Here is a 121,896-nt window from a genome sequence, read left to right as displayed (position 1 = left end):
TGGTATATTTTAACTTGAAGCGTCCCCATCACCATGGGAACGCCTCTATGTTAGAATATACTGTCGGATATGAGCTACATCGTGAAACTCAAATCCGACAGTATATTCTAACACAGAGGCGTTCCCATGGTGATGGGGACGCTTCAGGTTAGAATATACAAAAAAACGGTGTACATGACTGCCCCCTGCTGCCTGGCAGGTGCTGCCAGGCAGCAGGGGGCAGACCTCCCCCCCCTGTTTTTAACTCATTGGTGGCCAGTGGGCCCCCCCCCTCCCTCTCCTGTAGTTTACTCGTTGGTGGCCAGTGTGCGCCCCCCTCGCCCCCCCCCCTCACTCCCTCTATTGTAATAATAGCATTGGTGGCAGTGTGCGGCCCCGCCCCCCCTCCCTCCCTCTATTGTAATAATAGCATTGGTGGCAGTGTGCGCCCCCCCCCCCTCCCTCTATTGTAATAATAGCATTGGTGGCAGTGTGAGGCCTCCCCCCCAGGTCTGTGCGGCGCATTGCTGTCACTTACCAGTAGGAGGAGCTCCCGGCCGGACGCAGACATCGCAGCAGCCAGCAGGTAAGTATGAATCTTCTACTATTGCTAAGGCTAAGTAACCATGGCAACCAGGACTGCAGTAGCGTCCTCGTTGCCATGGTTACCGATCGGAGCCCCAGCGATTAAACTGGGACTCCGATCGGAACTCCGCTGCCACCAATGATCGGGGGGGGGGGGGGGGGAGGCCGCACACTGCCACCAATGTATTAAAAGAATAGAGGGAGGAAAGGGGGGGGGGGCGCAAACTGCCACCAATGTATTAAAAGAATAGAGGGAGGAAAGGGGGGGGGGGGGCGCACACTGCCACCAATGTATTAAAACAATAGAGGGAGGAGGGGGGGGGGGCACACACTGCTACCAATGTTAATGCAATAGAGGGAGGGAGGGGGGCCGCACACTGTGCCACCAATGCTATTATTACAATAGAGGGAGGGAGGAGGGGGGGCGCACACTGTGCCACCAATGTTATCATTACAATAGAGGGAGGGAGGGGGGGCGCACTGGCCACCAATGAAATTTAAACTGGGGAGGGAGGGGGGTCTGCCCCCTGCTGCCTGGCAGCCCCGGATCTCTTACAGGGGGCTATGATAGCACAATTAACCCCTTCAGGTGCAGCACCTGAGGGGTTAATTGTACGGATCACGGCCCCCTGTAAGAGATCGGGTGCTGCCAGGCAGCAGGGGGCAGTCATGTACACAGTTCGTTGTATATTCTAACTAGAAGCGTCCCCATCACCATGGGAACGCCTCTGTTAGAATATACTGTCGGATCTGAGTTTTCACGAAGTGAAAACTCAGGTATGAAAAAGCTTTTATGCAGATGGATCTTCGGATCCGTCTGTATGAAAGTAACCTATGGATCACGGATGCCAATCTTGTGTGCATCCGTGTTCTTTCACGGACCCGTTGACTTGAATGGGTCCGTGAACCGTTGTCCGTCAAAAAATAGGACAGGTCATATTTTTTTGACAGACAGGATACACGGATCACGGTCTCGGCTGCAAAACGGTGCATTTTCCGATTTTTCCACGGACCCATTGAAAGTCAATAGGTCCGCGAAAAAAAACGGAAAACGCCACAACGGCCACGGATGCACACAACGGTCGTGTGCATGAGGCCTAACATGTTCAAAAGACATTCTGTTTAGAGCTTACTCTCTGTAAGGCCTCATGCACACGACAGTATTTTTTGGCGGTCCGCAAAAAGGGGTTCCGTTGATCCATGTCCGTTTTTGTTTCTGTGTGTCTTCCTTTATTTTTGGAGGATCTCCAGACAGGAAGGATAGTAAAAAAAAAAATCTAAGTCGAGGTTTGCCATGCAAATTATAGAAAAAAAACGGGCGCGGACACGGATGACAATCTTGTGTGCCTTCGTGTTTTTTCACGGACCCATTGACTTGAATGGGTCCGCGAACCGTTGTCCGTGAAAAAAATAGTACAGGTCATATTTTTTTCACGGACTGGAAACACGGATCACGGACGCGGGTGACAAACGGTGCATTAGCCGAGTTCTCCACGGACCCATTGAAAGTCAATGGGTCCGCAGAAAATCACGGAAAACGGAACAACGGACACAACAACGGTCGTGTGCATGAGGCCTAATATGTATTAAGTTGGAAGTATTTATACCCTCCTGTGCCCACACTAGGATCCACACAGAATATTTCCTAAAATAGCTTAAGCAGTGTGTGCAGTGCACTAAGTTAAGAAGGAATAGTTCAGGCCGGTGCTAGTGCCAGACAGTTTTGGTATCTGCTACATAACTGTTGTGAATAGCCTTAAAGTGGAAGAAACAATAAATGAACTTTTCCATACACAATAGGTTTATTTTAATAATCTTTAAAAAATAAGGATATAAGGGGTCATATGAAATCAGATATATCAGTTTTGTGGTGTAAAAAAGTCATGGAAACTGCGACGTTTCCATGGCAACATTTTTGCGATATTTTGTGATCCTCGCCACTTTTGACAGTGGTCCATGTTTAACAGCTGAAAGTGAGATTAGACCTGGATTATGGCTCATTTACTATGTGTGATTTTTGCAAAAGTCACAACCTATGCCAGGCAACCTCCTGGTTTAGGCTAGTTTCACACTAGCGTTCTGCTGTCCGCTCGTGAGCTCCGTTTGAAGGAGCTCACGAGCGGAGCAGAACGCTTCTGTCCAGCCCTGATGCAGTCTGAATGGATGCGGATCCGCTCAGACTGCATCAGTCTGGCGGCGTTCAGCCTCCGCTCCGCTCGCCTCCGCACAGCCAGGCGGACAGCTGAACGCTGCTTGCAGCGTTCAGCTGTCCGCCTGGCCGCGCGGAGGCGTGCGGATCCGTCCAGACTTACAATGTAAGTCAATGGGAACGGATCCACTTGAAGATGACACCATATGGCTCAATCTTCAAGCGGATCCGTCCCCCATTGACTTTACATTGAAAGTCTGAACGGATCCGCTCAGGCTACTTTCGCACTTAGAAATTTTTCTAAGTTATTAATGCAGACGGATCCGTACTGAACGGAGCCTCCGTCTGCATTAATATGATCGGATCCGTTCAGAACGGATCCGATCAAACGCGAGTGTGAAAGTAGCCTTACTTTTACACCTAAAGGTGTATAACAGTTTACACTCACACCATATAATAAGGTGCACCAGTTCATACATTTGCTGTAGGCACCCAAAGCAAAGCCAGACTTAAAACTGATCCCCTTAGTGTTTTTCATGTAACATTGTAAAAGCATCATGCTGCATAGCATATTTTCATGACCAGTAAAGTGTAACAGGAGTGAGCGCCTGCAATTTCCTCTGTGCCTTTCAATCTTCAGGTTCTTCATTATGGAATCAGGTTCTTATTCTTATCCTTGAGTCCATCTGAAAAGGTTCCTTCTTATCAAGGTTGAGAAGGTTGTTATGTAAACTGAAAGAAATGGCATCTTATTTAATTAAAGTTAAAAAAAGTTAACGTTAAAAAATACAATTACATAAAAATTAAAATAATCCTCCTTTCCCAGTTTTACATCTAAAATAAAGAATTAAAAATAATCCTCATTGGTATGTCATGTCATTTCAAAAGTAAAAAAGTTAAGGCTCTTAGGCCTCTTTCACACGGGCATCATGTTTTTTGCCCGGATAAGATGCGGGTGCGTTGCGGGAAAATGCGCAATTTTTCCGCGCGAGTGCAAAACATTGTAATGCGTTTTGCACTCGCGTGAGAAAAACCGCGCATGTTTGGTACCTAAACCCGAACTTCTTCACAGAAGTTCGGGCTTGGGATCGGTTTTCTGAAGATTGTATTATTTTCCCTTATAACATGGTTATAAGGGAAAATAATAGCATTCTGAATGCAGAATGCATATTATAATAGTGCTGGAGGGGTTAAAAAAAATAAAAAAGTTAACTCACCTTATCCTCTTGATCGCGTAGTTCCCGGTCTCTTCCTTACTAGCTGTGGGCTAAATGACCTGTGGTGATGGAGCATGTGATCTGACATCACCACAGGTCATTTAGCCCACAGCTAGTAAAGAAGAGACCGGGAACTACGCGATCAAGAGGATAAGGTGAGTTAACTTTTTTATTTTTTTTAACCCCTCCAGCACTATTATAATATGCATTCTGCATTCAGAATGCTATTATTTTCCCTTATAACCATGTTATAAGGGAAAATAATACAGTGAATAGACTGTCACCTAGAACCCATGCGTGAAAATCGCACCGCATCCGCACTTGCTTGAGGATGCTTGCGATTTTCACGCAACCCCATTCATTTCTATGGGGCCTGCGTTACGTGAAAAACGCAGAATATAGAACATGCTGCGATTTTCACGCAACGCAAAACTGATGCGTGAAAAACAACGCTCATGTACACAGACCCATTGAAATGAATGGGTCAGGATTCAGTGCGGGTGCACGTCACGCATTGCACCCGCGCGGAAATCACGCTCGTGTGAAAGGGACCTTAGGCTACTTTCAAACTTCAAAGAAAAACCAAAAAAGGGGGTCAGTCAGCACATACCAAACCGCAGGAGCACATTGCTATGGCAAGGAACAACATTGAAAGACAGAAACATGCAATGCGACAATAAACTGCAATATAGAGTACAAAATTGCATAATAATAACAAGTGCTACACTATAAGTGCGAGATACTTGGCAAATCGTTTTTTACAAAATTATTTGAGCCCGTCTGCCGAACGTCAAGGCGATCTCTGTTAGACGGGTTCCTACGCTAAATTCTACCTGTTAGGTGCCATGACGGCTACCATACACTTCAGGGAGTGTAGGTTACACAGCAGGCCCACTCCACACCACTCCCGGCGCCAAACGGCTACCAAGGACTGCAGTGAGAGTCCACACACTATCTCTCTCCTGGTGCCATAGCTTCAGTGAGTGAGGGGGAGCAGGCCTGACTATGTACTAACACTAATTAAAATCAGCCTATAGGGCAGACAGGATGGTCAGGAGTGCATGACTGAGGAGGCAGCCACACCTCCAGTACAAACTGCAAAGAAAAAACAAAAAAGGGGGTCAGTCAGCATATACCAAACCGCAGGAGCACATTGCCATGGCAAGGAACAACATTGCCTTGACGTTCGGCAGACGGGCTCAAATAATTTAGTACAAAACGATTTGCCAAGTATCTCGCACTTATAGTGTAGCACTTGTTATTATTATTCAATTTTGTACTCTATATTGCAGTTTATTGTCGCATTGCATGTTTCTGTCTTTCAATACTTTCACACTTGCGGCAGTGTGAACCGGCGGGCAGTCCCGTCGTCGGAACTGGCCGCCAATCTGCCGCTGACTGAAAGCATTTGTCAGACGGATCCGGATGCGGATCCGTCTCACAAATGCATTGCAAGGACGGATCCATCTGTCCGCTTGTCATGTGGACAGACGGATCCGTCTTGGACATTTTTTCACATTTTTACCGGTCTGCGCATGCGCAGGCCGGAAGGACGGATCCGGCATTCCGGTATTCTGAATGCCGGATCCAACGCTAATACATTCCTATGGGAAAAAATGCCAGATCCGGCATTCAGGCAAGTCTTCAGTTTTTTTCGCCGGAGAGTCAAAACGACTGAACTGAAGACATCCTGATGCAAACTGAACGGATTGCTCTCCATTCAGAATGCATGGGGATAAAACTGATCAGTTCTTTTCCGGTATAGAGCCCCTTTGACGGAACACTATGCCGGAAAAGAAAAACGCAAGTGTGAAAGTACCCTAAGAAGGCAGGAAGGAAGAAAAGTGAAAACAAAAAACAGGCCTAATCCTGAAGTGGTTTAATAGCCACAGCATAGTATAAAAAGAAAGCAAAAACTGAAGTATTAAAATGTGGTATTTCATAAGAAGAACATGTGGTATTCCGTAAGAACATAATAGACAATGGGGGTGATGTTTTGTGACAAAATTTGCAACTTTATTTTAGCTCATTCTGATATCCTTGCTACATTTGCAAAAAGTGGATGGGAGAAGGTGGGCCACAGGCCCAGTTTTATGGTGCACATGTTGTTGGGGCAGGCCATGGAGTTCCGTCCATGGCCTGTGTCCTCCCATTCACACCCCGCCCAGGGTGTCACATCATAGTATAAGAAGTAAGCAGAATCTAAATAGTTAAAATTTGGTCACCTGACGTAAAGTCACAAAGTTTGACACAAGCGTCTTTTTCTGACACATTTAGCAACATGTACAGCAGGAAACTTGAGCACATTACCCCAGAAATCTACTCCAACTTCCGGCTAGAGTACATTTCTGTTTAAGCACATGGACAGCAGACAATGGGACAAAATCAATAGGAGGCAAGTGGCTCTTAATAAATCGGTCTGATCTTTTGCCAGCAGGGTTTTTACGAAGACTGGCATGTGAAATGTCAGCCTTTAGTAAATGACCCCCAATAACTGTAGTCCTCTTCTGAATACACGAATTGCTGCCAGATATGAGACTTGGATGTCTCCTGTGCAGTATGGTATCTGATACATGTAGTCAACCAGACCATTATCAATCATAAATGTTTTTGAACGTATATCCTATAACAGGAGGACAGTTACATCAAAGTAGAGGAAAACTTGTTTAGCATTTGTCTAGTTGGGTTTTCACGTTTAATACTTGCCATATCTCCTCTAAATTGGTGTTATAACCCAGGGCTTCTGCCAGGATGTTGGCTCCATAGTTGGTTATGTGGTTTTGATTTAGCCTGTAGTGCACAAAAATGGTGAACACAGTAAGAGGAAGACATTCAATTAGGTGAACTAACATCTACAAAAGTCAATTTTCCTACATGGAAAAATATTTTTCTAATATATAAAGCTGAGTATGTATGTGTGTGTATGTCCACTAAAGAAAGCCGCACAGCCGTATTTACAATCACGAAATTTAACACACTGGTACATCAGGTGTCCGGGAAGGTTTTAGACCGGGTCTCAGCTCTCTAGCACATACCGTTCCTGAGATATTCCCAAGAAATGAATTAGCCAATAGAAGCCTGGTCACATGACACTTATCAGCCAATAGAAGCTTGCAGGCCCTTAGTCTCCACATACACACAGTTTTACACCAGGTTTCCATAACAACCCAGCTATTTTTCTTCACTGCTGTAGGTCAGCTTTAAGGGAAATCTGTCATCAGGATAATCAAATTGAACTAATAGCACTTAGTACCTTATTTCCAGATGTACCTTTGTTGCAGCAACAGATGTTTTTTTTATCCTCTGAAAATTAATTTTACTTGATATGCGTATGAGCCAGTAAGGTACCCGGAGGGGCGTCACTCTTGCAGGAAGGAGTCCAGGCATGTCCCCTGCCACAATGTGTCCACCCACCCCTCCTATATCACATTCAAGCCATAAATCTGCCCCCCTTTTCCCTGCTCCCAGCATGACGGCGTGCCTGGGCTCCTTCCTGCAAGAGTGACGCCCCTCTGGGCACCTTTCTGGCTCATTTGCATACCAAATAAACTGGATTTTCAGAAGATAGAAAACATCTATTGCTGGAACAAAGGAACATCTGGAAATAAGGTACTAAGTGCTATTAGGCCATGACTTTACTTCAATAGTGATTATCCTGGTGACAGATTTCCTCTAAAGAGGCAGGGCGTTGTGGATGACACTGTTAAGGAAGCGGAGTGCTGTGGAGGTCCCAGTTCAGGGGCAGGTAGGGTGGCCATTCAGGCCCCCCTCAAAAGACGAACTTAAAAACCCCACCCGCCAAGTCCCGCTAAGCCACACCCCCAACCTGGTTAGGTCACGCGACCTCCCACTCCGTAGCCAACGGAGATTGAGAAAATGAAGGTAAAGATCAACTTCTGTTAGCTGCAGGGGGGGAGGGTGACTTTCTCCCTGCAGCTGACACTTAGACAGTACACTGCTGCTGTCTGAGAGTGAGCTGTTCAAAAGGACATCCCAGTGTCCATCCAGGCCCTGCGCAAGACGGAGGACAGGACGTCTGAAAGCCGGACTGTCCTGCCTAAAACCGGACCTCTGGTCACCCTAGGGGCAGGCTACTGTGGAGGTCACAATTAAGGGGATGGTCTGCTATGGAGGTCAGTGTTAATGGGCATAGTGCTGTAGAGGCCACTGTTAAGGGGGCGGGGTGTTGTGGAAATCACTATTAAGGAGACAGGGTACTGTGGAGGTCTCTAATAAAGTGGCGGGCGCTGTGGAGGTCTCTGTTAAGGGGGTAGGGAACAGTGGAGGTCACAGTTAAGGGGATGGTCCGCTATGGAGGTCAGGGTTAAGGGGTTGGGTGCTGTAGAGGTCACTGTTAATGGGACGTGGTGTTGTTGGGGTCAAATTTTAAGGGAACAGAGCTCTGTGGAGGTCACTGTTAAGGGCGCGAGTTATTGTGTAAATCACCGTTAAGGAGACTGGGTACTGTGGAGGTCAGTAATAAAGGGGCAGCCGCTGTGGAGGTCACTTTTAAAGGGGAGGGTGCTGTGGATGTTACTGTTAAAGGGGCAGGCCTCTGTGGAGGTCAATGTTAAAGGGGCGGGCACTGTGGAGGTCACTGTTAAGGGAGGAGGGGACTGTGGAGGCCACTATTAAAGGGGAAGTGGGGTACTGCGAGGTCACTAAGGCAGTGGGGTACTGTGAGGTCGCTGTTAAGGCGGTGGGGTACTGTGAGGTCGCTGTTAAGGGAGAGAGATAATGTGGCAGTCACTGTTAAAGAACAGTCGCTGTGGAGGTCTCTGTTATGGGGGCCGGGAATGGTCACAGTTAAGGGGACTGTAACCTATGGTCAGTGTTAAAGTGTGGATGTAGAGGTCACTGTTAAGGGGGCGAACTCCTGTTGACGTCACTGTCAAGGGCATGGGGTGCTGTAGAACTCACTGTTAAAGGGGCAGGCTACTGTGCAGGTCAAAGTTAAGGGGGTGGGGTGCTGTGGAGGTCCCATTTTAAGGAGACGGAGCACTGTGGGGGGGGGGATCCAGTGTTAAGGGGTGGGGGGCTGTGGAGGTCACTGTTAAGGCGGCAGGGTACTGTAGATGTCACTGCTATAGTGGATACTGTCGATATCTTTTAACACACATAAACATTAAATTAAATAGATTAAATATACCCGAGCAAAGCTGGGTCCTTCAGCTAGTTATATATATATATATATATATATATATATATATATAATATATAAAGCTGAGTGTGTGTGTGTGTGTGTGTGTGTGTGTATATGTCTGCTAAAGGATTTCGCACCATGCCATATTATATTACGAAATTTGCCACACAGGTACATCAGGTGTCCGGAAAGGTTTTAGACCGGGTCTCAGCTCTCTAGCACATACCGTTCCTGAGATTTTCCCAAAAAATGCATTAGCCTATAGAAGCCTGGTCACTTGAACCTTAGCAGCCAATAGAAGCTTGCAGGCCCTTAGTCTCCACATACACACAGTTTTACACCAGGCTTCCATAACAACCCAGCCATTTTTCTTCACTGCTGTAGGTCAGCTTTAAAGGGGTTGTCCGGGTTCAGAGCTGAACCCGGACATACCCTTATTTTCACCCCGGCAGCCCTCCTGAGCCTGGCATCGGAGCATCTCATGCTCCGATGCGCTCCTGTGCCCTGCGCTAGATCGCGCAGGGCACAGGCTCTTGTGTTTACAATAACACACTGCCGGGCGGTAACTTCCGCCCAGCAGTGTGTTCGGTGACGTCACCGGCTCTGAGGGGCGGGCTTTAGCTCTGCCCTAGCCGTTTTACTGGCTAGGGCAGAGCCAAATCCCGCCCATCAGTGCCGGTGACGTCACCGGGGTTCCTGTCAGCCCCATAGAGAGCCCCGGTACATCACCGGAACTCAGAAAAATGCCTTTGCCCTGCGCGATTTAGCGCAGGGCAAAGGAGAGCATCGGAGCATGAACTGCTCCGATGCTCATGTCAGGGGTGCTGGCGGGGTGAAAATGGAGGGATGTCCAGGTTCAGCTCTGAACCTGGACAACCCCTTTAAAGGGGCAGGGTGCTGTGGATGACACTGTTAAGGGAGCGGAGTGCTGTGGAGGTCACAGTTCAGGGGCAGGTAGGGTGGCCATTCAGGCCACCCTCAAAAGATGGACTTATAAACCCCGCCCCCAGTCCTCACTAAGCCATGCCATGATTCTGTTAGGCCATGCCCACTCCCACTCGGCAGCCGGCGGGGATTGAAAAAATGAAGGTAAAAATCTACTTCTGTCAGCTGCAGGGGTGGGGGGGGAGAGTGACTTTCTCCCTGCAGCTCACACTCAGACAGCACAATGCTGCTGTCTGAGAGTGAGCTGTTCAAAAGGATATCCCTGTGCCCATCCAGGCCCTGCGCCACACAGAGGACAGAGAGTCTGAAAGCTGGACTGTCTGGCCTAAAACCAGACCTCTGCCCATCCTAGGTGCAGGCTGCTGTGGAGGTCACAGGGGATGGTCCGCTATGGAGATCAGTGTTAAGGGGGATGGGGTGTCGTGGAAATCACTGTTAAGGAGATGGGGTACTGCGACCACTAATAAAGGGGCAGCCGCTGTGGTGGTCACTGTTAAAGGGATGGGCTGCTGTGGAGGTCACTGTTAAGGGGGCAGGATGCTGTGAAGGTCACTGTTAAAGGGGCGGGCTGCTGCGGAGGTCACTGTTAAAGGGACATGATGCTGTGGAGGTCACTGTTAAAGGGGCGAGCGCTGTGGAGGTCACAGTTAAGCAGACAATCCGCTATGGAGGTCAGTGTTAAGGGGCGGGGTGCTGTAGAAGTTACTGTTAAGGGGGTGGGGTGCTGCGGAGGTCACTTTTTATTGCAACGGAGCTCTGTGGAGATCACTGTTTAGGGGGCGGGTAATTGTGGAAATCACTGTTAACGAGACTGGGTACTGTGGAGGTCACTAATAAAAGGGCAGCCGCTGTGGAGGTCAATATTAAAGGGAAGGGCACTGTGAATGTTACTGTTAAGGGGGCAGGCCGCTGTGGAGGTCACTGTTAAAGGGATATAGTGGATACTATTGATATTTTTTAATGACACACACAAACCTTAAATAAAAAATTGATTAAATTAACCGTGCAAAGCCGGGTCCTTCTGCTAGTATATAAATAAATATATATATATATTTATATATATACATATATATTTATTTATTTATTTATTTTTGGGGGGGGGGGGGTCAGCTGTCAAATGAAGATATTCAGAGGAAAATAAAATAGGTAAGAAAAGCACAGAAAAAAAAACATATGAAAAAAGTACAGAAAAGTGTCTGTCCATGCTCATATCCTACAGATCACAATAATACATTAATACCATGTCAAGAACCTCTCACTTTGCATTGTTCTATAATGTTTTCAAAGGACATGATAAGAAATTTTGGAACAATGTAGAAATAAACTACATAAAAGAGATGTGTACTTCTTTGTTCCTATCTAAAGAGTGAACAAATAGGACTGGCTGTTAAAGATTATGCAGAACAGAAGTATTTTAATAACATGCTAATCCTAAAAAAAGCGCAACATTTTGCATATATTACTAAGATTTAATATAATTTTTTTGTAATAACATTTTCAACATTTTTTTTGCAATGTGCAATTTGCCACATTCTGTAGCAAATATGTACGCTGGCGATGACACTGAAAATTACATCCATTGTACACTTATTAGGGTACTTTCACTCTAGCGTTATTCTTTTCCGGTATTAAAATCCAGTAAAGGGTCTCAATACCGGAAAAAAATGCATCAGTTTTGTCCCAATGCATTCTGAATAGAAAGTAATCCGTTCAGTACGCAGCAGGATGTCTTCCATTCCGTCCCTTGTATGGAATTTGACCGGAGTAAATACTGCAGCTTGCTGCAGTATTTTTTCCGGCCAAAATCCTAGAACACTACTCAACTTACCAGATCCGGCATTCATTTCCATTGGAATGCATTAATGCCGGATCTGGTACCAAGTGTTTCGGAAATTGCCGCATTGCCGGAACCGGCTTTCCGGTCCGCGCATGCACAGTTCTTTCTAGCTTTGAAAAAGTTAAATACCGGATCCAGTATTTTGGATGATACCAGAAAGATGGATCCGATATTTAAGTGAATCAGTCTAACGGATCCGGAAAAAAAGATATCCGTTTGTATACAGTATTTTGGATCTGGCAGGCAGTTCCGGCAACGGAACTGCCTGCCGGATTCTCACAACGCTAGTGTGAAAGTACCCTTAATAGATTTTTGTAAAAAGTGGCCCAATTGCACAACATCTGTGGCCAAAATATAGGCTACTGCTGATGCTGGAAAAACACTTGTACATTTATCAGTTGAAGAAGCTGTACAACAGGTTTTTTTGGGGGAAAACTGCACATAAATAGTGCTTTCTCTTTAAAATGATGTGCAGTGCAGCAGAGTCCATATGTATATGTGACTGTAATAGACACATAGGTGGAGATTTATCAAGACCGGTACTCCTGCACCGACAAACAATCCCACGTGCAGTCTGTGCTCCAATCTACGACAGCTCAGATTTGCTATAAATTTCTGATTTCATTTGCGCCAGAAAACTGGTGTAAAGGAATATAACTTTGTTATCCCCTTCCTACCCTTGCTAAGCCCCGGCCTCTACATAACTTCGGCGGATCCAGCGCCAGTCTAAATGTAAGCCACCCCCTTCCCTGCCCACACCACACCCACTTTTTTAGACCTGGCTCCTGAGTGGGGGAAAGTCACAGATTGCGGAGCAAATAACCTTTGCGCTGCAATCGGCGCCAGAAATACACCTAATATAGGCGTATTTCTGGATAGTAAATTACTCCTCAATAGTTTAGGACTGTTTAAATCCACTTTTCAGGCACAAGGGAGATGATAAATCTCCCCTATAGTACACAAATAACTACCCTGAGAAGCCTAGGACATAGGTTCATATCATCCCTCCTGTTATGGCCCTGCCTAGGGTCAGGTGAACCTCCATCTTCATATTTTCTGCCCTGCTGTGCACACTAATGTGATATGTAAAATGGTGCATGTTATGGGGGCACTCAGGGGTGGATTGAGAACCTAAAGTAGCCCTGGAAAAAAAAAAAAATTGGCCCCATATTGTAGGAGGGTCTAAATTGACAGGAGGCAGGGCAAGAAAAGTAGAGGGGTCATTAATACCATAGCGCAAAATAACACATACCACATTACCACACAATACATTTCCCCAAAAGGCTTTTTTCTCTCCACTTCTTACTGTTGTCTCTGATTATGATATGGAGCAGGATGCTTAGGAGGCGAGATGCGGGGCATAGTTGAATTCAGGAGGGCATGTCTCTGGCTGGGTACATACGTACCTGATTCTCACAGAGTTAACTAGCACTGATAGCTTAGTATGTACCCAGCCAGCAGCAGAGATGGGGGCTTGGGTGGCTTCTTGGACATCGGCCCACCGAGAAATTTCCCTGTAAGGTCTATGGCTAATCCAAATCCGCCTCTGGGGGGCACTAACTGTGGAAACATCTACAGTACAGACCAAAAGTTTGGACACACCTCGTTCAAAGAGTTTTCTTTATTTTCATGACTATGAAAATTGTAGATTCACACTGAAGGCATCAAAACTATGAATTAACACATGTGGAATTATATACATAACAAAAAAGTGTGAAACAACTGAAAATATGTAATATTCTAGGTTCTTCAAAGTAGCCACCTTTTGCTTTGATTACTGCTTTGCACATTCTTTGCATTCTCTTGAAGAGCTTCAAGAGGTAGTCACCTGAAATGGTTTTCACTTCACAGGTGTGCCCTGTCAGGTTTAATAAGTGGCATTTCTTGCCTTATAAATGGGGTTGGGACCATCAGTTGCGTTGTGGAGAAGTCAGGTGGATACACAGCTGATAGTCCTACTAAATAGACTGTTAGGATTTGTATTATGACAAGAAAAAAGCAGCTAAGTAAAGAAAAACGAGTGGCCATCATTACTTTAAGAAATGAAGGTCAGTCAGTCCAAAAAATTTGGAAAACTTTGAAAGTGTCCTCAAGCGCTACAAAGAAACTGGCTCACATGCGGACCTCCCCAGGAAAGGAAGACCAAGAGTCACCTCTGCTGCGGAGGATAAGTTCATCCGAGTCACCAGCCTCAGAAATCGCAGGTTAACAGCAGCTCAGATTAGAGACCAGGTCAATGCCACACAGAGTTCTAGCAGCAGACACATCTCTAGAACAACTGTTAAGAGGAGACTGTGTGAATCAGGTTTTCATGGTAGAATATCTGCTAGGAAACCACTGCTAAGGACAGGCAACAAGCAGAAGAGACTTGTTTGGGCTAAAGAACACAAGGAATGGACATTAGACCAGTAGAAATCTGTGCTTTGGTCTGATGAGTCAAAATTTGAGATCTTTGGTTCCAGCCACCGTGTCTTTATGCGACGCAGAAAAGGTGAACGAATGGACTCTACATGCCTGGTTCCCACCGTGAAGCATGGAGGAGGAGGTGTGATGGTGTGGGGGTGCTTTGCTGGTGACACTGTTGGGGATTTATTCAAAATTGAAGGCATACTGAACCAGCATGGCTACCACAGCATCTTGCAGCGGCATGCTATTCTATCCGGTTTGCGTTTAGTTGGACCATCATTTATTTTTCAACAGGACAATGACCACAAACACACCTCCAGGCTGTGTAAGGGCTATTTGACCATGAAGGAGAGTGATGGGGTGCTGCGCCAGATGACCTGGCTTCCACAGTCACCAGACCTGAACCCAATCAAGATGGTTTGGGGTGAGTTGGACCGCAGAGTTAATGCAAAAGGGCCAACAAGTGCTAAGCATCTCTGGGAACTCCTTTAAGACTGTTGGAAGACCATTTCAGGTGACTACCTTTTGAAGCTCATCAAGAGAATGCCAAGAGTGTGCAAAGCAGTAATCAAAGCAAAAGGTGGCTACTTTGAAGAACCTAGAATATGACATTTTTTTTTACATAACTTTTTTGTTATGTATATAATTCCACATGTGTTAATTCATAGTTTTGATGCCTTCAGTGTGAATCTACAATTTTCATAGTCATGAAAATAAAGAAAACTCTTTGAATGAGAAGGTGTGTCCAAACTTTTGGTCTGTATTGTATGTCAGACATTACTATGTATGATCTTACCACAGTTGTTTAAGAGTCTTATTCACTTTCAGCATTTCTGCAAAGCTCTTGATTGCCTCATCTGTGATGCTGTTCTCTGTCAACCTACAAAAATCATTAAGAAATCACAAAAAAATAACATTTATTTCAACACAAACACCATCATAGCTAAAACTACAAGTAACAAGGCCTGGACTAATGAAGGGTAGGGTAAGGCTTCGTTCACATTACCGTTAAGCCTTTCCGTTCTCCTGCTCTATTTAGGAGCAGGAAAATGGAAAGGACGGATTCAGCAAATAACTGAGCCGAACGGAACCTAAAGACCCCATAGACTATAATGGGGTTAGTTAGGTTTCCTCTCAGAAGAAGATTTTGGAGCAGAGACAAAAGTAGTGCATGCAGGACTTTTGTCTCCACTTCAAAAAATCTTAAATATTACTTTATTATAAATACAGTATATTCTCAAATACCTTTTATTATTTATAATGGCTTGTTTTGTCTGGGGAGCAATCATCAGGGGAAACAAAATGGCTGCTGTCCCATTAGTTCACACAAAACCTGTCCTGATCACACATGAGGACAAGTTACTTTACAACACTGAGCCAAAGAGCTGCTTCCTTTTCCTCCTCCTGTCTACTTGTCAGGGATTATAATCCTGAATACAGATGATAAGATCTTCAGCTGAATCTCTGGGGAAATGAGTTCATGAAGAGACATGAAGTACAGAGAGGACGGACAGGACAGACTGTGGTAATGTGTTGCTGTGGTAATGGAGGCTGCATATAAGAGCTGCTGCTCATTAGCCACATCCCCACCTCCTCTCATGTCTTCTCATCATCTACATTCCCACAGAGTTTCACCGGTATCCAGGATCATGATTCCTGACAAGCAGAGCAGAGAGGAGGATGAGGCAGCACTATGGCTCATTGTGGTGAAGTAACTTGTCCTCCTGTGTGATTTGTATAGGTTTTGTGAGTACTGATAGGACGGTGGCCATTTTATTTCTCCTAATGATTGCTCCCTAGACTTGTCCTCCTGTGTGATTTGTATAGGTTTTGTGAGTACTGATAGGACGGTGGCCATTTTATTTCTCCTAATGATTGCTCCCTAGACAAAACAAGCCATTCTAAGTAATGAAAGGTATTTGTGAATATATTATAAAATAATATTTAAGTATTTTAATTTTTTTAATACCTGGAGAACCCCTTTAAGGAAAATTATCTAATATCACATATCTGTGAGTGGCAAAAAAATATGTGAACCTTTGATTTTAGTATCTGGTATGCTCAGCAATAACTGCAACTATACGTTTCCAGTAATTGTTGATTAGTCCTGAACATCGGCTTGGAGACATTGTAACCCATTCCTCTGTATAAAACAGATACAGCTCAGTTATGTTGTTAGATTTCCCCCCATGAATTGCTTGCCTCCCGTCCTTCCACATTTCTATTAGATTAATATCATGCCTTTGACTTGACCATTCCAAAATTTTAACTTGGTTCTCCTTTAACCATTCTTTGGTAGAACGACTTGTGTTCTTAGGGTCATTGTCTTGCTGCATGACCCACATTCTATTGAGATTGAGCTCATGGACCAATGTTCTGACATTTTTCTTTACAATTTGCTGGTATAATTCAGAATTCATTGTTCTATCAGTGATGGCAAACCACCCTTGCCCAGATGCAGCTAAACAGGCCCAAATCATGATCCTCCCGCTACCAAGTTTCACAAATAGGATGATGTTTTTATACTGGAAAGCAGAGTTTTCCTTTGTCCAAACATAATTATTCTTATTTAAACCAAAAAGTTCTATTTTGGTCTTATCTGTCCACAGAACATTGTTCCAGAATCCTTCTGGCTTGTCCAGGTGATCTTTAGCAAACTGCAGAAGGACAGCAGTGGCTTTTTCCTTGCAATCCTGCCATGCACACCATTGTTGTTCATGGTCCTCCGAATGGTGGACGCATGAACATTAACATTAGCTAATCTGAGAAAGGCCTTTAGTTACTTTGAGGTTACTTTGGGTTTCTTTGTGACATTACAGACTATTACACTCCTTGCTCTTGGCCTAATCTTTGTTGGTTGATGACCCCTAGGGATGGTAATAATGGTCTGGAATTTCCATCTGTACAAAATCTATCTGCCTGTGGGTCGGTGGAGTCCAAGCTCTTTAGAGATGGTTTTGTAACGTTTTCCAGCTCGATGAACATCAACAGCTCTTCTTCTGAGGTCCCCAGAAATTTCCTTTTTTTATTTGATATACTTCCAGATTTTGATAAATCCCTGATCTTTACATAAAACAGGTCAAGCACTCACACCTGATTGTCATCCTATTGATTAAAAACACCTGACTGTAATCTCACTTTTAAATTATCTGCTAATCCTAAAGATTCACATACTTTTGCCACTCTCAGACATGTGATATTGAATCATTTTCCTCAATAAATAACATACGAAGTGTAATATTCTGGACTGACTTGTTTTTTATTTGATCTACTTTTAGGGCGTGTTTGATAAAGTTTTTGGTTAAATGTGTGCAGAAATATAGAAAATTTGGAATGGTTAACAAACTTTCATACCACAACTGTCTATATAGAGCTATGCAAGAGTTCTTTTGTGGGACAAGCTTTATTTTTTATTGGTACCATTTTACAACTTTTTGATCACTTTTCATTCCATTTTTTTTGTGAAGTAACAAAAATACAATTCCTGCATTCTGCAATTCATGGTGTTCACTGTGCGGGATCAATAACATGATACTCTAATATTTTGGATGTATTTGGACACGGATATACCAAATTAGTTTATGGTTTTATTGTATATATTTGTATATGATAAATGGTAAAAAAAAATTTTTTTTTGTGTATAATACACTGCAGTATTTTTGCTTTGCAGTGTATGGTGACTGTAGTGGCATCCTATTAAGCCCTGGCAGGATATAATAGGAGTACTGAGATGGCAGTATATCCCCTAGCTGCCATAACAGCCACTCACGAATGGCAAATAGATGACCTCTCCCTGCTTAGATGCTACAGATGGATAACATCTGGTTATTTTAGAACCTGTAATTGCAATATGCTTAACTAAATACAATTGTTATATTGGAAAATAAGCTAGGTAACAATACAAAGCCTTGAGAAGCTATATTTACCATAATGTTTTGATAGATGTGTTGTGCTGTAATGCATCAGCAAGGTATTTCCCCCCAACTGAGGTTATCTCATTGCAGGCCAGACTACAAAGAAAAATACATAAGATACCTAATATTAAGGTACATAATAGTACATTTTATCGACATTACAGTTATACAATATGCATTATAACATTATACTGTTAATTCAGTGTAATGGTTAGTAGAATAAGTTTGCTAATTCTTCAATTGGCTTTCTTCTCACTAATAAAAGGATCATCGTCCCTGTTTTCACTATACATACGCATTTTATCTACAATTAAACCAACAGAGGTAATGAAAACCAGAGTAAGGGCTCATGCACACGACCGTATGCATTTTGCTTTCAGCAGGGAGTAGTTAAAATAAAGGAGATATTGTGTAGACATGAAATCATAGGTCAGGCTACTTTCACATCAGCATTTTTGCTGGATCCGGCAGGATCAGCAAAAACATTTCTATTAGGCCTCTTTCACACGACCGTATGGCTTTTTCAGTGCTTTGCGGTCCGTTTTTCATGGATTCATTGTTCCGTTTTTTGTTTCTGTTGTGTTTCCATTTCTGTTCCGTTTTTCCGTTCCGTTTTTCCGTATGGCATATACAGTAATTACATAGAAAAAATTGGGCTGGGCATAACATTTTCAATAGATGGTTCCGTATATGTTCTGTTTTTTTTGCGGACCCATTGACTTGAATGGAGCCACGGAACGTGATTTATGGGCAATAATAGGACATGTTCTATCTTTCAACGGAATGGAAAAACGGAAATACGGAAACGGAATGCATATAGAGTACATTCCTTTTTTTTTGCGGAACCATTGAAATGAATAGTTACATATACGAAACGCAAAAAACGGCCCGTAAACGGGAAAAAACGGTCGTGTGAAAGAGGCCTTGGGGTCTATTCACACATCCGTAAGTGTTTTGCGGATCCTCAAAACACGGACACCTGCAATGTGCAATCCGCAATATGCGGACCACGCATCACAGACACTATAATAGAAAATGCCTTTTCTGGTCCGCAATTGCAGACAAGAATAGGACATGTTCTATTTTTTTCAGGAACGGAATTGCAGATCCCGAAAAAACAATCCCGAAAAAACGGTTGCGGATATCGAAAATGCAGATGCAGATCCCGAAAATGCGGATTCTTATCTGTTCCAGCCCCATTGAAAGTGAATAGGTCTGCAAATTGTGGAACGAATTCGGACCCAAATTGCGGACGTGTGAATGGACCCTTATGATAATACAAACATCTGCATCCGTTCTGAACGGATCCGGTTGTATTATCTCTAAAATGACAAAGACGGATCCGGCACTAAAACCATTGTACAGTAAGTCAATAGACACCGGATCCGTTTTCGTTAGTGTCTTTTGTGTCTTGATCAGAATATCATGCGGCACACACAAACGCTGCTTGCAGTGTTTTTATGTGAGGCATGGGAACGGAATGAAACAGAATCCATTCTGGTGCACTCCGTTCAGTTCAGTTTTGTCCCCATTGACAGTGAATGGGGAAAAATCTGAAGTGTTTTCCTCCAGTTTTGAGATCCTATAACGGTTCTCAATACCGGAAAGGAAAACGCAGATGTGAAAGTAGCCTTAACTTTAGTGAGATAGCAATTTACTATTATCGGTATGAAAAGAAGTGATCAGTGAGCAGAATACAGTCCACCATGTGAAACATGCTGCATTCTGCCTATGGTGTAGCAGACACAGTAAAATATCCTGGGTTTGCCCAGAAGCTGTAAAAAAGCTATAGTTGCAAGAAAGAGTAAGTAAATCGTTTAGAATTACTTACAGATCTGCAATGATTACCAATCACATTCAGAAAAGTCAAGATTGTAGTAAAACACAACCTCTAGTCATAACTCACAGACAGTTGTAACATTTAGTTGTTTATTAAGTAAACATCCAGCAATCGCCTTCACCACATACCTATAGCTGCAAATAAAATTTGCGCAACCTTGAGGATGAATTTTGGCCCATTCCTCCTTCAAGGCTGTTTCAGTTTATTACTATTTCTGAGATGCCTTGCGTGCACAGCCCTCTTCAGGTCATGCCACAGCATCTTACTTAGGCCTTATGCACACGGACGTTATTTTTTGCGGTCCACGGACATGAAAAATGCAAAAAAAATCTAAGTCAAGTTTGCCTTTGAAATCATAGGAAAAAACGGACACGGATCACGGACACTGATCACGGACGCGGATGACAATCTTGTGTGCAGCCGTGATTTTTCACGGACCCTTTGACTTGAATGGGTCCGTGAACCGTTGTCCGTGAAGAAAAAAGGACAGGTCATATTTTTTTCACGGACTGGAAACACGGATCACGGACGCGGATGCCAAACGGTACATTTTCAGATTTTTCCACGGACCCATTGAAAGTCAATGGGTCCGCGGGAAAAAACGGAACAACGGCCGCGGATGCACACAACGGTCGTGTGCATGAGGCCTAAGGTCCGGACTCTGACTTGACCATTCCAAAACTATAATCTTTTAGTGGTTTAGTGGTTTTAGTGGCGTATTCGTCTTGGCAATTTTAGAGATAATACAACTGTATCCGTTCATAACGGATGCAGCCGGTTGTACTATCCTAATGGAAGCATTTTTGCTAATCCCTGCCAGAGCCAGCAAAAATGCAGATGTGAAAGTAGCCTCATTCCAAAGGGTTCACTCACTCTTTCTTGTAACTGTAAGGCTTCATGCACACGGCCGCTGTTTTGGTCCGCATCCGAGCCGCATTTTTGGAGGCTCAGATGCAGACCCATTCACTTCAATGGGGCCGCAAAAGATGCGGACAGCACTCCGTGTGCTGTCCGCATCTGTTGCTCCGTTCCATGGTCAGCAAAAAAAATATAACATGTCCTATTCTTGTCCTTGCTTTGCGGACAAGAATAGGCAGTTATATTAAAGGCTGTCCAGGCCGTTCCGCAAAATTGCGGAACGCACATGGGCGCCATCCGTGTTTTGCGGATCCGAAAAACACACAACAGTCGTGTGCATGAGACCTAAGATGAATCTTATTTTCAATTGTGACTCTTTAAATATAAATAGGGAATGACAATATTTTTTTACGTAAACCTTAAAACAAACCTGAGAACTTCCAGGCAGGAATGATTTCTTATTGCTTCCGCAAATGCTTGTGCTCCTTCATCACCAATGTGATTTCCCCACATCCTGCAAATAGATACATTCAGTGCTTCCTTGTAAGACAGCATGTAACGGATGAGGCAATTGCAGTAAAACTTTATTTTCTTCGAATAGGGGCTCATAAGTTTAAAGGGGTTATCCCAAGATACAAACTTATCTTATATCCACTGCATAGGGGATAAGTACTGTACTGTATGTGATCAGTGGGGGCCCAACCACTGATAAAGGGAGAGCTGTCAATTGTTGTGGGTAGGTCGGGTAAGCAGGACTCTCTCTGTCTCTCCTAAGGCCCCTTTCACACGGGCGAGTTTTCCGTGCGGGTGCGATGCGTTCGGTGAACGTATTGCACCCGCACTGAATCCTGACCCATTCATTTCTATGGGGCTGTGCACATTAACGTTGATTTTCACGCATCACTTGTGCGTTGAGTGAAAATCGCAGCATGCTCTATATTGTGCGATTTTCACGCGACGCATGCCCCATAGAAGTGAATGGGGTGCGTGAAAATCACACAGCATCCGCAAGCAAGTGCGGATGCAGTGCGATTTTCACGCATGGTTGCTAGGTGACAGTCTATTCACTGTATTATTTTCCCTTATAACATGGTTATAAGGGAAAATAATAGCATTCTGAATACAGAATGCATAGTATAATAGTGCTGGAGGGGTTACATTTTAAAAAAAAATTAACTCACCTTCTCCTCTTGATCGCATAGTTCCTGGTCTCTTTACTTCTTGAAAGATGAGCTGTGGGCTAAAGGACCTGTGGTGACGTCAGATCACATGCTCCATCACCACGGTGATGGACCATGTGATTGGAGCATGTGATCTGACGTCACCACAGGTCCTTTAGCCCACAGCTCATCTTTCAAGAAGTAAAGAGACCAGGAACTACGCGATCAAGAGGAGAAGGTGAGTTTTTTTTTGTTTGTTTTTTTTTAACCCCTCCAGCACTATTATACTATGCATTCTGTATTCAGAATGCTATTATTTTCCCTTATAACCATGTTAAAAAAAAAAAACATGTTTAAAAATAAAATGTAACTCACCTCATCCACTTGAGACAACTCCTTGAAGTGTCTGGACAGAGGTCCAACTGTGCACATTGCACATAAACAAAATGAAGCAAATCTCCAGTGAATAGTAAAAAAATAAATAAAACAATAGCACCAAGCAGTGATCAATAAAAATACACTAAATACCATAATGTAGCTCATATCTATGTGGTATTCAGTAGTAGAACATATAGAGACACAGCCTATTATACTGCATATGGCTAATCTTGTGTGTGGAAAGTTGCAATTCTCCCCCTAAACTGCACAGCTAAAAAACTGTACATAGCTAAGATGTACTTCATAAGTTATATAAATCTGAACAGCATTTTTCAAAACATGAAATGAAATGCAGAATGTTTAAAAAAAAAAATTTGGATACATTTTTATTTACCCCACTTCACAAAGGCTGGTGTTCCTTTGTAGGGCTTCTGCAATTTCTCTTCCACCCACACCAGTGAACTGATTGTATCCCAACCTTAACGATAATAACAACGATGATTGGAGTGATTAGAGAAATTCCTTGCCAGACAACAATTCAGACATGTTTATTGTATATACAAGAGAATAAAATCCATAAGCATGAAAATTATCAATGTCCCAATGTCCAAAAATTTCAGTTCAGAATATCAACTGATCTAGGCATATACTTATGCATTCTTATGCACAGCAAATATACTTTCCTTAAAATAGATGCTTTCTGAATATTGCAAATCAATTGTACCTAATTTGGAAATTTAATGTATCCATGGCAACATTTGGTGTAATGTACTGTATATGAAGGCTGCATTATAGGGAAAGAAAATGGGTTAATTGCCCTGGTGCCACCACCATCCCTAATTTTAATCCCTTGCCACACCAGGGTGTAACTGTAAAGAGTGGGCTCATAAGGTGATCCTTTTCCATTTGTTCCTGGTGTTGACTGTGTAATACAGCTGACACCTCCTAGCAGTGATCTGTGGCAGGGCTTAATAGGAAGCCTGTCAAAATCCTATGAACTGCAATAGTATTTTGTAGCAGTCTATGGTACAAGCAATTAGAAGATTGCATACAAGGGTCCTCTAAGGCTGGGTTCCCCAACTCCAGTCCTCAGGGCCCACCCGCCAGTCATGTTTTCAGGATTTCCTTAGTATTGATCAGGTGATATAATTACTGTTAGTTCATTCATTCTGTGGGATATACTCAAATCATGACCTCTGGTGGGCCATGAGAATTGGAGTTGGGGACCACTGCTCTAAGGGGACTAAAGATTGTAGTAAGGCCTCATTCACACGACAGTGAAAAATGGCAGCGTGATGGCCATTTTTGTAATGGTTGTCACATGGCCATTTTCAGGCCCATTTTGGTCTATGTAGCTATTCACATGGCCGCTTTTTTAATGATCCATGAATAACAAACGTCCAAAAATAGGACATAAAATGGTGTCACCATAGAGGGCCATTATAGATACTAGGGGCTCTGTGGGGGTTATTATAGATACAGAGGCCACTATGAGGGACATTATAGATACTGAGGGCACTTTGGGTGTCATTATATATACTGGGAGCACTATAGATGGGCATTATTTATACTGGGGGAACTTTGTAGGGCATTATTCATACTGGGGGAACTTTGTAGGGCATTATATATACTGAAGGCACTGTAGGAGGACATAATATATTCTAAAGGCACTGCAGAGTTTGGGGTTAACAAAAAAAAAGCCAAAGAAATAGGTGAAAACCAGATGTTAAAAATGTGAGCTTTCCTAACATGTTTAGAAGATCATAGATTGTAGCATTTTGGTTGCAGCCTACAGGAACTTGATGTAACATGCGGCTCCTATGTATTGAATTGCGGAGGGCTCCTCACATTATATTAAACTAATGTACTGTACCTTTGGAGGCTCTCTTTTCTATACAAGAGCTCCCGAGATTCATTAGATTAGTATAATAGAAGTAGTCATCAGCTCCTATAGTATAATGTATGTGGCATTCAATTACACATGTCAATATTGGTTAGAAACAATCAAAGTTAGAAACAAATACATACACAGAAATATGTTGCATGCTTACTTCAATTGCTGTAACAAAGGACATCCTAGAATGATTTGTGCCACATGTTTGGCTCCATTGTCTGTTATTAGATTTTTGTATAATCTACAAAAAAATATGTATTTCTTATTAATGTGCTTCTATGTATATTTAGCAATTAGCCATATTATTAAAACCCCCTCATGATGCTAAAACAGCTCTGGTCCCTTGAGACAAGGACTTTTCAAGGCCTTTGATGGTGACCAGTGGTATCTGGAACCAAGACTTTATTTACAGATCTTTTAATAACTGTAATCTGCAATTTAAGGTCTCCATTGGATTGAGATTTGCTAAATTTGTAGTCCAAGCCAACACCTTGAACTATTTGTCTCCCTCTTAGAAACCATTCTTGAACAGTTTGTGCAGGGTGTGTAACTAATGTAGGTAGGAATAGACTAGGACAGAAAGTCCTAATGCTAGAACCCAGCCCGCTTTCCCTACCTACTTGAAGTACAAGCCCTACATAGCTAAACTGCAACTGGTCGACGGTCCCTATGTTTAGGGACAGAGACGGAATAACAAAGACAAACAAACACATTACTTGGACAGTAAGTCCTAAGGCTAGAACCCAGCCTGCTTTGCCTACCTACTTGAAGTACAAGCCCTACATAGCTAAACTGCAACTGGTCGACGGTCCCTATGTTTAGGGACAGAGACGGAATAACAAACAAAGACAGACAAACACAATACCAGAGTCATACGTAAATGGGTGATAAATAGACGGGCTACCAAACCAGAGGCAGAGAGAGGTCAGAAGACAAGTCGGGATCAGAAGCATGAGCAATCCAATGAAGCAAAGAAACAAGAACCAGGAACACAGCTAGTGAGTCCAAAGACTATCACTGGCAAAGGTGTAAGGCCAGGAGAGGATTTAAATAGAATACAATTCTTTGGTTCAGGACCTGATAGGTCCATGGGCTTGGCGCTCCATAGGACAGGATACAAACTACACAGTAACTGGGCAGCTGGGTTGTCATTCATTCCACTGCTAATCTCCACCAGCACATGCATGCTTTGTGGCGAAACAGAGCATTGCGCTCTGTTGCTAGGGACGCAACTGCATAACCAGGGTGTGTGGCTCAGCAGCACATCTCTCCCCTGTGCGGGTGCCGGAGCTGGGTCTCGTTTCACTGGAGCCCAGTCAGGTAAGTATGTTATAGGGTGGGAAGACACATTATCCAGCTAAAAGAAGTCACTGCCATTATGGAGTATCATTTCCACAATTTCCTTACATGTGTCCATCTTTCTACTTTCAACACATTAACTTTAAGAAGCTTAGATTAGTAGTGGGTAACAAATGGGTAGAATTATACTGTATTTAGAAAAGACTGAAAATATAAAAGAGGGTTCTGGGTTTCTGTTTATAAAACCACTTAATATAGCTGAATAGGTCAAGGATGAATTGCTGCAACTAATAGGAAAGGTGCAAAGCAAGGGGGGGTTTTACTATCCTGACATTAAAAGTAACCTGGCACGCTGAACATGGTGTTTGAGCTGCAGGCACCATGGTATAGAGCAGGAGGAGCTAAACAGATTGATTTACAGCTTTATTGAAAAAGATTAAGTTTGACTTGTATTTTATTCATTTAAATTCATTCTTATTCTGGGCTTTGAAGTCAAGGAGGCGGTCTTACCAGTGATTGACAGCTTTATTTGTATGACCGGCATACAGAGATAGCTGCCAACAACTGATAGGATCACCTCCTTGACTTCAAAGTCCAGAATAAGCAGGAATTTCTGATAAACCCTATTAAACCAGGTATACTGTCTGGCAGGGTTGATCATGCTGATTAAAACAATACCTTTCTTTTTAAACATAGATATAGATATATCTGCAATTTTATGCATATGCAAATGAGTACATTGGAGTAGCAGGGGGCAGGGCTGACTGGCCTAGAAATCAGCATGCTGAAGGCAGAGCTGTGTCCTAGATGTGTGTCCTAGCATGTACATATTATATAAAGTACTTACTAAAGCCTTACCATGTTGAGAATATATGTTTTCTATGCTTAGAAAGCTAATACATATTATTGGTTTATTCACGGGCATAATATATAACTATAAAGAAATCAGCAACTTGTTTCTTCAGTTATTTTCTTTCTCCCTCATTAACCCATAATAAGAGTCTATAGCTTTACTTTATTGACAATAGAGGTTTTCTATGGTTAGAAAGCTAATACATATTGCTGGTTTATTTCCAGGAACAAAATATGATTATAACACCAGTAATACTGTATGTATTAGCTTTCCAAGAGTAAAAAAAAACCTCTATTTCCAATTTAGTCAGGCTATAGCATTTTATTATGAGTTAAATGAGGAAGAAAAAAAACAATAACTGAAAAAAAAAATCTGGTGAATAAACCAGTAATATGTATTAGCTTCCTTAGCATAGAAAACATTTATTCTCAATATAGTAAGGCTAAATGAGGGAGATTAAAAAAACTATAAATGAATAAAAAAATCTAGAAGGACTTCCTGGCGCTGAAATGAGATAAGCAGTGAAGCGCGCTCTGCCTAACCTCGCCCTAAAATCACCTTGCTCCCTGTCTACATGCTTAACAGCACAGATATCTCCTACTGCACTGAATCCAGGGTGTTTATGGATCGATTTCTAACAAATATAGGGAACAAGATCAAGTCAAAACCACAATAGAAAGCTGCAAAATCTGCACCAGTGGAACCCAAGATGGCGGAACGCGCCAACATGGAGACGACACATGACTTTACTGCAGACTCCAAAACAACAGATCCCGGAGTATGCGGGGACTTACCACCTATAGACTGTAAACTGCTGGCAATTGAGGTCGCCAACCGCATTTTGCCTGACCTCCAGGAGTCTGTCGACAATGGTGGCAATGTCGTTCAATGCACTACAAGCTGAGATAGCTCGACATACGGAGAACTTGGATTGCATGGAATACAGAATAAGTGCGCTGGAGGTAGAAGTGAATAACTCCTAAGCACAGCTTCATGAAGCCTTGCAAGACAACAAGAGGTTGTGGGACAATCTGGTGAACCGCTCCAGGAATAGCAATTTATGCATAGTTGGCCTACCTGAAGACATATCGGTGAAGGATCTCCATTTGATCTGCGAACAAGAACTCCCAGTGGCGTTGGGCAAGTTTACCCCATGCAAAGTTGTGCAGCCTTTGAGAAACAACACAAGCCCTGAGGATTACTCTACCAGAAGTCGCCCAAACACACCTCAGACAAGTAATAGCCAAATACCTGGACTACTCTAAAAAAGCAGAGCTCCTGCGGTTATACAAGCAGCAAACCAAAGGTGTCGAACTCTGTGGGCATCGAATCTTACTGTTCAGTGACTACTCAGCCGAAGTGACGAGAAGACACAAGGCCTTTGCACCTATTTGTTCTACACCACATAAAATGCTGAGGAAATTTACACTCATATACCCTGCAACTCTAAAGGTTTTTTACTCTGATGGCAAATACACCACTTATTCCTCACCCACAGCAGCATCACGGCCGCTATCATCATCTACATGCTCAGGATCCATCGATGCGGACCCAGAAGAGCAAAAGCTGGAATGGACCTCAGAGATAGACATTAGACAACAACGGGAGATTCACAGAGCCCAAAGAACAGAAGAAGAGGTTGCACACAAAGGAACTAAAGGTCTTGCAATGACTATTACTATTACATCTTCCTATAATGTTGTCCATCGTTTTTTTCAGACCGACGTCAACAGTAGCAGCTCTATCATATCCTTAACCAGGGCTATGCTGGTTTTCTTTTTTTCTTTAGCTAGTTTTATATTTGCAGTCGATTTCTTCAATGATAAATGTTTTCAAATGCATGTCAGGGCGAGGTAGGGGAGGTGATAATAGGAGTTTAACCGCCTCCGGACCGCCTAACGCAGATGTGCGGTCCGGAGGCGGCAGCCCTGCGCTCAACGACGCATATACGCGTCATCTCGCGAGGGCCGGGATTTCCTGTGAACGCGCGCACACAGGCACGGAAGGTAAGCGAGTGGATCTCCAGCCTGCCAGCGGCGATCGCTCGCTGGCAGGCTGGAGATCCGAATTTTTTAACCCCTAACAGGTATATTAGACACTGTTTTGATAACAGCGTCTAATATACCTGCTACCTGGTCCTCTGGTGGTCCCTTTTGTTAGGATCGACCACCAGAGGACTCAGGTAGCTCAGTACAGTCGCACCAAACACCACTCTACACTACACCCCCCCGTCACTTATTAACCCCTTATAAACCCCTGATCAACCATGATCATCCCATATAAACTCCCTGATCACTCCCCTGTCATTGATCACCCCCCTGTCAGGCTCCGTTCAGACGTCCGTATGATTTTTACGGATCCACGGATACATGGATCGGATCCGCAAAACACATGCGGACGTCTGAATGGAGCCTTACGGGGGGTGATCAATGACAGGCGGGTGATCACCCATATACACTCCCTGATCACCCCCTGTCATTGATCACCCCCCTGTCATTGATCACCCCCCTGTAAGGCTCCATTCAGACGTCCGTATGATTTTTACGGATCCATGGATACATGGATCGGATCCGCAAAACACATGCGGACGTCTGAATGGAGCCTTACAGGGGGGTGATCAATGACAGGCGTGTGATCACCCATATACACTCCCTGATCACCCCCTGTCATTGATCACCCCCCTGTAAGGCTCCATTCAGACGTCTGCATGATTTTTACGGATCCATGGATACATGGATCGGATCCGCAAAACACATGCGGACGTCTGAATGGAGCCTTACAGGGGGGTGATCAATGATAGGCGGGTGATCACCCATATACACTCCCTGATCACCCCCTGTCATTGATCACCCGCCTGTCATTGATCACCCCCCTGTAAGGCTCCATTCAGACGTCCGCATGTGTTTTGCGGATCCGATCCATGTATCCATGGATCCGTAAAACTCATACGGACGTCTGAATGGAGCCTTACAGGGAGGGTGATCAGTGACAGGGGGGTGATCACCCTGATCACCCCCTGTCATTGATAACCCCCCTGTAAGGCTCCATTCAGACGTCCGCATGTGTTTTGCGGATCCGATCCATGTATCCATGGATCCGTAAAAATCATACGGACGTCTGAATGGAGCCTTACAGGGGGGGTGATCAGTGACAGGGGGGTGATCACCCTGATCACCCCCTGTCATTGATAACTCCCCTGTAAGGCTCCATTCAGACGTCCGCATGTGTTTTGCGGATCCGATCCATGTATTCATGGATCCGTAAAAATCATACGGACGTCTGAATGGAGCCTTACAGGGGGGGTGATCAGTGACAGGGGGGTGATCACCCTGATCACCCCCTGTCATTGATAACCCCCCTGTAAGGCTCCATTCAGACGTCCGCATGTGTTTTGCGGATCCGATCCATGTATCCATGGATCCGTAAAAATCATACGGACGTCTGAATGGAGCCTTACAGGGGGGTGATCAATGACAGGGGGGTGATCAGGGAGTCTATATGGGTGATCACCCCCCTGTCATTGATCACCCCCCTGTCATTGATCACCCCCCTGTAAGGCTCCATTCAGACGTCCGCATGTGTTTTGCGGATCCGATCCATGGATCCGTAAAAATCATACGGACGTCTGAATGGAGCCTTACCAGGGGGGTGATCAATGACAGGGGGGTGATCCGGGAGTCTATATGGGTGATTACCCCCCTGTCATTGATCACCCCCCTGTCATTGATCACCCCCCTGTCATTGATCACCCCCCCCTGTAAGGCTCCATTCAGACATTTTTTTGGCCCAAGTTAGCGGAAATTTTTTGTTTGTTTTTGTTTTTGTTTTTTCTTACAAAGTCTCATATTCCACTAACTTGTGTCAAAAAATTAAATCTCACATGAACTCGCCATACCCCTCACAGAATCCAAATGCGTAAACATTTTTAGACATTTATATTCCAGACTTCTTCTCACGCTTTAGGGCCCCTAAAAAGCCAGGGCAGTATAAATACCCCACATGTGACCCCATTTCGGAAAGAAGACACCCCAAGGTATTCCGTGAGGGGCATATTGAGTCCATGAAAGATTGAAATTTTTGTCCTAAGTTAGCGGAAAGTGAGACTTTGTGAGAAAAAAACAAAAAAAATCAATATCCGCTAACTTATGCAAAAAAAATAAAAATTTCTATGAACTCGCCAGGCCCCTCATTGAATACCTCGGGGTGTCTTCTTTCCAAAGTGGGGTCACATGTGGGGTATTTATACTGCCCTGGCTTTTTAGGGACCCGAAAGTGTGAGAAGAAGTCTGGGATCCAAATGTCTAAAAATGCCCTCCTAAAAGGAATTTGGGCACCTTTGCGCATCTAGGCTGCAAAAAAGTGTCACACATCTGGTATCGCCATACTCAGGAGAAGTTGGGCAATGTGTTTTGGGGTGTCATTTTACATATACCCATGCTGGGTGAGAAAAATATCTTGGTCAAATGCCAACTTTGTATAAAAAAATGGGAAAAGTTATCTTTTGCCAAGATATTTCTCTCACCCAGCATGGTTATATGTAAAATGACACCCCAAAACACATTGCCCAACTTCTCCTGAGTACGGCGATACCAGATGTGTGACACTTTTTTGCAGCCAAGGTGGGCAAAGGGGCACATATTCCAAAGAGCACCTTTCGGATTTCACAGGCCATTTTTTACAGATTTTGATTGCAAGGTACTTCTCACACATTTGGGCCCCTAAATTGCCAGGGCAGTATAACTACGCCACAAGTGACCCCATTTTGGAAAGAAGACACCCCAAGGTATTCCGTGAGGGGCACGGCGAGTTCCTAGAATTTTTTATTTTTTGTCACAAGTTAGCGGAAAATGATGATTTTTCTTTTTTTTTACTTTTTTCCTTACAAAGTCTCATATTCCACTAACTTGCGACAAAAAATAAAAAATTCTAGGAACTCGCCGTGCCCCTCACGGAATACCTTGGGGTGTCTTCTTTCCAAAATGGGGTCACTTGTGGCGTAGTTATACTGCCCTGGCAATTTAGGGGCCCAAATGTGTGAGAAGTACCTTGCAATCAAAATGTGTAAAAAATGGCCTGCGAAATCCGAAAGGTGCACTTTGGAATATGTGCCCCTTTGCCCACCTTGGCTGCAAAAAAGTGTCACACATCTGGTATCGTCGTACTCAGGAGAAGTTGGGGAATGTGTTTTGGGGTGTCATTTTACATATACCCATGCTGGGTGAGAAAAATATCTTGGTCAAATGCCAACTTTGTATAAAAAAATGGGAAAAGTTGTCTTTTGCCAAGATATTTCTCTCACCCAGCATGGGTATATGTAAAATGACACACCAAAACACATTCCCCAACTTCTCCTGAGTACGGCAATACCAGATGTGTGACACTTTTTTGCAGCCAAGGTGGGCAAAGGGGCACATATTCCAAAGTGCACCTTTCGGATTTCACCGGTCATTTTTTACACATTTTGATTGCAAAGTTCTTCTCACACATTTGGGCCCCTAAATTGCCAGGGCAGTATAACTACCCCACAAGTGACCCCATTTTGGAAATAAGACATCCCAAGGTATTCCGTGAGGGGCATGGCGAGTTCCTAGAATTTTTTATTTTTTGTCGCAAGTTAGTGGAATATGAGACTTTGTAAGAAAAAAATAAAAATAAAAAATCATCATCATTTTCCGCTAACTTGTGACAAAAAATAAAAAGTTCTATGAACTCACTATGCCCATCAGCGAATACCTTAGGGTGTCTACTTTCCGAAATGGGGTCATTTGTGGGGTTTTTCTACTGTTTGGGCATTGTAGAACCTCAGGAAACATGACAGGTGCTCAGAAAGTCAGAGCTGCTTCAAAAAGCGGAAAATCACATTTTTGTACCATAGTTTGTAAACGCTATAACTTTTACCCAAACCATTTTTTTTTTATCAAAGACATGTAGAACTATAAATTTAGCGAAAAATTTATATATGGATGTCGTTTTTTTTGCAAAATTTTACAGCTGAAAGTGAAAAATGTCATTTTTTTGCAAAAAAATCGTTACATTTCGATTAATAACAAAAAAAGTAAAAATGTCAGCAGCAATAAAATACCACCAAATGAAAGCTCTATTAGTGAGAAGAAAAGGAGGTAAAATTCATTTGGGTGGTAAGTTGCATGACCGAGCGATAAACGGTGAAAGTAGTGTAGTGCCGAAGTGTAAAAAGTGCTCTGGTCATGAAGGGGGTTTCAGCTAGCGGGGCTGAAGTGGTTAAAGATGATCTCTCTGGCAAATCTCATGTTGGTAAAAAGTGAAGTGAGAGGGAGTAGAACCTGGGGGAAATTGGAAGATTTTGTCCCTAATAGGTTCCCATATCTTGTTTTAATGCATTTACTTTTCTTGTTCTGTTTGAGGGAGGGGGTTGACTCCGCGGGGATCACCTGTCTACAATGAGAGATCACTAACTGCTTGATATATCAGATAGTATTATGGTGAAAGTAGTAACATGGAATGTTAAGGGGCTTCGGTCCCCTCCTAAAGGCATGATGGTACTACGTCACCTTAGCCGACTAAAAGCTGACAGGAGATGCACTTGGGGATTGAAGATTTTTCCTGCATGCATGCACAAGATGTGGGTAGGGGAGGTGTTGGGTGCGCCCTCGGTGAAACGCAAAGCAGGAATACTTATACTCCTCCATAAGCGTTTAACATATACTGTAATATTTTGCAAAGCACATGACATTGGTAGATTGCTGCATGTTCGCCTGTCCTCACCGACCGGACAATTGAGCTTATATAATTTATATGGTCCAAATGACTCACACAAGACATTCTTCCAGCAGGTAGTCGGTGGTTGAATGCATACTCTGTAGATTAACTAATAGTAGCAGGGCATATGAACACTATTTGATTGGGAAGAGGATAGGACATCAGACAGGGGAAGCATATCCCCTGCCAAGAGACCGGAAAACACACTCAGGGAATTGTTAACCACTTTGGGCCTTACTGACCCATGGAGAGTCTTGAACCCTGAAGGAAGAGAGTATATCAATTACTCTAATACCCATAAATCTTGGTCACAAATAGACTATGTACTACTCTCCTCTTCATTGTTTAGTAGATGTGTAAGAACCTAGGTAGAAGACCTAATAATATCAGACCACTCTCCTGTGTCTCTTTTATTGAAAGATCTAGTGCCCATAGGGCAAGACTTTATCTGGAGTTTCCCCACCGACAATTATAAGGATGAGGAATTCCGTGGCCAGCTTGAGGGATGGTGGAGAGAATATATACAGAACAATGAGATAACTGATAGGCCTCAATTAACCTGGGATGCTGGTAAAGTAGGTATTCGAGGCAGACTAATTTCTTACATAATAGGGCTAAAAAACAATTAAATGACCAGATATCGAAGCTTAGTAAGTCCCTAAGAAAAGCCTATTCTGACTTCAAGGCAACCCCCTCCCTGGCATCAGAAAATTAGTGGAAAAAGGCAAAATAAAAATATGAGATTTGGTTACAATCATGGTCGTTTCCAAAACTACCTGACAGCATTATATACAGAACCCCTAGCGCGGATCAACACCTCAGGTTCTCTCTCCTTGCTTTACACTACAAAAGGGCACGCAACAGGGATGCCCCTTGTCCCCATTATTATTTAACTTGGCAATAGAGCTCCTATCAAGATTTATAGAACATACCAACGATATTGAAGGTGTGAAGGTAGGGACAAGAAAACTGAATCATGCTTTCTTTGTGGATGATTTAATATTCTTCTTAGAACACCCTCAGAGGGATTTAAAAATGCTTTTGAATCACCTACGAGCTGTCGACCTCCTTTCAGGATTCAAAGTTAACACGTCAAAAAGTGAGTTACTTCTATTGAGACAGGAATTCAATAACATGGAAGAAAACCGATTATGAGACTTAGTGGCAATCGCCTCTAGCAGCATAACGTATCTGGGAATACATAAAGGAAAAACACCTGAATCACTTTATAACCTCAATTATCCCCCACTATTTAAAAAGATGTTGTCAGAGTTAGATAGATGGATGAACTTACCTATTTCTCAGGAAGATGTCATCTGATTAAGATGGTTAGCTTTGCAAGAGACCTATACCCTATGCAGACCATACTATTATTAATTAAGCATTCCAATATCGCTAAAATTGAGACGGCTTTTTGCTCCTTTATATGGAAGACAAGGCGGTCGAGAATCTCACTACATTAATTACAGCTAGAGAAAGAAGAAGGTGGGCTAAATTTCCCTGACATTAGAAGATATAACTTGGCAAGCAACCTGTGCCACTGTTTAGACTGTGTGTTGCAGTCCAGTCACTATTCCAACTACTCAGTAGAGGCCAGGTTAGCACAACCTTGGTCACTATCAGCTTTATTGCATACTAGATGCTCATGTTTACCTCCTAATGTCAAAAAGAGTATTTTAATTAAGGATAATATAGTCACATGGAAGGCCACCAGAAAGATGTATAATCTACCGTTTCTACTATCCAAACATTTAAATCGTTGGGGTCACCCAGAATTCCAGGAGGGCTTGCTTAATAAGCAGTTACAGAAGTGGAGGGACAGCGGCATACACAAAGTACAGGATTTGTGGCATGGCTCAGAGAAAAGGTACCTCACTTTCTCGGAATTGTGTAGTAAATTTGTGTTGACTCCATCACAATTTCTGGCATACCTCCAAATAATGGGATTCCTAAAAGCAAGGCTCCTAGATATTTCTAAGGAATTTGTCCCTACGCAATATGACTTACTTATTTAGGGAAACACTCCAACTCCCCATTCATGGTCCAACTCGACACTCAGATTGAGGAAAACCTGCTCAAGTTACTCCACGGTTTCTCTGTTTAAACCCTAGAGCAAACAACTTCAGATCCTGGAGCCACAGGATAAAATTCCACAAGGTTGGGGACGCGTTAGGAAGGCAATACCCAACAAAATATGGAGAGAAACCCAATTTAAAATAATGCATAGGGCAATCTATGGTTTTAATGACTCCCGCCTTCTAACAAAGGCAGACAGAATTACAAGCTGTCCCAAATGCCATCACCCAAACTCAGACTTACTACATGGTCCATGGTAATGCCCACATTCAAAGACATAATGCCACCAATCTGATGAATATAGACATCCCTTATTCCATTGGCAGCCTGAGGGGCAGTCTACCTCCCAAATAATACATGTGAGTCTTCTTGCAGCTAAAAGGTGTTTGTTACAATGGTGGTTAAAACCCACAAACCCAACTCCTTCTATATTCATACAACAAATGAAACACTGCCTAGTATTAATAGGGAACATAATGAAAAAATGGAGGAGATTCATATGCGCAGCATTGAATGATGAGGAATTGAAGCTCTTGGTTAAGCGCTTTTGTGCCACCAAATGGTTTCTAACAGAACAATTAAAGGGTACCCTGGGACTAGGGTTGTTTCAACACCGAAATTTTTATTCGGTTTCAATACCATAAAAAAGTATTGCGATACTCGATTCCATTTGATACCACGCGAAAAGAAAAAAAAATACCACAAAAATCTGCGTGCATTTCGTATTTTATGGAACGTCCAGCCCATAATAGAACAGTCCGATCCTATTTTTGGGTGTGACAAAGTGACTAAAAAAAATAGCGAATCGCAAATTTTTTATTTTTTTTTCTGTTACGGCACTCACCGCATAGGACATTTAAAAAATATTTTAATAGTTTGGACTTTTCACATGTGGCGATATGTAATGTTTATTTATTTATTGTTTATATATTTTATATGTAAAATTGGGAAAGCAGGTGATTTATACTTAAAGGAAACCTGTCACCTGGAATTCAGCAATAGAGCTGAGGATATGGGCTGCTAGATCGCCGCTATCATGTCCGCAATGTCCAGTCACCATAGCTCTCTGTGTTTTTATTGTGTTAAAAAAACAATTTGATGGATATGCAAATTAGACTCCATTCACACGTCCGCAATTTCATTCTGGAACGGAATTGCGGACCCATTCATTTCTAGGGGGCCACATTATGTGTGGCCCAGCTCCGGAAATGCGGACCCACACTTCCGGGTCCGCATTTCCGTTCCCGAAAAAACTAGAACATGTCATGATCTTGTCCACAATTGCGGACAAGAATAGGCATATCCTATTAGTGCCGGCGATGTGCGGTCCGCAAAATGCGGAACGCACATTGCTGGTGTCCGTGTTTTGCGGATCCGCAAAACATACTACAGACGTGTGCATGGACCCTTAACCTGAGATGAGTCCTTTTCTTGAGATGAGTCCAGCGTGAAGGAGCCCAGCACCGCCCCGCATTCTCCGAATCTCCTCCTTGCTCCCCGACGTCACAAAGCCAGAGTGCCGTAATCTCGCAATACGCGAGCTAGCGCATGTCCAGTTCGTTCCCTGAGGCTGATGCCAGCACAGGGAAGGAACACAATGCCGACACTGCGCATGCGCTATCTCGCGCATCGCGAGATTACGGAGCTCTGGCTTTGTGATGTCGGGAAGCAAGGAAGAGATTCGGAGGATGGAGGATGCGGGGCAGTGCTCGGCTCCTTCACGCTGGACTCCTCTCAGGGACAGGACTCATCTCAGGTTATTTTGCATATCTATCAAATCGTTTTTTTGACACCATAAAAACACAGAGAGCTATGGGGACTGGACATGGCAGACGTGCTAGTGGCGATCTAGCAGCCCATGGCCTCAGCTCTATTGCCAAATTGACAGGTTCCCTTTAATATTATGATTTTTTTTAACTTTTCTTTAAACTTTTTATTTAATACCTATTTTCCCCCTTAGGGGCCAGAACCTGGGATCTTTTAATCCCTTGTCCTATTCACCCTGATAGAACTCTGTTAGTGTGAATAGGAATTCTCCCTGCTCTCCTGAGCATAGTACAGTCGTTGCAAAAAGTTTTGAGAATGACACAAATATTAGTTTTCACAAAGTTTGTTGCTAAACTGCTTTTAGATCTTTGTTTCAGTTGTTTCTATGATGTAGTGAAATATAATTACATGCACTTCATACGTTTCAAAGGCTTTTATCGACAATTACATGACATTTATGCAAAGAGTCAGTATTTGCAGTGTTGGCCCTTCTTTTTCAGGACCTCTGCAATTTGACTGGGCATGCTCTCAATAAACTTCTGGGCCAATTCCTGACTGATAGCAACCCATTCTTTCATAATTAGTGGGTTTTTGTTTGTCCACCCGCCTCTTGAGGATTGACCACAAGTTCTCAATAGGATTAAGATCTGGGGAGTTTCCAGGCCATGGACCCAAAATGTCAACGTTTTGGTTCCCGAGCCACTTAGTTATCACTTTTGCCTTATGGCACAGTGCTCTATCGTGCTGGAAAATGCATTGTTCTTCACCAAACTGTTGTTGGATTGTTGGAAGAAGTTGCTGTTGGAGGGTGTTTTGGTACCATTCTTTATTCATGGCTGTGTTTTGGGGCAAAATTGTGAGTGAGCCCACTCCTTTGGATGAGAAGCAACCCCACACATGAATGGTCTCAGGATGCTTTACTGTTGGCATGACACAGCATTGATGGTAGCGCTCACCTTTTCTTCTCCGGACAAGCCTTTTTCCTGATGCCCCAAACAATCGGAAAGAGGCTTCATCGGAGAATATGACTTTGCCCCAGTCCTCAGCAGTCCATTCACCATATTTTCTGCAGAAGATCAACAATGGAAGAACAATGATTTCAAGCATCACCCTCCTTTTAACCACCAATCAGCCTGACCTAATGATCTCCAGCCTTGTGCTCGTCAACATTCTCACCTGAGTTAACAAGACGATTACTGAAATGATCTCAGCGGGTCCTTTAATGACAGCAATGAAATGCAGTGGAAAGTTTTTTGGGGGATTAAGTTAATTTTCATGGCAAAGAAGGACTATGCAATTCATCTGATCACTCTTCATAACATTCTGGAGTATATGCAAATTGCTATTATAAAAACTTAAGCAGCAACTTTTCCAATTTCCAATATTTATGTAATTCTCAAAACTTTTGGCCATGACTGTACACACAGCAGCAGGGAGCTAAATATTTATGTAATTCTCAAAACTTTTGGCCATGACTGTACACACAGCAGCAGGGAGCTGACTATGGCAGTCAGGGCTTCAGTAGCGTCCTGGCTGCCATGGTAACCGATCGGAGCCCCAGGATTACACTGCTGGGGCTCAGATCAGAAGCTGCCACTGTACCATCAATGAGGGGGAGGGGACCCTGTGGCCAAGGAGTCAACCCCGCCCCATGGTTCCCCAATGTGTTCATTTGCATATGAATAAGAATGTGAATATATTTGCAGCTATTTAACATACAAACAAAAGAAAGGAATCATTTTAATAAGCATTGTCAACCCTACCATGCAGTGTAGCTGGTTTAATAACAAAGGCTCTTTAAATTAATACATTTACTGACTCTTCCCAAAGAACTATATATCAGTCTGTTAACCTGCTCTATAACATGCTTTATACAGCTTACATTGCATTTTCATGGTGACAGGTTCCCTTTAATTAGGACATTGGTCTGCTGCAAGTTTTTATCCACAATTCAAGACAATTATTTTTCTGAGCTGGTTGATGAACTGACCAGAGGAGAAAATTTACTGGATCTGGTCTTGTCAAACAGATCATATACAATATCAGATTTGCAACAGATGGGCAGCACTTCGGTAGCAGTGACCATAATATGGTAAGCTTCTTTTGTAGTCCTACAAAAGGGAGCTACAAAAACCTGGAACATTAGAAAAGCTCATTTTAGTTCATTAAAGAAAGAGCTCAATCTTTAAGGCTGAGATCGTGTTCCCGAAAATAGGGATGCTGAGGCTAAATGACCAAACCAATGTGGTTAAAAAGGGATGTACTGAACATAATAGGACAAAAACCAAGAGCATTTATAACATTGAAAGTCATAGTTTCTGAAAAAAAGCATTCCAGTCTTGCAAAGAGCTCAACAGCAAATGTAAAAATGAAATAAAGTTGTCTATATTAGCCACAAAAAAGAAATAGCTAACAATAAAAAAAAAACTCAAAATATTTATAAATGTATAGATGACAAAAAATGTAATAATACTGGTCCTCTCAAAGATAACCATGGGAATATAAATGGCAGAGGACAAAGGGAAGGCACAAGTATTAAACTCTTAGGGGGTAAATTACAAACAGATATACCCCGCGATCTGCGACTTTTCCCTGCTCACACCAGGTCTAAAAAATGGGCTTGATGTGGGAAGGGAAGGGAGCGGGCCGGCATGTCCATCTCATTTATCATTTTCTACACCTGTTTTAGATGTAGAAAATAGTCGAAATCTATGTCACCAAGGTAGCTGGCATAGATTTAGACAGGTGGTAAATACGCCGAAGATATGCAGAGGCCGGAACCTCTACATAAATTCGGCTCATCCACTGCCAGCTAAAGGGGTATTAAGACCGGTGCCTAAAATGCCAGTCTTAATAAATAACCCCCTTAGTTTTTATCCGTTGCATCTGAGCAAATTAAATACTGATAAAACCCAACCAATATGGCGTTCATCCACAGTTTCTATGGGAATTGAGCTCAGTAACTGATAAACCATTGTATCTTATCTTCTTATACTCCCTTGTAACTCTCTTGAGTCAGTGCCACAGGGCTGGAGGATAGCATATGAGGTACCAATATTTGAAAAAGGTACTGAAGCCGACTTCGGACCCAAGTTTAAAAATGGTTTTCAAGTTTAAAAATGGAACTCTGAAGTTATTCACCGAAGTGCTGCGAGACTTTGGTGATAACGAATTTCCTTTGCCGAAGACCATACATTTGTATGCTGTACAGAGACGAATCTCCATAAAGCATTTGAACAAGTCAACTTCAGATCTTGGATCCAAAGCTCGATTTTCTCAACACTACACTACACAAGCCACAGACATGCTAAATCTGCCACTGTGCACCCCCAAGATATGGTATAAAATAATACTTACCCAAGATAAATGATGATCTTATACTTGGTTAACTCTTCAGCCAAAATTCGAACACCTTCATCTGTGATCTGATTGACACTTAACCTGTAATCCGAGTAAAACAAAAATTATAAACGTATTCCTTTTAAAATATTGATGTTGTACAAAGTGACTTTGAATAGTTAATGTTTGATGGTTATATTACATATTATGAAATGTACCCTCTAACATCTAAAGCCAGCCATACCTGAAAATTTGAAAACACGTGTTTCTCCAGTAATAATGACATATAGTCGTGCCAGCAACCTATCCCGCTATTCTAAGGATTCATACTTACCGGCTCCCTGCTGCTTCGGCCCTTCGCTTTGCCGCCATTGTCCCCATCTTCTGGTCCTCACAGTGTTTACATGCAGTGCAGCATGGGCATAGTCACATGCTCCCCTGCAGTCAATGACTGGCTTTAGTGGTGATGTGGTCACAATGGAGTAAAATAGAAATTGTAAACATATTTCTGATCATGAACTGATCATGAATGAATTACTAGCAGGTGTCTGCTGTGTGAAACACCTTTAAAGTCCCGACATCTGACGTCCATGTACAGTGGATGTTGCAAACAGGTTAAAGGGGTTTTCCGGAATTTAGATATTATTGGCCTATCCATAGGGTAGGCCACCAATTTCACATCAGTGGGAGTCTGATTCTCGGCACCTCTGACAATCTGCTGATTAAAGGGGCCATGGCACTCCAGCAAGCACGGCAGGAACTTTCCAAAGTACTGAAAAAACCCTACAAATATTCTATCATGCTGTGACTACAATATCTATGCTGACCTAACTGGCTTCATGTTAATAGACAAACCCTGTGTAGTCTGATCCTGCAGTTATACATTCTTCCATCTATCCCTAAAATACACTAAGTAGGTTTGCTTGCCAATATGTGCGTAACCTTTGAAATAAAAGATAATCCAAACATGTGACTGCCTGAAGGATAGTGTTTTAGTATATATTTGGCTTTTGAACTCAGTGAGTACAGTCTTATATGTGCTCATAATTGCTCAACAGAGTGAACAGAGCCTAATTACAGTAGGTTTCAACACTAAATTGTCAACATTAGCAATAGTCGCACAGAAGAAACTATTTATACAGAGCAGGATATAACCTGGAATGATTTGTCCTTGAATTAATTTCACATCAATGGATCCTTTACTGTACGTAGAAATTCTTAAAACAAAATTGATATTGTACGCTTTTTAAAGGGGAGAACTTTTCTAATATCCTGCTATATAGTACCAACGGTATGGCCACATACAGATGTAGCAGGGTTAACACACAAACTCTTTACTCAAATTTCTTAACTCATTGTGTTATCTTTTAAAAAAAGCAATTGAAAAGCAATTGAAGGTGTTTGCGTAACGCATTTAGTTTAGATAACACGTCTCGTAAAGCATGTGTGTTAACCTTACTACATCTGTATGTTTAAAAAGGATCCTTATATGATTTCCTACAACAAAATGTAAGCAATAAAATGTAAGTCTTCGTACCTAACCACTGTGAGTTTTCTGAAGCATGGTATAAGCTCTTTCACTCCATAATCATTGATATTGTTATTGTCCAACTCCAAAGCAATTTCTTTCTGGTACTGATTAAGAAGAAAGGAGATGGCACCACAATCTGAAGAAGAAGCCCCACAGAAGCTTAGCTTAATGTAATCTGCACATATTCCTTTGGCTACATACTTCCCCACCTTCTCACACTGAGTCTCACATACACATCGTGCCATCCAGATAAAGTGAGTCAATGCATGGACACAATTATATCCCATAAAACATGACCGGGGCAGGTGCTTTAAGTGAAATTTGACACTTTTGAAAAGCTGTTGCTTGAGAGCTTTTCTCTTAACTTTTAAGACTGAAGGTGGCACTAGATGTTCAAGGAGAACTTGTTTTGGTTTTGAAAGCAGCCCACAAAGAAAGAGGTTGATGAACTGTAAGTGATCATTATTTGCAAAAGGATCGACCTGCTTGTGTTTCTTTGCACAAACATACATCATTAGCTTAGGTAGAAGCTCCTGTTGTGGGGGGTATGCACAATGACCAAAATATTTCAGTAGCTCTGTAGTGCTAGTTCCACTATCAATCACAAGAAATAAGGCAGTAAAGAATGACTGGAGTATCACATGAAAAAATTCAAAAGAGCTATTTCCACCACATCCATCGTAATTTTTCACAGTTCTGAAGAAACCCAATTGGAGATATTGTTCTGGGATGTTTAGAGATGTGATGGTATCATAGTCAAAAAGGAAGGCTGAATTGTCCATTCCACTGTAGGCAAGCTTTCCTATCAACAGCAAGGTCTCCTTACTATTCTTGTAGGTTTCAGCCTGACTTCTGGTGGTTCCTCTGTTAGACGAGTTCAAATAAACTTCAATTATAAGTAAAAATATATCTGTAAGTGTTACAGAACTACTGGAAAAAGTATGACTCTTATTCCTGAAATGAAAATGTTCAAAAGACTTAAATATTATCCAGCAAAACAATGGGATGGAACATAGGCTGCTCATGTTGTGGTTGGCTTCTAATTGGTTTAATATACACATCTGAATGCTGGGTTCCCTGAAGAATAAATTAGTATACTCCTTCAGGCTCTCTGTAGCAAAACCACGTAGCATAATTCTCTTCCGCACAAGTTTCCATGATACCTGACAACCTGTTCTTGCTGTTAAGACTTTCCTTGATGTTTTCAACAATTTTCCACTCAGTAGATGTATCAACAAGGCCGCAGGGTGGGCAGTGTCTGTAGGTAAGGAAACTTCTGGAATGTTGTTTAAAGCAAAACTGGACTGCATTTCATCAAAGCCATCAAAAGTGAACATTACAGTTTCTGGAAACCTCAAAATATAACGAAACACTTCTTCTGGGTCATTGTCTGGATGGCAGTTGTATCTGAACAGCAAGTCCTTCAGAGAGAGCTGAGTGTTGGCATTAGAAAGGACAAATCTACGAAAACTAAAACTAAAAAAAAATCTAGTATCAGAGTAAGATTCTCCTTTCGCCCACATATTTTGCAATTTTTGGATCAGAAGGGTCTTTCCCATGCCAGCATCCCCATAGATAAATGTAGTTCCTCCTTCTTCATTGATCACCCCAGTGTCATCAAACAAGGAACTTAGATCATTTACTCGTCCCATAGTTTCATTTTTGTCACTAACAAGTTCCATAACACTATTAACATAAGTCTCCGGGAGCACCAACTCCCCACGCTGGGAGTAAGATGGTACAAATGTGGAATCATTACACAACACTTGTTTGAGCTTCTGGCTGTATAAAGTAACTGAAAGATTCAAGAAGAAAAATATTAATTATAATTAATGAATAATTATAGTATACAGAAAACTAAGGCGATAGCTATAAAATAATTTTTAGAATTTTGAGGAATATTATTAAAGTTCAAGTAATCAATGTTCACGCCATCTTGTTGGGACTTGCACTACCCAGTTAGAGAGTTGGAGATAGCTTTACTGTTATATGCGTTTTTTTTACACAGAGGTTTTATATAACTACCTTTCCAAGTTCACTGCATTTTACACTCATCACTTTCCTCAATTCTTACACAAATACACAATATGCCTTAGGAGAAACCATAGGTGTATGAACCATAAGGTCAAGCCATGTAGCTGTAATGGCTCCCTATAAATGGTGTCATCCATGTCCTCTCACTAGCACAGGGCTTCCTCTTTCCATACACAGAAATGTAAGTAAGGGAGATACACCAGCTGCATTTCTCTCCTACAATAAGGGGGACATAATTGGTGTTCTGGTATGAACCAGAAGGAGACATATAATGATGTTTATTATGGGACCATAACCTCTGTATGTGTTTATGCCATGGCTATAGTGGCGTCGCTAGAGGGGGGCGAGGGGGGGCAATTGCCCCCCCTATGTTGTTCCTTGCCCCCCCAGGTGCCCCCCCGCTGATTCCCCCGAGTGAATACTAATGAGCGCTTCCATTAAGGAAGCGCTCATTAGTACAGAAGGACCAGGAAGTGGTGAACGCTCTGTACTCACCACTTCCTGGTCCTCGGCTGTCGGCTGTGCAGGGCTGCGCACAGCGTGAGGTCGCTCTGTGACCTCACGCTGTGCGCGCCAATTTAGAGCACGCACAGTCGACTGAGGAGGGAGAAAATGGCAGGCGGAGTCCGTCCAGGAGCAGGAGAGGTAAGTGTTTTTTTTTTTTAATTTTATAAAAAATGTGGCTGCTGGGGGCATTATGGGGGCTAATAGGAGGCATATGGGGCTAATTGGAAGCATATTTGGGGGCTAATTGGAGGCATATTTGGGGGCTAATTGGAGATGTATGGGGGCATTTGGAGGCATATTTGGGGGCTAATTGGAGGCATATTTGGGGGCTAATAGGAGGCATATGGGGCTAATAGGAGGCATATGGGGCTAATAGGAGGCATATGGGGCTAATTGGAGGCATATGGGGGCTAATAGGCATATGGGGCTAATAGGCATATGGGGCTAATAGGCATATGGGGCTAATAGGAGGCATATGGGGGCTAATTGGAGGCATATGGGGGCTAATTGGAGGCATATGGGGTCTATGGGGCTAATTGGAGGCATATGGGGGCTAATTGGGGGCTAATTGGAGGCATATGGGGGCTAATTGGAGGCATATGGGGGCTAATTGGAGGCATATGGGGGCTAATTGGAGGCATATGGGGGCTAATTGGAGGCATATGGGGTCTATGGGGCTAATTGGAGGCATATGGGGTTAATTTGAGGCATATGGGGGCTAATTGGGGGCTAATAGGAGGCATATGGGGGCTAATTGGAGGCATATGGGGGCTAATTGGAGGCATATGGGGTCTATGGGGCTAATAGGAGGCATATGGGGCTAATAGGAGGCATATGGGGGCTAATTGGAGGCATATGGGGGCTAATTGGAGGCATATAGGGGCTAATTGGAGGCATATAGGGGCTAATTGGGGGCTAATAGGAGGCATATGGGGGCTAATTGGAGGCATATGGGGGCTAATTGGAGGCATATGGGGGCTAATTGGAGGCATATGGGGTCTATGGGGCTAATTGGAGGCATATGGGGTTAATTGGAGGCATATGGGGGCTAATTGGGGGCTAATAGGAGGCATATGGGGGCTAATAGGAGGCATATGGGGGCTAATAGGAGGCATATGGGGGCTAATTGAAGGCATATGGGGGCTAATTGGAGGCATATGGAGCTAATTGGAGGCATATGGGGGCTAATAAGAGGCATAATGGGGGCTAATTAGAGGCATAATGTGGGCTAATGAGGCATAATGGGGGCCAATGGGGCTAATAAGAAGAATAATGGGGGCTAATGAGGCATAAGGGCTTATATGGGGGCTGATATGGGAGTGATGAGAGGCATAATGAGGGCTAATGAGAGGCATAATGTGTCATCCACAGATCCCCCATAACAGTGTGTCTTCCACAGATCCACCATAACAGTGCGCCTGTGCACTGACGAGAGACAGAAAGAAGGGGAAAGAATCCGTGGAAGCAAGCAGAGGACAGCACAGCAGACGACTGAATAGCTTCTTTTGTAAGTAAATTGTTTTATTATAACTGTATCCCTGCAGACCGCAACTCTCTCGTATTTTGTAATCTTATTTTGTTTTTGCCCCCCCATTTTTGACTGTGGTATCTTTGTGCCCCCCCTATATATTGTTCCTAGAGTCGCCACTGCATGGCTAAGAGTGTGTTGCATCCAGGGCCATCTTTAAGGCTAGTGACATGGGGGCGGCGGCATGGCGCAGGGAGATGAGCGCTTCCATTGTGCACATGATTGGGGGGCATCTATGGGGGCACATATTAGTGGCGCATTATTGGGGGGCAATGTGGGGGCATATATGGGGGCACTTCTTACTGGTACATTAGGCACATGATTGGGGGCATCTATGGGGGTACTTGTTATTGGCACATGATTGGGGGGCATCTATGGTGGAATATATTACTGGCACATTATTGGGGGGCACTGTGGGGGCACTTCTTACTGGCACATTATTGGTGGCAATTTTTACTGGCACATTATTGGGTGGCTCTTTGGGGGCACTTCTTACTGGCACATTATTGGGGGCATCAACTGAGGCCACAAAGAAGGGGTATTTTATGTGGGGGAAGGGGGGAGAGGAACACTATGGAGGCTTCTACTGAGGCCACAAAGAAGGGGTATTTATATGGGGGGCTCTGTATAGGGGTATTTTATACTGGGGCACATTATGGTGGGTAGTATGGGGTAGGGGAGAAAGGAGTACCAAGGGCTCATCTATGAGGGGCACTAAGGGGTATTTTATACTTGCAAATTATGGGGGACACTGTGGGCATCTACCGGGGCACTATATATGGGGCATTTTATACTGGTACATTATGGGGGGCACTAGGAAGAAGGGGGGAGAGGAGCACTATGGGGCATTTACTGGGGGCACTATATAGGGGTATTTTATACTGGCACATTATGGGGACACTATGGGGACATTAGCTCAACTGGGGGCATTAAAAGAAAGTATTTTTTGCACATTATAAGGAGAATTATTACTACTGGGGGCATTATGATGGGCTATATTACTACTGGGGGTCTATGGGAAACATGATTACTAGTATGGGCACTATGGGAGCATTATTACTTCTGGGGCAGAGTGGGACATGCTGGGGGCACTGTAGGAGCACTATTACTACCATATGTGCTCTAGCAGAGAATTTTTCCTATTGGTGAGACTTTTGGGAGCACTATTACTGTGGGGGCACCTTGGCACAGTATCAGCTTACCACAATTATTTTTGGAGGACGTTATGTTTACACTATTAGTGTCAGGGGCACTATTTGCTGGGCACAGTTATTTTAGGGTCAATAATTATTGAACGGCACTATCTGCATGGTACTATTATTATCAGGGGATTTATCTGTTTCTGCAATGTAGTATTGGGGAGCACAGTGGCATAGGATTGGGGGTGGTAGGATGATTTGTCCAGAAGATGGGAGGATGATGGAAAAGTAGTAAAAGTAGTAAACTAAGATTTTGTTTGTCAAACTGCAGAGATGAGAAATGGCTGACAAATGGTGGTCTGGTCTGAAGGTCTGAAAGAAGAAGAGAACATCTACATCAAAGCGATGTCACTGGATGTAAGAGGTATGTGGCGCTTTATTACCCTGTATGTAGGGGTGGATGGAGGTGTCTGCACATTGTAAAAAAAAAAAAAAAAAAAGTAATCTGCAAAATACTATATATTTGTGTCAGAAGTTGTGCTTTTTTAATTTTTAGGATACTGATACAGCCATTTTATTTGATACTTTTGTGCTGATTCTTTTTTTCTCTCTATATTAAGGGACACTATAGTCACCAGAACCACAACAGCTAAGGCCTCTTTCACACGGGCGTTGCGGAAAATATGCGGGTGCGTTGCGGGAACACACGCGATTTTTCCGCGCGAGTGCAAAAGATTGCAATGTGTTTTGCACTCGCGTGAGAAAAATCGCGCATGTTTGGTACCCAAACCCGAACTTCTTCACAGAAGTTCGGGCTTGGGATCGGTGTTCTGTAGATTGTATTATTTTCCCTTATAACATGGTTATAAGGGAAAATAATAGCATTCTGAATACAGAATGCATAGTAAAATAGCGCTGGAGGGGTTAAAAAAATAAATAATAATAATTTAACTCACCTTAATCCACTTGATCGCGCAGCCGGCATCTCCTTCTGTCTTCATCTTAGCTGTGTGCAGTAACAGGACCTGTGGTGACGTCACTCCAGTCATCACATGATCCATCACATGATCTTTTACCATGGTGATGGATCATGTGGTGGACCATGTGATGACCGGAGTGACGTCACCACAGGTCCTGTTACTGCACACAGCTAAGATGAAGACAGAAGGAGATGCCGGCTGCGCGATCAAGTGGATTAAGGTGAGTTCAATTATTTTTTATTTTTTTAACCCCTCCAGCAGTATTTTACTATGCATTCTGTATTCAGAATGCTAATATTTTCCCTTATAACCATGTTATAAGGGAAAATAATAATGATCGGGTCTCCATCCCGATCGTCTCCTAGCAACCGTGCGTGAAAATCGCACCGCATCCGCACCCATTCATTTCTACGGGGCCTGCGTTACGTGAAAAACACAGAATATAGAGCATGCTGCGATTTTCACGCAACACACAAGTGATGTGTGAAAATCACAGCTCATGTGAACAGCCCCATAGAAATGAATGGGTCGGGATTCAGTGCGGGTGCAATGCGTTCAACTCACGCATCGCATCCGCGCGGAATACTCGCCCGTGTGAAAGGGGCCTAAATGTCGCAGTTCTGGTGTCCATGGCATGTCTCTACAAGCTTTTTAATGTAAACAAAGGCAGTATTTACATTGCTGCCAATGAACACCTCTAGTGGCCACTCATCATTATTAAAGTTTACTACTCTACGAGGTGTGTGGATTTTTTATTTGTATGTGTGTTGTGGTGGAGATCGTGATTGCATGCTAGAGTGTGGGAAGGCGGGATCCAGGGGGTCCAAGTAAATTCTTGCCAAGGGTACACTGTGTGCTGTCCGCATCCATTCCGTCCCCATAGAGAATGACTGGGTCCGCACCCGTTCCGCAAAATTGCAGAACGGATGCGGACCCATTTTGCGGACCTGTGAATGGAGCCTAAGGAGGAATTGGTTATCTGTATTTTTTTATGGCAATATTTTGGGGTACATCTAATGTATACATTTTTAAAAATGATTGGGGCATCAGCATGAAAAAAAACACAGCAATCCCATCATCTGTACTCAAAAATAATATTACATTTATTCTATGGATCAGTGCGATTATGGAGATACCAAATGTATGTATTTTTTTTTTTTTTTAAATTGCTTTGTGTCTCCATATTTCATAGCTTTTTTCTGTCAATGAGACTTGAGATAGGGATAAATGTAGCCTTTTGATAATTTTTATTACATTTTTGTGGGGGAGGTGAGGTAAAAATGAGAACTAATTTCATGATGTTGATACACATGATTTTTAAATAGTTTGGACATTTTCACATGCAGAGATACCAGTTTTGTTTAGCTTTTTTACATCTAAGAAATAGGAAAAAAAAAAAAATATTTGTAATATTTTTAAAAACATTATTATTATTATTATTTTTTTTACATTTTTTTGTCCTCTTAGGGGACTTGAAACTGTGACCACTTGTACAATACACTGCAATACTTCTGTATTACATTGTATAGGGATTTTTACCACCATTCTATTACATACTCTCAGAGGCAGGGTGTAATAAAGGCAGTAACAAGTAGGTCTGGGGTTCTTCAGAAGGGCCCTCCGCTGCCATGACAACTGCTCAGCATACCATAATAACATTTGTGGGATGCCAATCAGAGGACAGACAGAGCCCTCTTCCTATGTCTAGCATCTGAGGTGCCATGGTCACTATTGACCCTAGCATCTGGAGGATTAATCTGCTGGGATCTGAGTTATCAGGTGCCAGTTGTATAATAAATCAACTGAGCCTGCACCATCACAGTGTCATAATAGTACATTGGTAAGTACTAACTTCCTGCAATGAGGGGTGAATGTGGTTATCCCACAACAAACAGTTAGCACCTGTGAATAGGAGGTAAATGTATGATCTCTGTGGGTGTGACCTCTAGGACCTCCACTAAAACCCCCCATTTTGGAAGCATTTTAATAGCGAAGCAGGGCACATCTGTGACCACTGTTCTACTTTGTATCTATGGAAATGACACTCTCGCACCCCTCCAATCTATCCTCAACTCTGCTGCCCGACTAATCCACCTCTCACCCTATTACTCCTCTGCCTCTCCCCTCTGCCAATCTCTTCACTGGCTCCCCATTGCCCAGCAAATTCACTTCAAAGTACTAACAAATACATAAAAGGCCGTCCATAACCTGTCCCCTCCCTTCATCTCTGAGCTACTTTCCCGATACATCCCCACACGCACTCTCCGATCCTCACAAGACCTCCTTCTCTCCTCTCCTCTTATCACCTCTTCCCAAAATCGCCTCCAGGATTTCTCCCATGCATCCCCACACTCTGGAACTCGCTGCCCCAACATATCAGACTCTCGCCTACAGTGGAATCCTTCAAAAGAAACCTGAAAACCCACCTCTTCAGACAAGGCTACAACCAGTGACCATGCTGCCTCTATACCGCCATGACCAGCTTCACCCGCACCTACTGTGTCCTTCTCCCATACCATGTAGATTGTAAGCCCTCACGGGCAGGGCCCTCTCTCCTTCTGTACCAGTTTGTAACTCGTCTTGTTTATGATTAGTGCAATTGTCTGTATTACGTATGTGCACCCCTTATCATATGTACAGCGCCAGGGAATTAATGGCGCTTTAATAATAATAAATAATAATAATGACAGAGATAGCCAAGCACTGTACTGTTTTTCATTAGTCCCATATACACTATATGGACAAAAGTGTTGAAGCACCTACACATTACATCTACAGAAGCCTTTATGACATCCCATAATCCTATAACACTGGGTTTGCAAATTTAACTGCCGGTCATTAAATTTGCCTCCTATATATAACGATGGAACTACATTAAAAAGCAGACTCATAGTGGAGCAAATGTTCTTGTTTTTACGGTAGATTACGGAAAATACAATCCATTGGGTTGAACAATAAGACAAAGATCAAAGTCCATTTCTGTCTACTATAGCATACACAATAACTGTCACAAGTGGGTAAGAAGGAATTCATACCAGGGTCATTGTTCGTAATAGGTAAACTCTGTATTTGTTCTGAGGGATGAAAATCTATTTCTGTTAACCAGGAGTCCAGGTCATAGTAGGCTTCCGGAATTTTATAAAGGACATATATGAAAAACTCAGCAACTTCCCCCTTCTTACTTTCTACCAGATCAATAATCTTACGAACCTGTAACAGAATAAACATTTTGTAATATTACATTTCATGTCATTTAAAGTATGTGGATCTATAGAACTAACTTAAAGGGAATCTGTCATCCCGATTTTGGACCTTTTTCTACAGTAATACATGAACATTGCCGCAGATATGGAGTCTAGATAACTTTTTTTTTTTTTTTCCTACTGCCCCCATTACCGTGCGGTCGGTGCTCACAGATGCATTAAAATACATTGTCAGGACTGCTGTGTATGTGCACATGAGTCCTCTCATTATGTTAGAACAACACAGCAGTCCGGGCTGTGTATTTCAGTACAGCTTTGAGTGCTGACAGCTGAGTAATGGGGGGCAGTAGTATATAAACACAACTAAGTCAAGTTGGTCAGACTACTTATTTGTAATAGTGGGCTAAACCCTTTAAATCCAATGGAAAATCACAACTAATGGGTAGCTTAATAAAACTTAACATTTATTAATGTCAGATAAAATAATGGGCCCTTTCAAGATTAAAAAATTGCATTGAATGCAACCAGTTGGCTGCCAAAGTATCTGAAATGGCAATGCTATCAAAAAAAGGAGGGGACCAAAAATACAGGGATAGCAATACTAATAGAGAAAGAGAAAAAAATTAGAGAAAGAGGAAGTAATGTTTAGATAGAGGGACACACTGCTGGGTCGCAAACCCTAGGCGTCCCTAACTCTACCTCCTTCCCCCGTCCCTACTGTCCTAGCCGTGTCGTCACCCTGCCTAAACATGGACTGCCCAGCTTTGTCCGACAGATATAATAAGGTCCTTGGATCTCAATAACTTCTAACCGATAAGAAGAGCTGGAAGACTGACAAAAAATTTGAGGCTCGTTATGCTGTGTCACAGTTTGGCTATTTATGGCCTACAACACTAAATGCGTACAACACTCTAGGGACATCAAAATCCCTGACTGACAAAAAATTAAGGTTGGTTATGCTGTGTCACAATTTGGCTATTTGTGGCCTACAACACAAATGCATACAACACTCTAGGGACATAAAAATCCCTTAGTACAAACATTCACAACATGTCCCGACGCGTTTCCTCAGTGTATTTCAGTACAGCTTTGAGTGCTGACAGCTGAGTAATGGGGGGCAGTAGGAAAATAAAAATGGAGTCTTCATCTCAAGTATGCAAGTATTATTATAGCTAATAGTCAAAAATCAAAGTGACAGATTCCCTTTAAAGAAAAGCAGCGTACAATACACTACCTAAAATTCTTGAAGAAGTTTTAATAGTCATCCAACTGGCTTTCTCCATTCGAACTCTTATGGAGAAAGCCAGTCAGATGACTAATGAAAACCAAGAAACAAGTAGAGATGCTCTGACTTATTACTACTGATATATCATGACCTGGATGAATAAGCAACTTCAAACAAAGCAAAGGTCAAGAATCAAAGTCTTCAAGAAACAACTCAAGATGCTCTGACTTATTACTACTGATAGATTATGACCAGGATGATTCAGAAGATTCACACAGAGCAAAAGTCCATCATTAATGAGGTGAATAGCCTACATTTTATTACATAAAAATATATGGGGTCATTTATCAAACCGGTGTAAAGTAGAACTGGCTTAGTTGTCCACAGCAACCAATCAGATTTCACCTTTCATTTTTGACAGCTCTGTTGGAAAAAAAAAAGTGGAATCTGGCTGGTTGCTATGGGAACTAAGCTAGTTCTACTTTACACCAGTTTGATAAATGACCCCAATATTTTTTTGCAAATAGTGACTACCTTACCTATCCCCTGCTGCTGCTGTTCAGCCACTGGAATGGGCCCTGCTTCTCTCCACTTACTCTTCTGGGGATCGACACACGGGGAATGGCTTGGACTGCTGGCACAGACAATAACTGGCTGATGCAGGTCACTACTGCAGCCACTGGTTGTCTTAGCAGCCAGGTCAAGCCTTTTACAGTGTGTTAAACCTGAGAAGAGAAAGTGGAGAGGAGCGGGGATTGAAGCAGCAGCTGAACAGCAGGCTGCGATTGGTAAGGCCACTCCTCCTCATATATTTCTAAATATAGTTAGACTGAAATTAATGGACTATATAATTAGTGTTATACTAGATATGCAGTGACACAAAATCTAAAGCAATTTCTAAAGTCTTCATTTGGGGAATATAAACAGGTGAGGAAAAATTAAATTTTTACATGAATGGGTGTACTTGCCCTTTCTTTCGTTGTAGAAGCCTGCATAACATTTTCGGAATCTTCAGGAGAAAAATATGCATGGTTGACTAAATTCTCAAGTAAGCACTGGGTGTTTGTTATCAGGTTGACCAATATTTCTCGACTTTTTGTAATTATCTCATCATACGATTGGTTGGGCTGCTGCAGTGCCATTGTTCTGGTACATCACAATTGTTATATATATTTATATTTTTCTGTTGGATTTTCACTGAAGACTTCTTGAGAAATCTTCAGCCATTAACTACAATAAAAAAAATATGAATCCAAAAATGTACTTGTAAGAAAAAGACAGCATGTATAAAAAAGTTTAGCAATACAAAATAGACTGACAAGAAAGTTATAAAGCCTGTGCACACAAACATTCTATAGATAATCTAACAAAATGTCTGATTGGTGTGGGTAAGACCACTGGGACAATCACCGTACTGGAGAACAATGGTCCTGTGTCCTATGTCGCTGCACTGAATTCATGCTAAAGAGGGAGAAAAGGGATAGCATTTATGCCATTCTCAATAGGAGTATATGAAGGTTAAATGGAACAGCAGAGCAAAAATGTAGTTTTCTGTATGTGAGATCTGGAAAAAGCTAAGCATATTTTCTCGGTTGTTGCAGTCATTCTTCATTGTGATGTTAGGGTATTTTACAAGAAATAATGGAATTTGAATTTGACATGCTTATTTAAGTACTGAGTGTTTTTTTCTCTCTTAATTATTATATTAGCTTCTATATTCCATGTAATGTAGTTAGTGAGGGATAGTTAGTTAACATATACAAAGCTATTGTTCTGTTTAGATGACTACCAGACCACATTCCAAAGCGGTTAACTCACAGGACATGAGCACTGCACGCTGGACATCCTTAACAGGAGGGGCTGAAAAGTATAAACCTTTGTGCACAAAGACCTCAGCTACAATATGAGAACATCATCCATGTAGGATGTTGTCCAAAAGAAAAAAGCGCGCTGCTCCTAGTTATTCTGAACAAGTCTTCATAGGGTTGATACCACATAAACTTCCAAGATCTTTCTTGTGGTGTAGTCAATCACTGCTCCATATACAAATGCTTCTGCCCAAATCTCCATACTCAACTCTATAATAGTTGGATGGAGATAGAATGCAGAAATAGTGAAGCACTGCAAGTGCAAAACGTTATCCTGCATATTTATTATACTTAAAAAATTATAAACGATAACAAGCATGTCAAGATAAAAAACATTGGTCTCCCATTCATAGTAGGATGTTGTAGTTCACTATCTCTCTCTTGTTTTACCATGAAGTGTCGGCTATGTGCTACGTGGGTACCGTGGCAACAGGAGCTCCTCCATTGTATTGCAGGCCAGGTGATTGATTATTATTTACCTTTACTACACTGTATGTGATTTGTCTGTTTGTCACTTAGCATGTGTAAGCCTATACTAACAAATACATAAAAGGCCGTCCATAACCTGTCCCCTCCCTACATCTCTGAGCTACTTTCCCGATACATCCCCACACGCAATCTCAGATCCTCACTAGACCTCCTTCTCTCCTCTTATCGCCTCTTCCCACAATCGACTCCAGGATTTCTCCCATGCATCCCCCACACTCTGGAACTCGCTACCCCAACATATCAGACTCTCACCTACAGTGGAATCCTTCAAAAGAAACCTGAAAACCCACCACTTCAGACAAGCCTACAACCAGTGACCATGCTGCCTCTATACCGCCATGACCAGCTTCACCCGCACCTACTGTGTCCTTCTCCCATACCATGTAGATTGTGAGCCCTCACGGGCAGGGCCCTCTCTCCTTCTGTACCAGTTTGTAACTTGTCTTGTTTATGATTAGTGAAATTGTCTGTATTATGTATGTGCACCCCTTATCATATGTACAGCGCTATGGAATGAATGGCGCTTTAATAATAAATAATAATAATTTATCCTCAAATCTTCGAATTCATGTTAAAATGTGTGATGTGAACAACAAAAATGCACTTATTGTTGATAGGGTGATACATAGACAGGATAGTAGAGGCCTTGCAACTCCAAAAGGAATCTCTGGCATTTGCAGGAGGGAAATAATCTATGGGGAGGTTATTATATTATCGGTTGTGCATTGGTTGATCTGCTACAAGCTGTCAGTTGGGCTGTAGTAGATGATCTGTAGAACCTAGCAAGGTTCTTTTGAGTTGTAGAACAGAACAGGGTTCAGTGGGAAAAAGAAATCGTTAGGCCCCTTTCACACAGGTAAGTTTTCCGCATGGGTGCAATGCATGAGGTGAACGCATTGCACCCGCACTGAATCAGGACCCATTAATTTCTATGGGGCTGTGCACACGAGCGGTGATTTTCACGCATCACTTGTGCGTTGCGCGAAAATCACAGCAAGCTCTATTTTGTGCGTTTTTCACGCAACGCAGGCCCCATAGAAGTGAATGGGGCTGCGTGAAAATCGCAAGCATCTGCAAGCAAGTGCGGATGCAGTGCGATTTTCAAGCATGGTTGCTAGGAGACGATCGGGATGGGGACCCGATCATTATTATTTTCCCTTACAACATGGTTATAAGAGAAAATAATAGCATTCTTAATACAGAATGGAGGGGTTAAAATAATAATAATTTAACTCACCTTAATCCACTTGATCGCGCAGCCCGGCTTCTCTTCTGCCTTCATCTGTGAGGAAAAGGACCTGTGGTGATGTCACTACGCTAATCACATGGTCCATTACATGATCCATCACCATGGTGTGTCGGGGTCATCCGGCTGCTCTTGCTCCTCCTCTCCTGACACCTGTGCAGAAAAAAAAAACATTTCTCTACGCATTGCTTGTGCGCGAATGTCCTCCCCTTCCTCCAGTTCAGCCCCCACAAGGCTTGTGTGGCAGTGAGATGTAGGTGCCACGCCTCCTGTCCCCTAGCCAGACAGATTTAGCAGCATTTGTTCCAGGACATGAAGCAGTGGAATGACGTTGTTCATCCCGTAGTCCTGGTGACTGATAAATAAAGTGGCCTCCTCAAAGTGCCGGAGCAAACGGAAGGTGTCACACATGAGCTGCCACTGGCTAACATCAAAGCTATACAGGGGAGTACCACTGTCCGCCTGTATCACCAAGAAATCGCTTATGGCCTTTCTCTGTTCATATAGTCGGTCCAGCATTTGCGGCTCAAGGAGGGTGTGCTTTGCAGTGTAAGAGTGGCTGAAGTGCATGAAAAGTTTCCTGGCCATCTTTCAGATGGGTGGAAGACTTCAGGAACCTCTTTACAATCAGATTAAACACGTGCGCCATGCAGGGCGCATGGCTCAATCCTCTCTGACGTAGCACCGACACCATGCTCCTCCCGTTGTCGGTAACCATGGTTCCGATTTTGAATTGGCGAGGGGAAATCCAGGATTTGATTTCTTGATGGAGGACGCAGAGCAGTTCCTCCCCTGTGTGATTCCGTTTGCCCAGGCAAACTAGGTACAGAACAGCGTGACACAACCGTGCCCTGCACACGTGGTATGCTGAGGAGCACTGTGAATTGTCCTTGCAGTGGAGGCTGAGGACACGGTGGAGGATGATGAAGCAGAGGCGGACATTGGCGCAGTACCCACAGCTTGAGAACACCAAGTTGCTGGTGTGGCTGGACAAGAACCACATTTACCCAGTGGGCCGTAAAGGACATATATTGTCCTTGACCGTAGTTACAGATACACACGTCAGTGCTGCCGTGCACTTTGGCAGACACCGATAGACGTACGGAAAACTAAACAGTGATGTGAACCCGGCCGTATACTCTCTCTGTGTAATATCCACTTGTATCCGATAATAACAGCCTGGGCATGCTGGGAGTTGTAGTTCTCTCCATTTTACCTCTCCCTGTGTTGCTCACTAATTTCCAATATTAACAATCTGGTGATGATGAGACTTGTAGTTCCCTTGTCATTATTATAATGTTCTGCAGCAGCTGAGGTGTGTATTAGGCTTTGTTCACATCTGTGCTGGTGACAGTTGCTGTTTTGTCATCATAGGAGCAAATCAACTAAAATCACTGTAGTTCCGGATCTGGCACTTCATGGAGGACAACACCTGACAGATTCCTCTGACTATGATGAGATCTGATGAGTTCCATCTGCCAGACTAGAAAATTGTGTCCAGCATTTATGACCTGATCTGCGAATGAGGGCCCAACACAGATATGACCAAAGCCTTTTATGTTCTAGCATCAGATTATGATGTTCTGCAGCAGCTGAGGTGTGTATTAGGAGGTTCTGCCGCAGATGAGGTGTGTATTAGGAGGTTCTGCATCAGATGAGGTGTGTATTATGAGGTTCTGCAGCAGTTGAGGTGTGTATTATGAGGTTCTGCAGCAGATGAGGTGTGTATTATGAGGTTCTACAGCAGCTGAGGTGTGTATTAGGAGGTTCTGCAGCAGTTGAGGTGTGTATTATGAGGTTCTGCAGCAGATGAGGTGTGTATTATGAGGTTCTGCAGCAGCTGAGGTGTGTATTAGGAGGTTCTGCAGCAGCTGAGGTGTGTATTAAGAGGTTCTGCAGCAGCTGAGTTGTGTAGTAGGAGGTTCTGCAGAAGCTGAGATGTGTATTAGGAGGTTTTGCAGCAGCTGAGATGTGTATTAGGAGGTTCTGCAGAAGCTGAGGTGTGTATTCGGAGGTTCTGCAGCAGCTGAGATGTGTATTAGGAGGTTTTGCAGCAGCTGAGGTGTGTATTAGGAGGTTCTGCAGCAGCTGAGGTGTGTATTAGGAGGTTCTGAAGCAGTCAGAGAAACATCAGTTGTGACTAGATAAAATCCTTAAGATTTCTGTGTCTGCACTTTGTAAAATGTCCCTGTCCTGTTCCTTTTCCAGCACGCGTCGCACTGTGACCTGACTGACCAGATCCAGCAGCGTCTCCAGTCCAGACTGCAGTCCAGCTCAGTGAAGATCTGCCCCAGGCCCTGATCGTGCTCTACCAGCAGCACAAACAGTAAGTCAGCATTGAGGAGAAGGTGAAGCAGCAGCAGGTACAGTCCATGGGGAAAGGATGACACACTATTTAAAAAGCAGCAGCGGGCACAGTTTATCGGGTAAGACTAGGTAATGACTTGCGATCAGATTTCGGTATTCTGTTCCAGCCACCAGCAGAGTTCCAGAATTGCCAGATCCAGCATATGCCAAACACTGCTGGCACCTGCCGAATCCTATTCACAATAATGGGGTCATTCAAGATGGTTTTGCCTTGTGTTTTTGCCAGAATCTGCAATTAAGGCTTTTGATGGAGCCTCGGCAGTAGATCTACACATACCCTAAGGTGTGCGATGGGTCACTCCCAAGGGGGACCAATTCAGATTCTTGCCATGGGGCCCAGTGATTTCTATGTACGCCCCTGTCTCTGCATGTCACTGATGTCCTCCTCAACGGTCTCAGGGCCAGGAGTCTTACCGTTCGCAACACCAGCTCCCATGCGTCTCTCATCATTTTTACTTGCCTGCCTACTGGAGGAAGTGGTGGATCTCTCCTCCAGATCTTGGCTGGTCTGTAGCTGCTGACTGTCCTCTAGAAGCTTGTCCTTGCTGAAGTGGAGCAGAGCCTGCTGACATATAATACTTCTCGAGCTGAGGGAACTGAAAATTACAGAGGAAGGTTAAGGACAGGTGGGGGCACAGGGCCATGCCAACTAAGCGTCGTGTAAGATGAATCCACTGATTCTTGGCTGGGGTTGTCTGATGTCACTTGTGAAGAAGTCAAAGACCAAGTCATCCATTCAAGGACCGCTGGGTTGCTGGTAAAAACACAACCACTAGATGACACTGGCAGCTCAGGCCTGTCGCTATGACTACTGCTGCCATCCCTCCTTCTTCTGCTACTACTGCTGCCTGTGCCAGAAACATTTTGCCCACTGCCCGTTCCCTATGAAGGGCCTGTCACTTGTCTGTCCTGACATACTGTAAAATAAATGAATTAAATTAAATTAAAAGTAAATTAATACACCCCAAAAATTGCAGTATAACAATGTGAGTTCACTGCATAACTGCTACTAGACAGTACTTAGATTTTATATAAATAAACCCCAAAACAGGCTGTATCCCCCAAATATTTCACCACAGAACGGCTAATAGACGATTAGTCAGTTCCTACGGAAGAAACTCAGCATTCACCGGGCAATTTGCGCAAAACAGGCTATATCCCCAAAAAAATTCACCAGAGAAATGGCGAATGGATGTACTTGTATTTCCTATAAATACACTCCAATATCGACTGTATCACAATGCAAGTTCACCGCAGAACGGCTAATAAGACACACTTGTATTTACTATAAATAAACCCCCAAAATGGCTGTATAACAATGTAAATTCATCACAGAACGGCTAATAAGACGTACTTGTTTTTACTATAAATAAACCCCCCAAAAATGGATGTATAACAATGTATTGTAAGTTTACCGCAGAACAGCTAATAAGATGCACTTGTATTTCCTATAAATACACCCCAAAAATGGCTGTATAACAATGTAAGTTCACCGCAGAATGGCTAATAAGACGTACTTAGATTTCCTATTAATACACCCCAAAACTGGTTGTATCACACAGCACTTTCATCCCAATAACAAGCAAGGTTTGCTGAATTACTGAGCTATCATATAGTGCAATTTGGATCCCCAATTAGTGCAGCAAGGGCATCGCGTGTAAGGGCCGGATAGGATGCGGGTTGGTCGCGGGAAAATGCGTTTTAATGCGTTTTGCAAGCGCGAGAGGAAAATCGTCATGTTTGGTACCCAGACCTGAACCCGGACTTCTTCACAGAAGTTCGGGTTTAGGATCAGTGTGGTGTAAATTTTATTATTTTCCCTTATAACATGGTTATAAGGGAAAATAATAGCATTCTTAATACAAAATGCTTAGTAAATTAGGGATGGAGGAGTTTAAAAAATATATATAAATAAATAAACTCACCTCATCCACTTGTTCGCGCAGCCCGTCTTGTCTTCTTTCTTCTTTTTTGAGTACCTGGGAGAAAAGGACCTTTGGTGATGTCACTGCGCTCATCACATGGTCCATCACATGATCCATCACATGGTCCATCACCATGGTGATGGACCATGTGAGGAGTGCAGTGATGTCACCAAAGGTCCTTTTCCTCCCAGGTCATCAAAGAAGAAGAAAGAAGACGAGCTGGGCAACGTGAATAAGTGGATGAGGTGAGTTGAATTTAATATATTTTTTTTCAACCCCTCTATCCCTAATTTACTTAGCATTCTTTATTAAGAATGCTATTATTTTCCCTTATAATCATGTTATAAGGGAACATAATAAAGATAGGGTCCCCATCCCGATCGTCACCTAGCAACAATGCGTGAAAATCGCACCGCATCCGAACTTGCTTGCGGACGCTTGCGATTTTCACGCAGCCCCATTCACTTCTATGGGGCCTGCATTGCGTGAAAAAAGCACTATATATAGCATGCTGCGATTTTCACGCAACGCACAAGTGATGCGTGAAAATCATTGCCCGTGTGAAAGAGGCCTAATAGTTATCGCTCATATTACCCAGGCTTTACACTCCACTATTGTTTCCTGCTCTCTCCCTATAGTGTGGATAATGCATCCCTATCCTTTTCCTACACTATGAATAATCTTTCCCTGAACTTGTAAATAGTTTTTTTTGCAGAATAAAGTCTTTCCTAGCACTGTCCCTAGCGCCTGTCACATCTCTCCCTGTACTGGAAAATGGCAGCACCCTAGATGGCTGAGGCTATTTATAGGGCTGTGGCATCACAGGGGATGGCTGGTTGCTGATTGGCGGCATCCATGGAATTTTGGGTGATTCCTTGTTCCTAGAGTTCTTAGCTCCATGTTCTAACATGTTCAGCAGCCTTTTTAGGAAAAAATGTGTTTCGTTACCACGAAGCGTGAGGAAATTTGACTTCGGTGCGAATCAAATTTTTCCTGAAATTCTGATGGAATTCTACTTCTTCAACTTTGATGCGCTCATCTCTAATTATGATGTTTATTTTGTTTATTAAGAATAATATAAAGCGGGAGAACAAAAGGAAAATTGTAAAATTCTAGGTACAGCGGGACTCTATGGGCAGAGATAAGGGTTACTTCACCCATATATTCTATCTCCATAACATGCGTCCATCTACTCTTTGCTTTCTGTTTAGCGATATGCTTTATTCGCCTTGATGGAATTTCTGTTTGGAGGTCACCTATTCAGTCGCTTTAAAACATTTATTTTCCAATGTCTGTCAATCTTTAAATGCGACTCTCCACCACTTGTTATCAGGGTGTGGAGGAGTCTTCAGATACTCCTCGCCGTGATACTTGGTCCTTCCTACTTAATCTAAAATCTTAAGACAAGAGCTCCCCCTTTTAGGGGGGCTCAGACTGATTACTATGTATGAATGCCTTACCTGGAAGCACACACTTCCGGGTTTTAGCCCTCTCAGACGCTGTGGTCACATTTGACCGCTGCATCTGAGGGGTTAAATGTCACCCGCGGACATTAGCCGTGGGTGTCTGCTGTATGAAACAGCAGGCACCCAGCGGCTATGGCGCTCACTCCACTCATAAACGGGCGCCATATTTAAAGACCCGACATCAGCCGCACTTGTACGGTGGATGTTGGGAAGTGGTTAGACCCACCAAAAACGATTGGACTACTAAGGTTTCTTATACTGTACATGACAAGTTGTCACTTTCAAACTGGTTCTGTAACATTCCTAAAAGCCAGCTCACGAGGCTGTGTATGAATGACCCAGTGTTTGAGCAGCCAGCTTGTTTAAAAGGGCAACTTTTTAGCCAAGGGCCTTATGCACGCGACCGTTGTGTGGTTTTGCGGTCTGCAAACCGCAGATCCGCAAAACACGGATGGCGTCCGTGTGCGTTCCGCAATTTTGTGGAACGGCACGGACAGCCTTTAATATAACTGCCTATTCTTGTCCACAAAGCGCGGACAAGAATAGGACATGTTATATTTTTTGGGCGGACCACGGAACGGAGCAACGGATGCCGACAGCACATGGAGTGCTGACTGCATCTTTTGCGGCCCCATTAAAGTGAATGGGTCCGCATCCGAGCAGCCAAAACTGCGGCTCGGATACGGACCAAAACAACGGCCATGTGCATGAGGCCAAAATCATCTACGGTAAATAATACCCTTAATAAAAAGATGAAAATGATAGGGTACCATACGTTTGTGTACATGAGCCCTTAGACAGTGTAAAGTACAACACCTTTAGCAAAGTTGCCCCATAGTGTCCTGATCCTGCCAAAAGAATGTTAACTTCCTTACCTATTTACCGTACCTATGACAATCTGCACAGGTTAAAGCAAACCCGTCATGCCCTCATGCTTCCCTCTCTGAGGGCAACATAGTGTAGGGAGAGACACGATGATTCAGAGGTCTGTAGTAGGTTTTAAGTAGGTTTCAAACCAGCAAGGAAGGCAATATGGACAATCACAAAACATTAGTAAGTGCCCTGTATTAAAGGGGTTGTCTCATCTCATAAAGTGATACTTATGTTGTGTAATAACCTAATACAAATAATTTACCAATATAATCTATGTTACCATAATGCCTCCTGCTCTTACTGCTCCTAATTTTCTATGTGTTTGTAAACTGCTCTTCACTAGCAGATACAGCCACTACTGCAATCAGCGGTAGCCTTGCTTGCGATCTAAACAGAAACAAATCTGTGCTTTCTGGTTTCCAGGATAGCAGGAGCAAGCGCCTGTAATGCCACAGGATTACCCCCAAGCCAGCAGAGGGAGCTGTGTGAGATGTATACAGTAACCTAGAAGAAGCCAGCAGAGGGAGCTGTGTAAGATGTATACAGTAACCTAGAAGAAGACAGCAGAGGGAGCTGTGTGAGATGTATACAGTAACCTAGAAGAAGCCAGCAGAGGGAGCTGTGTGAGATGTATACAGTAACCTAGAAGAAGCCAGCGGAGGGAGCTGTGTGAGATGTATACAGTAACCTAGAAGAAGCCAGCGGAGGGAGCTGTGTGAGATGTATACAGTAACCTAGAAGAAGCCAGCAGAGGGAGCTGTGTGAGATGTATACAGTAACCTAGAAGAAGACAGCAGAGGGAGCTGTGTGAGATGTATACAGTAACCTAGAAGAAGCCAGCAGAGGGAGCTGTGTAAGATGTATACAGTAACCTAGAAGAAGCCAGCACTCAGCGGAGAGAGGTAGATGTGTGCTGTATAAGGCAGTGGAAGCTGAGCTGCTGAATGAGCAGGCTCAAGGGGCTCTGGCTATGTTAGCCGCAAAGCAGGCCACAGACGTGGCTGAAAGCCGCAATGGCAGATTCCGAGGTTGGTTTACCGGAAAAGGACAGAGGCCACCAGGTAAACCATGTAGTGCGCAACGCAGTTTACCAGGGAGTCCTGAGATGAGAGGACCTAACAAGGGCCGTCAGCCATAGTGAGACACACATGCAGGCAGCAATGGTGAGCGTAGCATTCCCCAGGACAGGGAATATATGCTGTTTAAGTTTGTTAGGCACACTGTCATTTTAAAATCAGCTCCTAGTGTCTTACTTGTTGTTAAAGAGACATTGTTCATTGCTATACCCTGAGAGACTATCTGTAAGGGAGAGGGAGACTCCCCTTATACACCTCTGCAGCCAAAGACAGGGTAAATAATTATTGTAAACCCTGAGAGACAATTTCCAAGAGAGAGGGAGACTTCCCTTACACAGGCGTTCGGCTGAAGACAGGGTAAATGTTTGGTTATTGTAAACCTTGGGAGACTACGTGTGGAGGACTCCCCTTATACAGGTGTGCGGCCAAAGAAAGGGTAAATGTCTGATTATTGTAAACCCTGAGAGACATCATGTGAGAGAGAGGGAGACATCCCTTACACAGGCATGCGGCTAAAGACAGGATAAATGTCTTATTGTAAACCCTGAGAGACTACCTGTGAGGGAGACTCCCCTTATACAGGTGTGCGGCCAAAGAAAGGGTAAATGTCTGATTATTGTAAACCCTGAGAGACATCGTGTGAGAGAGAGGGAGACATCCCTTACACAGGCGTGCGGCTGAAGACAGGATAAATGTCTTATTGTAAACCCTGAGAGACTACCTGTGAGGGAGACTCCCCTTATACAGGTGTGCGGCCAAAGACAGGTTAAATGTCAAATTATTGTAAACCCTGAAAGACTACGTGTGAGGGAGAGGGAGACATCCCTTACATAGGCGTGCGGCTGAAGACAGGGTAAATGTCTGATTATTGTAAACCCTGAGAAACTACGTGTGGGGGGACTCCCCTTATACAGGCATATGGCTGAAGACAGGATAAATGTCTTATTGTAAACCCTGAGAGACTACCTGTGAGGGAGACTCCCCTTATACAGGTGTGCGGCCAAAGACAGGTTAAATGTCAAATTATTGTAAACCCTGAGAGACTACGTGTGAGGGAGAGGGAGACATCCCTTACATAGGCGTGCGGCTGAAGACAGGGTAAATGTCTGATTATTGTAAACCCTGAGAAACTACGTGTGGGGGGACTCCCCTTATACAGGCATATGGCTGAAGACAGGATAAATGTCTTATTGTAAACCCTGAGAGACTACCTGTGAGGGAGACTCCCCTTATACAGGTGTGCGGCCAAAGACAGGTTAAATGTCAAATTATTGTAAACCCTGAGAGACTACGTGTGAGGGAGAGGGAGACATCCCTTACATAGGCGTGCGGCTGAAGACAGGGTAAATGTCTGATTATTGTAAACCCTGAGAAACTACGTGTGGGGGGACTCCCCTTATACAGGCATATGGCTGAAGACAGGATAAATGTCTTATTGTGAACCCTGAGAGACTACCTGTGAGGGAGACTCCCCTTATACAGGTGTGCAGCCAAAGACAGGGTAAATGTCTGATTATTGTAAACCCTGAGAGATGGTTTGCATCTTTCTCTCAAGAGATTTAATGTCCTCAGTGAACAGTTCCAAGTATTTGCTAAGGAGCATTTAAACTAGGAAAGGGGGGCAAAAGAGTAATAATCCAGCAGTCTGACTGCCACCCAGAACAATGCCAGAAGATGCCAGTAGAACAAAGGTTAAGAAATGACAAGCTCAGATTCTTGTCTACAAATGCTTGCAGTTTAGGGAATAAGATCAATGAACTTGAGGCTATAATGGCATCTGAGAATATAGATTTAGTGGCTGTTACTGAGATGTGGTTCAATGGGAGTAATGACTGGGATATAACAATACCAGGGTTCTCTCTATACAGGAAAGACAGAGAAGGCAAGAAGGGGGAGGGGTGGCCCTGGATGTGAAAGAGAGCATGAAATCTAATTTGATACAAGTTAGCGAGACCAATTTAGAGTCAGTTTGGGTTACCTTGCAGCTTGATAATCATAAGGTAACTCGTGTAGGTGTGATATATAGACCACCTAGCCAAGTCAAAGAATTAGATGATCTACTAGTTGAGGAAATAGCTCAAATGACATTGAAGTGGGAAGTTATCATTATGGGAGACTTTAATCTTCCTGGTGTAAACTGGGAAACCAAACTAGCTAGTTCTGCCAGGAGTACAGATATTCTAAATTCCCAACCCGTATTATCTCTACAGCAAGTAGTTGAAGAGCCAACCCAGAAGGAGGCCATTTTAGATTTAGTATTCACAAATGGGAATTTGGTATCTGATATTACTGTAGGGGAAAGCTTGGGATCTAGTGATCACAAGACAGTGTGGTTTACTATAAGTACAGAGTCACACCACACAAAAACTAAAGTTTTAGATTTTAGAAAAACTGACTTTTCTAAAATTAGATTAGTGGTATACAAGTCCCTATCAGATTGGAACAGTTTCAATGGAGTCCAGGAGAAATGGGACTACTTAAAAGTGGCACTATTGAAGGCAACAGAAAATTGCATTAGGCTTGTCAGTAATAGCAAAAAAAGGAAGAGACCACTGTGGTACTCAGCAGAAGTGGCCAAAATTATTAAAAACAAAAAGATAGCATTTAATAATAAAAAAATAAAAAAACGAGGATGACAGGCAAATTTATAAGATTAGGCAGAGAGAGACCAAACAAGTTATAACAACTTCTAAAGCACAGGCAGAAGAGAAATTAGCTCAGTCAGTGAAAAAAGGAGATAAGGCATTCTTCAGATACATAAATGAAAAAAAGAAACTAAAACAAGGCATTACCAAATTAAAAACAAAAGAAGGAAGGTATATGGAAGAAGATAAAGAACTAGCTGACTGCCTCAATGAATACTTCTGTTCAGTTTTTACAAAGGAAAATGAAGGAAAAAGACCTCAGTTAGGAAAGAAGACTAATGAATCTTTTGATGCATGTGTCTTTACAGAGGAAGAGGTTCTAAGTCAGCTGTCTAAAATTAATACAAATAAGTCACAGGAACCTGATAGGATACACCCAAAGCTATTAAAAGAGCTCAGCGACGAACTAGCAAAACCATTAACAGATTTATTTAACCAATCACTGGAAACAGGAGTCGTCCCAGAAGATTGGAAATTGGCAAATGTTGTGCCCATTCACAAGAAAGGTAGTAGGGAGGAATCGGGCAACTATAGGCCAGTAAGCCTGACATCAATAGTGGGGAAATTAATGGAAACCATACTTAAGGAGAGGATTGTGGAACATCTAAAATCCCATGGATTGAAAGATGAAAAACAGCATGGGTTTACTTCAGGGAGATCATGTCAAACTAATCTTATAGATTTTTTTGATTGGGTGACTAAAATAATAGATGGCGGAGGGGCAGTAGCCATCACTTATCTGGACTTTAGTAAGGCTTTTGATACTGTCCCACATAGAAGGCTTATCAATAAATTGCAGTCTTTGTGCTTGGACTCCCATATTGTTGAATGGATTAGGCAGTGGCTGAGGGACAGACAACAGAGGGTTGTAGTCAATGGAGTATATTCAGACCATGGTCTTGTTACCAGTGGGGTACCTCAGGGATCTGTTCTGGGATCCATATTGTTTAATATCTTTAGCAGCGAAATTGCAGAAGGCCTCGATGGTAAGGTGTGTCTTTTTGCTGATGACACAAAGATTTGTAACAGGGTTGATGTTCCTGGAGGGATACACCAAATGGAAAAAGATTAAGGAAAACTAGAGGAATGGTCAAAAATCTGGCAGCTAAAATTTAATGTTGATAAGTGCAAGATAATGCACCTGGGGCGTAAAAACCCAAGAGCAGAATATAAAATCAGTGATACAGTCCTAACCTCAGTATCTGAGGAAAGGGATTTAGAGGTCATTATTTCAGAAGACTTAAAGGTAGGCAGACAATGTCACAGAGCAGCAGGAAATGCTAGCAGAATGCTTGGGTGTATAGGGAGAGGCATTACCAGTAGAAAGAGGGAGGTGCTCATGCCGCTCTACAGAACACTAGTGAGACCTCACTTGGAGTATTGTGCGCAGTACTGGAGGCCATATCTCCAGAAGGATATAGATACTTTGGAGAGAGTTCAGAGAAGAGCTACTAAACTGGTACATGGATTGCAGGATAAAACTTACCAGGAAAGATTACAGGACCTTAACATGTATAGCTTGGAAGAAAGACGAGACAGAGGGGATATGATAGAAACTTTTAAATACATAAAGGGAATCAACAAGGTAAAAGAGGAGAAAATATTTAAAAGAAGATAAACTGCTACAAGAGGACAGTTTTAAATTAGAGGGGCAAAGGTTTAAAAGTAATATCAGGAAGTATTACTTTACTGAGAGAGAAGTGGATGCATGGAATAGCCTTCCTGCAGAAGTGGCAGCTGCAAATACAGTGAAGGAGTTTAAGCATGACTAGCGCTTGTCAGTTCTGCCAGGTTGTTCCGGCATGGAACAGCCTACTGAATCTTTTTGTCTTTGGCACTGCCGGAAGCTACAGGGATGCTGTCCTACCAGGGGTGCACCTAGCCTGCTGCCTGAGGCGGACACTGAAATAGCGCCCCCCATTTAGTATAAAGCATTGACAAGGGACGTGTCTGTTCTCAGGGTAGCTACTCCTCTGTGATCTTTAATGCTGCCTCCCATTGAAATGAATGGGCAGCTGAAACCACGTGACCATCTGCAAAGTTTCAGTGCACTGGTCCACGCCAAAGTTCCACTGGCAAAAAACGCTGTGGGAACGGGCACTAAAAGTGTGCTATGTTCTGGAATAGTATATGATTTATATTCAGATTGGGACACCACGTTATTAATGTTTCTGTATCATTATATATTCTTTTTTTCTATGTTCTGGAATGCCGATTATTTTCACAGCGGCCCACTGCAGGCAATGTATACAGCACGGTATTTTTATTTTCTAACCAGTAGTTGATGTATTCCACTGTATGGCCTTGGAGGTATGTCTAATGTATAGTCTAAAGAAAATGTTAACAACTCCTGAGTATGAGAACTGATGTTTACTAACGGTATTTAATACATAGACTATACAGTACATATAGACACACACATACTCACCAGATCTTTGCCGCTTCTCTCTTCCTGATGAATTCCAGGCCCAGGCCATATCTCTGTACAGCGCTCCTCTCAGCCTGCTAACCCATGGGTGGGCGGCATCCTACTGCAGAGGGCACCACTCTTCCTTCAAAGGCTGATTAACCATACCCTAGCTAGTTACTTTTAAGGGAGGATTTATCACTGCTATTCAGCTTCCGGCCTGCTCGCTTTCACTATAGGGCGGGCAGCTGGACAACACTGGAATGTTCTCCCTGCAATATCCCTGCATCCACTGTTATCTGCGCTGTCATGTTGGAAGGAGCACTGCCACCTAGCAGCAGCTAACGCAGTTGCACTAGCTTTTGCAACACCCAAATCCTAACCAAATCAGATGGCAAAAACACCCTGCAGGCAAGGCCATGGACCTTTATTTAGAAATGACAGTTTTTCGACTGGCTATTTCTTCCACAGCATGTTAGTGATCTTGCTGCCCTTTTCTTCTCACTATAGGTGCTGTCGCTAATGCATTGGAGTCTATGAGAATAGCAATCTAATTCCCTATGGGAACCGTAAAAAAGTGTAAGAAAAAGCTTTTAAAAATAAAAAAATTAAAATCTAAAAATTAAAAATCAACCTATTTCACCAAAATGAGAATAAAAAAAGTTAAGAACACATCATGGGTATTGCCATGTGCAAAAACGCCTGTACTATCAAAATATAACAGTATTTATCCCATATGGAAAAAGGCGAAACGGAAAAAAAAGTGTCAAAATGGGCAATTCGCCGTTTTTTGGTCTCTTCTCCTCCCACAAAATTTTTAATAAAAAGTGATCAAAAAGTCGTACACACTCCGCACACATAACTACAAATAGATTATAGGGGTCAGAAAATGGCAAAAAAATAAAAATGATTTTATTCCAATTTTTTATTTTTTTGTATCAAAGCAAGAAAAACTATACATATGTGGTATCACTGGATTCGTACTGACCTGGAGAACGAAAAACACAAAGCAGTTTTACCGCGTAGTGAGCATCATAAATAAAACAACCTGTAAAACTGTGATAGAATTGTGTTTTTTTTCCAATTCCCCCCCATTTGGAATTTTCTTCCCCATTCCTACTACATCCTAGGCACCAGTATTATAGAAAGTGCATGCTGGTCAAGTTACACCTAATTTTTTTCAGTTTTTGCCTGCCCCTGGCCACAAAGCACTGAGGGAAGGGGGGGCCCAAGCTGAACTCTTGCACCAGGGCCTATGAGCCTTTACCTACGCCCCTGATCCCATGCAAAATTAAATGGTGGCATTAGAAAGTACAACTTGTCCCGCAAAAAAAACAAGCCTTCATACGGCTATGTGAACTGAAAAAATTAAAATAAAATCATGGCTCTGCGAAGGCAGGGAACGTAAAATGAAAACGCAAAAACAACTCCGGAGTAGAAAGGGTTAAATATTAGCAGCCTCGGGAGTGTGCATGCACAGGCCAGTAAAGGGAATTACAGCCTGTGCTGCCAGCCATTATCAAGCACCTTCCCCCTAGAGCCCCAAAAGTCTGTGCTGAAGACAGGAGGTGAGGCAACCGCTTTAACTTTTCATGATAAATGCTAGTCGTGAGACAACCCCTTTAAAATGTATATAGCAAAATGGCCTGATGCAAGTAATGCTGTAGTAATGCTAGGCTGTAAGTAGTGTATATGATATCATGCTGTGACACATTTCTAGGATGGATTTTACTTCTTTCCTGATACCTATACATAATACCCCCATATCTAGTGCAAGATTTGTTTCTCAGTGTAAGGCCTCTTTCACACTGCAGTGTTTGGTCAGTGATTTCCATCAGTGATTTGTGAGCCAAAACCAGAAGTGGAGCCTCCACAGACATGAGGTAGAAGGGAAAGATCTGCTACTGTTCTATGTTTAGAGTTGCACCTGGTTTTGGCTCACAAATCACTGATGGAAATCACTGACTAAACACTGAAGTGTGAACGAGGCCTAAGGGCGCTGATTCTGGAGTGTTTCTGCCTCAAAATCAGCTCATAAACACCTCAAAACAGCCTCCCATTAATTTCAATGGGAAACAGCAGTTACTTTTTTTTTTCCACATGGAGCAGAATCCAAGCTGAATCTCTTATTGAAATGAATGGGAAGCATAAAAAAACAGCTCCCCATTTTCTGTTCGGTTTTTGGCACGAATCCTCGACAAAAACATAAAGTTGAAAATGCAGTTTTATATTGACGGAAACACCCATTGGTTAAAATAAAGTGTGAAAAAACGCATCAAAAATGGGTCAAAAACAGCACGAAAGAAAACGTGCTGAAGTTTGAAGGCGGATTTTCTAAATCCATCGTGTGAACATACCCTAATGGCAAAGTTTGAGCCACAGCTGAGTGTCACAGATATGAGAAACATGATTGCATCTGCTGCTTCTTCACTTACCATGTTTGATTGCATGATGTCTAACCCTGTCAATCAGGGAGAGAGGAGAGAGTGCAGAGAACAGGGGTCTTACAAAAGCAGTGCTCCAAGGACTCAGTCCAGCACTTTTTTGCCAGAACGTACTCATTTGCATATGAATACACATGCAGATATCTCTGAAGCTGCTTATCATAGAGACAAAAGAAAAGTATTGTTTTAATCATCATGATGAACCTTACCAGGCTTGGTTTATAGGGTTGATCATGCTGACGGAGGCTTTTTAAAAGGGATGTCCAGGATTTTTATATTCATAGCCTTTCCTCAGGATATGCCATCGAGATTTGACCTGATCTACCGATCTCTGACCGATCAGCCAATAAAATAGCTCAGCCCCTATAAATAGATGTTGAAACTACCCAGCTCTGTCTATTTTAGTAGATGGAGCTGGTTACTGCAGTGAATAACGCCGGCTCTACTTCTAAACAGCTGATCAGTGGATGTGCAGGGTGTCGGACCCTCACCCATCAAATATCCATGGCGTATCTTGACCTGGACAATCCTTTTAAGGTGTTAGAAGATTTCCAAGGAGATTAAACAATAAAATGGATCAAAAAAGGTCACCTCCACTGATGCCTCGCTGCTGCTGTCCCAATGCTGCTCCAGTCAGGAGACTTGAAATAACAGGAAATAACTTGCAGTGCCCGCCCAGCCTATCATTGTCTGCAGAGTTGACCTGTTGTTTGGTTTAGTGAGTGGGTTTTACATTACGTCGTAGCCTATTGCATTTTCATCCGTGACTAGTGTGAAAACTATAATATTTCATATGCAAAACTGCTGTCCTCCAGAAGGAAGAAAACTGTGTCTCTAGTGACACCTATAGGTGGCTAGGCAAAAAAACTGGAGCCTAGAAGCTGGATCTCTGCGAAGAGAATCAGTACCTTCTGGGAGCTGGCCTTATGTAAAATAAAATATTTGATTAAAAAAATCTTTATTAATAAACCTTATTACCTTAGTAATTAGATAATGTTAAAATACTTTATTTTATGTACAAACTGCAAAGAAAAAAAGGGGTCAGTCAGCACATCCCAATGCGCAGGTGCACGTTGCTATGGCTGAGAAAACTAAATAGAACAAAACATACAAGGCAACAGCTCTCTGCAAACCAAATAAAGTACAAAAATGAATTATATTGCTTATTCTATGCCAATTTAGAGATGCTTGGCAAATACATTTTGTACAAAATTATTTGAGCCTGTCTGTCACACGTCAAGGCGATCTCTGTAAGACGGGAACCTAACACTAAATTCTACCTGTTATGTGCCATGACGGCTACCATACAATTCAGGGAGTGTAGGTTCCACATGCATGCTGGTGCCAACTTTAATGTTTGTCATCTTTGGTGCCAAAATGGCCTCCATTATATCCAGGGAATTCAGGTACCAACATGCATGCTGAGCCCACTCCACACCTCTCCTGGTGCCAAATGGCCACCAAAAAACATGATGAGAGTACACCCTTTACCAAGTACCAACATGCATGCTGAGCAAACTAAACTTTATACTCATGCTAATTAAAATCAGCCTATGAGGCAACGTGCACCTGCGGATTGAGACGTGCTGACTGACCCCCTTTTTTCTTTGCAGTTTGTACTGGAGGTGCGGCTGACACCTCAGTCATGCACTCCTGACCAGCCTGTCTGCCCCATAGGCTGATTTTAATTAATTTGAGTATAAAGCTTAGCCTGCTTTCCCTCACTCACTGGAAGCCATTTGGCACCTGGAGAGGTAAAGGGTCGACTCTCATCGTGTTTATTAGTGGCCATTTGGCACCAGGAGAGGTGTGGAGTGGGCTCGGCATGCATGTTGGTACCTGCATTCCCTGGATATAATGGAGGCCATTTTGGCACCAAAGATGCTAAACATTAAAGTAGGCCCAGCATGTATGTGGAACCTACACTCCCTGAATTGTATGGAAGCCGTCATGGCACATAAGAGGTAGAATTTAGTGTTAGGTTCCCGTCTTACAGAGATCGCCTTGACGTGTGTCAGAAAGGCTTAAATAATTTTGTAACAAAATGTATTTGCCAATCATCTCTAATTTATAAGCATAGCATTAGCAATTATTATGCATTTTTGTACTTTATTTGGTTTGCAGAGAGCTGTTGCATTGTATGTTTTGTTTTATTTTCTGTACAAAATATTTTATAAAAGCTTTCTCTTGTTGAAAAAAAAAAAAAAAAAAAAAAATATATATATATGTATATACACACAAGGTGGGCCACAAAAAACAGAACCCCGCTTTCCTTGTGTGGGTCATACATGATAATGCTAATCAGGCCTCATTCATCAAAACTAAGAGTGCCACTGTCCTTGTCACCCAAAGCAACCAGTCAGGGCTCATCTTTCATTTTACCGTATCCATCCTTCCTTGCTAGCTGTGTGGCACTTTCTGTGGAGGGCAGTTGCGTTGTGTGCCAGTGTGTCCAACATGCCGGATTCAAGAACTGCCATAGTGGAGCCCTCCAAAGGCTCAATCAAAAATTGAGAATCACAGAACTGTTTTGATGGTTTCATGACTAGAACTTCCCGTTCCAGCAAAAAGAAGCATACATGGTTTGGTGCAGAAGTGACTTTATACGAACCATCGCCAGTGCTGAAAAATAGATAACCGTGTAATTGGACACCGTCGTTGTTGCATACATCCATGGAAAATCACTAAGAGGGCTACACCTTCAACTCAGCCCAATGCATATCTATACATGCCCAATCCCACCCAGTCCAATTAGTGCCCCCACATGGAAGTTATATCTACATTGTTCCCCCTTCACAGTAGTTATGCCCACATTGTACCCCCTCACAGTAGTTATGCCCACATTGTGTCGGCTTCACAGTAGTTATGCCTATGTTTTGCCCCCTCTCAGTAGTTATGTCCACATTGTGACCCCTCACAGTAGTTATGCCAACACAGTAATTATGCCCACATTGTGTCCCCTCACAGTAGTTATGCTCATATTGTGCACCTCACAGTAGCAATGCTCATATTGTGCTCCCACACAGTACTTATGTCCACATTGTGTCCCTTCATAGAAGCAATGCCCACATTGTGCCCCCTCTTAGTAGTTATGTCTACATTGTGCCACCTCACAGTAGTTATGCCCACATTATGCCCCCTGATTCCCAGGTCTGAACACTCCTCCTACACAGCCCAGCAGTGCAAAGTGTGACCACATCATGCCTGCTGCTGAGCTCCAGCAGTTAAGGTGAATGGTGAATAAGGGAGCGGACAGCCTAAGGACGCAGAAACAGTTGAGAGTGGGATATAATTCGACCCACCTAGGACCGCGGGACAGCTAATGAAATCCGGGACTGTCCCACTGGATCTGGGATGGTTGGAAGGTCTGCATTGTACCTGCTTGGGGAGTGCTGGCAGTTGAGTTCAATGGTGAGGAAGGGAGTGGACAGCTTGATGTTTTACCATTGCAATCCACTGTCTCTGCGTCCCAAGGATGCAGATAAATTTGAGAGCGCGACACTCCTGGGACCATGGGACAGCCACCAAAATCCAGAAGTGTCCAGTCGGATCTGGGAAGTATAGACATCCAGGAGAGGATTATGAGAAGCCTGAGAAGCGTGGTTCGCTCTAACCTGGTATGTTAATTCTCAGCACAAAATTCCAACAACCACATCATGATTCAAAAATCGATGTTTGGTACATGGTTATGGGTGAGTGGATTATCAGTTCAAACATTTTTTGTTCTGAAAAATGTGAATGGGGCTATTCTGCATGTGGAGCGCTGCCATTTCAGACAGCAAATCTGCTGCAGAAGTCCAAGGACCAAACTCAGATTTCTGCCACAGATTCTGTGATATTTCTACATGAGGAATAAAGTTGTGTGAACATGGAAATAGTGAAAGCTGAGATCATGAAATTTCCTATTATGTTGGTACATGTAGAAACCAGGCTGTCATGAAAAACCTGTTGACCAACCGAACAATTCGAGAGAATGTGACTGAATGTGAGTAGGAGAAGTATCACGCAAGCTATGTATATAGAATTTCAGTTCAGCTGCACGTACACTGCTGGGTTCTAGCAACGAGCAAATAAAAAGAAATGAAAAAGTAAGGAAAAGATCATAAACGGAAACTGAAAAGACCAGTCTGATTACAATGTAACATAATGCAGAGAAGTATTTGATACAAATTTCTGGATAGTCCAGTAAAACTTGGTCAAATTTTTTCCTGTGTCCGTGAAAAAAAATTGATGTATCCGTGTACTTGACTGCATTATTTTGGTGGTAACTATTATCATTTTACAGCTCAGTAACTCATGGTAATGAGTTTAGCTATAGTCATGGATTACTAATCATTATCATTCATTATAGTTTTTCAATTTGTCTGTGATTTTTGGATAAGATGTCCAGAAAAAAGAAAAATTCTGTTTGGCAACCCTGATTTAATATCAGTCTTCTCTGCTGCAAGATGTTGGTCTTTTTACACAGGGGTGCACCACCAATGAGGCCGGGTGAGGCGATCGCCTCAGGCAGCACCAGATAGGGGCAAGAGGGGGGCAGCGGAAGGGCCATGGGCAATAAGCGCTTTCATTGTGGCAATGGGGTTAGGTTAAGAAATTGGCATGTGGGAGGAATTTTAGTTTTCGCCTTAGGCAGTAGAAAGGCTAGATGCACCCCTGATTTTACTCTCTAAACTGGAGCTTGACAATTTAGTGTACTTTATTCCCCCAATCTCATCCTGGCGCATGACTGCTGCCGTATCTTACTTTTCCCTATTATGGGATACTTTCTTTAATCAAATAAGTGCTCTCATTTTTAATGCTGTGGGCAGTCTATTAATCTAATTTATAAAATGTATTAGCCATACCTATACATTTCAAATAACAGATAATAGTAATTGTTAAAAATCTAGAATACCTAAGGTAAATGTGCCAGAATTCTGTCTCAAAAGGGTTGTCCAGTATTTAATGATCAGTGGGAGCAGCGCTGTAGTAACCACGAGGTTGATGGTGCTGTGTAGTTCCGTCTCCGGAGCAGGGGCGTGAGGCATAGGATCCTGAGGATAGGCCATCACTTAGTAAAGGCTGGACAATCCCTTTAAAATGTACCAAAAATTGTGTACATGCTTTGCACTAGATCAACGCTTAGTGGAAAATGGATGAGGCCTGATGGGAAAGAGAGTGGCTTAAGATGTGCCAATTAGTGTTGAGCGCGAATATTCGAATAGAAAATTTTAATCGCGAATATCGGCACTTCGAGAATTCGCGAATATTTAGAATATATTGCTATATATTCGTAATGACGAATATTTGTCATTTTTTTCCCATCTGAACACATGATTCCTCCCTGCTTCTTCCTTGTGGGCCAATGACGTCATTGGCCCACAAGTAAGAAACAGGGAAGGATCATGTGTTCACTTCAGATGGAAAAAAAAATGACGAATATTCATCATTACGAATATATAGCACTCTATTGAATATAGAAACATAGAAACATAGAATGTGTCGGCAGATAAGAACCATTTGGCCCATCTAGTCTGCCAAATATACTAAGTACTATGGATAGCCCCTGGCCCTACCTTATATGAAGGATGGCCTTATGCCTATCCCATGCATGCTTAAACTCCTTCACTGTATTTGCAGCTACCACTTCTGTAGGAAGGCTCTTCCATGCATCCACTACTCTCTCAGTAAAGTAATACTTCCTGATATTACTTTTAAACCTTTGCCCCGCTAATTTAAAACTATGTCCTCTTGTAGCAGTTTTTCTTCTTTTAAATATTCTCTCCTCTTTTACCTTGTTGATTCCCTTTATGTATTTAAAAGTTTCTATCATATCCCCTCTGTCTCGTCTTTCTTCCAAGCTATACATGTTAAGGTCCTTTAATCTTTCCTGGTAAGTTTTATCCTGCAATCCATGTACCAGTTTAGTAGCTCTTCTCTGAACTCTCTCCAAAGTATCTATATCCTTCTGGAGATATGGTCTCCAGTACTGAGCACAATACTCCAAGTGAGGTCTCACTAGTGCTCTGTAGAGCGGCATGAGCACCTCCCTCTTTCTACTAAGAAAGTTTATACTTTATATAGTGCTATATATTCATTTTTTAGAATAATCGTCATTTTTTTCCATCTGAAGTCATGATTCCTCCCCGCTTAAGTTGCTTTTGGGCCAATGACTCATTGGCCCACAAGCAAGAAGCAGGGAGGAATCATGTGTTCAGATGGAAAAAATGACGAATATTCTAAAAAATGAATATATAGCACTATATTCTATAGTGCTATATATTTGTTTTTGAACCATGCCTGTATTGAGCGTGTAATATTCACATATTACGCGATCATTACATTGCCGATTTCCGAGTAAAAAAAAAAGTCAAATATGACGAATATACAAATTTGCGAATATATGATGAATATTCTACAAAATATTCGTGAAATATCACAAATTAGAATATGACACCTGCCGCTCATCACTAGTGCCAATATGCAACAAAATTTTAAAGCACAATTTTGCTGAGAATTAAGCCAACCTATAGGTTGTATAAAGTTAGACAAAAGTGTCTAAAGGTGTGCCAAATGTCATCCAGCATGAACCACTGTGACAGAATTAGTAATGAAGTAATAATGAAAGTGTAATGTACCCAAACAATTGCACTAATGATCATCTGACCCAGGGCCGGTGTTCTGCCACTTTTCTATACCCGGAGAAAAGTCTATACCAGGAAGTGCTGTAGCTGCACCGGAAGTCACGTGGACGCGTTGGAATCAGCTGGAGCACAGTTGGCTAAAGTATAGTAATCTGGAAGAATGCAGATTAATTTGTACCCTCGCGGGCTCGCTTCGCTCGCCACGCATCGGGCTCGGCCTTGCTGCGCTCGGCATTTGCTAAAACTAACTCTATGCCGCCATTGATAGTAAAGAAAGAGATGGATAGTAAAGAAAGAGATAGATAGTGAAGAAATGTTGGGCTGGGAAAATGCAGGGGCGTTCTGCCAGATTAACATACTTTAGCCGAATGCGCTTGCGCAGCGCGCACACCCCCCTCCTCCAGCTGATTCCAACGCGTCCACGTGACTTCCGGTGCAGCTACATCACTTCCGGGTATAGACTTTTCTCCGGGTATAGAAAAGTTGCAGAACACCGGCACAGGGCGCCCAAAATTTGTAGAGTCAAGAGGGTGCTTTCAGACCTAAAACTTGGCCAAATGTAATTTACAGTGTCCTTCAACCCCTGACAGCATATAAAAGAACTGCAAGAGAAGTTCCTCGTTGAGTCTTCAATAAAGCGGGTAAAAGGAGGTCCTCCCCTTTTCTCTCCATGCGCCCCACAGTCCCCTTCTCTAATAGTACATCATGCCTAATTGATCCTCATACCTAAAAAGTACCAGTATTATAACTGACAAGTACCTCAGAGCTCACTCATATATAGTACTACAGACAACTACAACCTCCAATACCTTATGTACCTCACAGTGTATAACCGATCACATATATCTGTACACAATGCATCTATTATACCTTGTACCTCACATGTAAGCACTCTGCTGTATATACTATATATCTGTATCCCCTACATCATACCTCGTATCTCACATATCAGTACACTGTTGTATATACTATATATCTGTACACACTGCATCTAGCATACCTCATACCTCACAGATTACATATGAATATATTACATATCTGTAGCCACTGCATCTATTAGACCTCATACCTCACACATTAGTACACTACTGTGTATACTATATGCGTATATACACACTGCATCTATTATACCGTATAATACATGCAGTGGGTATATATATATATATATATATATATATATATATAAAATCCAAAAAAACGGACAGCACATCCAGTAGAAAAAATGGTGGTTTATTCACCCATATGGTACAGTAAGGCAACGTTTCGGCTCAAACACAGAGCCTTTCTCAAGCATGCTCATCTCTGAAGGGGGGTCACGCTGAGCATCGTGTTTGGAGGGACCGTTAAAACTGCTGACATCACTGCCTCCCATGTGACGACAGCCAAGGATTACAGGAACCTTTATTCATCAACCCAAAGGACTCATCCATCTGGTAAACTGACTTTTTGCTCTGTTTAATCCTGTTTGTACCATACCACCTGTATTCTGCACATCGGACCACTGTATATATTCTCTGTTATATTGTGTACTAGTGAACCCTTAGGGCGATTAAATATATAATTTAATCTTGTGCTGTCCTGTATCTCGATCACGAGTCCCCACGTCCGTATTTTGGCATAGTTATACGCTACCGCGGGTTGGTTTCTCACCCTATAAAGTCCCGTTAGCGGAGTGGGCTTATATCAAACGAGAAACTGGTGGCAGTATACCCGGGCAGAGGAAGCGCTGTTTCACTGGGCAGCTTGTCAGGGTTGTGAGTGAGTGTCTCTAACCCTCTGCCTCTCTGTGCCCGCGTGGACAGGAGGCAACTCTGTAAACTGTACTAAGCTTACCTTACCTGCTCCTCCGGGAGGGCGTAACGTCACGTCTTGGTAACCAGTGACTATACCGTATCTCGTGAGCTCGACGTGAGGTGCAGTATTCGTCACACACCAATATAGCAATGCAGAAAAGTACAGTAAGATTTCTGTCTACTGTGTTATTTGCTTTTAAAAAAAATAACTTTCTTCACTATTTAGACACATGTTGCAAACTTGTAATGCAACTATTCCCCCCTAAAATCACCAATATAACGATAAGAGGAAAGGCCGGTAAGATTTCTGTCTCCTGTGTTATTTGCATTTACTAGTATAAAAATTACGTCATTGCTGTAAAATGCTTTTGCTGTGACTCCTTGGCTACTTGGAAAGCAGTACAATGGCGTCTTCGGTTTGTTGTTTCTGTTCTTTAAATATCTACACTGCTGACGTTACTTAATATGAAGGGAGGGTCGCATTCCAGATTGTGCGCTTCCTGGGCACTTAAAGGGGTTATTCCATGAATAATGTAAAAAATGAAAAACATACATAATCTAGTACATGGCAACCTCTTTCTAACAAAGCTAGAATCAGCCCTGTACCTCACATACATCCAGACATCTTCTCATTCATTGTTCCAATTTTTCTACTAGATCTAATTCAAGCTGGCAGTTTAGGGGATGTGCCCTTTCTCAGGGGGGTGTCCTTTCTTCTGCAGTTGTTGGCAGTCCAAGGATGAAACTAAGCATGTGCTTTTGTCTCAGTGAGCAGATCAGAGAAATAAGAAAAAGAGCAAAAAGCAGCTGGTGCTCTACAGATATATTTCATTGAAACACTTAGTGGCTATAATAATTTTTGATTACGTGCCATTACAAAAGTATTCCAATTCAAGTGCTAGTTTGAAAACTACAAAATATTTTTAGTTGGACAACCCCTTTAAGGACATATGTTTAGCTAAAGACTTCTGGAATACACAGGAAAGACAATACTACGCCTTCCAGGAATTCAGAGCTAAATATAGGGTCAGTGAGGCTTTATTTCTTACGTATTATCAGATAACTAGTGCATTGTGAGCAGAATTACGAAATTGCTAGAACGAGTTCCATCCCAATGATTTTCACTTACTTATTGCCCCAAGTACAGAAAGAAAAACCTTGACTACCCTCTATAGTAGCCTTTGACATATGTTGTTCAAAAACTAGAAGACGGATTTCTCAAACATGGACCGATCAGCAGTTGTGTTGAATGGGTGGCATGAAAAATGAATGGAGCAATATATAGTTTCTATAAGAGTAGAGAGGGACAAGAGAAACTGACTTTTCGTAATCACGGCCTAGGCAACATCGACATATACCATGGCCTCTGGACATGCCCGGCAAGCAGAAACTTTGGAAAACAATTGTGTACTCTTATCAGATAAAATGCATAAAATAATTCTTACTGTTGATGACCAACCTCTCCCAATAGGTATACATTTGCTTATATTGACAACTAAACACTGTTTACGAGGTAGGCGGCTTAAGCCAGATAGCCTCACTCTTTTAGATGTAGGTGTGCTGATTTTGTTATTGAGCTGTTACTGTTAGGGTACTTTCACATTAGCGGCAGGGGAGTCTGTCAGGCTGTTCAGGCGGGTGAACAGCCTGTCGTATCCGTCCTGCCGCTAGTTCACGTGTGCCCCCGGACTGCCGTTCCATCCCCATTGACTATAATGGGGGCGGGGGCGAAGTTCAGGCAGCAGCACGGCAGCCGGACTAAAAGTACGACATGCAGTACTTTTAGTCCGGATGCCTCTCGCCGTGCGCTGCCGTGCTGCCGCCAGAACTCCGCCCCTGCCCCCATTATAGTCAATTGGGACGGAGCGGCAGTCCGGGGGCACACGTGAAGTAGCGGCAGGACGGATCCGACAGGCTGTTCACCCGCCGGACTCCCCTGCCGCTAGTGTGAAACTAGCTTTAATGATTTATTCTGAGTACTACTACCTGTATTATTCGTGACAACTCTATGAAAACTAATAAAGTTTAAAAATACTTTTTCTGTAATACAATGCAGTGTGCAATTGCTTAGCAGCAGAATGCTGTCTTTCTGTTCTTGCAGGTTGTTGATTTTGTAATGCAGAACTTCTACAATGAGGTGCTGAAGCGGGCAGTCACAAGCAGTGTGCCCAGCTCCTCACTCCATCAAAGCTTTTCCTGGTCAAAGTCCTTCAGTTATTTCTTCAGTTAAGTGTAAAATAGTTTTCTGTCAGACACTGTATAGACCCATCCACCCTCATCAACAGCTTAACACTGAATTCTGTCTGCTTGTTCTGCACAGGCATCTTCCTGCCTGCTGCCACTCCTGATTGGCTGATGAGGTTGTTTTTCTGCCTCTGAGCCAATCAGGACAAGCCCTCCCCGCTCCACTTCCTCCCAGGGTCATGTGAGCATTGTGGTTTTGGCCACCATGTGCAGTAAAATGGCACTGCGAGCCATTTTACTCGATTTGTCTGAAGCGAACCTGAAAAGCTTTAGGTTCATTTGACGGATTAATTTTTGTGTAATTTGTAACAAAACCGATTACGAATCGAATCACTCATCCTCAAACTGTATGCTATATTTTGGTCACAAATATTTTGTGTAATTTGGACCACTGAGGAAGGGGCCAGGAATAGACGCCAAAACGCGTCTGGTTAGTAGGAGACCCGCACATCAGCTGATGGACACATATCCCTGCGCCTACTTTGCTTTTGGATTCCTATTCACGCATGGTCCACCACAATAGAGACCAGTCTTACCTCCCACCTGGCATATATGGAGCGCTGTGATCCGAATCTCCAGTTCTCAAGGCCATTTGGAGACATCACACAAACAACTATAACGGTCAGAGATTGTCCACAAAGTAATAGCGGGATAATGAAACCAAAGACAGCATAGACAAGCGACCATCAAGCCGTTCAAGCCGTTCCAGCTGAAACTCGCAGAAAGGTACCGCTGTATCCGACACTGCAGCCACGTGGGACGCCACTGTGAGCGCAGGTCGTACAGCACATTATTTATTTTCAACCTCACAATAAGGTTACGGGTGCACCGCAGGGTGTAACTCTATCATTATGTGTCAGCATATTTATGCCTAACTTTGTTGTGCAATATAATTGCCTCTAATACACAGGAGAGTACAAAACTGGGATTGATATATGTGACATTCACAAGTTACCATCGCAGTCACTACCCAGCACTTATGTTCCAGGATCGGACAGTGTACAATTAACATTGGATATCAGACACTGCCCTATATAAATTAAGTCAGTGACTCACCATAAGCACATCCTCTTGTTCATTTTATGTTGTTTGCCATATGTATTTATCTCAGCATTGCTATATATGATTCTTTATCTTGGATCTTATTTATTTTATTGTTTTTTTTATGCAATATATGTGTATTTTTTAATATTAAATTACCAAGGTATTTTTACTACGACTTTGCCGTCTATGGCCCAGGTGGTGAGTGCTCAGCCTTAATCAATACCTAGCAGTAAACAAAGCCTTGGATGTTGACAGAGAAGCCACATGTTTTTCCAGGCTACACACAACTGTCTCAGCATTCTTCAAAAGAGAATTAGACCAGCACCTTTAAACTATGCTTAAAGGGAATTGAGGTGCACACTACCATGGTTGCAGTGGCGTACCTCCCATACAGGCAGACCATGCAGCGGCTATGGGGCCCCTGGGGAAGGGGGGCCCGCAGTGGAGAATAGGCCCTGCCCCTAATTGCCTTCAATACTGGCTCCCGTCAATCTACAGTCTAAAATTCCTATCCTCAGTGGAGAAAGCTAAAGGGCCTTTGAAGATGTCATCACAGGTCCTGTAAGGGAGCTGCACAGAGTATAGTGTAGTTCCCAGGTTAGAACAGTGCATTTGCTAGAACCTGTGATGACATTATCTTCAGCACCAAGAATGGTGCAGTTCCCAGGTTAGAAAGGTATATCTTCCAGGACCTGTGATGACATCTAGTGATGGACGAACATCTGCCGGGACGGTTTGCGAACACGATCAAATGTTCGCGAACCGCAAGTTTGCGGCAGGTCCCATTCATTTGAATGGCAGACGAACCTGAAAAACATTCAGCTCATATTTGCAGCCAAGAAATAATTACTAGAAGTGCACAAATAGTCCCACAACATGGACAGTGACATACCAGATGTATTATTCGAATTTGCGATCTCCATTCATAATTTTTTTCAATGCAAAATATCGCAAATGCACTATACAGTACCCAAATGCACTACAAAGAAAGTATATTGGTATATAACACCCCGCTTCAATCAGTTTTTTGGGGGGGGTGACTGGTTTATCACACCAGTTAGATTTATTTTTTCCAATACCGTGGGGGAACGCAGCCAAACCGCAAACAAATGCTGCTGTACCCAAATGCACTATAAAGAAAGTATATTATTGGTATATAACACCCCGCTTCTATCAGCTGTTTTGGGGGCGACTGGTATATCACACAAGTTATAATAATTTTTTCTAATTGCGTTTGTCACTCTGTGTAGCTGCAGTATCGCTGCAGAACCGCTCACCACTGCTGCACAATACAAATCCACTATACTATACTTTCTATGTTACAAAGTATATTATAAGTGTATTACACCCCTCTGTACTGCACACCTATCGATAGCACACCTATATCAGTCCTTAAAAGGACTTTTGTGGAGCTATTTGATAGCATTTTTGTCCCTAACAGTCTGTCCCTGCTCCACACAGCAACCTCTCCCTACACTGACAAAAGACAATGTAAAATGGCGGCCAGATCGGGTCTATTTATAAGGTAGGGGGTATGTCCATGTGCTGAAACATCTCAATTGGCTGTCCTGTACCACCTGATGGATGTGTCATGGGTCAAAGTTCTTCACAATGTAAAAGAATATGGCGGACGCGAATATCTCCATATGCTCGCATGTTCAGCGAATCGCGAACGCGCAAAGTTTGCCACAAACCGACCGCCGGGCAAACTGCAAGGCCATCTCTAATGACATCATCACAGGTCCTTCTACCCCTAACAGCAAGGATTAGAAGTTAACAATGAGCTCTGTTTTGCATTGAGACTGGAATGGAGTGGTAAGAGGAGGTCCCCCCCTTTTCTCTGCATTTACCTTCCCCCCAACCATGCCCTGTTTTTAGGCTACTTTCACACTCATGTTTTGTGCGGATCCGTCGTGGACGGATCCGTTCAGATAATACAACCATTTGCATCCGTTCAGAACGGATCAGTTTGTATTATCTGTAACATAGCCAAGGCAGATCCGTCTTGAACACCATTGAAAGTCAACGGAGGACGGATCCGTTTTCTATTGTGCCAGATTGTGTCAGTGAAAATGGATCCGTCCCCATTGACTTACATTGTGTGTCAGGATCCGTTTGGCTAAGTTTCATCAGACGGACACCAAAACGCTGCAAGCAGCGTTTTGGTGTCCGTCTCCAAAGTGGAATGGAGACTAAACTGATGCAAACTGATCCGTTTTGGACCGCTTTTGAGCGCCCTAAACGGATCTCACAAACGAAAAGCCAAAACGCGAGTGTGAAAGTAGACTACTCAATGCCTCGTGTATAATACTTCAGACAGTAACAATGACCACTACCTCATGTACCTCACACACAGTGACCATAATGTATAACTGGCCATGTATTTCTGTACACACTGCATCTATTATACCTTGTTAATCTCACATCAGTACACTGCTCAGTGTGTATATATATATATATATATATATATATATATATAGATACACACACACTGCATACATTACATACTTATATGCAGTATGTACAGATATATGGTATATACAGCAGTGTACTGATATATGAGGTACAAATTACACCTCATACACTGTTGTATATATTATATATCTACTATACCCACTGCATTTATTATATGATTTTTTTTTTACTATACTTGCAATGTATATATATATATATATATATATATATATATATATTATATACAGCAGTGTACTGATATATGAGGCACAAGCTGTAATTTATACCTCATACCTGTCAATACACTGCTGTACATACTACTGTATTTTTCGCCCCATAAGACTAAAAATGTGGGAAAAATGCCCCTGCGTCTTATGGGGCAAATGCTGACATTTTTACACCGCAGGCTGCGATGTATGAACGAGCGGGGAGGGACTGGGAGGAGCTGGGGGCCGGCAATTGCGGCAGGGCGGTGCAGTCACTGTACTCCGGCCCCGCCATTCCAGTGCTGCACTACACAAATATAAAATGTCTAATTCAATTAAAAGTGATTAAACATGCATGCCCCCCCCCCCACTTTTAATATTACCGTACACCCTAACAGCTTCTGTAGAATGCAGGCAGGCCGGGCGGCAGCGTAACTCCCTGATGTCACGTGCCTGAGCCACCTACTTTATGAATGAAGCAGGCGGCGCAGGCACGTGACGTCAGTGAGTGACGCGCAGGCCGCCTGGCCTGCCTGCGTTGTACAGAAGCTGTTAGGGTGTATGGTAATATTAGGAGTGAGGGGGCATGTTTAATCACTTTTAATTGAATAAGACATTTTATATTTGTATACTGCAGCTCTGGAGCGGGGGGGGGGCTTCGGTTGAGCCATCCGTTTGGACTTTTGCCTTACAGCTTGATTTTCAATAAAGCCTTCTTATTTCCACTTATCTCTTGTTGTACGTCTGGTTCATGGTTCCATGACATTAGGACCAAGCCATGAATTCTGATGGTACAGGGCCATCCTCGCTACCTACGCTGGTTGCCAGACTTGATCAGCAGGATCACCTGTTGGGTCGGTTCGCTGTGGCGTTGCAAACTCTGCTTGAACGCACGGCTCATTTAGCTTCCGTTGCCGATGGGTCGGTTGTCGCTCCTGGGCCCGCTCCTACTGCCGCTCCGGTTGTTGCGCCAGAGTCTACCCCGACACCTGTTGCTGCGCCTGCGGTGTTTCGGGGTATGACCGGTTCTGCCCCCCTTCCACAGCGCTTTGGGGGAGAGCCAACTCAGTGCCGAGGTTTCCTTAACCAGGTGGGCATTTATTTCGAGTTGCTGCCACATGCCTTTCCTACTGAGAGATCAAAGGTGGGCTTCTTGATCTCGCTGCTCTCGGACAAGGCCTTGGCCTGGGCCAGCCCTTTATGGGAGAACAACAATCCGGTGGCTCGTGCTGCCTCTGCTGCGAAGCTCCTTATGTCCATCAGACAGGGTTCACGATCCGTAGCTGAATACGCCATTGAGTTTCGTACCCTGGCAGCAGAGGTGGGCTGGAATAATGAGGCTCTGGTCGCTGCTTTCTCTCATGGTCTCTCGGATGCCTTGAAGGATGAGGTTGCAGCTAAGGACCTACCAGTGGAGCTCGAGTCTCTTATTTCTTTCCTGATTTTGATTGACACCAGACTCAGGGAGAGACCTTCCTTTAAGGAGAGCCTGCGGAGGTCTCCTAACAGATTGGCGCCTACGTTTGCTGTCCCACCCGTGCCTCCCTCTCCTCCCACGCCTCCTGGGGATGACTTGTCTGGGGGTGAACCCATGCAGCTGGGGTTTGCTCGCCTGTCCGAGGGGGAGAGGGTACTCCGGAGACGCGAGGGCCGATGCTTGTACTGTGGTCTCGCTGGGCATTTTCGGTTGGCATGCCCGAACCGTCCGGGAAACGCTCGCACCTGAGATCCTGTCGGGGGCAGATCCTGGGTGGAGTCTCCTCGTCCCCGGTTTCCCGTGTTGACAAACCACTGATTACTGTTGTCCTCTCCTGGGTCGGGGGCTCGGTGACGACCCAGGCATTGGTGGACTCTGGTGCTGGTGGTTTGTTCATTGATAGTGTGTTCGCTGCCGCCAATTCCATTCCTCTGCAGCCTCGAGGTTCCCCACTGGCTCTTGAGGCGATAGACGGCAGACCCCTTCTGCCGCCACACGTGACTCATGAGACCCTTCCAGTGGGGATGGCCATTGGTGCCGTTCACAGAGAGTCGGTCTGTCTCCAGGTTATTTCGTCTCCACACTACTCGGTGGTCTTGGGGTACCCCTGGCTCCAGAAGCATAATCCGACTTTCGATTGGAGATCGGCCGAGATCCTCTCGTGGTCACCGCAGTGTGGGGCTAGTTGCATCCATGGGTCTGTCAAGTTGCTGTGTACTTCCTCGGACTCTCTGTTGCCTCCTGAATACGAGGAGTACCGGGATGTATTCGATAAGGTGCGTGCGGTTGCCCTACCTCCGCACCGCCCATACGATTGTGCCATAGAGTTACAATCTGGTGCCGTTCCTCCTCGTGGCAAAGTCTATCCACTGTCGGTAGCGGAGAATGAGGCCATGGAGGAGTACGTGAGGGAGGCGCTTTCACGCGGACACATTCGCAAATCCTCGTCCCCGGCAGGGGCTGGATTTTTCTTTGTGAAAAAGAAGGGCGGTGAGTTGAGGCCTTGCATCGATTACAGGGGTCTCAATCGCATCACGATCAAGAACGCTTACCCGATACCCTTGATTTCCGAGCTGTTCGATCGCCTCAAAGGGGCCACGGTCTTTACCAAACTCGACCTGAGGGCGGCATATAACCTGGTAAGGATCAAGGCGGGCGATGAGTGGAAGACCGCGTTTAACACCAGGACCGGTCATTATGAATCCTTGGTTATGCCCTTTGGGTTGTGCAATGCGCCCGCAGTCTTCCAGGAATTCATCAACGATGTTTTCCGTGACCTGTTGCAGCAGTGTGTGGTGGTCTATTTGGATGACATCTTGGTATATTCTGAATCCATGGAGGCCCACATTCTGGATGTCAGACGAGTGTTGCAACGGTTACGAGAGAACAAGCTGTTCGGTAAGCTTGAGAAATGCGAATTTCACCGATCCCAGGTAACCTTCTTAGGTTACATCATTTCCGCTGAGGGGTTCTCCATGGATCCTGAGAAGGTTTCGGCTGTCTTACAGTGGCCCCAGCCCAGTGGTCTTCGTGCCCTGCAGCGCTTTTTGGGCTTCGCCAATTATTATCGGAAGTTCATCAGGGACTTTTCCAGGCTAGCCAAGCCTCTCACGGATCTGACCAGGAAGGGCAGTAATCCCCAGGTCTGGCCGCTCGAGGCCATCCGAGCTTTTGAGGCTCTAAAGTCCGCCTTTGTGTCGGCTCCGATTCTGTCGCATTCCAACCCTGGGTTGCCTTTTGTCCTCGAGGTGGACGCGTCTGAGACGGGAGTAGGCGCCCTTCTGTCTCAGCGTAGAACACCAGAGGGTCCTCTGCTTCCTTGTGGGTTTTACTCCCGGAAACTGTCTTCCGCGGAGAGCAACTATCAGATTGGTGACAGGGAGTTATTGGCCATCGTGCAGGCCCTTAAAGAATGGAGGCACTTGCTCGAGGGCTCGGTGGTTTCGGTTCTCATCCTGACGGACCACAAGAATCTGACCTACCTCTCTGAGGCCAAGAGATTGACACCACGTCAGGCCAGATGGGCTCTGTTCTTGTCACGTTTTAATTACGTGGTCTCCTACCTACCCGGTTCCAAGAACATCAGAGCGGATGCCTTATCACGGCAGTACTCCGAGCTGTCCGGGGAGGAGTCGATTCCGACTTCGGTCATACCTCCGAATCAGATCCTGGCCGCCATTCGCACCAGCCTGACCTCTCCCCTGGGTGAGCAGATTTTGGCGGCTCAATCTGGTGCTCCCTCTGGGAGACCCAACGGCAGATGTTTTGTGCCTGAGGAGTTGCGCACTCGGTTGTTGCGAACCTACCATAACTCCAAGGCCGCGGGGCATCCTGGAAAGAATCAGCTGTCCTGGGCTGTTTCACGTCTGTTCTGGTGGCCTTCTCTACGTTCCGACATCGCCGCATATGTAGCGGCATGCTCCGTTTGTGCCCAGAGTAAGTCCCCTCGGCACCGTCCGTTGGGCCTTTTGCAACCCATAGCCACCGGGGAGCGTCCATGGTCACACCTGGGGATGGATTTCATTGTGGACCTCCCTGCATCCCGAGGCCATACGGTCATTCTCATGATTGTGGATCGGTTTTCCAAGATGTGCCACTGTGTTCCTCTCAAGAAGTTACCCTCTGCACAAGAGTTGGCCACGATTTTTGCCAGGGAGGTCTTCCGGTTGCACGGTTTGCCCAAGGAGATTGTGTTGGATCGGGGGAGTCAGTTTGTGTCCAGGTTCTGGCGCTCCTTTTGCTCCCAGTTGGGGATTCATCTCTCTTTCTCCTCGGCCTACCACCCTCAGTCCAATGGGGCCGCAGAACGATCCAATCAGGCCTTGGAGCAATTCCTTCGTTGCTATGTCTCCGATCACCAAGACAATTGGGTTGACCTCCTGCCTTGGGCTGAGTTTGCCAGGAACACGGCGGTGAACTCTTCCTCTGGGACGTCTCCCTTCATGGCCAATTATGGGTTCCAACCTGCCGTGTTACCGGAGGTATTCTCTCCCCAGGATATTCCGGCTGTGGAGGATCACCTTTCCGTCCTACGTGCTTCTTGGGTACAGATCCAGAGGTCCCTTGAGGTCTCTGCGCAGCGCCAGAGACTCCAGGCTGATCGCAGACGAGCGCCCGCTCCTTCCTACCAGGTCGGAGACCGCGTATGGTTGTCCACCCGCAACCTCAACCTTCGAGTGCCCACTCCCAAGCTGGCGCCTCGCTTTGTTGGTCCCTTCCGAGTGCTTCGCAGGGTAAACCCGGTAGCCTATGCCCTTGCGCTTCCTCCTGGCATGCGGATCTCCAACGTGTTTCATGTCTCCCTGTTGAAACCACTGGTGTGTAATCGTTTCACTTCCTCGGTTCCTCGGCCTCGTCCGGTCCAAGTGGGCAATCGTGAGGAGTATGAGGTGAGCAATATCCTGGACTCACGCCTGGTCCGCGGTCGGGTGCAGTTTTTGGTCCATTGGCGTGGTTATGGTCCAGAGGAGCGTTCCTGGGTTCCCTCCGCAGATGTCCATGCTCCTGCCTTGCTCCGAGCCTTCCACGCACGCTTCCCTCAGAAACCGTTCTTTACTCCGCGGAGGAGGGGCCCTTGAGGGGGAGGTACTGTCATGGTCTTACCTTCTTGCTGCTCTCCTTCGTTTGACATGTGCTGGCGGCCATCTTGGTTTCTGGGTTTCTTGTAGCCTTCCACCCTGCGGCTCCTCCTTCCCACTGGGAGGAGCTGGATGCCTAGCTCATATATATAGGAGGTCTGTGGCTTCAGTTCCTTGCTTGGTCCTCCTGTGTTCACATGCTTCTAAGACTGCTGCTGCTTCTGGTTCCTGATCCTGGCTTCGCAAGACCCTGCTTCGGTTGAGCCATCCGTTTGGACTTTTGCCTTACAGCTTGATTTTCAATAAAGCCTTCTTATTTCCACTTATCTCTTGTTGTACGTCTGGTTCATGGTTCCATGACAGGGGGGGAATCTGTGGATGACAGTTTTATGGGGGACATCTGTGGATGGCACTGTTAAGGGGTGGGGGGTCTGTGGATGGCACTGTTATGGGCTAGGGGGTCTGTGGATGGCACTGTTATGGGGTGGGGGTCTGTGGATGGCACTGTTATGGGCTAGGGGGTCTGTGGATGGCACTGTTATGGGGTGGGGGGGTCTGTGGATGGCACATATATAACAGAGCCATCCACAGATCCCCAGCCCATAACAGTGCCATCCACAGACCCCCCACCCCTTAACATTGCCATCTACAGATGTCCCCCATAACAGTGCCATCCACAGATCCCCATAATAGTGCCATCCACAGATCCCCCATAACAGTGCCATCCACAGACCCCCAGCCCATAACAGTGCCATCCACAGACCCCCCACCCCTTAACATTGCCATCTACAGATGTCCCCCATAAAAGTGCCATCCACAGATCCCCATAATAGTGCCATCCACAGATCCCCCATAACAGTGCCATCCACAGATCCCCATAATAGTGCCATCCACAGATCCCCCATAACAGTGTCATCCACAGATCCCCCATAACACTGTCATCCACAGATCCCCCATAACAGTGCCATCCACAGATCCCCCATAACAGTGTCAGCCACAGATCTCCCCCTGTAACAGTATCCTTCACAGATCCCCCCCCCATAACAGTGTCCGTCACAGATCCCCCCATAACAGTGCGTCATCCACAGATCCCCCCCATAACAGTGCGTCATCCACAGATCATCCACAGATCCCCAATAACAGTGCATCATCCACAGATCCCCCATAACAGTGCCATTCCCAGATCCCCCATAACAGTGTCCTTCACAGATCCCCCCCATAACAGTGTCCTTCACAGATCCCCCATAATAGTGCCATCCACAGACCACCATTAGTTCCAAACCCACACCTTTTGGTTAAAAATATTTTTTTTCTTATTTGCCTCCCCAAAAACCTAGGTGCGTCTTATGGGGTGAAAAATACAGTATATGCCTGATTCTTTAAGTGGTGAGAAAGACAAAATATATACTGTACATGTGCAACTGAGAAGGAATCTGACAGCATCCTTGCCGGAGAAATTACACAAAGGGTCAATAATTAAAAAAAGGTAACAGTTGCAGCTTATTTTCAATATTGACACCCACCTAGATCCCCAAGATTTAAGGAGTCGTCTTTGTCTATTGAAGATGATGTGAAGGAAGAGCTTCTGCAGAGAGTTTCTGTTGTTCAGCTACCAGAAGGAGCAGAACAGAAAGAGGAAGAACATGCAGTGGCACAAGCAGCTGAAAAGCTGATCTGAAAAGCCTGTTGTCTAACGTCATTACATAGAAAAGGGGATTGGCAGGATGTTCTGTGGGTACAACTGAGAAAGATATATCATGTCACAAGCCTGTCAAGCACATTTTGCTAAAGTATATCTATTCATTCCTGCCTCTAGTTGTGCATCAGAATGAGCATTCAGTACCTCTGACAGTCCAAGGAGAATGAGACAAACAGGAGACCACATAGGCATACTGATTTTCCTGGTGAAGAACCTTAAACAGTCAAAGAAATGACCAAGTGTGTACATTTCCCATAACAAGAAAGAGGCCAGGCTGCCTCTCATAGACAACTGTCAGTGTAAAACCGACAGTTTCAAAGCAGTACAATACAGCATGTATTGTACTGCATTGGAATAGGGATCAGACGCCCAAAAGTTGAAGTCCCATAGGGGGACACAAATAAAAATGGAAAAAAGGAAACAAAAAGTGTTTTATAAAAAAATAAAAGATTCCAGTAAAAAGAAGGTTCCCCTTTCACCTTATCAAGCCATTTTTAATTTTAAAATAATAGACACATTTGGTATTGCTGTGTCTGTAACGAGCAACTCAATAAAATTATCACATGATCTAATCCATTAGGTGAATGTCTTAAAAACAGTGCCAAAACAGACAGTTTTTTACCACCTTGCCTCACAAAAAGTGTAATACTGAGTGATCAAAAAGTAATTTGTACCTCAAAATGGTACTAATAAAAAAATCAACTAACAAAAAAGAGCCTGCACCCAAGCCAAATGGTGATCTTTCTCTTCTGAACGCTGCAGCGCACCCAAACAGCAGTTTATGTCCACATTTATAGCATTTCTGCCCCAAGTAAAACCCACCGAACAATTTAAAGGCTGTTGTGTCTCAGATGGCATGCTCTGGGCACAACATAATGGGCACTGAAATGCCATATCTGTGGAAAACCTTTGCAGAGTCTCCTGCTTATTAATTTCTGGAAAACACCTGTGGGCTCAAAATGCTCCACCCTTTAGAACGTCCATTCAGAGATTGCAGCTGCACGCTAATCGCGCAGCTGCTGATCAGGAGGCCTGCTGTCCGTGACAGCATGGCTCCCTATAGAGAAGGCAGGGACCGCTCCTCTATGTCCTTGCCTTCTAGATCACTGAATACACAGCGCTGAACGAGGCTGTGTATACAGCTCAGGAAGCAATATGCCGCTTCCTGTTGCGGCCCGCCTGTCATGTGACTGCAGGGGGCGGGAGAAGCAGGAGCTCCTCAATCAGCCCTGCAGTGAGGCTGTACAGCGCTGAATAGTGCTGTAAGCCTCTGGGGGCTGTATTCCCCCTGTAACTGGGACTACTATGTCAGCCCCAGTTATAGGAAAAATCAATAGTAAGACAATGTGATGTTAAATGTCCCCCAGACGTCTTGTATGACCTTGTAGGGGACACAAAGTGTAAAATAAAAAAACAATAAAAAAATAAATTCATACAAAATAAAAAATTAAGGTTTTACATGTAAAAAGCACCCTTTCCCCAATTACGTTATTTAAAAATTGTGAAAAATAGAAAAAAATTCAACGTAACGACCAGCTTTATAAAAATATCAGTTATCTCATCAGTTAAACTGTGTCAAAAAATAAATAAATGATGCCAAAATAGCTATTTTCCCTACGCCTCCACAACGGCACTACCTGGAGGTTGGCCCGCCTTCTCAGGGACAGGAAACAATAGCGAGATCAGCCAATAAAGGGCCCCCTCCATCTCACCTCTCCAGTTGTTTCCTGTCCCTCAGAAGGTCGGGATCGCGGATCAGCAGCTCGCGCGGCCTTTCTTTGGTGAGTAGTCCCGGCTCTGCCGGAGGGCCGTTGCAGGAGGAGGGTCCCCGGGACGCAGCCATACTGTCCCTCCCTACTCTCGGTGTAAATCCGGCAGACGCCGGTAACCCCGGGCTTCTACCTCTCGCGTCCTGTGGTACTGGACCGGCAGATCTATGGGCAGAAGGGGGCGTTCCTGGGCCTGGGAACGCTCCCCCACGTGACTCCTCCGTGCGCTGTGCTGACTGAGTAAATCATGTTGGCACGGGGGTGGGGCTATGACATCACCAGGAAGTGAAATACAGAGCGGGCTGCCGGCGTTCCTAGCAGCTAAGGCTACAGTCTGGAATTCATCCACCTCCCCCCAGACTGTTACATGGAAAACTCCAGACTAAGGGGAAAAAATCAGGAAGCAATGGACCAACAAATATCGCTCCTGTTAGAGAAGAGAGCCATCATTCCGGTACCAGTAGGGGAACAAAAGAAGGGTTTCTATTCTCCTATATTTCTGGTGAAAAAACCAAACGGTACTTTCAGGGCGATAATAAATTTAAAGACCTTAAACAAATACGTTGTTTACAAAAAATTCTAAATGGAGACTGTAAGATCTGTGGTCAATCTTCTACAAAATAAAATTGCTATATGATAACAGTAGACCTGGCAGATGCCTACTATCACATCCCAATCCAGAAGAGAGACCAGAAGTTTCTGAGGATAGCGGTTTGGTTCCAGGGATCTCTCTGCCACTATCAATTTCAAGTTCTACCATTCGGCCTAAGTTCAGCCCCGAGACTATTCACAAAAGTCATGACGGAAGTAGCAAAATTCCTTCATCTAGCAGGAATTTCATTTATACCGTACCTAGACGATTTTTTAATCACAGCCCCGTCAGAAAATCTTCTTCTGTGTCACCTTCAGACAATTCTTTTAACCCTAGCCGACCTGGGTTGGATAATAAACCAACAGAAGTCTTGTCTTCTCCCCTCACAGGAAAAAATGTTTCTAGGCATTCTACTGGACTCACGCCTCATGACTTCCTTTCTGCCGGAGCAGAAACAACTGAATTTAATTTCCAGTATCAAGAATTTCCAAAGACAAAGGATAGTCTCCTTCAGGGAAATAATGGTAATCTTGGGACTCATGACATCAACAAGACTCAAGACATCAACAATTTTGTGTGTAAAGTGGGCTCAGCACCACTCAAGGACGCTTCAAGCCTTCCTTTTGAAAAACTGGGACAAAAATCAGTCATCTCTAAACAAGAAGATAAAAATCCCATCATATCTGAAGATGACCCTATCACAGGGGGTGGAGAGGAGACAGACGGACCAGTTAATCATCACAACCGATGCCAGTCAGCAAGGCTGGGGGGCCCACATGGATGGGAAGATGACACAGGGGTCTTGAAAGACACAGCTACAACAAGCTTCATCGAATATGAGGGAACTAAGTGCGGTCTGGGAAGCCATAAAAAACTTTTCTCATTCTTACATCTATCTGAAAAATGTAAAAATCCTTTCGGACAATTCTACCACAGTAGCCTACCTATACAAACAGGGGGGAACAAGAAACCGCTCCCTGTCTTTAGTCACGAGGAAGATCCTAGATTGGTCCGAGAAAAACCTATGCTCTCTATCAGCATTCAGCAGCCCACGTAGGAGGGAGAGAAAATCAAGTGGCGGACTTCCTGAGCAGGGATTGACTAAAGCCGGGAGAATGGAGCCTGAATCATCAGATCTTTGCACAAATTTGTACCAGATGGGGCACTCCAAAGATCGTCCTATTTGCCACAAGGAAAAACAGACAAGTCGCTGGCTTTTTTTCCCTATCCTCTCTAGACCGGCCCCTAGGAGTGGACACCCTGTCATCGTCCTGGCCTCAGGAACTTCTTTATGCATTCCCGCCTTTTCCTCTAATACCGAGGGTCATTTCCAAGATCCTGGAAGAGAAAGCTCAAATTCTCCTAATCACACCCTTCTGGCCCAGGAGAACATGGTTTCCTACACTGAAAAACCTAGCAGGAGAAGAATACTGGATGCTGCCACCCCGACCAGATCTACTTCTCCAGGGACCAGTAAGGCATCCCAGAGTCAACCAGCTTCGCTTGACAGTTTGGAAACTGAAAGGTGCATCTTAAGAGAAAAAGGTTTCTCAGAGGCGGTAATCTCCACTCTGTTGCAGAGTAGAAAGCTGGTCACGTCAAAAATCTACTTGAGAGCCTGGGAGTCCTTTTTACATTTTGGGGACGGCAGGTGGAATCCCTCCAAGAAACCAGAGATGACCCTAATCCTGGACTTCCTTCAGGCAGGACTTTATAAAGGTCTATCTGTAAGTACCATATGAGTCCAAGTAGCGGCTTTAAGTGCTTTTCTAAATATCAAGCTTTCAGATTTGAATGTAGTCAAAAGATTCCTTAAATGGGCAAGTAGAATTCACCCTAGGCTTAGATCTTCTGTCCCTCCTTGGGACTTAAATCTGGTCCTATCCAGGCTAATGCATCCGCCTTTTGAACCCCTCGGGGAGATCTCCTTGAGAACATTAACACTCAAAACAGTATTCTTATTAGTGATCTCCACTGAAAGAAGAGTAGGAGAAATACAGGCTTTCTCTATTTTACCTCCCTATCTTACAGTTTTAGAAGACAGAATTATATTAAAGCATGCTCCTGAGTTCCTTCCCAAGGTAGTGTCCAGGTTCCACTTGAATCTGCGAAAATGCCCTCATCATCTCCAGCCTAGACTACTGCAACACTCTCCTGTGGGCTTCCATCTAGCACTCTCGCACCCCTCCAATCTATCCTCAACTCTGCTGCCCGACTAATCCACCTCTCACCCTGTTACTCCTCTGCCAATCCCTTAACTGGCTCCCTATTGCCCAGCGAATTCACTTCACAGTACTAACAAATACATACAAGGCCGTCCATAACCTGTCCCCTCCCTACATTTCTGAGCTACTTTCCCGATACATCCCCACACGCACTCTTCGATCCTCACAAGACCTCCTTCTCTCCTCTTATCGCCTCTTCCCACAATCGACTCCAAGATTTCTCCCGTACATCCCCCATACTCTGGAACTCACTACCCCAACATATCAGACTCTCGCCTACAGTGGAATCCTTCAAAAGAAACCTGAAAACCCACCTCTTCAGACAAGGCTACAACCAGTGACCCTGCTACCTCTATACCGCCATGACCAACTTCACCCGCACCTACTGTGTCCTTCTCCCATACCATGTAGATTGTAAGCCCTCATGGGCAGGGCCATCTCTCCTTCTGTACCAGTTTGTAACTCGTCTTGTTTATGATTAGTGCAATTGTCTGTATTATGTATACCTCTTCTCATATGTACAGCGCTATGGAATTAATGGCGCTTTAATAATAATAATAATAATAATCAGTTTTGAAACGTAAAGGGAACCTGTCACCTCTACTATGCTACCCTCACTAAGCCTTTCTAAATGTTCATTGTGTTACCCTAAACATATAAGTTACACTTTAAATTTAATTTGCAGACAAATTAAATAAGTATTATGCATTTTTGCACTTCCTGCCTTTAATGCAAATTAACATAAAAGAGTCATATCTTACTTGTGTGACCAGAGAATAGTCAGATTTTCTCAGAGTCAAGCTCCTCAGCTCCGCCTAAGAAACGCCCATACAGATAAAATCTTGCGTGAGCTTCCTTTCTTCGAGTCAAGGTAACCATGCCCCCTAACCGTCCCCTCTTTTGTTAGATTGACAGCCTGCAGTGTGTCCGGGATTGCATAAGTCTCGCGAATGCACGATGCACTCCTTGGTAAGGCGCGATCCTGTCTACGGCTGCCGCTGTTAGCCGGGTTTCAGCGGCGCACTTCGCATGAGCGAGACTTATGCCATCCCGGCCGCGCTGCAGGCTGTCAATCTAACAAAAGAGGGGACGGTGAGGGGGGGTGATTAAAAGCAAGGAAGCCTCATTTGCATACGACCTGTGGGGGAATAAAAGTTGTTTTACAGCGATCATGCGCCTCATCTTACACAAGAACATCATTAGACATCTGATGTTAACAGGTTTAAGGTACTGTTGGCGGTTTATGATCCATTTTGGTGCTGATAGGTTCCCTTTAAGATGGATAAATGCAAATGTGTTAACGATCCAGACAATTTCTGCTACATATGTGGCAAATACACTACTTATGATCAGCGCAAGAATCTGACAAAGCAAGTTGGTCTTGCAGCTTGGGATGCATTTGTGCTAGTAGCAGAACTTCCTTGGAAACAGACAAGCTGCAAACTATGCTGAATTAGTAGACAATATGCTTACAGCATATGAACAACTTGGCTGCAAAATGTCATTGAAAGTGTATTTCTTACATTCCCATCTTGACTTTTTCCCACCCAATTTGGGACACGTAAGTGCAGGGGCGTAGCTATAGGCTCATGGGCCCTGGTGCAAGAGTTCAATTTGGGGCCCCCCTACCCTCAATACCGTTTCCTAACACCACCAGACCCCTGCACACCCACCATGTTCAAGCTAAACTAACAGGATTGTGCTCCACACCCAGTTTATCACGCCGCCAGTTAATACATCCCTGATGTATTAACTGACCAATAACATGGAGATCCCAGTGCCAGCTGCCTTGCTGGTGGACGATTGGCATATACTTCTGCTGTGACCCACAGCAGAAGTATATGCCAATCGTCCACCAGCAAGGCAGCTGGCACTGGGATCTCCATGTTATTGGTCAGTTAATACATCAGGGACCCCCTGGCATGGGGCCTGGGCATAACTAAGTGCACACTGTGTGATCCATAGGCAGGACTGAGTGGCTGCCCTCATCCACCAGCCCGTCCCTAATACCAGTCAATACCCCCTTAGGAAATCTCTCATCAGATGTGAGAGCAGCAGCGATCGATCATCCAGGATTAATGTGCACAGTGGGAGGCCTCCCTTAGGCAAGTGACAAACTGCCCCCCTCATTCTTATGCAAGTGACAAACTCAGCTCTGCTACATCTACAATGAGCAACTACAACAAATGTAATGCCAAACTGCAGTTCCTCTATGTGATGCCTTGGATAGCTTCCACTGGACCCACAGCCTGTGGGTCCAGTGGAAGCTATCCAAGGCATCACAATCACATAGAGGAACTGCAGTTTGGCATTACATTTGTTGTAGTTGCTCATTGTAGATGTAGCAGAGCTGAGTTTGTCACTTGCCTCTGATTGAGGGGGGGGGGGGGGCAGTTTGTCACTTGCCTAAGGCCAGGGTAAGGGGGGGCCTCCCACCCAGGCTGTGCACATTAATCCTGGCTGATCGATCGCTTCTGGCCTGCTGCTGTGCTGCCTGCAGTCACATTTGATGAGAGTACTGATTTGTTTTTTCCTAAAGGAGCGGGTATTGACTGGTCTGGGGCTGCTGGGCTTAGTTATCACAGGCGCTCCCACCAGGCGGGTTAGGGCCCCCGGACCAGACTCACTCACTCAGGGACAATCACAGTTCACAGACATACACTTTAACTGGTCTGGACCGGACCACCAGGACCCTGGTCCGGTCGGATGGTCCAGCCAGCCACGCTCACCTCAGCACAGCAGACAGTCTGGCAGGCAGTCGCAGGCTCAGGATAGGAGGAGCTGAGGAGGGGAGCTCTCAGCCAGGAGAGGAGGCGGAGTCAGCCAGGAGAGGAGGCGGAGTCAGTCAGTACCGGCGGCTGCACACAGCTTCCTCTTTCGTCTTCTGACCTCAACTGAAGCCGCTCCCCCTCCCTCCTCCTACTTAGCCTGCCCTGCACAGAGCACGTCACGCAGGGCCTCGCCTCTGCCCCGCCTCCGCCCCATGTGAATCTGGTTTCACGCAGTTAAAACTGATATCAGCTGCGGGCCGCGTTCTCCTGGCTGAGGGGGCCCCGTGGGCCCCCCTGACTTAGGGGCCCGGTCGCAATTGCGACCGCTGCGACCCCTATAGCTACGCCACTGCGTAAGTGATGAACATGGAGAGCGGTTCCATAAAGATATTTCTACAATGGAGAACAGGTATCAAGGCTGCTGAAATCCCAACATGATGGGGGACTACTGCTGGTTTTTGCAACGGGAAAATATGACCATTCACAAACGCAAAAGCAGATGCACTTTTAGCAGTACTGGGCCTTGCTTAACCTTCTCAGGACCGCTGCACCCAGGGATGCGTCTTTGCGGCGGCCCTGTAATTCCTCCTGTACGCGCCGGCACGTCATCTCGCGAGACGCGAGATTTCGGTCAGAGCCGGCCCGCGCATGCGCATCGCGGGCCGGCAAAAGTTAAATCACAATTTTGTCATCAGCCTGCCAGCCAATGATTGTGTAAGACAGGCTTGCTTTTTTCTTGGGTAGTCTCAGGGAATACCCCCTAAATTTTGTAGTCCAAATGGCAAATAAGGGGTATTCTTCTGAAGAGGCCTACAGGCTTCTGACCCAGTCGGGAACCCTCATTTGACGAATCCAGCGGGTCAGAATATGAACCTGTAGAAAGCAGTGGCAGTCTGACCCAAAGTTCGGATGAGGAGGTTGAGGTCCCTGATACCACCAGGCGTACCCGGCCCCGTGTTGCTAGACCACAGGTTGCGCAGGATCCGCTTCAAGGGCAGCAGAGTGGGGCTGGCGCTGTTGGATTACGTGGTGAGGCATACACCAGCAGCGCAGCCCATCCTGGACCTAGTACCAGCACTGCCGTACAACATGGTGAAGTGGCGAGCACCAGAAGGGCAGTTGAAGCTGGTACGGTGGCACGTGCAGTAGTTCCCCCGTTGCAGCCACCACACAGACAGGCCCGTAGAGCCCCTAGAGTTCCTGAGGTGTTGGCAAACCCTGATTGGCAGCCCCCAACTTCAGCCGCACCAGTAGTTCCCCCTTTCACTGCCCAGTCTGGAGTTCAGGTTGAGACAGCTCAGATCGTTTCTGCACAGTTTTTTTTTAGCTGTTCTTGACTGCGGAGCTGTTGGACTTACTTGTGGCAGAAACAAATCGATATGCCACTCAATTTATAGCCGCCAACCCGGGAAGCTTTTATGCCCAGTCTTTCCGGTGGAAACCCGTCCAAGTTTCCGAAATTAAAACTTTTCTGGGCCTTCTCCTCAACATGGGCCTAACAAAAAAGCATGAATTGCGGTCATATTGGTCCACGAACCCAATTCATCACATGCCCATGTTCTCTGCTGCCATGTCCAGGACACGATTTGAGACCATCCTGTGTTTCCTGCACTTTAGCGACAACAGCACCTCCCGTCCCAGAGGCCACCCAGCTTTTGACCGGCTCCACAAAATTCGGCCCCTCATAGACCACTTCAACACCAAATTTGCAGATTTGTATACCCCTGAGCAAGACATCTGCGTAGACGAGTCCCTTATACATTTTACCGGGCGCCTTGGCTTCAAACAATACATCCCAAGCAAGCGCGCCCGGTATGGGGTCAAATTGTATAAGCTCTGTGAAAGGGCCACAGGCTATACCCACGGATCTATGAGGGTAAAGATCAGACCCTGGAGCCGGTCGGTTGCCCTGACTACCTGGGGAGCAGTGGGAAGACAGTCTGGGACTTGGTGTCACCCTTATTTGGCAAGGGGTACCATCTCTATGTGGACAATTTCTACACAAGTGTGCCCCTCTTCAGGCATTTGTTCCTAGAACAGATTGGCTGCTGTGGCACCGCGCGACCTAGTCGCCGGGGCTTCCCCCAACGGCTCGTTACCACCCGTCTTGCAAGGGGGGAGAGGGCTGCCTTGTGTAACCAAGAACTGCTCGCGGTGAAATGGAGAGACAAGCGTGACGTTTACATGCTCTCCTCCATTCACGCAGACACGACAATCCAAATTGAACGAGCAACCAGTGTCATTGAAAAGCCCCTCTGTGTCCACGACTATAATTCGCTCATGGGAGGGGTGGACTTCAATGACCAGATGTTGGCTCCCTATTTACTTTCCCGCAGAACCAGACGCTGGTATAAGAAGGTGTCTGTATATTTGATTCAATTGGCTGTATATAATAGTTTTGTTCTCTACAGTAAGAATGGGAGAACAAGATCCTTCCTCAAATTTCAGGAAGAGATCATCGAGAACCTCCTGTATTCAGGAGGTTCCGTGGCCCCAACCACCAGTGTAGTGAGCCGTCTACACGAGCGACATTTCCCCAGTGTCGTTGCCGGTACCTCAAACCAACCACCCCGAATTTTTTTTTTGTGTCTGTAGCAGGAGTGGAAAAACGGCGTGACACCCGCTATTTCTGTCCTGACTGCCCTGACCACCCTGCCCTATGCTTAGGGGAGTGTTTCCGGAAGTACCACACACAGGTACACTTAGCATAGGGATTGCATCTCACAGGACAGGCACACAGGGCTATTAGGGCCCATTCACACAGAGCTGCTGCAAACCTCTCCTTTCACCTGGGACAAAGTGCATGATGTACTTTGCCACATCTCTGGGCGATTTGCGCTTTGCACATTGTCCCATGGTGAAGGAGAGGTTTGTCCTATAAAGGTAAAAAAAAAAAAAAAAAAAAAAAAATCACCAGTAAGCAAAAAAGTTAAAGTTCTGTTCAAAAAGTTAAATAAAGTTTATATGTTCTGTTCAAATGTTATTATAAAGTTAATAAATTTATTGCATTGCGGCCTGGTTTTTTCTTTTTTCTTTTGTTTTTTTACCTTCCAGGTGGACCAACCGATCGACTAGCTGCAGCACGGATGTGCATTCTGACAGAAGCATTGCGCTGCTGTCAGATTACACGAATGTCGGTGTATGCGGCGCTGCAAGACGAGATTTCTCCCCTGCAGTAAAAGATACGTTTGCCGAGGCATATGAACTGAGGGGGCGGCGGTGTTCATATGCTTTGGCAAACACTTTGTATATATATATAAAAAAAATAATAATCCCGGCAATGATTTATTCATCCACATCGATTAATGTGAATGGAGAAATCGGGTTTGCCAGGGCTTACGAGCTAAGTGAGTTTGGATGTTGGGCGGAGTTCCTATGTCCTGGCAGACGCCTTTCCCCTCCTATTTTTTTTTGGGCAGAGATTTTTTCATCCACATTGATCGATGCAAATGAAGAAATATGTGCTGTTCATTTTTTCCCGTATGCTCAATATAAGGAGAATAGCAGAAACTCCTAATGCTGGCCATACATGTAATGATTGCGGAGTACAAACACCCCACAAATGACCCCATTTTGGAAAGAAGACACCCCAAGGTATTCACTGAGGTGCATATTGAGTCCATGAAAGATTGACATTTTTGTCCCAAGTTAGCGGAAAGGGAGACTTTGTGAGAAAAAACAAAAATAAAATCAATTTCCGCTAACTCGTGCCAAAAAAATTTAAAATTCTATGAACTCGCCATGCCCCTCATTGAATACCTTGGGGTGTCTTTTTTCCAAAATGGGGTCACATGTGGGGTATTTATACTGCCCTGGCATTTTAGGGGCCCTAAAGCGTGAAAAGAAGTCTGGGATCCAAATGTCTAAAAATGCCCTCCTAAAAGGAATTTGGGCCCCTTTGTGCAAAAAAGTGTCACACATGTGGTATTGCCGTACTCAGGAGAAGTTGGGCAATGTGTTTTGGGGTGTCATTTTACATATACCCATGCTGGGTGAGATAAATATCTTGGTCAAACTTTGTATAAAAAAATGGGAATAATTGTCTTTTGCCGAGATATTTCTCTCACCCAGCATGTGTATATGTAAAAAGACACCCCAAAACACATTGCCCTACTTCTTCTGAGTACGGCAATAACACATGTGTGACACTTTTTTGCAGCCTAGGTGGGCAAAGGGGCCCACATTCCAAAGAGCATCTTTAGGATTTCACAGGGCATTTTTTACACATTTTGATTTCAAACTACTTCTCACGCATTAGGGCCCCTAAAATGCCAGGGCAGTATAACTACCCCACAAGTGACCCCATTTTGGAAAGAAGACACCCCAAGGTATTCCGCAAGGGGCATGGCGAGTTCCTAGAATTTTTTATTTTTTGTCACAAGTTAGCGGAAAATGTTTTTTTTTTCTTACAAAGTCTAATATTCCACTAACTTGTCACAAAAAAATAAAAACTTCCATGAACTCACTATGCCCATCACGAAATACCTTGGGGTGTCTTCTTTCCAAAATGGGGTCACTTGTGGGGTAGTTATACTGCCCTGGCATTTTAGGGGCCCTAATGTGTGAGAAGTAGTTTGAAATCAAAATGTGTAAAAAATGCCCTGTGAAATCCTAAAGGTGCTCTTTGGAATGTGGGCCCCTTTGCCCACCTAGGCTGCAAAAAAGTGTCACACATGTGGTATCGCCGTACTCAAGAGAAGTTGGGCAATGTGTTTTGGGGTGTCATTTTACATATACCCATGCTGGGTGACAGTAATATCTCGGCAAAAGACAACTTTTCCAATTTTGTTTATACAAAGTTGGCATTTGACCGAGATATTTATCTCACCCAGCATGGGTATATGTAAAATGACACCCCAATACACATTGCCCAACTTCTCCTGAGTACTGCGATACCACATGTGTGACACTTTTTTGCAGCCTAGGTGGGCAAAGGGGCCACATTCAGAAGAGCACCTTTAGGATTTCACAGGGCATTTTTTACACATTTTGATTTCAAACTACTTCTCAAACATTAGGGCCCCTAAAATGCCAGGGCAGTATACCTACCCCACAAGTAACCCCATTTTGGAAAGAAGACACCCCAAGTTATTTCGTGATGGGCATAGTGAGTTCATGGAAGTTTTTATTTTTTGTCACAAGTTAGTGGAATATGAGACTTTGCAAGGAAAAAAAAAAATCATCATTTTCCGCTAACTTGTGACAAAAAATAAAAAGTTCTATGAACTCACTATGCCCATCACCGAATACCTTAGGGTGTCTACTTTCTGAAATGGGGTTATTTGTGGGTTTTTTCTACTGTCTGGGCATTGTAGAACCTCAGGAAAAATAACAGGTGCTCAGAAAGTCAGAGCTGCTTCAAAAAGCGGAAATTCACATTTTTGTACCATAGTTTGTAAATGCTATAACTTTTACCCAAACCATTTTTTTTTACCCAAACATTTTTTTATCAAAGACATGTAGAACAATAAATTTAGAGAAAAATTTATATATAGATGTCTTTTTTTGAAAAAAACTTTACAACTGAAAGTGAAAAATGTCATTTTTTTGCAACAGTTTCGGTAAATTTCGATTAATAACAAAAAAAGTAAAAATGTCAGCAGCAATGAAATACCACCAAATGAAAGCTCTATTAGTGAGAAGAAAAGGAGGTAAAATTCATTTGGGTGGTAAGTTGCATGACCGAGCAATAAACGGTGGAAGTAGTGTAGTGCAGAATTGTAAAAAGTGGTCTGGTCATTAAGGGTGTTTAAGCTAGGGGAGCTGAGGTGGTTAAGTAAGACTTTTAAACAAAAAAATTACATTTTTTTAAATGTTATTCCATTACATTTTCATACACTGTTTACTACGCAAACTTTGATGTAGATCAGGTAATTGTTGGAGTAAAACTTGTTCTGTTAACAATTATTTAATGCTTTCGAAGTGCTTATGCCTAGCAAAATTTTGTGACGTCTTACAACAATTCTGACTTCGGATTTGTAATCCACACACTCGATTTAGTATAGGACAAATGGTTTTTGCCCAGTAGCAGACGAAAAGTATTTTTTGGTCGCGTGGTGTAATCAAACAAAAAGTCACCTTGCGGTGTTGGTGTTAATTCACTCCATGCGGCAATTCTGCCTCAAAGAGTCCTTGATCATAGCAGCACCAACCTGTTTTCACACCAAACAGGTAGCAAGCCTTCATCCAGACACAAGGCTCCCAGATACCAACACAGAGACCTCGCTACTGAGCCCAGCTGCCTATTTAAGGACAGCCAGGTGCTGACAAAACCCGGGCCGGCACAAAAAATCTGGTCCGGTATCTGACCTCATCTGGCTGTAAATCAGCCCAGCAGCACATGCTGGGAGGAAAATACCTGTTTTCCCTGACAAAACCTCTCACTGTGTCACATACATCCCACCCCCTTTTTTATACCCTAAGGGGGTGAACACACGCCAGACAGTGTACCCGGGACAAGGCACCCATATTTCCCTGCAACCGGCCTGCCCTGTGTTCCACCGAATACTTAAAGTTTTGTAGGGAGAGAAACCATCAGGTGACCCGGGCATTTCTGTCCTTGGCCTGGCTCATTCACTTGAGAGGGGAGTTGTCACGGATGGTGTTGCAGAAAACAAGAAGTAACAAATAAAGATCTGACTGACTTGATCCCAAACTAAGGAACAAAAGGGTGAGCCCTATTAAAGCCCTATAGCTCTCCCTGACTGCTCAGCCCATGCAAAGATCTCTGTGATAGAAAGTTGCATGTCCACGTACCTAGACTGAGTGACACCTGAAAACCCTATAATAGTGAGGGGACACGACCGCTGGCTCCCTGCACTAAATACGGAGGGAGAATCAAGCCAACAGGAAAACGCAAATAAAGGGATAGACTTATCTGAGAAACCAGCAGTAGCAAACTTCCAGCAGTGAGCACAATCCAGGAAGTAGTATAAACCGCAAAGTGAGGCAGTATGGGAGGGGATATAAAGGGAGGCAATCACTATTAATAGATGACAGCTGAGAGAGGAAGAAGAGATAAAGCGAAACCAAAACAAAAGAACATCATGCAGGAGGTACTGAAGAACGTCTATCAGAACTTCTCAGAGATCTGGCGGTGACAGTACCCCTCCTTCTACGAGTGGACTCCGGACACTCAGAGCCCACCTTCTCAGGATGGACCTATGGAACACCCTGATAACACGAGTGGCCTTAATGTCCGCCACTGGAACCCACATCCTCTCCTCAGGACCATAACCCTCCCAATGAACGAGGTACTGAAGAGAACCGCGGATAATACGAGAGTCCACAATCCTAGAGACCTGAAATTCAAGATTACCATCAACCACAATCGGAGGCGGAGGCAAAGAGGAGGGTACAGTCGGTTGGACATAAGGTTTTAATAGGGACTTGTGAAAAACATTATGGATCCTCCAAGTCTGAGGAAGATCAAGACGGTAGGCAACGGGATTGATGACGGACAAGATTTTGTAAGGCCCAATAAACTTAGGACCCAACTTCCAGGAGGGAACCTTCAATTTGATATTCTTAGTAGACAACCACACCAGATCACCAACATTCAGGTCCGGACCAGGCACACGTCTCTTATCCGCCACACGCTTATATCTCTCACTCATGCTCTTTAGATTATCCTGAATCTTTTGCCAAATAGATGACAAAGACAAGGAGAATCTCTCCTCATCTAAGACCCCTCTCCAGAGAATGTCCCAAACTGCGGATGAAACCCATATGCACCAAAAAATGGTGACTTATCAGAGTACTCCTGACGACGGTTATTTAAAGCAAACTCAGCAAGGGACAAAAAAGAACACCAATCCTCCTGATTCTCCGCCACAAAACAGAGCAGATATGTCTCCAGATTCTGATTGACGCGCTATGTCTGGCCATTCGACTGCGGGTGGAAAGCAGAAGAGAATGACAACCGAACCCCCAAGCGAGAACAAAAAGCCTTCCAGAATCTGGAAACAAACTGCGTGCCCCTATCAGAGACTATGTCTGAAGGAATACCATGCAATTTGACAATGTGATCAATAAATGCCTGTGCCAGCGTTTAAGCATTGGGCAACCCAGGAAAAGGAATGAAATGCGCCATTTTGCTAAAACGGTCCACCACCACCAGAATCACAGTCTTCCCCGAGGAACGAGGCAGGTCCGTAATGAAGTCCATGGACAGATGTGTGCAAGGACGGGAAGGAATGGGTAATGGGAGGAGAGGACCTGATGGCCGTGAATGAGGGACTTTGGCACGAGCGCAGGTCTCGCAGGCTGCCACAAAACCCTCAACCGACTTATGAAGTGCCGGCCACCAGAATCTCCGAGCAATGAGATCCACTGTGGTTCTACCCCCTGGGTGCCCAGCAAGGACAGTATGGTGGTGCTCCTTAAAAACCTTGTGTCGTAAAGCGAGAGGCACAAACAACCTCCCAGGAGGACAAAGATCAGGAGCCTCTGCCTGGGCTGCCTGAACCTCTGCCTCCAATTCAGGATAAAGAGCAGAGACCACCACCCCTTCAGCCAAAATGGGACCCGGGTCTTCAAATTTCCCCCCTCCCGGAAAACAATGTGACAGGGCATCCGCCTTCACATTCTTAACCCCAGGGCGGAACGTGACAACAAAATTAAACCTTGAAAAGAACAAAGACCATCTGGCCTGTCTCGGGTTCAGACGCTTGGCTGACTCCAAGTAGGCCAGATTCTTATGGTCAGTAAACACGGTAATAGGGTGTCTGGCTCCCTCTAGCCAATGGCGCCATTCCTCAAAAGCTGACTTGATGGCCAACAACTCCCTATCTCCCACATCGTAATTTCTCTCTGCGGAGGAGAGTTTCTTCGAGAAAAAGGCACACGGACGCCATTTGGCAGGAGAGGGACCCTGAGACAAGACCGCACCCACACCCACCTCAGAAGCGTCCACCTCAACAATGAAGGGCAGAGAGACATCAGGTTGTACCAAGATGGGAGCGGAAGCAAAACTCTCTTTGATACTAGAAAAGGCCTTACGCGCCTCTACCGACCAGGAGGAAAAATCTACCCCCTTTCTAGTCATATCAGTGAGTGGCTTAACAACAGAGGAATAATTCAAAATGAACTTCCTGTAATAATTGGCAAAACCCAAAAAGCGTATCAGCGCCTTCTGATTCTCAGGAAGCTCCCTATCAAGCACAGCGCGGACCTTCCCGGGGTCCATGCGAAAACCAGAAGCGGAGAGGAGAAAACACAAAATTGGAATTTCTGGAACCGCAAACACACATTTTTCCAGTTTGCGTACGATTTATTCTCCCGCAGAATAAGCAACACCTAACGTAGGTGGTCCCTATGAGTTTTGAAATCAGGAGAAAAAATCAAAATGTCATCTAGATACACTAGTACAAATTTCCCCATTAAATGATAAAAAATGCTGTTCACAAAATGTTGGAAGACGGCTGGAGCATTCATCAAACCAAAAGGCATAACCAAATTCTCAAAATGGCCCTCAGGGGTATTGAAGGCCGTCTTCCATTTGTCCCCTTCTCTGACCCTGACCAGGTTGTATGCCCCTCTTGAACCCAACTTGGAAAAAACTTTAGCCCCAACAATCTGGTTAAACAGGTCCGGGATCAGAGGAAGCGGATAAGGGTCACGAATAGTGATACTGTTCAGCTCCCTGAAATCCAAACACGATCTTAAAGAACCATCTTTTTTCTTAACAAAGAAAAAAACAGCGGCAACAGGTGACTTTGAGGGTCGTATGTGTCCCTTTCTCAGACTCTCAGAGATATAAGCTACATAGCGACCCTTTCAGGTTGGGAGAGATTGTATAAACGAGATTTAGGCAGCTTGGCGCCTGGGATGAGATTAATAGGGCAATCGTACTCCCGGTGAGGGGGCAGCTCCTGAACACCACTCTCAGAAAACACATCCGAAAATTCAGAGAGAAAAGATGGTACAGTCTTAGTAGAAACCTCTGAAAGAGACGTCGAGAGGCAAAAGTCACTCCAACCATTTATTTGTCTCGCTTGCCAATCAATGGTGGGGTTATGTTTAGTGAGCCAGGGTAGCCCCAACACTAGAGGAGTAGGTAACCCGCTTAGGACGAAACATGACACATCCTCAACATGAGCATCACCCACAGTCAAACGGACATTGTGAACTATGCCCTTTAACGATTTTTGAGAAAGTGGAGCGGAATCAATAGCAAAAACAGGTATATCCTTTCCCAAAGTGCATACCTGGAAACCATGTGTTATAGCAAATTGATTATCAATGAGATTGACAGCTGCTCCACTATCTACAAAAAATTTCTGATGTTCTTGCTCTCTAGCGCCACCCTGGCAGGTAGGACAAAACGGGAACTACAAGCAAACTGAAAACCTTCAATTTCTGCATCAACCTTGCCAATTGTAACAGATGGAACGTTTTTAGAGGACTTTTTTCTTTTTGTTTCTTTATTACTCTCAAAAAACTCCCTGAATCTCCTAGAGGGACAAACATTTGACAAATTATTTATACCTCCACAACAGAAACAAACCCTCCTCTGAGAGCTGAATCCTCTGTTGTTAGAGGCAAGCAAACCCAGCTGCATGGGTTCCTGCTCAGGGGGGATTGAGAGAGACTGAGACCCTTGCGCACTGAATGAGACCGTCCCACTGTCCTTGGACTGAGTATGACAAGAAGGAGTGATCTCTCCTTTCTCTCTAAGACGCCTGTCAATATGAACGGCCCGAGACATGGCCGACTCCAAGGAGGTAGGTATCTCATGAAAGGCAAATGCATCTTTCAATCCCTCTGAAGAACCATGGCAAAATTGACTTCAGAGTGTAGCATCATTCCAACCAGTATCAGCTGCCCATCTCCAAAATTCTGAACAGTATATCTCTGCGGACTGTTTACCCTGGCATAAAAAACGCAGTTTAGATTCAGGCAGAGCTATACGATCCGGATCCTCATATAGCTGACCCAGAGCTACAAAAAATTCATCCACTGATCGGAGGGGCCGTGCCCCAACCGTAAGCAAAAAGGCCCAAGACTGAGCGGTATTCCTGAGCAGTGATATGATGATCCCCACCCTCTGCTCCTCATCACCAGAGGAATGGGGAAGTAGGCGAAAATGGAGTTTGCAAGCCTCTCTAAAACGAACAAAATTCTCACTACCCCCAGAGAAGGTATCCGGAAGCGAGATCTTAGGCTCAGAACAAACTCCATGAACGCAAGCAGAACCGGTCACCTGAAACTGAGACACAGTTTTACGGAGTTCGGCGACCTCCAGTGAAAGAGCCCGCATGCGGTCCATCAAGGTTGAAAGCGAATCCATGCTTAAGACGGTTTTGGCGGTTTATAATGTCACGGATGGTGTTGCAGAAAACAAGAAGTAACAAATAAAGATACGACTGACTTGATTCCAAACTAAGGAACAAAAGGGTGAGCCCTATTAAAGCCCTATAGCTCTCCCTGACTGCTCAGCCCATGCAAAGATCTCTGTGATAGAAAGTTGCATGTCCACGTACCTAGACTGAGTGACACCTGAAAACCCTATAATAGTGAGGGGACATGACCACCGGCTCCCTGCACTAAATACGGAGGGAGTCAGGGTCACCTAGACTCAAGCCAACAGGAAAACACAAATAAAGGGATAGATTTAACTGAGAAACCAGCAGTAGCAAACTTCTAGCAGTGAGCACAATCCAGGAAGTAGTATAAACCGCAAAGTGAGGCAGTATGGGAGGGGATATAAAGGGAGGCAATCACTGCTAATAGATGGCAGCTGGAAGAGGGAGAAGAGATGTCAAAGCGAAACTAAAACAAAAGAACATCATGCAGGAGGTACTGAAGAACGTCTATCAGAACTTCTCAGAGATCTGGCGGTGACAGGAGTGGTCATTCACCAGGCGGAATTTTCTCCCCAATAATAATAGCAATAGCAAAGAGATTCTAGTGCCCACTGATAGCCAGGCACTCTCTCTCCACTATACTATACCGGGTCTCGGCTGGGGGTAAGCTTACGGCTGAGGAAGACAACGGGGTGCTCCTCCCCGTTGACTTCATGAGACAGTACGGCACTGAGGCCTACTTCGGAGGCATCGGTCTGTACTATAAACTCCATTTTGAAGTCGGGCGTCACCAAAACCGGGGACCCGCACAGGGCCGACTTCAAAGCGGAGAAAGCCTCTTCCGCTCGATCATCCGAGCGAACCATCATTGTCCCATCAAGAGTCCTGTCAAGGGCACGGCTAGAGTAGCAAAGTGGGGAACAAACCTCATGTAATAGCCCACCATTCCCAGGAATGACTTTATTTGGCTAGTGGTGACAGGTCGGGGCCCATTCCGTATCGCCTCTATTTTGTTCACTTGGGGTTTGATGACTCAGCGCCTAATGACATACCCCAGGTACTTAGTCTCTTCTAACCCTAACGCACATTTTTTTGGGATAGCGGTTAGGTCAGCTTTCCGAAGGGAGTCCACTGCAGCCTACATTTTGGGTAGGTGACTTTCCCAGTCGGTACTGTGAATGACAATATCGTCCAGGTAAGGCGAAGCATACCTACGATGTGTACGAAGCACGATGTTCATTAGTCACTGAAAAGTGGCGGGGGCGCCTTGCAGACCAAAGGGTAAGACCTTATATTGATACAGCCCCTCAGGCGTGATGAAGGCAGTTTTCTCTTTGGCAGCCTCTGTTAAAGGCAACTGCCAGTACCCTTTCGTGAGGTCCAAAACAGAAAAATACCGGGTTTGTACTAAGCTCATCCATCTGGGGCATGTGATATGCATCGAATTTGGAAGCAGCGTTAAGTTTTCGAAAGTCGTTACAAAACCGCAACGTCCCATCCGGCTTGGATATAAAGCCTCCGATATGGCTTGTTGCCGAGCCTCGGGTACCCGGTATGGTTTTAATCAGACTTTTGCCTGAGGCTCAGTGACAATGTCATGGTGGATTATGGAAGTGCGTCCAGGGAGGTCTAAGAACACATCTGTATTCTGACTAATGAAGTCCCTGGCCTCCTGAGTCTGTTTAGAGAAGAGGCTGTCAGCAATTTTTACTGTGGCAGCCGCCTCTCTTGCATCAGACAAAGGGGCCGGTACCTCTTCTCCTAGAACACCCGGCCACGGGCTGTCTTCTGTACAGGTTTCCCTATCTTCCCATGATTTGAGTAAATTCACATGGCAAACCTGCGCCGGCTTTCGCCGCCCTTGCTGGTATACCTTGTAGTTTACATCTCCAGTTTTCTCGAGTACCTTGTAGGGCCCCTGCCACCTAGCCAGGAACTTACTGTCCACGGTCGGCACCAGAACCAAAACCCAATCACCCGGGTTAAAGATCCAGACCCGAGCCTGCCGATTATATACCCGACTCTGGGCTTGCTGGGCTGCCTCCATATGCTCCCTAACAAGATGCAAAACTGTCTCTATCCGATCTTGCATCTGGGTAACGTACTCAATTACACTTTTATGTGGAGTGGGTTGTTGTTCCCACGCCTCTTTGGCCACGTCCGAGAGATCGCGAGGGGGTCTGCCATATAGCAGTTCAAAGGGCGAGAACTCAGTAGAGGCCTGGGGTACCTCTCGCACTGCGAACATGAGATAGGGCAGAAGGAGGTCCCAGTCCTTCCCATCTTTAGCCACCACCCTTTTAAACATATTTATTAATTTTTGGTTAAACCTTTCTACCAGACCGTCCGTTTGCGGATGGTACACGGACGTCCGTAGCTATTTTATGTGCAGCAACTTAAAGAGTTCCCTCATCGCCTTGGACATAAAAGTAGTCCCTTGGTCGGTCAGAACCTCTTTAGGTAGTCCCACTCGGGAAAACATCTCCATTAACTCCTTAGCCATGAGTTTGGCTGAGGTATATCGCAGTGACACCGCCTCTGGGTACCAAGTGGCGTAGTCTAGAATGACTAAGATGTGTTGATGCCCTCTGGCGGACTTCGGTACTGGGCCTATGAGATCCATAGCTATTTGGTCAAACGGTACTTCGATAATCGGGAGAGGTACTAGGGGACTACGGAAATGTGGCTGGGGGCTAGTTTTCTGGCAGGTCAAGCAAGACTTACAAAACTCTTCCACTTCTTTGAATATGCTGGGCCAGTAAAACCACTGTAGAATACGATCCTGAGTTTTCTGCATCCCCAGGTGACCCCCAAGAACGTGTTGGTGGGGTGGGCTAGATCTAACACAAGCTTGCGATGAGCCTTGGGGAATACCAACTGTTCAATAGGCTCACCCCGTAGTTGGTTTATCCGACACAACATATCTTGATGAACAACAAAACGGGGAAATTTTGACTCTGCCCCAGGTTGTTGTGTTTCACCATCTACTGTTAACTAGTGATGAGCGGCAGGTGCCATATTCGATTTCGACGAAATTCGCGAATATTCGATAGAATATTCGTTTTATATTCGTCGAAATCGAATATTCGTCATTATGCTAGTTATCGCGAATAATATGCGATTTAAAAAATCGCATATGCGATTTTTTAAATTTTTTTTTATTTTTTTTTTTAAACTTAAAGGCTACTCTCCTATTGAAATCGCAAATGCGATTAATATAACACGAAATAATCGCATTTGCGATTTCAACGTAATTCTCAAATCCGACAGTACATTCTAGTATATGGAGACGTTACCATGGTGATGGGGACGCTCCATGAGCATGGCATATAGCAGGGATCAGCAACCTTCGGCACTCCAGCTGTGGTGCAACTACAACTCCCAGCATGCACACCTCCATGGCTGTTCTCAGGACTCCCAAAGAAGTGAATGGAGCATGCTGGGAGTCGTAGTTTGACAACAGCTGGAGTGCCCTGGAATATAGCATTACTAAGTAAAAATCGCAAATGCGATTATTTCGTGTTATATTAATCGCATTTGCGTTTTTTTTTTTTTTTTTTTTTTTTTACTATGGTTGGCTTCAATGGTAGAATTAGCGAATATGACGAATATATTCGTTATATTCCACAAAACGAATATACGAATGTATTCGTCATATTCCACAAAACGAAGATAACGAAGTATTCTGCATCTCAGTTATATCTACCTATTCATCAACTTCGCTAATTCTAGCAATCATATAGGACAGTTTACTATAGAGACAGATAAGTATAATTCGCTATGCGATTATATGACTGCTTTTTTTTTTTATATAAATAGAATAATTATAATACCTGATAATTATTATAATCTATTTATATAAAAAAGCAAAGTAATATAATCGCATAGCGAATTATACTTATCTGTCTTTATAGTAAACTTTCCTATATGATTGCTAGAATTAGCGAAGTTGATGAATAGGTAGATATAACTGAGATGCAGAATACTTCGTTATCTTCGTTTTGTGGAATATAACGAATATATTCGTATATTCGTTTTGTGGAATATAACGAATATATTCGTCATATTCGCTAATTCTACCATTGAAGCCAACCATAGTAAAAAAAAAAAAAAAAAAAAAAAATCGCAAATGCGATTAATATAACACGAAATAATCGCATTTGCGATTTTTACTTAGTAATGCTATATTCCAGGGCACTCCAGCTGTTGTCAAACTACGACTCCCAGCATGCTCCATTCACTTCTTTGGGAGTCCTGAGAACAGCCATGGAGGTGTGCATGCTGGGAGTTGTAGTTGCACCACAGCTGGAGTGCCGAAGGTTGCTGATCCCTGCTATATTCCATGCTCATGGAGCGTCCCCATCTCCATGGGAACGTCTCCATATACTAGAATGTACTGTCGGATTTGAGAATTACGTTGAAATCGCAATTGCGATTAATATAACACGAAATAATCGCATGTGCGATTTCAACGTAATTCTCAAATCCGACAGTACATTCTAGTATATGGAGACGTTCCCATGAGCATGGAATATAGCATTACTAAGTTAAAATCGCAAATGCGATTATTTCGTGTTATATTAATCGCATTTGCGATTTTTTTTTTTTTTTTTTTTTTTACTATGGTTGGCTTCAATGGTAGAATTAGCGAATATGACGAATATATTCGTTATATTCCACAAAACGAATATACGAATATATTCGTTATATTCCACAAAACGAAGATAACGAAGTATTCTGCATCTCAGTTATATCTACCTATTCATCAACTTCGCTAATTCTAGCAATCATATAGGAAAGTTTACTATAGAGACAGATAAGTATAATTCGCTATGCGATTATATTACTTTGCTTTTTTATATAAATAGATTATAATAATTATCAGGTATTATAATTATTCTATTTATATAAAAAAAAAGCAGTCATATAATCGCATAGCGAATTATACTTAGCTGTCTCTATAGTAAACTGTCCTATATGATTGCTAGAATTAGCGAAGTTGATGAATAGGTAGATATAACTGAGATGCAGAATACTTCGTTATCTTCGTTTTGTGGAATATAACGAATATATTCGTATATTCGTTTTGTGGAATATAACGAATATATTCGTCATATTCGCTAATTCTACCATTGAAGCCAACCATAGTAAAAAAAAAAAAAAAAAATCGCAAATGCGATTAATATAACACGAAATAATCGCATTTGCGATTTTAACTTAGTAATGCTATATTCCATGCTCATGGGAACGTCTCCATATACTAGAATGTACTGTCGGATTTGAGAATTACGTTGAAATCGCAAATGCGATTATTTCGTGTTATATTAATCGCAATTGCGATTTCAACGTAATTCTCAAATCCGACAGTACATTCTAGTATATGGAGACGTTCCCATGGAGATGGGGACGCTCCATGAGCACGGAAGGCGGCAGAAGCGGCAACGGGCACTGACTGGAGCAGCCAGGAAGCCAGGAATCCAAAGGACAGGTAAGAACAACTTTAGGGAAGTGGGAAAGGAAAAAATATAACAATTAAAAAAAAATAAAAAAAAAAAACGAATATTAGAAATAGCGAATTTATAGCACTATATTCGAAATATTCGCGAATTAGCGAAGTGCCGATATTCGCGAAAAAAATTCGCGATTCGAATATTCGCGCTCAACACTACTGTTAACACATTTTCCCAGGCGCGGGATAAGGTTGGGTCCCGACGTTGGGTTGTACCAAAATTATCCCTGGAGACATTGAGGTCTGCCAATTCAGGACCCGACGGCAAGTCTTCCATGTCTCCCACCATCACACTTAGCAGGGTTGTCTCCCCCTTTTCCACCAAAGTGGCGGTCACCCCTACCGCTGGCCCTTTGGTCTCAGGTTCCCAGGGTTCTGGTCTCCCCCTGAGCTGGGCCACTCTGCTAGGATTACCTCTGTCTCATGGGTATCAGTCACTCTCATAGCAGGCCACAGTGTCGGGAAGCCCGGGAAGTCTCTCCCTATTAAGAGTTCATAATGTAGATTTGTGGTGACAGCCACCTTGTGGGTCCATCTACTGGCCACCGTAGTTAGAGACACCAGCGCGGTGGGGTAGTCTTTTAAGTCTCTGTGGATGCACATCACCCCTACTTTCCTGCCAGTATACCCAGGGGACCGCACCAGGGTAGCCCTTACTAGGGTCACCAGACTCCCTGAGTCCAGCAGAGCCTCCGCCGGAGTGTCTCCCACTTCCACCTGGCACAAATGATCTAGAGACTCTGGGGTACCTGTTGCACACAGCCAGCCTCCTGGCATATAGCGACTGACGGTAGCATAGTTAGTGTCCATGGGCTCAACCCAATGGGGACAGTCAGCCCTTACATGGCCAAGCTCCTGAAGCCGCCAGCAGACTATCTGAGCCAGGTCTGCTGTGGGTACATCCCGGGTGGGTTTTATCGGCTCAAATCTCCAGGCCTGGGGTGGAGATTTCCAGGGTTTGCCAACCCCCCTCCCAACAGAACCCTCCTTTAGATTCCTGGTAGCTTCATAGCGTTCCACCAGGTCCACCATCTCAAGGGCATTGCCAGGAGACCGATCCAGTGCTGGAGAGGGTATGGCAAAGCCCTCCAGAACATATCGGCTAACATACGATCCAGCATAGCAGTGGGAACTCAGCACATCAAGCTGTAGCCATTTTTGCAAGAGGTGAAGTAAGTTATAATACTGGGGTCTTGCAGACTCAGCCGGGTTGAACCCCCACTGATGCACCCGCTGGGCCCGGACCAACGCATTCACCCCCAGTCTTGCCAGAATCTCACCCTTGACTTTCTGGTAGTCGGCCGCTTGATCGTCCGGCAAGTCGACCTCAGCCCACTGGTCACGGGGTAGCTTTTCCCTGATGGCCACTTTCTCGTACATCTCAAGGTAGGTTTCGATGTCGTCTGCGGGGGTCATCTTAGGAATCGCGGCACAGACTGCTTTCCGGGCATCGTGGACACTCGGGGTTGCTCTTGCTGTCTGCAAAGCCATCATATGTTGTAGCAGAAACTGGTTAGTCTCCTGCTGCTGCTTATTAGCCTCGCATTGCTGCAGGTTTGTCTCTCGCTGCTGCAGATTAGCCTCCATGAGGGCCTTCACAACAGCCTCCATTTTGTCATGGGGCACTGGTTGTAATACAGCTGGTTTAATGTACGACATACAACCATGCCTGAGAGATGCAGAAACAAAATAAAAACGGCGTTCACACCAGCCTCACTGCTCATGCACGCATCCTCCACCAATTGTGGGGTTTCGCTCTGGTAGACAGGATTATGTATGCAGTATAGAGGCCACAACAAGTTCTTTGGATCAAACAGTTCACTGTTTTATTCACACTTATTTAATGCTTTTGAAGTGCTTAATTTAGTTAGGCATAATTATGCCTAGCAAAATTTTGTGACGTGTTACAACAATTCTGACTTCGGATTTGTAATCCTTACACTCGATTTAGTATAGGACAAATGTTTTTTGCCCAGTAGCAGACGAAAAGTTTTTTTTTGTCGCGTGGTGTAATCAAACAGAAAGTCACCTTGCGGTGTTAGTGTTAATTCACACTGTGCGGCAATTCTGCCTCAAAGAGTCCTTGACCATAGCAGCACCAACCCGTTTTCACGCCAAACAGGTAGCAAGCCTTCATCCAGACACAAGGCTCCCAGATACCAACACAGAGACCTTGCTACTGAGCCCAGCTGCCTATTTAAGGACAGCCAGGTGCGGCCAAAACCCGGGCCGGCACTTAAAATCCGGTCCGGTATCTGACCTCACCTGGCTGTAAATCAGCCCAGCAGCACATGCTGGGAGGAAAATATCTGTTTTCCCAGACAAAACCTCTCACTGTGTCACAATATATATATATATATATATATATATATATATATAAAAATATATATATATATATATATATATATATATATATATGCAAAGTACTGACAGGCTAGCTAGCTGCTGTACTGACAGGCTAGCTTAGTAACTTTGATTCCTTCTTTATTCTGCACTCCACTCTTTAGTCTGACTTAGTTTCAGCCAAGGAAAAGGTTAGTGTCCTGTCAGCTCCAACATGGAGTCTGAACCAGAACAATTTAGAACTGTCATCCCTCCTTCTGATAGCAAGCAGGACTGGCCCACTTCTGCCCAAAAGGTGGAGAATGGAATGGTGAGTTCCATTCTGTCTAAGATAGCTCTTCCATATTTGCTGCCACCTACTGGTGAACCAGGCACATTACATGTAGTAAACACATTGTTACATAACAAGATTATCAATGCACAATATGTAGAGGACCTGGAACAAAATACATAAGATGACATACAGGTTAGACCATTAGAGATAGTAGCTGGGGGCAGGAGGGGTAACACCATCCGGGGGGGTTACATACCCCCTTACTTAAAACCAATCCACCCTTGGCTTGTGCTTAGGGTATGCTGTAGGGTTCCCTTTAAAATGTAAAGTGCTGTTTTAGACTGCTTTCCTGTTACTGTATACATAAACTGATATAACATCTCCCATAACAAGGGCGATCTGTCAAAAAGACACAGGCTAAGGGCAAGGACCTCAAAAGTAATGTTTTCCGAAATGCTACCTGTACCACGAGCCACACAAGAAAGGCAGCGAAAAATTTGGGAAGTTAACAAGTGGCTCAAGAACTGGTGTAGGAAGGAGGGGTTTGGGTTCCTGGAAAACTGGGCCGACTTCTCTGTCGGCTACAGGCTCTATCGTAGGGATGGGCTGCACCTCAATGGGGAAGTGGCAGCTGTGTTGGGGGAGAAGATGGCTAGAAGGTTGGAGGAGTGTTTAAACTAGGGACTGGGGAGAGTAATTACGTTATAGGATGGGAAGATAGTGCAGATAGAGACCAGGGGCAAGGTAATAGGACTGGTGGAGGAATGGAAGGAGGGACTACAACAGTTCATAAGGAAAGGCGTAGAGTAAAAAATATACATAAACCTCTTAATTGTATGTATACTAATGCCAGAAGCCTGACTAATAAAACTGGTGAACTGGAATTAGTGATGTGTGAGGAGGACTATGACATAGTGGGAATAACTGAGACATGGCTGGATGATAGCTATGACTGGGCAGTTAATGTACAGGGTTAAAAAAAATAGAATATGTAAAAACCAAATAAAGGCAGCCAAACTAGAGAATTATTGCCAAAGAGAGCAAAACTAACCCTAAAATGTAGAGGGGGGAGTTGCAGAGAGCAATGAGGAGAAAGCAAAGCTATTAAATTTTTTTTCTCCACTTTATTTATTGAGGAAAATATACTTTCAGATAAAATGCAGAATGTTAAAGTAAATTCCCCATTAACAGGAACCCCGTCTGACCCAGGAAGAAGTACAGCGGCGTCTTAAAAAGATTAAAATAGACAAATCGCCAGGACCAGATGGCATGCACCCTTTTTATCCTAAGAGAATTAAGTAATGTCATAGCCAGACTCCTTTTTCTGATATTTAAGGACCCTATACTGATAGGGAATGTTCCACTGGATTGGCGCATAGCAAATGTAGTGCCAATATTAAAAAAGGGTCCAAAAACAGAGCCCGGAAACTATAGGCCGGTAAGTTTAACATCTGTTGTGGGTAAACTGTTTGAAGGTTTTCTAAGAGATGCTATCTTGGAGTACCTCAATGAAAATAAGCAAATAAAGCCATATCAGCATGACTTCATGGGGGATTGGTCATGTCAAACTAATTTAATCAGTTTATATGAGGAGGTTAGTTCTAGACTTGACAGCAGTGAATCTATGGATGTCGTATATCTGGACTTCTCCAAAGCATTTGACACTGTACCGCATAAAAGATTAGTATGTAAAATGAGAATGCTTGGACTGGGAGAAAATGTCTGTATGTGGGTAAGTAACTTGCTCAGTAATAGAAAACAGAGGGTGGTTATTAATGGTGCACACTCAGATTGGGTCACTGTCACTAGTGGAGTACCTCAGGGGTCAGTATAGGGCCCTATTCTCTTCAATATATTTATAAATGATCTTGTAGAAGGCTTGCACAGTAAAATATAATTTTTTTCAGATGACACTAAACTATGTAAAGTAATTAACACGGAAGAGGACAGTATACTGCTACAGAGGGATCTGGATAGATTGGAGGCTTGGGCAGATAAGTGGCAGATGAGGTTTGACAAATGTAAGGGTATGCACATGGGAAGGAATAATGCAAGTCATCAGTACATACTAAATAGTAAAACACTGGGTAACAGTGACATGGAAATGGACCTAGGAATTTTATTGAACAGCAAACTATTCTTTAGAAACCACTGTGAGGCAGCTGCTGCCAAGGCCAATAAGATAATGGGATGCATCAAAAGGGGCATAGATGCCCATGATGAGAACATAGTCCTACCACTTTACAAATCACTAGTCAGACCACACATGGAGTACTGTGTACGGTTCTGGGCTCCTGTGAACAAGGCAGACATAGCAGAGCTGGAGAGGGTTCAGAAAAGGGCAACTAAAGTAATAACTGGAATGGGGGGACTACAGTACCCTGAAAGATTATCAAAATTGGGGTTATTCACTTTAGAAAAAAGATCTAAGGGAAGATCTAATAACTATGTATAAATATATCAGGGGTCAGTACAGAGATCTCTCCCATCATCTATTTATTCCCAGGACTGTGAATGTGACAAGGGGACATCCTCTGCGTCTGGAGAAAAGAAGGTTTGTACACAAACATAGAAGAGGATTCTTTACAGTAAGAGCAGTGCGAATATAGAACTCTCTGCCTGAGGAGGTGGTGATGGTGAGTTCACTAAAAGAGTA

At 44.0% G+C, this 121,896-nt stretch overlaps 1 protein-coding gene across 8 annotated transcripts; it reads right to left on the bottom strand.

Annotated features, from left to right (window-relative positions):
* Positions 1–3,006: 3,006 nt before the first annotated feature.
* LOC122937965 (nucleotide-binding oligomerization domain-containing protein 1-like) lies at positions 3,007–92,405 on the bottom strand. 8 transcript variants are annotated; one of them, XM_044293192.1, is made up of 13 exons: positions 92,276–92,365; positions 58,955–59,090; positions 53,493–53,754; positions 51,132–51,306; positions 41,915–43,703; positions 40,396–40,479; positions 24,463–24,546; positions 22,806–22,889; positions 21,304–21,387; positions 18,188–18,271; positions 15,058–15,141; positions 6,637–6,720; positions 3,007–3,445 (listed from the first exon to the last, which is right to left on the bottom strand). In XM_044293192.1, exons 3-13 carry the CDS (start codon positions 53,664–53,666, stop codon positions 3,370–3,372), a joined length of 2,802 nt encoding a protein of 933 aa, XP_044149127.1. In that variant the 5' UTR covers positions 53,667–53,754; positions 58,955–59,090; positions 92,276–92,365; the 3' UTR covers positions 3,007–3,369. The 8 variants fall into 8 exon arrangements, with proteins under 8 accessions (XP_044149127.1, XP_044149128.1, XP_044149126.1 ...); XM_044293193.1 differs by lacking the exon at positions 92,276–92,365 and adding an exon at positions 71,922–71,946; XM_044293191.1 differs by lacking the exon at positions 92,276–92,365 and adding an exon at positions 68,908–69,173.
* Between the last annotated feature and the right edge of the window lie 29,491 nt (positions 92,406–121,896).

The sequence above is a fragment of the Bufo gargarizans genome, chromosome 5, assembly GCF_014858855.1.
Source record: "Bufo gargarizans isolate SCDJY-AF-19 chromosome 5, ASM1485885v1, whole genome shotgun sequence".
Lineage (NCBI taxonomy): Eukaryota > Metazoa > Chordata > Amphibia > Anura > Bufonidae > Bufo > Bufo gargarizans.
Note: the sequence above shows the minus strand (reverse complement) of the source record. Positions and strands in the feature narration are given on the sequence as shown.

What these genes read in the sequence shown, in the direction of transcription:
- LOC122937965 (XM_044293189.1), bottom strand. Translation starts at nt 53,666, where the DNA reads ATGGCACTGCAGCAGCCCAACCAATCGTATGATGAGATAATTACAAAA. An exon ending in TCCTGCCTGGAAGTTCTCAG is followed by an intron (nt 18,272 to 21,303) that starts GTTTGTTTTAAG and finishes TTTTCTTTGTAG; the next exon opens with TCTGGCCTGCAATGAGATAA. An exon ending in ACCAATTTAGAGGAGATATG is followed by an intron (nt 3,446 to 6,636) that starts GCAAGTATTAAA and finishes CATTTCTTTCAG; the next exon opens with TTTACATAACAACCTTCTCA.